Source organism: Emys orbicularis, chromosome 20 (assembly GCF_028017835.1).
Source record: "Emys orbicularis isolate rEmyOrb1 chromosome 20, rEmyOrb1.hap1, whole genome shotgun sequence".
Lineage (NCBI taxonomy): Eukaryota > Metazoa > Chordata > Testudines > Emydidae > Emys > Emys orbicularis.
The window spans coordinates 3813488-3953187 of record NC_088702.1 but is presented as its reverse complement, the minus strand read 5'-3'; the positions used below and the strand labels follow the sequence as shown (position 1 = coordinate 3953187).

Sequence of the window (139700 nt, the reverse complement as noted above, 5' to 3'; positions counted from 1 at the left end):
TGAGCTGCATGGTAAGGGGGCGGGGGGTGGGGAGCAGGGGGGTTGGATAAGGGACAGGGGATCCCGGGGAGGCAGTCAAGGGACAGGGAGCAGGGGGCGGTTGGATAGATGTGGGAGTCCCGGGGGGCCTGTCAGGGGGCAGGGGTGTGGATAGGGGTTGGGGCAGTCAGGGGATGGGGAACAGGGGGAGTTGGATAGGTGTGGGGTCCCGGGGGGCCTGTCAGGGGGTGGGGGTGTGGATAGGGGTCAGGGCAGTCGGGACAGGGAGCAGGAGGGTTGGATAGGGGGTGGGGTCCTGGGGGGGCCGGTTTGGGGATGGGGTCCCAGGAGGGGGCGGTAAGGGGACAAGGATCGGGGGGGTTGGATGGGTCGGTGGTTCTGAGGGGGGCAGTCAGGGGGCGGGGGCCAGGCTGTTTGGGGAGGCACAGCCTTCCCTACCCGGCCCTCCATACAGTTTCGCACCCCGATGTGGCCCTCGGGCCAAAAAGTTTGCCCACCCCTGACCTAAGGCCATTCCTACACTTCACCCATGTAAACACCATCCACGTCAATGGAGTCACTGCTAATTCACACAGGCGATGCAGCATGGCCTAGTGGGTAGCGCACTGGCTTGAGAAACAGCAGACTTGGGCTCTGTTCCTGGCTCCGTCACTGAGTGCGTCCCTGCGCCGCTCCATGCCTCAGTTTCCCCAGGTATAAAAGGGGGATAATGAAACTGACCTCCTTTGTGAAATGCTTTGAATCTACTGGATGATAAGAGCTAGGGCGTGTGGCTGTTACATCTGGGTCAAGCCAAGCCATCTGACCCTAAATCCTCCCAACCCTTCTAACAGCTGGGATTCTACATCGGCGTGAACCCAGCCCAGAGAGGTTAAGTGACTCTCAGAGGGGAAGAAGGGAAGTAATGATCTCTCCCTCTGGGAATGTTTTATTGTTTCTGAAAAGGCTCTTTTGAAACCTGAAGTTGTTCCAAGTTCTAGAGGCTGCCAATTTTTACTTTATTTTATTTTGGGGCTCATTGATTACTTGATGCAAACAGAGATTGCTGTGATTTCATTAAGGGCGTGGTAAGGTTACTCTTCGTGTAAAAATTGCTTCATGATGTTAGGTCATAAAAATAACAATTCTGGCATGTAACAGTTCATCTTTTATCCTGCATGATCTCAGGGTAATGGATATACTTGGATTGCTTCACTCGCCAGTGCGCTGGGGCCATGTCTGGGGTGGAACACGGCAGCTGTTTAACAGCATGCAGCAATGCTGCAAAGGGCTCACTCAACCCGCACGGAAATGCAGCCACTTCTGGGGTGGGCCATGTCAACACTTTGGCAGCTCACAGCAACGCTATGCTTCACAGCAATTCAGTGGAAGTGAAGGAAAATATTCCACCTCAACAAAACTCCAGGGGTAATTTTAGGGAAGCCGGTACAGCCACCATGACTGGAATTTGACAACAGGGCTTGTGAAAAGGGCTATTGGATACTGAGTAGCCAGAAGCAGTAAGGGTCTTGTTTTACATCTCATCTGCACCATGGAACCTGTAGTAGCACAGCGCCCCCTAGCATCAAGTGGGGAGTTGGGGTCAGCACTGAGACATAGGGAAGAGTGCCCCCTACTGAGTCACCCACCCGCCTCCCTGCTGCACAGCGCCCCCTAGCGGCTCTGTGCTCATGTACAATGAAGCCACGCCCAAGAACTAAGACTAACGTCCAGGACAAAAACCCGAGCACTTTTCCATCTTCAAAGCACTTTCCAGACCTGATTACATTAACCCTTTAAGCCCTGCGAGGTAGGGAAATAGCACCATCCCCATTTTACAGATGGGGGAAACTGAGGCAGAGAGCGGTCAAGGCCCAGATTTTCAGAAGCATCCTCTTACATTGAGTGCTGAGCCCGAGACACCCAGGGCCTGATTTTGTGAGGTACATCGAGCTGCAGGGGCTCAGCACCTTGGATAAAACAGGTCTCTAACCCTGGGCACTCTACAAAAATAAGGGCCTGATTCTTGGTTACACCAAGGCCTCTTAAACCAGCTAAAGGGGCCTTAAAATGGGTATGAGTGAAGTCGACAGAGTACAGCACAGGGGCCTCTAGTGCCTCCTCATTCCCAGTCAGAATGAGCCCCCCTCCCCAACCATCATCCATCATGAGACATCCCCCCCCCCCCCCCCCGGCAAGCAGGGAGTGAGGCGGAAGCTTTGATGTCCCAGGAACCAAAGGGCCAGTTTGTCTTCTCAGAAAGCTCTGTGACATCCCTGCTCCATGCACTCCCCTCCTTTGTCCTCCGCTCCAGTCCCAGGGGCCCCTCCGTCCTCCACACCACATTGCTGTGCCGTTCCCCTGGGCTCCTTCCCCAACGCAACAGCCTCTATGCATGTCCAGGGCTTGTCTGCACAGGGAAATGGACCGGAATAGACCTCCTAGTCCAGAATAAATGTGATTTTAGTCCAGGATAATTCTGCGCTTTGGAAGTGAATTAAACTAACCCAAATTAAGGCTGCTTTTATTCTGAATGAGAGTGTCTACAGCGGGGCTTAATCTGGTTTAAATGTACACCTTTGGTTAATCCACTTGAATTCCCCCCAGCAAATAGGGCTATGGGGCAGGCACTGGCTGAGATTCTGTGACCTGTGTTATGGCATTGCCAAGTCTCCGGATAGTTGTAGCTCTTCTTAAATCCCCAGCCCCTGGAGTCCTGTGATAACATGAGACTCAGGCCTGATCTACACTCAAAACTTAGGTCGACCTACGTAACCCCTAGTGTAGACACAGCGAGGTCAATAGAAGAATGCTTCTGTCAACCTAGCTACCATCGCTCGGGGAGGCAGGAAAACCCCTTCCATCACCGTAGTCTGCATCTACGTGTCCCTCCATTGTGACTCTCAACCCTCACCCTGCTCTTCCAGTCTTGGGCTCCCCCCCTACAACTCTGCCGATGCCCCTCAATTCTGGCCCGCATCCCTCCCTGCTCTTCCAGCCCTGGGGCCTCTCCTGAGCATAGAAACCATGCCAAAGGCTGAGAACTAGCCCCTGAACCCAGGGGGCTGCAAAGATACCGCCCCCCAGCTACGGATGTGACTCAAAACAGCCTCAGACCGTCTGACGTTGAGACGCTGAGCAGAGCCGCGCGCGGACTCTGAGACACCCTCCAGAGCAGACTGCCCGCGCCAGCTCTGAATAGTTCCCATACGCGCCCCGGTGTTCTGCTTAGCAGTGCTATTCTGCGCTCAGCGACCCCGGTGCCGGGCCGAGCGCTCGGGGAGCAGTTGTTGCAGAGGGTCGGTTTTGCCTCAGTTGGTGCAAAGCGTGAGCTGGCGGGGGGGAGGGGGAGAGCTGGATGGCTCAGGGGACGTTGGGCTCCCGGTTCCTAGCTACGCCGTCCCTGCACTTGGGGCAAGCTCTGCCTCAGAGCTGCTCCAACGCCAGGGAGTGAAGCAGAGCCACAGTGCCACAGCGCTGATCTGCCTCTATGCCAGGCGCTGGGTGCAGGGAGGGTGCAGGGCCTTTGCACAAGCACCACACAAGCGGGGCAGACCCCCAGTGCAGAGGGGAGTCTCAAGGCGTCACCTGCTTTGCAGCCCCCGTACGCCGCCAGAGGGGTGTGATTCTGATTGAGAACCAGGCTCGCTGCGTGTGGAGATCTAGGAGACAGACACTGTTGTAATCTCTGGGGAACAGCCCCCTCTAGCCTGACCAGGACTTCGGGTCACCAGGAGAGAGGCTGTCCCCTGGAGAATCGGTCCCGGATCTTGCCCTGAGCCCAGTGCATGCTGGGGCAGGGCATTGGGCCGCACCATGGGGATGCCCATGCAGCACAGACGGGATCAGAGACGCTCAGGTTCGCATCTCGGTGCTAGGAGTTAAGGCGCTCCCTAGAACATCACGGGCGTCCTCTCACCTCCTGCCTCCGGGGGCTGCATGAAGCGAGTTCGCTGGGTCTCAGCCCTGTGGGCCATGAGACATGAATGTGTGGGATTGCAGCCTGGGTCAGGGGATCTCAGCCCCTGGGGGGCAGAACACATGGTGTCAGGGGGTCACAACCCGCCTGCTCTTCCCCCATGGCTAAGGAGAAGGGGGATGCCAGCTAGATGGGGCGGGGGGGGTAGGTACAGAAGAGATGGAGAACTAGTGACCTACATGAAGCAAGTTTGCTGGGTCTCAGCTCGGTTCCTCAAGTGTCCCTGGGCCTGCTAAGAATGGTACCATCCCCTTGTTAGCTGCCTCGGCAGATGGATGGGGGCTTCGCAGAGCTGGGACCCAGGAGCTGGGGAAAAGCCATGCAGTTTCTGCCTTTGCCCCCCTTATTACAGTGAGTAACCGAGGACTCCAGAGCTGCCGACATGGGGGCTCCCACCAGCACAAAACCCACTTAACAGATGCACCAAAGAGGACCTCAGCTAGGTCCCTAGACTTCCCCCCGGTCCCCTGGACTCCTGACCCCAGATGGAGAATGGGATGGGGGCGGGCGGGCTTTGGAATGTAGAATCTCCCCCTGTACACACACAGCCTGCAGCCGATGACAGGACTAGATCCAGCTTCTCCGAGCGCAAAATGCGCACCACCCACACCAGCGCCCCTGCTCCGGGAGCTGGCCCCACTCCAGACGCCTCCGAGAGGCTGCGTTTCTCTTCGGGCTGGGGCGACCCGCTGGAGAATGCAGCACCAGCCTCGGGATACATTGCCCCTTGTCCCTGGCTGGCTGGCAGCTGGTCCTTTGTCACCAGGCGTGGGGGGAGAGAGGGTCTGATCCGACAGTCTGCTCCGGATGCTGAGTCACGAATAGTTTGGGGGAGGTAGGGGGGAGCATGAGACACAGGAACCATGTGACACTGCTGGAGAAGACAGATGATGCTGATGCTTGAGGGGTTAAAGAGGGCGATTGTCCCTCCCCCTGCTTCTTGGGCCAGGGGTGAGCGCGGGCAAGATAGAGCCAGATCCCCAGCCGGTGTAAATCAGAACAGCGCCACCGACCTCCGGGCTGCGGTAGACGGAAGGTCTTGTGAGCAGCCTAGAATATCCTCTGTGTTACTTTGACCCCTGCATTGCTAGCTGTGGCTAAGGGGGTGTGGGGAGCAGGGAACAGCTGGCGTCAAATAAGGAGCGAAACCATCAGCTGGGGCCAGAGTTCTGCGTGCTAATCCCATCTCTGCCGCTGACTCATTGCATGGCCTTGGGCAAGTCACTTTTCCCTCACTGTGCCTCGATTTCCCCTCTGCCAGCTCTATAGCAGCAGTAACGATGCTAGGACATCTCCCCAGGCAGCTGGGAAGTTTAATGCTAGGAAAACGCTGCAAGATCCATGGATAAAAGCTCGCTGTGGATGGAAAGAGAATTTCTCTTGGGTGACGAAGACATTAGACAGGCAAAGGAGTGTGTTGGATCATCTCCAGAACAGTCAGATCCACAGGAAAATTGGTAGGTCGGAACAGAACCCACTCTTCACCCTGCCTCTCAGAAAGGTTACGCTAAATCTATGTACTTAGTTCCCCTCTCTGCACAATGAGGCTACTCCCGTACACCCACTGCTGCAATGCCCAAGTCGGGGGTAGACACCAGGTTCGCGATACTGCCCCGGGAAGGAAGGAATGAGCATTAGCGGCTGCCGTGTGCCGTATAAGACCGCGGGGTACACACGGCAGCGACAGGCTGCTGCCAATCTGTTCATTATTCCCCGGTTGTGAGGCTTCTTAGGGCAGGATCGGAGCCCTGACTTTCCATGACGGAGCCTCGTGCTGCGGAGATAGAATAACCCCAGCTGCAAAGCAGCACCGGCAGTTTAAATTCCTCCCCGTTATTTGCTCTCAGGGTGCGTCCCGGAGACACGGATCCCAGCAATCCAGCCAGCAAGATGCTCCATGCTAGGGATGGGTAAACTCTTTATTACTGCTAGTACAGTCGTGCCTAAGAGGCCTCGGTCAAGTCCAAGCCCCATGGTGCCAGGCGCTGCACAGACACACTGCAAGAGACAGCCCCTGCACCAAAGACAAAATAACAACACGCACAACTCCCCCTAGCTCGTCGATAAAGCTTTCCATCCATAGATCTCAAAGCGCTTGACAAGGGAAGTCAGTGTCATTAGCTCCATTTTACAGCTGGGGAAACTGAGGCCCGCAGGGCCAAAGTGGCCCGCCCAGTGTCATCCAGCAGGCCGGTCACAGAGAAGGGAACAGAATCCCACTCTCCTGAGCCCCAGCCCTCTCCACTACACCACGCCGCTCTGAAGAGAAACCAGAGTAAGAGAAGGCTTATTCTCATTTTACAGATGAGGGAAACTGAGGCACATCAGAATACAGTGACTTGATGAGGGTTGCACAGGGAATCTAGGGCAGAGCTGAGAACAGAACCCAGCTCTCCTGAGCCCCAGGCCAGGGCCTTCCAGCACAAGACCAGCCTTTATCAGTGCAAAGACGTGAGCTGCTATATATTGACCGGTTAGCCTGAGCTGCCTGCTGACCATCCCCGAGAGATGGGCCTAATGTCCCTCTGATCTTGCAGGGGAAGAGCCGGTCAGTGATACGGGAAGCAGAGGGGGAGAATCATAGAATATCAGGGTTGGAAGAGACCTCAGGAGGTCATCTAGTCGAACCCCTGCTCAAAGCAGGACCAAAGCAGGGAGGTGATGGGTTTATCGTGGTGACATATCTACCTGTAACCAGGGCTCCATTATGCCATGGCTGCACCAACAGAGCAAGAGCCGATCCCTGCCCCCAGAGAGCTCACCCGCTGACAAGACAGCCCCGGGCGGGGGGGAGGTTGATTAGCTGCATGTTACAGCTCGGGGAAGTGAGGAATTCAGTGGCTTTCCCCCAGGCACCCAGCTGGTCAGCTCCAGCCTGCCTGAGATTCTGTGGCCCAGAGACATCGGGGGACTCCCCATGTAAAATCTAGCCCATGGAGCGTAGGTCATTCTTGCAAATGGAGGCTGCTGGAGGGTGGAGTGGGCAGCTTTGCCCCCAGCTGACCGATGCGCCGCCTGCTTGGGTCTTGGAGAAGGAAGCCAAAGTCACGACGCAGAGGCAACAGCGCAAGCTCCTAAAAATCTGCCCCCCGCCATTTTCTCGTTGGCGCTCGCTTGCCGCGGGACGTCATTCTCCCTGCTGCTGCCGGACTCCATCCACCCCGAGTGGTTATTGCTCCGTCTGCACTCAGCTACAGACCGAGCCAACGTCTTCGCAGCGCCTCGCTGAGCCGCCCGGGACGCAACGGAGCTGTAAATCCCAGCCCCGCTGCTGGCCCCGTTATTGTCTGGTTTACTCCAACCGGCAACAACACGGTCACGCTACCGCTGCCCGGAATCCCGCTCGGGGGCCTGCAAAGATCCGGGTTGCACGGAACAGGAGGCCTGGCTCATGGGAACAGCTGCATTGTTCCCCGGCTAGTCAGAGAGCGCTCGGCGCAGAAGCAGGGCTGACCTTTGGGTGCACAAGGCCACAGTTCAAATTCTTGGATGTTTCTTCTCCTAGTCTGACGCCCCAGGAGTCAAGGCGTGAGCGCTGCCGGCAGAATAGACCCCCCCCCCCCCCCCCGGCCATTTTTCGGCATTCCCATCTCCTCACAATACGGGCCTGTCTCTGAGCAATGCAATGCCCTGGAAGCTGCCCAAACCTCGTGCATAGGTCATTGTTCCCATTGCTGGGCACCGGGTTAGGGGCTCGGGTTAAGGGTGCCAGCCTCTCTCCCTGGAGCAAGGAAATTCAGGGCTGGCTTCTGAGCTGTAGCTCCCGAGATGTTTGGTTTGTGTCCGCGCCCCCACCATTTCCAGGGGGCAGAAACCAGACAATTCTTGTGCATCTCGGCAATGCCACATGACCCACGCTCGTGCCTGTGGAACTCATTGCCACAACGTACTGCCGAGGCCAATGGCTGAGCAGTATTCAGAAGAGGACTGGGCACGTATATGGATAATGACAACATCCAGAGTTATAATGGGAAGGATTTAAAAGAGGAAGCTTTGGATATACATCCTCAGGCATCAGGGAGGGAAGTTTCTCTGTGGGTAGGTTATCCCAGGAATGTCCAGCAGAGTTTTCTTTGCAGCTGCCGGTGCTGGCCACTGTAGGCAGGATTGTAGGCACTGGGCTAGATGGATGCACTGGTTTGGCCCAATCTGGTCATTCCTATGTGCCTCTCTGAGACAGTTCAGCTCAGCCAGAGACTGGTCTCACTCAATAATTAGAGGTTTTCTATTCTGCTCTGCAGCTGGATTGAACAAGTTACAAGTTGGTGGGGGTGAGCTGCCTACACTTCTGGGTGAATTCAAACCCAGATGTGAGATCCCAGTTAAATGATTTGCAGAAAGAACTGCTCACTCTGCATGTGTAGGGGTGGGGGAGGGAGATCAGGTCTCTTCAGCAGCATGACCAACCCTTGTGGTTTTTATCATGAGCAGCACAACCATAGGTGTTCTGCTTAAAGCCTCAGCTCCTGGAGTCATGGGAAGACCTCAGCTTTCATTTTTTAAAAAGGTTCTTGCCCTCATGCATGCAGAAAGAAGCTTGAAAAAGGAAAGTGAACATTACCCTAAAAGCTCAGACACCAGAAAGCAAAGATTATCGGTTTTAAAAATCTCATGAATGTTTCTGGCAATCTCACTAATTTTGGAGTCCTGACTCATGATTTTCAAACTCTTGGGGTTGGCCTGGGTGCTTTAGCGCCCCTCTTCCCCCACAACTGGGCACCGAGATCGAACAAACAAACAAACAAGCAATTGTGACTTTTCAAAATCTTGACCTCATGTATTACAAGTAATGATCCTAATAAATCCCAGAGTTAGCTACATTTACACATTCCCCCAGCTGCCTCAGAGACCCTCACACAACAGTGTTTTACTACTTTAGGAAGCGAAAGCGACTAGAAACAAAGGAAGGAGGAAACCAACTAACCAAGTTCAACTACCTAAACTTAGCCAAATGCAAAAGGTAAAACAGCATGAGCCTGGGGAAGCAAGTCCGATCTTTAAATTTCATGGCTCATTATCTTGAGTGTCCCTTCCCCTTTATAGCCGGCCAGTCCCCCCACAAAACAGTAGGGGCCAGGAGAGATCAACTTCGCTTAATGCTGCTAAGATGCCAGTGAAATCCCATGCCTGATAAAAGTCGGGACCCCTGTTGCTTTTGTGGGAAAGCCCAAGATTTACTCCATCAGCTGGCAGATTTATATTTCTGCTAAGGTTTCTCCAGCGCCTGTGAGTTCCAGCGTCGCTGATTCGGAGACAGGGAAGGGGGGTTGGGGGGGAGAAAACCAAGTGAAACATAAGTAAGTGATAATTATACTGAAGTATTTGTTACATATCCTCTAACCTGGAAAATATTCTGCTCCACTCACTTCTCGTTTCACTCAGAAAGGGTCAAGCGGAGGGGAGAGCAAGCGAGCGCTGGCAAATGGGGGGTGTTTCGCCCCACTGCCTGGTGAGGGTTTGGGAAGAATCTAGCCGGGCTGGTCACTGACTTCCCAGAACCCAGCAGCTCCCATTGTTCTCAATAGTGAGGGGGGAGGGCATTTTCCTTTGTCCTCGGTGGGGGGAGAGGGTCTCTCCATTGTTCTCCAGTAGTGGAGGGAGGGAGGAGGAGGGGATTTTTTCCTTGTTCTCCAGTGCGGGAAGGGGAGTATTCTCCATTGTTCCCCAGTAGAAGCTCCTGAACGCTTAGCGCTGGGAAATCTGACCCAAAGGCATTTTCTTACACCCCGGGGCCATTTCACCTTCGAGGGGCCTGATCCCGGTGGAAGGCGCTTGAGACCTCACTGGCCCTGGAGCAAGGGGTTTCCCCAACTTTAAATTCCCAGGTGACACCAGGAGCCCAGATGCCCCTGCCCTACAACATCCCCCCCACACCCCGGGCTTTCCTCGCTAATTGTTTCCTTCTGGAAGGACCCCCAAGCTGGGCTGGCTTCACGCACAGCTTGGCATCTCCTGCCCGGTTGCAGCAGCCTGGATCACAGCCACTCCCAGCACAGATTTTTTTGGAGGGAGGGGGGCCTGTCTCTTTAAGAATCCTCTTCCTGCCCCCCACCTACTCCCACCCCATACACACACTCCTTACACAAGCCACAAGCTTGCACGTGCCCCCCACAGGGTTCTGAGCCAGCTGCCCCTCCTTCAGTGCATCTCTTGAGGAGGGGACCGAGTCAGCTGACTCCGAGCTCACGGGGCTCGGGCTGTGGGGCTCAAAACTGCAGTGTAGACGCTCGGTTTCCCCTCCCAGGGTCTCAGAGCCCAGGCTCCTGCCAGACCCCGAATTATAGCCCTCAGCCCAAGTGCCATGAGCCCACAGCAGCTGACCCAGGTGAGCCACAGCCTTTGAGTGCAGTGGAGACAGACGTACCCGTCAGTACCCGGGGTGGGATGCGTTGTATCACCCATGCTAATGTGCCGTGCTCCTCGGTCACCAGTGGCTGGATCACCTGGACAGGTTTATTCCTAGCGCTCTGATGCAGGCTTTCAGCTAACAGACGTGTAGTGCCACCAGTAGAATCTTACACCTTTTAGTTCCAGAACTCCTGGGTCCAACAACCACAGCCGACCCCACCAGCAGCAGCAGCACCTTTAGCGTGGCCGACAAAGCGAAGACACCAGGGCCCCCTCTCACGTGACCAGCAGTTGCCTCGTAGAAGGGGCTTTTCAAAGAGCAAAGGTATACTGGGAACCTGTTAGCACAGCCACTTAAGAACGCCTTACCATCCACTCGCACTTTTCAGCCACAGCTCACCAACCACTTTGCAAAGGAGATAAGCATCATTAGCCCCATTTTATAGAGGGGGAAACTGAGGCATGGAGAGGAGACAAGATTTGCCCGAGGTCACCCACCAGGCCACTTACGGAGGCATGACTAGAAATCAGGTCTCCTAAACACCAGCCCAGTGTGCTATCCTCTAGGTCAATCGGCTTGGACCAGGGGTGGGCAAACTACGGCCCGGGGGCCACATCCGGCCCTTCAGACATTTTAATCTGGCCCTTGAGCATCTGCCGGGGAGCGGGGTCCAGGGCTTGCCCCGCTCCGGCGCTCCAGTCGGGGAGCAGGGTCCGGGGCTTGCCCAGCTCCGTGCATACTGTGAATCCGCGCAGCTCCTGGAAGCAGTGGCATGTCCCCCCTCTGGCTCCTACACGTAGGGGCAGCCAAGGGACTCTGCACGCTGCCCCGACCCCAAGTGCCGCACCCAGAGCTCCCATTGGCCGAGAACCACAGCCAATGAGATCTGCAGGGGCGGCGCCTGCGGACAGGGCAGCATGCAGAGTTGCCTGGCCATGCCTCTGTGTAGGAGCCAGAAAGGGAACATGCCGCTGCTTCTGCACCGCCCGGAGCCTGCAACCCAACCCCCTCCCATGCCCCAACCCCCTGCCCCAGCTCTGATCCCCCTCCTGCCCTCCGAACCCCTTGGTCCCAACCCAGAGCACCCTCCTGCAGCCCAACCCCTCATCCCCAGAGCCCGCCCCCCCAGCCGGAGCCCTCACCGTCCCCCCACACCCCAACCCCCAATTTTGTGAGCATTCATGGCCTGCCATACAATTTCCATACCCAGATGTGGCCCTCGGCCCAAAACGTTTGCCCACCCCTGGCCTAGACCCTTCACTGCCAAGCAAACAGAGGGTCTGTCTACACAGCAACGAGACACCCGCAGCTGGCCCGTGCCAGCTGACTCGGGCTGTGGGGCTGTTTCACATCTGGGCTGGGGTTGGTGCGTGGGGCCCAGGACCCTGAGAGCTGGGAAGGTCCAAGAACTCAAGCTCCAGCGTGAGCCCTGCAAAGCGGAGTCGGTTTGCTCAGGCCAGCCACAGGTTGTTCTTCTCTGTGTAGACGTACCCAAAGGGACCGCCCCCAGCAGCCACCCCGGAGCTCTCCGCACAGCTCATGGGGAGCTAACAAGGCATCCCCACCGGGGCCCTTCCACCAAGGCCCGGCCAGCCCTGTTGTGGTTTCCACGTCGTTTGCAAGAAAAAGCTGGGAAGGAGGAGGACGAGCCCTCTCTGTGCAGCGCCAGCACTCGGCCGCGGCAGGCGAGATCGCCACGGGGGAGGCTCGTGCTGGTTGTGAAAGGTTAGTCATAACACAATCCACAGCAACTCTGCCGGGACACATGCGGGTTCCCAAACTGCATCCAACAACGAAGGCCCGAGCCGGTGCCAAGAGCTACAGCCCGTATCTCAACACACCCCAGCGAGCAGCCTGGGCCGCCCGAACATTGCTCAGGTTTGGTGGTCAGAGAAAGACCAGAGCTTTCTGCAATCGACAGGGGGTGACCGTCACCAGCCACCCCAGAGCTAAAGAGCACACAGGGGCTTTGGGGAAAGGTCAGAGGCGCAGGGCAGGGCTTAATTGTAATAGAAGGGGGGCCGGGGTGCAAGGAATTTTTTTACATTCAGAACTGATGCAACAAGCCCAGCGGTGCCGGGCTCTGAACTGCCCAGCTCAGAGGTGCCGGGCTCTGAACTGCCAGGCCCAGCGGTGCCGGGGCTCTGAACTGCCCAGCCCAGAGGTGCCGGGGCTCTGAACTGCCCAGCCCAGAGGTGCCAGGGCTGTGAACTGCCAGGCCCAGAGGTGTCGGGGCTCTGAACTGCCAGGCCCAAAGGTGCCGGGGCTCTGAACTGCCAGGCCCAGAGGTGCCAGGGCTCAGCCCCTGCACAAATTAAGCATGGATGGAGGGAAAATAGCATGGAGCAGCAGTTCAAACAAGGGTCTGGGCATCAGGACTCCTAGGTTCTGCTCCTGGCTCTGTGAGGAAAGCATGGTGCAGTGAGCGGACGGCAGGAGGTCTGTGTTTTCTTCCCAACTTGGCTGCTGATGAGCTGTGTGACTCTTAGGCAAGCTCCCCATCCGTGCCTCAGTTTTCCCCATCTGTAAAATGGGGATAGCCATACTAAGGTGCCTTTGTAAAGGCGGGGAGATCTGTGATTAGAAGGGCTGAGCCTTGTTAGTAATTTAGGCTGGTCTGACCACATCTCTAATTTATCAGGAACCCTTTTTCAGCATGGGGGGCGGATTATAGATTATCGTTATCTAAAGGGGTTTTCACATTGGCTCCTGCTTGTTTGTTACAGGTGCTCTCCCTACCTGTCTCCCACGGCAGGGTGTCCCCGATCACACACACAGTCCCTACAATCCCCCTGTTACAGGAGAGGATGGGCGAGGTTCTGTGGCCTGTGATGGGCAGGAGGTCAGACTAGATGATCATGATGGTCCCTTCTGACCTTAAAATCTCTGAGTCTATAACAACCAACAAGCAGGCAGGGTATTGTCTATGGTGGCAGGGGGCATGCGATGGGAGCAGCCCACCCACCCCCCCCCCCCCGCCATCCCCTTGGAGCCCCTAGACTTTAGAGGGGAGGAGCAGTTGCGACCCCAACTGAAACTTCACAGATATAACACGGGGGCTAATGAGCCATGCCAGGACCCCAGATCCCAGCACCCCCCTGAATGCTGGATCCAGACCAGGCCACCCAGTCACCCCCTCCCTGCAGCATCCCAAGTTTTTTTTTTTTTAACCACACCCCTTTCTGCAGAATTGAAGCACCAATTCGTTTTGCCTCACAACCCCCTCTAGGGAGCAGTGTCGTTAGATGGGGAAACTGAGGCACAGAGCCAAACGCTCCCGAAGTCACAGGCTGAGTCCGTCACGAGCCCATCCGAGAGTGCATCACTCCCTCGCAGGCTCAGCGTTTACTCACTTCCTCTGCAGATATGTGGGGCAGGCTGGAAAGTCCCATCTTCCTCCCTCCCCCCCCCAGCGCTGGCGGGGTGCACAGGGGAGGGGGAGCCAGCTGGGGATCAGAGCTGAGGCTGGACAGACCCTCCCCGGGCGCTGGGCAGAGCACCCTGCACCCATGCGTGGCAGCAAACGGCCAGAAGGTATCACTGGGCTCTACCTCCCATGGGGGAGAATTGCGGTTTGATTCCCAGCTGCTTCAGCTGGCATCCCAACGGGATGATCTGCACCAGGGCCAGTCCTAACCTGACTGTCTCCTGCGGCTCCCTGGTAGATCAGACAGGAGAGGGTGCTTGGTGTGAGAAGGGCACTGGCAAGGGAGGCTAAAGAACAGAACCAGGAAAAAGGAGAGGAAGAGAAGGAAAAAAACTCCCTGCCCCCATCAGACAGTTTAGTCCCCGCTACATTGGCCACCGGGGCCAATTCTCCACTCACTCCCAAGGGCTACTCCTGACTTACACCAGTTTGCCAGGAGAATCAGGCCCATTGCACCTCCCAGTCACCCCTGAGGTTCGGTCTAATCCAGCGCCAGGCTCCCTTCGCTTCCACCGTGGGGCCGGATCCTGATCTCCGTTTCGCCGGTGTAAATCCAGAGCAGATGTACTCAGCGGAGTTACTCCGCTAGCTCTGGTGTAACTCCAGAGCAATACCATGACTCCTGGTGTCAACCCAGAGCAATTCCGTCCAGGAGATTTACCCCCGGTCTCGGGTACACCCAGAGCAGCTCCACTGAGGCCAACCGAAGCAGCCGGGAGTGGAGTGACTCCGGATTTAGGCACGCGTGAGTGAGATCAGAAGGCGGCCCCGGAGGGTCAGTTTCCTGCACCCCTCCGAGAGCCCGGGGATGGATGCTCTCCAAGGAGCCAGCGCTCCCTGCCCCACGGGGTGATGCCGGGTTCATGTCGAGCAGCTGGCTCGTCTCACCCTGAGTCATCTGCTATTCCTCCCCCCTGGCTCGGGCTGCCTCAGTGCTCAGGGATCCCGGGGGGGGCAGAGCTCCCACTGACTCACCCAAAGCTTTCAGCAGCTCCTCGAAGTTCTCCGAGTGCTTCATCTTCCAGTTCCCGGAGAAATTGGGCATCTCGAAGCGGGACGGGGCAAAGCAGCCGGGTGGGGAAGAGAGAAATGCACCGAGCAGCTCCTAGCTGGAGGGGGGGGGGGGAATGATGGGAGGGGGCAAAGCTTTTGCACTGGCTGGTCACCTACTAACCTACTGGCCCCTCTGCTCTCCCCTAGCCTTAGAAAGGAGCTCGCGCCCCTTCCCCCCACCCCTGGCTGATTGATCCCCCCCCCCCCTTCTTTCTCTGTCTCCTAATGAGGCTTCCCACAAGCCTGGGCTTCGCTGCCTGCTCCCCTGCCCCACACAGGAGTCTCCTTTCTCCCTCTGCTCTCCAGCGCTTTCTCCCCCATCCCTTTATGTGTCATGTTACTGCTCAGCCTCCCTGTCTAGTCCCTCCCCCCGGCCTCTGGGAGGAGAGAAACATGTCTCCAGGCTCACCTGTCTGGGGGGGAGCTACTGATCCCCCCCCCCCCCCCCACACACACACACACACCCCTTGCAAAAGGAAAATCAGGGTGGGTGTCGCTTTAAACAGCAGGGCAGCTGCCTTATTGGCAGAGCTCCCTGCCTGCCCAGTTAGGAAGCAATCCAGACTCACTCTGTCTACTCCATTTTCACAGCCCCACACTAATAATAAAGCCTGACTCTGGCCTGGGCCATGCGCCCCGTCCCACCCAGCCTGGGTCATCTCATCTCCTCTGGGCCCGCCGCTCCTTTCAGTAGTACGAGGCCATTTCCACCTAGATTCGGATCGTCTCCGCAGCACACGCCGCTGAGGGGGAAAGTCTGGATTGAAATCCCTGGAAAGATGGGGGCGACGCCGGCCCGGTGACTGGGCGCTCCTCTGGCAACGGTGGGACGGGAACGCATTTGCGTTCTCGCTGGTGTAAATCCACAGTAACTCCACTGTCGTCGAGAGCTAGTCCAGATTTACACCGCTCTAATTGACAGCAGAATCTGGCCCTTAGGGAGCATACCGATCAGGACAGACCAGGGGGGCAGGATTAGATGCGTTAATGCCAATACCTAGCTCTTATCTAGCACTTCTCATCCATAGAGCTCAAAAGAATCATTTTATCAATAAGGAAACTGAGGCACAGGGAGGGGACTGGGAAGTGACATGCCCAAGGTCACCCAGCAGATCAGTGGCAGAGCTGGGACTAGACCGCAGGGGTCGTGACTCCCAGCAACACACGTTTCCTTCTTAACTCTCTGACTGCTCAGCTATTGAATTGGATCAAATCCTCAGCTGAGCTTAGCGAGGATCTGACCCCAGAGAGGTTGTGACCGAGCCATATCGCAGCCCCCCTCCCGAAGAACTGGGGGAGTGTTTGGACCCAAACCAAATCTCCTCCCCACCCACGCAAAAATCAGTATGGAAGCTGGACTCCAGTCGCAACGTCCAGCTCCAGGTTCCAAAACTCCCCAGCGTCCCAGGGGGGTTGTGTCCCAGGAGTTTGGGCTCTGACAATTACAAAGATACAGGCTTGGATTGCAAATGCCATGACATGAGGATCTGGGGTTTGGTTCAGGCCCGTCACAACCAATACCCTAGTTCTGGCCCGGTCTAGCTGATACATACTGGCAGCTCTGGGGCAAAACCATCTCTCCCCAGTGAAACCACTGGATGGCTTTAATGAAACCAGCATTCAGCTTCCTCTGGCAGAGGGGGAGGGCGGCTTTGTGGGCAGGCCCTTACCTGGCACTCAGCAGACTAGGGGTTCAATTCTCTGCTACAGCCAGCTTGGGTGACCTTGGACAAGTCACTTAAACTCTCTCTCTGTTCCCCAGCTGTAAATGGGACAATAATCTTCTGCCTCTAGAGACTTTAGACTCTCCAGGGCAGGCACTGATCTCTGCTGTAGGTACGTACAGCGCCTTGCACTGTGGGGGTCAGCTGGGGCCTGTAGGCACTACCTTCAAATATAAAGCAACGCCCTCCCCGGTAAGGGGACAGGCTACAATGGAATAAGCCCTTCCCAGCTCCAGTTACCGTGTTTCCAAGCCCGTGCTTGAGCGTCCACACTGACTCGTAAACCCGGACTTGCAATTGCTGGAGCCAGGTCTCATGGCAGTGCTAAGGCGTCCAGACTGCCCTGCACACACCTGCGTCTGACTCGGGTCCGTGGCTTGAGCTGCGTCCACTCTGCACAATGACCGGGTTTAGACCAGACAGAAGCGGGGCTTCGGGGTCAGAGCCCTGGGCTGTGTAGACAGACCCTGAGAGGGGAGATAAGTTTTTCTTTAAGACCAGACTTGGGGTGGGAAAGGGGGGATGTTAGGACCTCTAGTGAAGCAATAGCTCCGCCTGGTGGCGGTGAACAGAATAGTCCTAGGGCAGAAGCATGTTGAGCAGGGCGGGGTGGAAACGGAGGAGCAAGGAGTGATGACTGGGGATGGCGAATTCTTAAAGGGACAGTGTCGAGATTACGGGGTCAGGGGGCTGCATATCTTGAAATAAACAAAAGATCCCTCTGCTGGATTGAGAGCAAGACAGGTGGTGATAACATCCCCCAGAACAGATCCGCGCACTCCACCTCTGAAGGAAAAGCCCCACTAGATTGAATGGCCAGGGCTTGCTTGTCTATAGGATTGAGTTATTGATTTTCCATAACAAGCTGGGCTCTGAAAGGAGAGGGGCAGGCATGTGGGTGACAGCGCTGACCCTGGGGCCGCGGGAGATCCGCCTTCCTGTTCCTAGCGCTGCTGCTAATTTCCTCTGTGCCCCTTGGGCAAGTCACGTCTCTCGGCCTCAGTATTCCCATCTGGAAAAGGGGACCGAGAGGCTGCGAACTCTATGTGTCCATGCCATGCCCGGCACAATGGGGCCCTGAGCTTAGCTGGCCGCCACTGCAAGATGAAATACGGCTTCCTCGCCTACCCCCAGCTGTATCTCATTAGTGGAGCATCTTTGAAACAGCAGGGCTTCTGAATCGAAACCAGCGTTTCTCAAATGCGGCCACTGTGGCCGCATGCGGCCACCAGGGGCTTTTCTTGCGGCCGCAGCCTCCTGGGTGGTGATGGGGGAGGGAAGCAGCTGCCCCTCCCGCTGGGCCACCAGCAGTGGCAAGTCCCTGCCCCCTTCTGGAGCCACAAACACCACAGAAGCAAGGAACCTGTGTAGGTTCCCCACCTTCCCAGGGGCGGTGGGGCTTAGGCTACGGGCTTCAGCCGTGGGTGGTGGGTGGCAGGGTCTGGCCATGTGGCAGCAGGCTCCATCCACAGGGCTTCAGGCTCCTGCCCCGGGCTCACCCCCCATTACCGCTGGCCCTCTCCGCCTCCCTACTCACCTCCCCCTCTAGGGCTTAATTTGTCCCCTAGCTTGCTGGGGCTGAGTAAATCTGCTGTGAAAAGTGATAATTAACAAATATACAAAGATCACTTTTCACAGTAGCAGATTTACTAGCTAGCAAGGCTTAAAAAAAAAATCAACCAAAAAAAAAAAAAGAGCAAAACCTGTAAAACACCTTATTTGTGTTTCTGTTTAAATCCAGTACAGAATAGAGCCAACTGTACATTCTTCTTATTGTTGAGTCTGCAAAAAAAAAATCTACTTAAATAAATGAGAATGATTTGGACATGTATATGCGCATATTTATTTGTTTTTCCTAAAGTTGATTAAGTATTTTAGGAAAAATTGTCAGAGGCTACCAAAAAATTTGTTGTGAGAACCTCTGCTCTAAACTAGGGCAGAGCTAACATGCCCGCCATTGGCTTTTTGTATGGCCCACGACCCCATGGCGCTAGGAGCTGTACAGACAGAACAAAAGACAGACTTTATACGTCCATCTTATACTCAGATTGGAAGCAGGGATCATTGTTTTGTTCTGTGTTTGTACAGCGCCTAGCACCCTGGAGTCCAGGCCTGTGACTGGGGCTCATCGGTGCTATAAATAATAAGAAAGCAGTGACAGTAGGAGCAGGGAATCCACACAGTTAAGTTGATCAGAGGCTGATTTCCGAGCAGTCTCATTTGGCACAAAGGAAAACCCACCCACGAGCGGCGTGAAGGGCCCGTGGTGTGTAAATGGGAATCAGGTCCCAAGAATTCAGATTGTTTCTGAAATACAATGGAAGTAAGCAAAGGCGATTTCCTCCCTCTGGCGAGAGTATCCAATGTCTCTCAGGTGGTGAGATCATCCCCTCGGGTTATTCTCGCTTTTTCTCCAGTTCTTGTTCTCTCAGCAACAGCTCTCTGCAGTTCTCCTCAAGCTTGTAAAAGCTTAATCTCCTGCCCCAGCCCCAGGCCACGGTTTAGGGGAAGCAGAGGGCATTTGCCGCTGGCTGGATCTCAGGTGCGTGAGGGGGATTCCGCATGTCAGCCTCCTTCTAAGCCGGCAGGGGTCTGGGTTTTGGGCCGTCTGCTTTTGGTGTCACCTGCAAAGACAGCGCTTTGATGGGCTCTCGCGCCTCTGGCTGGAGCAGCTCAAAGGGGAAAATAGCACCGCTTTCAACATATTCCACCGCCCTTCCGCCACCCATGACAGCCAGGAGCTGTGGGGCCCAGTGGCTCACGCACGGGGCTGGGCATCAGCAGAGGTGAGACCTAATCCCACTGCTGACCCTGCACTGCTGTGACCTTAGTTAGGTGCTGTCCCCTCCTACCCTTCTTAGGCAGGTCTCTTTGGGGAGCATCATCTATCGTCTCTGGCTTGTCGCTTTAGATTGTAAGCTCCTCCTGGCAGCGCCTGGCTCTGGTCCCAGCACAATGGGGCCCTGATCTCTGTGGGAACCACAAGGCGCTATGACATGCCAACTACAGGGGAAGTCATGGCCCCCGTGCCTCAGTTTCCCCCATCCACCCCCATACTATGGGGCTAAAGATACTACTGCACAGACACATAAGGGGACAGTCCCTGCTCCAAGGAGTTTATAATGTAAGTAGACAAGACAAAGAGTAGGAGAAAGGAAGAAGTGTTCTCCTCACTTTCCAGGGAGAAGTGAGGTACAGGAAGAGTAAGTGAGATGCCCAAGGCCACAGAAGGAGTCAGTGGCAGAGGACTTCACAGTTGTTGCCAGGCCACTCAGAACATCACGGCAGCAACGGGAAACAGAACTCAGATCCTTCCCCTACCCGCCCAGCCTCCTGCCACCTGAACAAGGGAGAATCCCCCTCAACCATTAGCAGTACTGGGCCCAGGACACACAGTTGGCCTGGTCTGGTTCCATCTAATAGGGGGCAGCAGCGATACACACCAGCTAACGGGTGACATTTTTGGAAGTAACCCCAATTGATTGTTCCAGGGTCAGAAGGTCAGCTTTTTTTTTTTTGGTGAAAGGCATGGCATTTTCATTAAAGAATTTCTGGAGCCTGTCAGCTCTGCCATTGTCCCTTTAAAAAACGAGACTTTACTGTGCTGTGTAAAGTTTGCTTTGGCTCCGGGCCTGGGGTAAAGAACGAAGATTAACTGCTAATGCTGGATTAGAAACATGGAGAAATTAGGCCCCGCTCTAGTGATTAATTATTTGCTGGGGTTTCTCCATATTTATTTAAACACCGAAGGTCTCTGCCGCCTTGGGGGGCCCTTCTGCTGCAGGATGTGGAGTCAAAGGCTAAAAGCAAAACCCTGTCCTAGTATTACTCATCTTCAGGCCCAAAGCCTCTGGCGCCAGGGCAAGCCTAGAACAGCGGCAATGGGAATATTTCAAGAGGAGAGATGCTTTTCTAAATACTTCTATCGTCCTCCTTGGCCTGGCCTCTGAGCACCTCACCATCACAGCCTCATAACCCAGGTGAGGGGAAGGTTTCATCTCCCCCATGTCACAGATGGGGAAACTGAGGCACAGAGGAACGAAAGCCCAAGATCACTGCGGGGAGACTGGAGCAGAGCAAGGTATTTAACCCAGGTCTTTTGAGTCTTTAACACCGAGCGCATCAAAGGTATTTAGGCACTAACTTCCTAGGTGAGTTAGGCTCCTAAATAATTTTGAGGATCTGGGCCTAACAGCCTTAACCGCAAGTCGGTGGAGCCAACCTGCGGCGGGAATGCCATTGGCTTTGATTTGTATCACAGTATTGCCTCGTTGTGCCAGGCACAGCTCAGAGCATAAGAAACCGTCCCTACCCCGGAGAGTTTCCCGTCTACAGAGACAAGGCAGACAAGGGGGGGCTTGCGAGCCAAGGAAGCCCAGAGCCATGAAGAAACGTGTCCCCAAAGTGTCCATGACAGAGACAAAAGCTCATCCCAGGGCCCCCCAAATCCCAGCCCCGAGCCCGTCCTTGCCCTGTGTAAACGCGACTGCTCTCCCTTTAACAAACCAGATCCCCTCGTGAAACGGGAGCCATGTCCCGACCGGAGCACAGAGCCCAATGTCCTTGCAGAATTTGGAACACGATGTCGTCAACGCAGTGTGGGATGTTTATGGATTTTGTTGCTGGTTTTACATCTCGTTACACATCTTGAGGCCAGGGTAGAAGGTGCATTCACAATGGATAGGGTGACCAGACAGCAAGTATGAAAAATCGGGATGGGGGTGGGGGGTAAGAGGAGCCTATACAAGAAAAAGGCCCAAATATCGGGACTATCCCTATAAAATCGGGACATCTGGTCACCCTAACAATGGATGACTGGATTAAAAGGCCGATAGCTAGATAATCTATGCAATTGTATCAGATTATCTAGTGAGATTAGATGCACTAATTAAAATTAATGAGATCACTGTTTGTCTATCAATTAGATTACCATCTATCAAATCAGATTAGCTAATCACCGTAGGTTATCTAACTATCTATCTAATCAGATTCTCGCTCTGCTCAGAGTACACCCATCTAGCTGATCTTCATTGTGCAATACACCTTTCCTTTACAGGAGTTTCCTGGCTGCAACGTCGGCCATTTTGTGTAGCAGAGCCAAGGCAGCACGTTAGAGGAGACACACACACTATGTTCTCTCCCCCGTGGAGAAGTTTCTTTGATTTATTCGTGGGTTGGCTGGCTGGCTCTGCACTGGCTAAAACGAAAATAATTTAGTCTGTGGCTACATTATGGGCCCGTCCAGAGGCCTTGAAGCCAATGAGAACAGGCTTTGTATCAGGTCCCACTATAAAACTTCAGATTTTGCAAAACTCATGGTTCAGGGTTTGGGCCTTTTCCACACTAAGGGCCCGACTCTCCATTGCTCTGCATGGCGTGCAGCCATTTCTGCCAGTGCAAAGGGAGGGTGAAACGCTCAGCTCAGGACAGCTGCTGTTTACACCCCTGCTGCTCTGGGGTAAGTGACTGCACCAGGCACAGAAGCCGCAGTCTTTGGAAAACCTGCTTCCATTGGGAGCCCAGAGCTGCTATAAATCTGGCCCGGAGGTCATCTGAGAAGTGCTCGCTGGGCCTCAGCTTCCCCCAGCTGCAAAATGGGGATAAGGATCCATCCTTTCGCCCTCCCTCTGTCGGCCTTGTCTGTTTAGATTGTAAGCTCTTCAGAGCAGGGACTGGCTCTCTCGGTGGGGCTTCATTAGCATTAACCTGGATGACTCACACCTGTGTCTGAGCACCTGAATTAGCCAGGCCGTCAGTCATCCGCACTGCAAAGCCCTGCCCGTCCCACTGTGTCCTCCTTGTTTCTGGACCCGTCCGTGTGCATCTGGGAGCAGACCCCATGGGTCTTTAGGCTGAGATGCTCTGGGATCCTTTCCCAGTCAATCATGGGGGAACCTGTCCATCCTTTGTGGGAATGGGGGGAAGGCACCAGAGGTCTTGATGCACTCAAGCGATTTAGCCGGCATCCTCACTGCGAACTGAGTGCATTCCAGCCCAAGTGAAACCAGGGCCCCAGCCTGCACAGCTGAGCAGGGCTTAAAGCACCTCCAAACCTGAGTTAGGGTTTGTGCTTGTGGACAGTATGGGAGGTTGGGGTTAAACTCCAGGTTAACTGTGCATTTAAGACAGACCCTGTGTGTTTACACGACGGGACCCCAATCCCAATCCAAATCTGGGCACACAGGTGGGCACAGTCTGCATGGTCCAAAACCAAGGGGAGAGCTTTTTTGTTGTTGTTTCCCTCCTCTTCCACGAGTGATCACAGACCTCTTGCCATGCAACTTTTGTAGCTTATTAATTATTATAATTGTTTTAAATTTTAAAAAATATTAACTAAGCCGAGCCAGACGACGTCTCAGCCCTGGAGACCTAGCGGCTGCACAACTGGGTTTAAAAAGTAATAAAATAGCAAAGTATTTGCTGCTTTCAAGGCAGCTTAGATATTCCAAATTCTCCTCCTCCTCTTTGAAAGCTCTTTGTACAGTTTCTGTCTCAGCGAAACAGCTGGATTGATTGTTCCCCCTCCCCTTCCCCACATCCCCCCACCCCAAGTTCCTAGGCTGGGAATTTTGGCCAGCAGTGCGTTTTATTTTTTTTTTACTGTCAAGCTCTAATCCCCCAAAGAAAGGGATTTATAACAGAATGGGCTGACATTACCTTACCTACAGCATCGCAAACGCAAAACCATAATAAATGAATGGAAGGAAAGGATGATGTTACCAGCAAGCTATGGTGTGAAGAGGACATTGAGGTTACAGGAGGAGCTAGTGCAAGCGGCGTTTGGGTGGGTGGTCAGATATATGCTCCTAGCTCGCAGCAAAATACATGAAACCGAACCGACAAATAACCAGATCCTCTAACAATACCATATGTCTATATAGCGCCTCTCATCCCGCAAACCGTTATATGCGGCTGCCTCTGGGGTGGAATGTGGTCGCTGTTAAACAGCACACAGAAACGCTGCGGGGGGGGGGATCGCTCCCCTAGCACTGAAATGCAGCCACCTCTGGGGTGGGGCACGGCAGCTGTTTAAAAGCGTCCCGGCAACGCTACAGATTCAGGCAGGGAGCAAACAAAGATGCATTCAGTTTAGGCCCGGAAGTGAAGAATACTGTCACCAGCTGAAAAAGACGTTTAGGACAGGAAGTGAAGCAGAATCCTAGCTCCAGTGGAAATACAGGTTTGAACAAGAAGTGAAGGACTCTCTAGCCCAATGGTTCCCAGATTTTTGAAAGCCGAGCCCCTCTTTAGAAAAACTAAGGCCATCACACCCTGCCCCCACCCCTTTCACCCCACCCTACATTTTTCTGAGTGCTCGCTCAGTGTAGACAGGTTGTGAGCCCCATACTCAGATCCTCCGTCCCGTTTCATGCACACTTTACCATGAGTCAGCCCCCGGCGAAGTGAATGGGGCAGCTCACCCCTTGGAGTTATTGTCCCAGGCTCCCTGCAGACCCAGGCAGAGGTTCACAGAGGAGTGGGCGGGCGAGGTTCTGTGGCCTGGGATGTGCAGGAGGTCAGACTAGATGATCACCATGGTCCCTTCTGGCCTTAAAGTTTATGAGCGTCTCACATTTGGGGAAAGGCTCCAGCAGGTTAGGGAACGAAGAGAAAAGGATCCTGCGTGCGGCTGAAACTCCAGGGGGAAGTGTAGGGCGCCCGAATCTAGTGAACCCAGTCGGAATTTGCTCAGGACCCTGCTGTTATGAACAATGCCGTGACATCTGGGGCTAACCCTAGTGTTTCTGGAGAATGGAAAAAATCTCTCTATCGTTCGCAAGCAACTCTGCACCCCTCCCTCCAGCCGCAGGATAAATAGAAAGCAGGTGGACCCGGTGCAGGCTCCAAAGAGGATGCAAACGGAAAGGCCGTTTTCCCACACAGTAACACCACCAGTCCTTTGCACCCGCTCAGAGAGCTCAGCAACGGGGGGGATAAAACCTCGCAGCACACCCGTGAGGAGGCTCCTTGTCCTCACTCCCATTAGACAAGTCGGGAAGCGACTTGTCTAGAGTCAGAAACCGAACCCAGGAGTCCTGACCCCCAGCCCGCCCCACTCTAAGCACTGGGCAGCCCTCCCCTCCCAGAGCTCGGAACAGAACGCGGAGCCCTGACCCCCAGCCTCCCCTGCTCTAGATCTCCCAACTCCCTGCCAGAACTGGTACCCCGAGTGCCAAGCCCCCGGCTCTAGCCGGCAGTCTGCGTCCTGCCCTTTTTCCTGTTACAAGCAGCTCACTGATTAGATCCACGGCCCGTTCCCGTCTGAGCCAGCTTTCACCTCTGCTCAGCAAATGGGACAGGGAAGGGAAAGCCACCTGGCACTGGAGCTGGTTATTCAGCAAGGCCAGAACAAAGAGAGCGAGCGCGAGCTGGCAGACTCGCGCATCTGGAAAGAATTCTGCTTTTAAGGTCAGATCAACCCCTTTTCCTATTCTTTCCCCCACCTCCCTTCTCTTCCTTTCGCTCTCCCCCTGGGAGCCCCCAGGGCAGGCGGGATTTTCAGAGACCAACATTCCACACTCGGATCCTCGCATAAAACAAAATCGCGCCGTAAATAGATGGGAAGGCCGGGCGGTGGGAGCAGTCAGGAGACACTCGACGCGCTACAGGCAAGGAGCATTGTCTTCTCCCACGCAGCACTGCTCCCCCCCCCCCCCCCGCAGGCAGGCACAGCTCTGGCAGGTGTTAGGGACCCTAATGTGTTACCCCCTGTATGCCTCCACCACCCTGTTCCAGGTCCGTAATTTGGGGCCCTCTGAGCCAACCCCAGGGACCCAACCCCACTACCAGCTGCTAAGACTCTGCAACCCATCCTGAACAGAGAGACTCAGTCTAGCGCCCCCTACCAGTGCCATGAGATACAGCACCCTGATCCAAACCTCTACCCGGTGCCTAGACCTTCCTCATCCTCCCCACCCTCTGCCCCTCCCCCAGCTCTTCCCAGCACCACAGCCGCTTAAACCCTCCCCCAATCCAACTCTTCTCCCAGCCCCAGCCCCGCCGTCCATCACCAACCCTCAGCCCCATTCCTTTCCCCAGCTTTTCCGATCCTCTGCCAAAAATAGATCACAGAATCATAGACCGTCAGGGTTGGAAGGGACCTCAGGAGGTCATCTAGTCCAACACCCTGCTCAAAGCAGGACCAACCCCAACTACATCATCCCAGCCAGGGCTTTGTCAAGCCGGGCCTTAAAAACCTCTAACGATGGAGATTCCACCACCTCCCTAGGTAACCCATTCCAGTGCTTCACCACCCTCCTAGTGAAATAGTGTTTCCTGATATCCAACCTAAACCTCCCCCACTGCAACTTGAGACCGTTACTCCTTGTTCTGTCATATGGTACCACTGAGAACAGTCTAGATCCATCCTCTTTGGAACCCCCCTTTCAGGTAGTTGAAAGCAGCTATGAAATCCCCCCTCATTCTTCTCTTCTGCAGACTAAATAATCCCAGTTCCCTCAGCCTCTCCTCATAAGTCATGTGCTCCAGCCCCCTAATCATTTTTGTTGTCCTCCGCTGGACTCTTTCCAATTTTTCCACATCCTTCTTGTAGTGTGGGGCCCAAAACTGGACACTACTAGTACTCCAGATGAGGCCTCACCAATGTCGAATAGAGGGGAATGATCACGTCCCTCGATCTGCTGGCAATGCCCCTACTTATCCAGCCCAAAATGCCATTAGCCTTCTTGCACATCCTAAGAATGACCCAGGCCTTCGGAGCCTGCAGCAGCGATGCTTTCAAAATGCACCACTGGAATCTGGAAATAAGCAACCGATTTCAATGTGAAAATAAGGAGCAAGTGACTCCAGCCTCTGGCCTTAATCTGAGCTGGAAGTTTAGACGCACATTGCTTTGTATTAGGGCATAAAGTAGCAGAGAAGCTGGAAAAATTCAGATTGGGAACAAAGAAGGAAAAAAAAGGCCCATCTCTTTCACAAGGAGGATAACCAGTGTTTTCAGCTCTTGCAATTTTATCATATATCTCACAATAAATTGGTGTGTTTCTTGAAGCCCCAGGTCCTGGAGTCATGGGAGAATCTCAGCTTGCATTAAATAAATCTTACATCTACATAGGAAGTTTCTAGCTCGTGTGGCTGCAGACAAGACCGAAAATGTGACCTGAGTGTGATCCAGCAGGCAAAGAAGAAGAACCTCATCGTTATAATTATTTTTTTTAAATGTCATGATTTTAGGGGCCAGATCTGACTCATGATTTTTGAGCACGGGAGGTTAGCCATACTGGGTAATCAACCATTGGAAGAGATTCCTTCCATGACTCAGAATCTGTTCATCAAACACTAGGCTGGTCTTTCTAACGTAGACACAGCTGATACTGCTTAAGTGCTTTTACCAGCATAATTTATACTCGTTGCCTGAGTAAAATAAACACCGATGGGCAGGAAATGGGTTTCCCGTCCCAGGAAAATGTTCAAGATTTCAAAAAGTCCGACGCTGAATTGGGACAAAAAATTCAAAATCTTGAAAATTTTCACACCCAAAAAATGAAAAGGAAAAAAAATCAGTTTGGGTCCGTGTTTCATTTTGATCATTTCAAGACATTGCTTTTCAACGTCAACCTTCTTTATTTTTTAAATAAGGGTTTAACTAGAAATTAACAAACATTTCTATACAAAAAGTCATTTCGAGCGGAAAAGAAAAGATTGGCTGTTTAGACAATAATAAATTAGTTATAAAATATACAGATATTCATATAAAATATGAATAAAATAACATTGAATACTTATTAAATATTAATACCACTTCTTCCGTAGGGCTTTGCAGCAGTCGATCTCCAAGCACTGTCCAAAGGAGGTCAGTATCCTTAGCTCCATTTTACAGATGGGGAAACTGAGGCACAGAGCAGGACCGTGACTTGCGCCAGGTCACCCAGCAAGCCAGTGAGAGAACTGGGAACAGAGGCCACTCAGTGTTCTATCCACTAGACTGCACAGAACTTTGTTGAACCCCATAACAAGACTATCCAGAGGTACCATAATTAATGATAATTATGGGAGGGGACTATTAAGCCTCATGCTTCAGGGTATAAACACAGCTCTAGTTTTTAGAGATCGGAATAAGCCCTAATGTTCTGGGTGCAGATTACCTCACATCTGCTACCGCAAAGTTCTTACGCCTTCCCCTGAAGCAGCTTCTGCTGGCCACCATCAGAGACAGGATGAGACAGACCTGAGGTCTCACGCAGCCTGGCAGTGCCTATGGGCCAGGATGCACCAAGCCCTTGGATCCCAGCTCTGCAAAAAGCCCTGGATAGGCAGAGCCCTGCTGACTTCAGGGGGGCTCAGGGATCGACACCATAGCAGGACGGCACCCTGAGATATTATACAATTCACTTTGGCCTGGGGGATGGACATTAATGTATAAGGAAGTAGTGTTGTTCAGGGATAAGGCACCAAAATGGGAGACCTTGGTTCTATTCCCAGCCCTGCCACTGACCTGCTGTGTGACCTTGGGCAAGTTACTCCCCCTCCCTGTGCCTCAGTTTCCCCTCCCTTCCTTTGTTTGCCTTGTCTATTTAGGTAATAAACTCTTTGGGGCAGGGACTGTCTCTCACTATGAGCAAAGGGGCCCAGATCCTGGCTGGACCCCTCTAGGTGGAATGTAAGAAGTCAGTGCCGTTGTGGATTTACACTGGCAGAGAGTCTGACCCCCGACCTCTATAACAGGCTGGATCTGACACCCACCCAACCTGGAGACAAACACCCCAGTTCTGGCTTCCCGCTAATCTCCCCTTCATCACATCGGAGCTCTGGCGAGAGACGGGAGGAGTGTATTTTTGTAATGACTGACCCCGGGAGGGACCTTCAGCCCTTCACATCTTAATGGGATTATTGGCTTTAAGATCTTCCTTGGGGGAGGCAACGTGAGGATTCAGAGCATGGTAAATCACAAAAGCCAAGGAAGCTGCATCAGATTATTTCAATTAGCGCCACTCAACTTTGCAAAAGAGGTGGTATTCAGGGGGAAGCAAAAAAAATATCTTGACCTGATTCTCCACTGCACTGCGCTTCAGGCATGTTTCACATTTACCTGGCAGTCCCTTACTCACGGCTGGGGGCTGGGGTTTTGTTCTGTCTGTACAGCCCCTGGCACGAAGGGGTTTATGGCACTACAGTAATGCAACTAATCATCGTAAAAGCTTGAAAACTTGACCCCTAAAAGCTAAAAAAAAGTGGAAGGCAAAGAAGAAGAACCCAACAGTGATTTATTCATATCTAATGGTTGGCTTTTTTTTAAAAAGCTCATGATATTTGGAGGTTTGGGGCCAGCGATCCTGAAATCCTCTATAAGCCACCTGGAGGTTCGTGAAAACCTGAGTCAGCCAGTATTTTCCACTGGGATTTGGGTGGAGCTGGTTAATTTCTCTTTCCCAGGTTCCACATCCTTCCTATGCCATCCCTTGTGGTCACACCTGGAGGTTTGTGAAAACCTGCATCCAGCCAGTATTTTCCACTGGAATTTGGGTGGAGCTGGTTAATTTCTCTTTCCCAGGTTCCACACCCTTCCCATGCCATCCCCTGTGGTCACCACGACTGGCTACACCTGAGAGATTGATTCCCTTGCTAGAGATGGAAAGTTATCCCCTCTCCCTGTATCCCAACGCAAACTCATCCCAGCTCGACTCAATGCCCTGGCCCAGCCAGCGGCTTCCCAATCCCAGCCTCTAGTCCCTTCCTACTGGCCCCAAGCCGAGTCCCGTGTGCCATAGAAGGACCCAGCTGGCTCCTGGGTTTGGACAAGCAGGACTGACTCCGCTCCACGCTCCCTGATCTGCAGGGGGAAATGAAATGCAGCTGGACACGCTTGCTGTGACGCATCCCGCAAAGACGGGAAGGAGGGTGGAATTGGGACCCTGCCAGCCTGGGCTGGTGGTAGAGCCCCGGGTGCCACGTAGCTGCGTGAAAAGCGAGCACATCTCACCACCTTTCAGGGCCTGACCCAGCTCCCATTAGAGTCAGTGGAGAAATTTCCCTCTTAACTAACAAAGAGAACCTGATTCTCAGTTACAGTCGGGCCCCTGCGTGCAGCTCTGGCAGCCTAAAGGAGCCTTAAAAGGGATGGAAATGACCCCCCAAGTCCCCACTCTATGCAGGGGGCTTACCCAGCCAGTGTGGATCTGATGTAAGTGACCTGCCCCAGCCCTGCTTCCAGACTCCAGCATGGGGGCATGGCCAGAGCACAGTGCATTATGTGTATTCTGTGGCTTCCCAGGGGCCATGAAAGGCAGAGTAAATTTAGAGCAGCCCTGAGACTGCTCTAAGTGACACTGGATGCTGAGCAGGGTCCTGCGCGCTCCCAGAATTTGGGACGCACACTAGTAGCTTAAAGCCACTTTAACTCCCCATTCCCTGCCCAAGCACTGGAACGGAATAACTGAGAATCAGGCCTGCTGTGGCTAGACAAAGGATTCAGTGGGTTGTTTCATACCCCAACTCCTCCACTAGCAACCAGCCCTTCCCCGCAAATCCCTTGCCCCCCGGGAATCAGTGTAACGGTTCAGAGCGTCCAGAGAGTGGCGGAACCGGCCTGTTCCGGCACAAGCGTAGGGACAGGGTTCGTGACACCTGCTCACGTCCCCTTTGGGAAGGGCAGGGAGAAAGCAGAGCTTCCATGCCAGGCCGAAGGCTGTCAGAGTCAATCAGCAGGATGCCAGGAAAGGTTGTGAGCGCCAAAGTCCCCAAGTTCAGGGGCGATTTGATACGGGCGTCTGGGCCCAGCCCAGCTGTGCTTAGCTGGTGGCTGCCGTAATTGCTGTCCTGCAAGAAGGCACCTTTCACAGTCAGGATAAAGGGCCCGACTCCTCATTGCCCAGCGCCTGACACTATCGTTTACACCGACACACAGTGAGTGCGAACCGCTCCCATTCTGACACACCAGCATTGCACGCCCGCTTTGCCCTGGCGTACACGACAACCCAACACACAGGGCAGTAAAAATGCCAAGGCCTCGGTCCTTTACGTCAAGGCGCTCCGGGGTCTGGGCCCCGCAAATCTAAAAGACCTCGATCCACAAGGCCACTCCTCTGGCCACATGGAACCTGTCCCCTCAGGGCAGGAGAGAGGCGTGTCTCTGGGGCCAGTCCACGCCAGGGGAATGAATTCCAGGAACTAGGGCCCCATCACAAACTTACCCCCCGCTTCCGATCCATTTCTTTGGCCTGGCCTCTCTGCCATAAACACACAGCAACATGCGTATTAAACACAAACACACACAAAAAACCCTCACCCCCACCACAAAGACCCTACCAAAACAAGACACTCCACTGCACATGCGGAAGAAGAACTCGCATAGAACAGAGATCAAGGCACTTTAAAGTGCGCGATCTCACAGGTCCCGGGGGTTCCTTTTTGCAAGGGCTCTGTCTCCAACGGAGAGCCATAAAACCTCCCAGATTCAGAGCCACTTTAGCTCAGGTTCCCCTCCCTGACCTGTCACGGCCTGCCAGTCTCCCGATCCCAACTTGGTCCACACGCTGCTTAGTTTCCATGCCAGCAAGATCTCTCGGGGCTGAACCTCGCCCAGCTGCAACCCCTCCCACCTGCCAGCCGCTCTCTGACCCCACTGTCTACGTTTCGTGCCAACAGCCCAACCAAGGGAGCCTTCCCCTCGTTCGAAGGGGCTCGTCCAACATCTGCCGACAAGATGGGGCCAGGCCCGCCTGGTTCTAATTTCTAAAAGACATAAAAAATTTTAACGACCGGCCATTTATAACCAGGATCGTAAACCCTCTGCTTCAATTGCCTCCCAATCTAGCCCAGACACAAAGGCTCCCGAGCGCTCTCCTCTCCTGATTCTCACCTTCCTTTGTGCCTTCAACTTTAACAGCTTTTCTTTTCCTCTCCTCCTTGGCAAATAAATAACCGGTTCGCTCCCCCGGGGCTTCCACTGCACACCCCGCTCTCCCCTGGGGTGAGCTCTGTCAGGACATGCTTCCTTTGTACTTTAATGAAGGTATATTTGTAAAGGGGGGAGAAGTTCGTTTCATAAAGGGCCCCCCCCCACAAAAACGCAGCTAACGGGGGATGGATTCTGGCCTCAGCAGCCTTTTCCATTTAACTCTGGCCGAGGTAGCGCTGGGGGAGCGACGAGGGAAGGGGGCGAGGGATCTGGGAATCAGAGGATGAACTAGAGCAATGGATGGAGGCTGCCCCAGCCAGGGGAGAACTGAAGACCCTCCCCACACACACATCCCACCGTTTGGCTGAGCTAAGCGGCACAATCTCGGCTTCCATGCTGGGCGGGGGTGGACGGCGTGGCTAGATGCAGGTGCTATCCAGGGCAAACGTGGCTTCCCCCGATTTCCCAGGGGAGTGTGTGTGTGTGGGGGGGGGGAGGAATAAAGCCCAGTGGAATCTAGGCTGCCGTAGCAGGAGGTGACCCCAGTACAGCAGCTAGTTGGGGAATAAACAGCCAGTAGGGCAGGGCCTGCAGAGGGGACGGTAAACCTGCCGTGGGGTGGGGGTGGGGGGGGGCAATTTGGTGGATACAAGCCCACCACTCTGCCCCCTTTCTCAACATTTGCTTAGGCCTGGAAAAATCAGATCTCCCCTGCCCGCCATCCCCCCACCTCCGGCCTCCTGCTCCCCTACCCCTGGCTGGCTAGCCCTCTGCAGCGGCCGTGGTCTTTTGCCCCAGGGGGGCGTTAATTGATGGGAAGGAATGAAGAAAGCCAGCCGGCCTGACAGGCACTTCCTTCTCCCCCCAGCCCGGATTAGCAGCCGGGCCTTTCATCTCTGGCGGGCTCAGGGAGAGCGGTGGGCTGTGCCCGGTGGTGGGGTGACTGCCCGCCTCCAGCTGCAGGGGTGATGAGATGGCGCAGCTGGACGAGAGGAAGGGTGGCAGCACAGTGACTTGGTCAAGGGCACCCAGCAGAGCTAGGAACAGAAGCCAGGCCTCAGGTGTCCCAGTGGAAACGCAGTTGGACCCCACCCTCCAGAGCTCCCCGCTCCCCACCAACCCACGGGGCGAGGCAGGAAGGTGGATAAAGTGACCCCCGATTCTGTGTGATTCAGGGACAGGCTGGGGGGTTGGCGTAACTCACACCTAACCCACCAACAGGCACCTGCCTCGGCGTTAACAGGCCTGGTCCTTTAGCTCCCAAGGGCCCAGGTTGGAGGCCCAGCTCCCGTGAGCCCCTCTGCAGGCCCGTACCTTGCCCAAGGTGCTAGGTTTCTCATGCATCGCTACCCTGAGGGGCAGGGGGTGAGCATGCCTGGGGAGGCAGGGGCCAGGTGGCCGGGCATGAAAGGCCCCTTCCTCTCCGGTTGAACGAAAGCAGAGCAGGTCCCCAGCCCCACGGCCATGGGCGGGGAAGGGAAGACGGTTGTTCCTCCAAAGGGGGTGGTCCGGTCTCTCTCCTTCCCCCAGGAGGCGAATGGGTTCCAGCACGTAACCGCGGCTCAGAGGGCGAGATTCGGAACCCACCGCCCCCGGCTGCGCCCCGCTGGCCTCGCTCCACGCTTCCTGCCCGGCGGTGCCACCGGCGGCCAGGAGTCTGAGTGCTAGCGAGGCGCAAGGGGGGAACCCGCGGTGACCGGCTCCCCAGGGACGCCCGTCTGGGTGATAAGCAGCCGGCTCTGAACCCTGGCTGACCTCGGCTGGGAAAGCAACACAGGCCCGAACAAAAGCTCCCTGCTTCCCTCTCCTGCTTTCCCCCTCCCACGTTCACCCCGTCTGATCACCCCGTCTTTCTTTAATAACTGTCAGCACCTCAGGCTCAGGCTCTGCTGGGGGTGGGCTGGGGGCAGAATTAGCTCATCCCAGCCAACAGAGACCCAGGGATGCTGGAACCATTTTTATAGTGGGGGTGTGGTGAGCCATTGAACCAAATTGTAAATCCTGTCGATAATGGAAACCACTTCAAGTTAGGGGGTGCTGCAGCACCCCCTGTACCCCTAGCTCCAGCATCTATGCAGAGACCCCACTTTGGGTCCCGGGCAGCCTGGGAGATGCCACCAGCCCTAGCCGTGAGCATCGGCTGTTAGGGGACGATCTCGTCTCCCAGCCTTTGCGAGCCGGAGAGCCAGGCCTCTGAGTCAGCACTACTCAAAGCAATTTTGCCTTGGACAGTGTCCAGCTACCACCCCCGGACCTCCCTTGGTGTGCAAAGGGCCACCCCAAGGAGCAGCGGTGCCCTCCACTGGCCAGAAAGGAGCCTCCGTGGGAACGGGACACGTGGCCCTGCTGTCTGAAAGCCGGGGCTAGCAACGCCACTGACGTCTCACCCCTCGGCAGACTGACTCCCCACGGCCCCACGGTCTCCACCGGTACCAAGTGGGGGTAAAATCGAGCATTGTGCTGAGACGTAGCGGAAAGCGCCAGGGGAAATGCCATGGCAGGCGCGTGCGTGCTGGGTAAACTCACTGCGTCCTCTTGATTTCTGCGACTTGGGAAAGAGCACATCACCGGCTTATTTACGGAGCCCTCCACCCCAGAACAAGGACAGGCCCACCCCTGGAGCGGTCTAACCTAACCGGAGGCGGATGGCCTCCGTTGAGCATCAGGTCGCAGATGCAGTGCTGGGAAAAGCCACGCCAGCGCCATCCTGGGCAGCGTGTCCAACACTGCGTCTCTGCCCCCGACCTGGAGGCATCACTCTCCAGGACTCATTCCACACTTGGCTACTGTGCCCAGACGGCCAACCATGCGGCTGGCTAGTGCCAGTGGCTTTAGTAAGTAACAATAATACCTAGCACTTTCCATCCACAGACCGCAAAGCGCTTTGCCGAGGAGGTCAGATTATTACCCCCATTTTACGGATGGGGAAACTGAGGCACAAAGCGAGGAAGCGACACTCAGCAGGCCAGGAACTGCACCGAACAGACCCTTTTGTTTTGCCTTGAGGAGGTTTACCCCTTAGAAACCCCCGCTTTCATTTCACACACAGCCACCGAACGTCCGCCAGCTGACAACAGTTTTGCCAACTTGGCTTGGGCTGATCCTGGTGCACCATCTTCAATCCCTTGAGCCAGGGGTTCTCAAGCCAGGGTCCGGGGGAAATCAAGGGCCCCATGAAGAACCAGCCTTGGTGGTTTTTAAAAAAAAAAAAATAGAAGGGCCAGACTGGTTTCAATAAACCTAGACCCTGCAGCCCCGGTTGCTATGATTAGTGTTACTCCAGGTGGAACTGGGAACAGAATCCGACCCTGACAACATGCCGCGGGGGAGCTGTCCTCAGCACAGGGCGATCCCCAGAATTACTCAGAGCCATCCAGCCCCCTGAGGGTGTTTGCAGACGCTCGGGGACTGCAAGACGGGGTTGCTTTTGGAGCATGTAGATGAGCTTCCTGCCATTCTGTGGCCATCTATCATTTTTATGCCCTGGAGCTCTCAGACGTTTCTATGACTTCCCGTTTCAGTGACAAGGAAGGAAGTCGTTGCCCCTGTTCTAACGAAAGTTCCTCTGAAAGCTTCCTTGCGCTGTTCATCTGCCTGAGCCTTGGGGCTCCTGGGAATGACCTCGGGGAAATGGGGGCCAGGCCTTGAGGATCAGGTACCTGCAAAGTGACCCGGGAACATCTCGGCATGAGAGTAGCAGACAGAACCTCATAGGGAAAGAAAAGGAAGGAACCTGACTCTGGGTTGTTTTAAGTGGGACCCTCACAAACAGAAAGGCCAGATTGGGTAACCTGCCTGGAGCAACCACGGGGGTGGAGTGGGGTGGGGAGAAGGCGCTGTAAAGGGGACGGAGAACTGTCTTCAGGGGATACTCTGAGCGGGTCCCTCCAGAGGAGAGGCTGGGCTTCTCTGCAGTGAACTAGGACACTTTGTCCCATTCCTGGTTCTGCCACAGTCTGCTGGGTGACCTTGGGCAAGTTCCCCGCTCTATGACTCAGTTTCCCTACCCACCCTTCCTCTATTTAGATAAGCTCTTGGGGGCAGGGATTATTTCTCATTAGGTATATGTACAGCCCCTAGCACAATCGGGCCCTAATCTGGGTAGGAGTTTCTAGGCACTGCTACAATACAATCCACCAGGATGGCTTATTCCACCCAAACCCCTTTGTCCATCCCTGGCGTCAGGGTCGGCTGTTCCAGGCTACTCCACTGCCACCCTCCAGTCCTTCCCTCCATCTAGCCTAAGGAAATAAAAACCCGGCCCTTAGCACAGGGTGACATCTGACTCAGCAGAGCACAGCCCTGCGAGCAAACAGCCTGGTGATCATATTAAGTCATTCGTGACCATGGAGTTTAGGAACTTGGCTTTCCCAAAAACAGCTTTTGGAAGGGATATCAAGTCCAACCTTCATGCTTCAGGGCATGAGCCAACAACTAATTACTGGGGGTCAGGAAGGAACATTTCTTGGGGAAAAATTTCATCTCTGCTGTTTGCTGGGTTCTCTAAAGCTGCTGGTACTGGTGAGTATCAGAATAAAGACAGCAGAACAGATGGACTCTGTGGTCTGATCCAGCCGGGTGATCCCTATGTTCCATATTCCTTTTCTTCTGTCTGGATTCAGATGTTCCTCTTATGAGGGACTTTGAGTCAACAGCTGGTCCCTGGGCCACATCCATTTCACCACAGGCTGGCGATGGGTGCAGGGGAGGAGCTGGATGAAGCTTTTCTAGGAATCAGGCAGATGGAGAGAGAAGAGGCCAGAAGAGGGTTGGATTCCAGAAGCACATGGACATTGTGCAGGCAGCGACAGGAGTTTTCCCCTTCACCTTGCCAGGGTCATAAAAAAACAAGTGATTTAACTTACTTATAAAAATAACAGGAGTACTTGTGGCACCTTAGAGACTAACAAATTTATTAGAGCATAAGCTTTCGTGGGCTACAACCCACTTCTTCGGATGCATATAGAGTGAACCATATATTGAGGAGATATATATACACACACATACAGAGAGCATGAACAGGTAGGAGTTGTCTTACCAACTCTGAGAGGCCAATTAAGTAAGAGAAAAAAAACTTTTGAAGTGATAATCAATCCGAAGAAGTGGGTTGTAGCCCACGAAAGCTTATGCTCTAATAAATTTGTTAGTCTCTAAGGTGCCACAAGTACTCCTGTTATTTTTGCGGATACAGACTAACACGGCTGCTACTCTGAAACCTAACTTACTTATGAGGCAGAGACACCGGGTGATGTCAGGCTTTGTTCCTTTAGCCTGAATGAGCCGAGCTCCATCATCCCAGACACACACAGGGCCAGACTGGCCCCTGCACCAGACCGTAGTAGATGTATCAGGGATTGAACCAGGGATCTCCAGAACCAGCCAGCTAGTTGGGGCAGTAACAGACTCATCTCCTCTGTGGATCAGCACCGAGGGGGGCCTGTTACACACTCACCAGCAGGCTATGTTTGCATGTCCCCTAGATTGCTGCTGGGAAGGCCATGTTATAAGCTTGGGCAGCCCGAGGTTAGGAATAGGAGTCTGGCCTATCGTGCACCCTCCCCCTGCAACTTGTAGCAACAGAGAATGGCTAAGGCAGAGGCCACACCTCCTCCAGACTCCTGCCCCAAAGAGCTTACAAACAAAAGGAGGGGAGGGGAAACTGAGGCACAGAGGGTAAGTGACTTGACCTAGCAGAGCCAGGAAAGAACCCAGGAGTCAGTCCCTGAGTCTCAGGCTGGTGCAGATAGCTACAGAACGAATCCCCAAGTTGCTACATTTCTGGAGCCACTAAGACGGAGTGGTGTCTAAGATCTCTGTTACAGGCGGCCATAAATCCTTCCAGATGAGACCGTAACCCTTGATCCATCCCGTGTGTAACTTTATCAAATGGCTTTCAGCAGCTTGTATAACAAAAATAAAGTTTACGCTCAAAGGCTGCGAGAACGAATGTGGTTTTAACAGTTGAATTAATATGTTTGGTTAGTTCGTGTTCGAGGAACATTTGATCGTAAAGTTGTAACCCAGGAGATTAGGGTCTGGTGTCCTCTATGGGCACGCAGCTGCCTTTGGGGCCGGATCCTCAACCAGCGTGGATTTATCCCAGGTGAGAATCCAGCCCTAGATGTCTGTGAAAGCACCTGTCACCCTCGATTCTTTGGGTCGGAGCTCCAACCACTTCAGAAGAAATTTCTTCCATGGGCAAGATTATTCTGTAGTTGCTTGCTAAGGAGTTTCTTGCACCTCCCTCTGAATCGGGGAATTTTTGAGTTTGATCCTCCTAAGTCCCAGAATTCCAGTTGCTTCCACTATGTACCCCACAGCGAGAAACATCCCAGAATGCATAGAGCTCAGCAGCACCCTCCAGAAAGCTTTACTCCAGACTTAAGTCCCCACTGTGTAGACACAACGAAGTAGGAAACAGCTGGCCATGCGGACGCAAGTATTGCAGGTTCTCTCCGCTGCAACAGTTAGTGTGCAAAAAACTCAGTGCGAGATACCTTCGCCCTGCCCTTCCCCCACCATTTAGACAAGGCCTTAGAGACCAGATACTGGGCTGAATGGACATGGGTCTGTTAATTCCTACATTCCACTCCAGGGCGTGGCTACTAAACCTTCCATTAGAGGTTGTCAGCTCCAGCCAATTCCTGGCAGGGCCGCTGGGAAAACCAGCCCCACCCATCCTTTTGGAAAGCCCAGGGAGATCTAGGGTTGCCAGTTTTGGCTGGATGTATTCCTGGAGGTTTCATCACATGACATAATCTTCAATTAAAGATGACTCTTTAATTCCTGGAGACTCCAGGACAATCCTGGAGGGCTGGCATCCCTACGGCTCCTCAGACAGGAGGTGCTGTAGCAGGACCAGTAGTGATCGCTATGGAACAAGACATGTGTGGCCAGATATTCTAGACCTCAGGACCCACCATGTGGGTCAGATTGCGAAAGAGGCTCAGCGCCCGAGGCCTTGAGCTCTTTGAAAAATCGGACCACTTATTTCTGTGGCTAAACAGGAGCTGAGTTCTGTATTAAGACCACCCCAGCTCAGCTTCTTAAAGCTATACTTAAAACACCACAGGGGTGTGGCTTCTACCTCCCCAGGAGGCAGCAGCTAGGTCAACAGGAGAATTCTCCCGTCAACCTAGTACTGTCTACACTGCTGGTTAGGTTGGGTTGAGTTACCGGCGTCTTTCAGGGGTGTGGATTTTTTTCACCCCATAGCGATGTAGTTATACCGACCTAATTTCCTAGCATAGATGAGGCCTTAGAGAGACGATGGGCATGCCCGAGGAACTAGCAAGGCCTTGGAGACAGCGTAAAGAGTAACCATGTAATACAGTTCATCTTTGAGAGCGGGCATTATGCAAAACAGCTCCTGATGCTAGTCAGTTTCACTTCTGGGTCGCTCTGGCGTGAGGGCTGCTCAGCCTGCTTCCTTGCACGACGACGGGCCGCTGTGCGGGGATCCAGCCGAGATCTGATCACATGAGCGCAACCAGAGAAAGGGGAAGGACAGCCCCGCGGTTAAGTCTCTGGACTGGGGTTTGGGAGACGTGGGATCTGTTCCTGGCTCCGCCCCAACTTGCTGCGCACAGTCACCTCACTCAGGAAGTGGCAGAAGGTCCTGCTTCCTGCTGCTTACCCAGGGAAGGGTTGTTACCTAGACATAACACCCCCCAAGTTACACATTTCCTGGAGCAGCCGGGCAAGTTACCACCTTCTCACCACCCCTCCTGAGCTAGACTGGCTCAGAGACTCGTTGTGAGGTAACTAACGCAGCCAACCCATGCCCTGACAGGGAGGGGAAGAGCAATGTCTCATACCCCTTCAGGGAAGAGGTGGGAAGGGAAATCTAAGGGATGAGGCTGGGATTCAGGAGAACTGGGTTGAATTCTCAGCTTAGCCAGAGTCCCTAGGAAAGTCACCTAATCTCTTTGGTCCTCAGTCCCCCATCTGTAAAATGGGGATAAGAGCATACCCCGCCCTCCAGGGGTGCTGGGAGGGTCAAATCCATTAGTGGTTGTGAGGCTCTCAGCGACGCTGGAGCTACAACTAGAGCCAGTGGTACTTTCTCTGCAAGATTTAAAGCCACAACCTGAGCCAAGCCTACCCCAGGCTCCTCCTACCTTCATGGGCTTCCTCACTTTTTCTCTCCTGCGCTGCGTGTTCCAAAGCACATAGTAACGCCAACGCAAGCCAGCGTGCTCCACCCCAGAGACAGCTGCACTGCTGGGGCGGCAATAGCTTGTAACGAAGGCATAACACAGCGGAGGGTTAGTTAGAGAATAAACTTTATTTCCTGGCCCTGGTGGTGATTTCTACATACAAACTCGCAGCGTGCTGTGGGAACCTTTGGCTGCTAATTAGGGCAGTCATTATCTTTCTAGGTGACAGCACGATAGAAGACCCCTGGGTCTGATTTCGCAGGGTATATCCTAGGCTTCTAGCATGGATCCGTGACAGGGCCCCAGCTTTGGAACAGTCTCTGGGACGAGCCCCTCAGTGCCAGATCCCCGAGGAGTCTCCCACTCCCTCCAGGGTAGGGCAGGTGGCTTCACCGCCTCCTTAGAACTGGCCCTCTGGGCCAGCAGCACCCCTGCTTCACGCCGCGAACTCCAGTCAGCGAGGGCCACTGAGACAGATGCCGACGGAGACGCGTACGCTCTTCGGGGATTCAAGCCCCTTGTTCAGCATCTGCGGCGACGCTCGCACAGCTGCTGTCAGAACTTTAGGGTTGATTAGTCATCTGGAACGCAGCCTGGGAAGTCCTGAGAGTACCACAGAGGAGAGAAGGTTAAAGCGTGATCCACTGTGGTTAGCCCTTGGTTCAAGCTCTGTCTGACCGTCCGCTTGGCCTCTTTCCTCCGACTCCAGCTGAGAGTCCTGACTCCTTCCAGCAGCCAGCTCGGATCCCCCACCTCACCTCCCAGTCCTTTGCCCTCCAGCTAGGGAAATGCTGCTCGGCCTCCCTGAGGAGAGGAAAAGTCCATATCCCCCTGGGTTGTGGCTTGCTAGTCATCCGGGCGATTGGATTTGCCATGGTCTTCTCAGCTGCTCCACTGATGTGGGGCATAAGCGCCGGACAGCTAAGCGCCATTCTCACCAGTGTCCTAGCCTGTCACGAGAGCAGATAGCCCTTGTCCACCCACTCGGTAACCATGCACATATAGGGGAAACTGAGGCACACACAGGCGCTGTAAAAATATTACAAATGATCCCCACTTCGTCACACCTAAGAAACTCCCTGCAGTTCTAGCTCAGCTGCCCAATTGGATGCTGTCAAGAGGGGCTATTTGTCATGTCTCCAGCAGCACCCCAAGCTCAGAGGGTCAAAGGGGACACACCAGACCCCATGGCTTTAGAGGAGAAGGTGTCCCGTGCAGCTGTAACCCACTGGTGAGCGGGTGCCTCATGGGTCCCCATCTGTTTCGGGGCAGAGATGCTGTGTTGGTCACGCTGCACAGGTCGGCAGCCCTGGCTCTTTAGATCAGCTCAGGTCCCGGGCGTCCCGGCCCAACCAGTGCCCACCCAGCACCTGGGGAATGGTCATCTGGTAACGGTGGCAGCCGGCCATGGGTCACCTCTGCCAGTGGCCAAGTTTGCCACCTTGTCCGGGACAGCATTGGGGGAGGTCTCTGCAGCGTTGAGAGGGTTCCCCCACTCACAGCACCTTTCTCTGTCAGGCTGCCATTTCTCTCACTGGGAAGTCAGGAAGTTTCATGATTGGGATGGGAAACTGAGGCACAGGGAGAGATGAAGTAATTTACCCAGGCAGGGAACCTGAGGCAGAGCCAGGAACCAAGCCCAGGTTGAGTCTAACACCGCCCTTCCTCCCTGTGCTTAAGCAACTGCCACGGCTTTCCCCCAGAGGGATAGCCCTTCCATCAGTGCAATGCATCCACCTCTGAGGTGGAACCTGGCAGCTGAACAGTTGTTCTGAAACAACTTTTAATCACCACTGCCCTGGGGCTAGCTTTGAACCCCTGAACAGGCTGGGAAAGACTCTGGAACACCTGAGCTAGCTAGCCCATTCCTCTGGTACATGCCCCCACATGAAGCACCTCCATCCATCACCAGAACATTTCCTTCTCCACATCTGGTCTCCCATACACTCCCCCTGACCCCTGGATATACGCACTAACTATTCCAACTATGTTGTGGCTAGTGGGTCCTTTCCAACGACTGAAATATTTCTGGGGATCAATTGTTTTAATGTCTATTTCACTTCTCCATTATTCCTCTAATAAGGTCGAACATCTGGAAGGTTGGATGCTTTAAGCGCCACTGCTTAGTTCAGTTTAACTATCACACCATGGTAACAGGAAAAAAATCTATGCTACAAACATCCCAGATCATAAAATGCCACAGAAATTAAATATAAATGCAAAGGCCATGTTTCCTTTGTGGGTGTGATATGCTTGCAGCAGCTAACAATCAAAGTAAAAATCTCCCAGGACCTGTTATGCAGGAGTATGACTCTGAAGGGGAATGTTTTAAATTCCTCTTGGGTTGTACAGCTAATGGGCCCCGAATTTATCTAGAGGCAAAGATTTTACAAACCTGTCCCTGGAATGCAGCCACCTCTGGGGTGGGGTGGGCATGATAACCATACAACAGCCACACAGAACATGGCACAGGGATCATTCACTCATCACTGAAACGCAGCAATCTCTGGGGTGGGGGACAACAGCTGTTTAACAGTGCCCGGCAACAGCTCAGGACAGGAAGTTGGGCATTTGGATACAACTGAAAGCAGAGAGGAGTTATGGAGGTGAAACGTAATGACACCTTTCAGAATTAGGCCAGCTCTCTGGCGTGAAAGCCCCCAACTCTTGCACACACCAGAAGGCACCAAGGATCTTCAATGGCCAGGAGAACCATTTTGCGCGTTTTACCAGCATGGAGGTTACTTCTAGCATTACAGCACTTCCTACAGATCACATCCGCTGCTGCTCCACCACAGCCAACACCTGTGAACCTTCAGGTCCCACTGCAAACCCCATCTGTTCGCCCCGGAAGGAGGGGTGAGCGGACAGAGGAGAAGCATGTTTTGCTTTGGACAGCGGCTCCTGTTGGTTTGCATTTTTTTCCTCCACCCATCGCTTGCCAGCTTCCACCATATTTGGTGATGCCCTTTAATCCCCAGCTCCTGGAGTCACGTGGTTAGGGCAGAGTCTCAGCTTCCATTTAAAGAAAAGAAGAGCCAAGCTGGAAAGCATGCCCCCCTGCCCCCCTCAAGGCTCGGACACCGGACGGCAAATAAAAAGAACCCAACGTTTGTTAATCTCAACTTTAGGGGCCCAACTCATGAATCCGAAACACTTGGGGCTGCCGATACTGAGCAAGCTCTCTGTGCTGGCAGGGAGGAAAGGAGACTCCCAGATACCCTTGCTGGCCAGAGAATACAGTAAACCGTACAAGAACATCCCATGGCAGGCTGCCTGCTTTTCTAGAGCTTCAGTTCCAGGGCTAGAAAACCCACTGAGCTAAATGCAGCCAACACATCAAATGTTACCAAAGCCTACAGCTGCCTGTAGCAGCCCTGGTGATAGGAGAGAGGCAGGGCTGGGCTGTGATGAATATGAAGAAGGCTGCTAGGGACAGACAGACCTTGCCATTCTCTCTGGCTTCAAGGCTGGGCTATATAGGTCACCGGACAGGGTTTCCCCAAAGACTAGCTGACAGAAGGATCACATGCAGGCTCTGGAGTTCTGCTCCCATCACCAGGGCCTCTGGCCAACACCCTCCATTAAGTTGGACATGTTTGCTGGCTAAGCGATGATAACCCCATGCTATAACGCATCCCACCAGCCCCTCCACACCCCTTACCTTTGCATTGTCGCCATGAGTCTAGGCATGGGCTGTTGTTTTTGGCACCAGGGCAGAGTGCAATTGCTGACAGATTTCCCCCTCTCTAGCTTCACTGCTTGGGCTGTAAGGAAAAAACTTGGCCAGAGGGAAGGGGAAAGAACTGTGTTTGTAAAGGCCCCTGGGCCGCACCTGATTGATTGATTGTTTGGAAGCACACAATGCAGACACGCCTAAAGGCAGCAGGAGCATGCAGTCTGGTGGTGATTTGGGATTCCATGCCTAGCCGGTAAGCCAGAGGTGACGCTTGCTCAGAGTCAGCGGTTTATCCTGATGCTCAAAATCTGAGACCATGTTAGCAGAGACCCTGGATAAAGGACAGCATCTCCTTCCTTTGAAACATGGAGCAGGGACTGCCCCATAGGAGCAAGCCCCACCCAGTCAGCATCCTGCAATTGCCAGAGGCTCTGGGTCAATGAGTGTGTTATTGTTTATGGTACAGTCTTGTCCAGAGAAGCCACACCTGTGATCAGAGCCCCTTTGTGCCAGGCTCTGCACAGACATGTAGCGAGACAGTTCCTGCCCCAGTGAGCTCACCATCTGAACAGACCAAAGAGGGAGAAGGGAAACTGAGGCACAGAGCAGGGCCGTGACAAAGGTCATACGGCAGGGGAGGGGTGGAGCTGGGACTGGAATTCAGGACTCCTCACTCGCAGGCTAGACTTACCCATTGGGCCATGCTGCCGTTTGCTCGCCACAGCTGAAGAACAGCCTGGAAAAGGGACCCTGAAAAAGATCTGGGGGTCGCGGTGGATAATCAGGAGCTCCCAGCATGCCCCTGGGCCAAGAGCGCTAATGTGAGCCTGGGATGCAGAAACCGGGAAATCTCGAGTAGGAGCAGAGAGGTTATTTTGCCTCTGTATTCGGCACTGGTGTGACCGCTGCTAGGAGCCCGTGTCCAGGCCTGGTGCCCACAATTCAAGAGGGGTAAATCGGGGAGGGTTCAGAGAAAAGCCACGGGAGAGATTCGAAAACCTGCCTTCCAGTAGTAAACTCAAGGAGCTCCATCTCTTTAGGGTAACAAAGAGAAGGTGAAGGGGTGAATTGATTACGGTCCCTACACGGGGTATGAACGGGCTCTTCTATCTAGCAGAGAAAGGGCTCCCATGAGCCAGCAGCTGGGAGTTGCAGCTAGACAAATCCAGACTGGACATGTTTAATGGTGAATTCTTAACAATTGGCCAAGGGGTGGCTCCATTCTCAAAGATCTGCCCTGGGCATTATTGTGGGGACGGTCTCTGGCTTGTGCTCCGCAGGAGGGTCAGACCAGAGGATCATGTTGGTCCCTTCTGGCCTCGGATTCTATTTCCAGCCCGGCAGGGGCACTAGATGCAGGGGCTGGACTCAGGGCCGGCTCCAGGCACCAGGCAACCAAGCTGGTGCTTGGGGCGGCACCTGGAGGGGGGCGGCGCAGCGCTCTGGCCGCCGGGGGGAGAGCCGAGCCCCAGCCGGGGCTCGCCGCCCTCTCGCCGCCCTGCCCCTGGCGCTCTGGTATCTGCTCCACCGAAGCCCAGCCTCACAGACAGCAGCCCTGTTTTTCTATGCAGCCCATTCTCTCCCCATGACGCTCCCGTGCCCAGCCACTCCACAAGGGTCCCTCTATCACAGCCAGAGTGGGTGCAACAGGCTGCGGAGCCAATTGCATCTATCTAAGGCTGCCGCTATTACCAAAGCGCCCCCTACGGTGCTAGGGGCTGTACAAGTATCTGAGCACCTCACCTTCTTTGATGTATTTATTCTCACAGCACCCCGTGGGGCAGGGCAGTGCTGTTATCCTCATTGTGCAGATGGGGAAACTGAGGCACAGAGCGGGTCTAAAGTCTGAGGTAGAGCAAGGACTGGAACCTTTGTCACTTGCTTTGCAGGCTAGCGTCCTAACCACTGGACCAGCCTTCCTCCCACCCCCATGACATCTGGACCCACAAGCATCATGGAGTCCCCTGTCCAGTGAAGGGGCCGTCTGAGACAACCCCTCCCACCCCCCGACTCATTTCACACAAGTCACCGAACAAATCTGCGACAGTTTTTGCTCACACCCAGCCCGGCTCAGATTCAAACTGGTGACCTTAAGGTGACAGACTCTGTATCCTGTTTCCAATGCCCCCCACCGCCCTGTAGCCGCGCAGCCCTCCCCCCCCGAAACACAACTCCCCAAGTGGCGTGAGAAACCCTGCAGCTGTGAAAGGAGCTAGCCAAAGGCCCTAATTGGTTTGGCATGTCCCGAGGTTTTGCAATCATAACGCCGGGCGGGTGTTTTCACTTTTCATTGTTCGCGGGGCCCCCAGGGTGAGGATGGAGGGTAAACAGGGCCTGTTTCTAACCTTCACGCCATCCCAGCCATTCCCACCGCACAGGGGAGATTGAAAACACTTAAGCAAACGAAAGCTGAGCCCGGGGTCTTTCCTGGCAGCATCCCGAGCAGATCTCAGATAGGATTCTTTGTTATGACTCCGGAGAGATGAAGGACACCCACAAACCTATACAGATCAAAGGATCCGGGAGGAGGGGGGGGTCAGCACAGAGGTGGTCTGGTTGAGTTTGGAGTAAGGGGCAGCAGGGACCTGACCCCAAGTTATTTGCCTTATGGCTTGTTTCATTTATTCCTGGGGTCAGGGCACGCAGGATGAGCAGGCAAAGGGGTGGGGGGACTGGTGCTGTTTGCAAAGCACTTGCTGGGTTTCCTCCAGCGCTGTGCAAGGGTAAAGACAGGCTGGAGACACTCTGAGGACAAAAGAATAGCTTTGTGTTTTAGGCAGCGGATGGGCACTGGCTTCAAATCCCAGCTCTGCCACAGCTTCCCCTCATCCCTCTGGTCCTCCGCTTTCCCTCTGTCGAAGAGAGATCGTAAGCCTCCCTTTGTCTGCTTAGACTGCAAGCGGATTGGGGCAGGGGCTGTCTGTGCAGAGCCCAGCACAATGGGGACCCGATCTTGGGACAGATCTCTTTGTGCTACTGAAATATAAACAGGCTTGGAAGGGTTCGAGTGTTATTGACAAACGTCAGTTTCACCCTACACACCCAAGCCCAGGAAAGAAGATAATTGAAATTTACAGTCTGGCAAAGTAAGAAAAATGCTGCCTCAGAACTTCTTAGGGTCCTGCCTTCATGTGTCATCAGGCTGGTGTCAATGGGGCTGGAGCAGCGGCGCCAGTTAGGTCGCTTTAACTTTTTCAGTCTCAACATCTCTGGTCAATACATAATGATGGCATCATCATGCCCCACACCGCCCATCATTTTGCACCCTGGTGAAAATGGTAATGGAATAAAAATCTCAAAACGTGCTTAAAAATAAACGTCGGGATTCTAGCAACAGAATTCTGTTGAGCCTAAATATCAATAAAAATAACCTCCTGGAAATTCAGCTACCCCAGCCGTGTCGGCTCTGGGTGTTGGTCTTTCCAGAGCAAAAGGGATCAGAGCTGGTTTCTCATCTCCTCTGAAAGGGGTCAGTACTGATCCAGAGGAGAGCGCCCCCTACTGAACTCACTGCAGCACAGCACCCCCTCTCCATCCGCTGGAGTTTCCGTAGATTGGCCTGGCCTGACAGCAGGAAAGGTTATAGCTGCACGGTGTGTTTCCCTTCCCCCCCCAGTGCCCCGCAAAGCCATCTTTCATCAACACTTAGCCAGGCTGTCAGCCCCTCTGGCACAACCTGTTTGTGGGTCGGGCGGGGGAAGTTCATTTGTAACAGGCGCGAAACACAGAAGGAAAGAGTTCCTGGGGAAGCAGATGCTGGCGGGTGACTGGTGATGCCTGTAGAGCTGCCTGACAGAATCCATCCTGCCCCCCGCTAGGCCCTGGAAATCATCACCAAATCGGCTAAGAAAAGTTGGACGCAAACATTAGACAGCTGTATTTTATGGGAGACATTTTTAAAGAGGGGTCACCGGGCAGTTCCCTTCAGCACACTGATTTCCTGGCCAAATTCTAATTAGATTAATTCCATGGCCTGCCTCCCCAAATTTCCCTTTGTTGTGCAGTGTTAAACCACTGCCACACCCCACCCCAGAGGCAGTTGCATTTCAGTGTTGGATGAGTGAACCCTGCGCAGCGTTGCTGAGGGCTGTTACACCAGTACTGTGTCCTACCCCAGAGGTGGCTGCATTTTAGTGCTGGGTGACTGAACCCTGGGGAGCAGTGCTAATAAACAGCTGTCCCACCTCACCACAGGAGGACAGAGCTGTAGTGAAAGGAATGACAGATCCCAGGCCTGGCCCAGTATTCCACTACTGTACATGGCCTTCACAGCCAACTCTCCCCTTCCTAAACTAGCCTGAACTTACCCCAGTAAGGGAGGGAAATATGATCTCTAATTTATAGATAGGGAAACTGAGGCACAGAGCGGCAACTTGATCAGCTGCCACAGAAAGTCAATAGGAAACGAGGGAGTGGAACCCAGAATCCTGAGTGCTAGTCCCCTGCTCTAACCACTAGACCCCACTTCCCCCCCAGAGCTGCAGAGACACCCGGGAGTCCTGACTCCCAGTTATGCTCTAACCGCTAGATCACACTCACCCCTGCAGAGCTGGGAATGGAAGCCAGTGGTCCTGACTCCCAGCCCACACCCACAACCACTGCTTGAGGCAAAACACACTAATCTCCAAAATCATCTTGATCCACAGCAAAACTTTAAGAAGTTCCAAGGTGAAGTTGGCTCCGGGATGTGACAGGCAACAGGGAGATCAAAAGGCAAGTCAGAGGGAGGTTAGGTGCTATGGGGAGGGAGCACCTCCCTAATTAATCACACCACCACTCTCTTCAGCTTCCCCCACCCAGCACTTCAGACAGGCCAGAGCTTGTAGCTGATTTATCCAGGGGAGGGTATTAGCTCAGCTCTTCCGCCTAGGGGTACTGTCCCGTGTCCTAGGGTTCAGGGCCGGCCGGGGCAGGGCTGGGACTCTGGAAATCTGGGTTCACCTCCACCCCTGCTGAGAACGTAGGCCCCGATCCGGGAGAGTATCTAGGCTACTAACGCCTAGGAACCCAAATCCCTTTGAGGAGCTGGCTCTGAGTCCCAGCCTTGCACCTTCCCCATGGCTACCTATCTATCCAGGGCACCCATCACCCGTAGCATCTGGGCTCCTCCCAACCTTTTCTGTATTTATCCCCACAGCCCCGTCCCCAGGCGAAGGGCACCTGATCATCAGGATCAGGGTCCCACCGTGCCGGGTGCTGTACAGACAGTCCCCGCCCGGCAGAGCTTGCAATCAAAGCAGACAAAGGAGAACCGGCTGAGGTCCAGAGAGACTCGGGATGGGCTTCACGCAGGCGGCTACATCCCGTTCTGAGATCCCTCTGCGATCCACGGTCCTGCCGAACCCGCAGGCTCCTAAATCCGCTCCGCGCCTACGACTTTGCAGCAAAAGGACCCCAGGTGTCTCCGAGTCCGGGCACCCAGACCCTCAGCTCCCACCTGAGCGATCCAGCAACCAGGCCGGGCGTTCGGCTGCCCACCTCACCCGTGGAGCCTGATCTAGTCGGTCTCAGCAGCCGCCTACCGGCTCGGGGCCCTCAGAGCAGTCACCCCAAGCACACAGCTGGGGGTGGAGGGGAACGCCCACCTCCCTTATAGCCTATAGTCCAGTAGTGCGGGTACTCACCTGGGACGCCCCTGGATCTGCCACCTCTCCGGTGCGTGCCCTCACCACTGGCTAGGGAGCCGTCCTAGCTCTACTTCCTAGTTAATTCTTCCGCTATTTAATTACGGTGGGACCGTCGGATTGGGAGAGACTGTGGACGGATAGCCCCTCGCCCAGGGGTTAGGGCTCGCCCCGGACAGGTCCCGTCACATCGGGCAGAGTGGGGGACTCGTACCGGGGTCCCCCCATGCCACCTGGCTAAAGGGAGGTCCCGTCCCCACTCCCCCCACCAGCTGGTTTGTGTGACGGGGCCCAATCCGGCAGGCCCCCTCCGAGCACATCTACTGGATCGGGACCCACCCGCAATGTAGGTGCCCCGACGCCTGCCTTCCCCGGTTACTGGAGAAGCAGAGCTAGGCACCAAACACCGCACCGTGCATGGGGGGTGGGGGGGATTTTGTTGCTTTGTTCCAGCAGCCCCGCCCGGCGTACAAAGCTGCTGTTGCAACCACACTCCCCCCCTCCAGCCCCTGCTGGCCCTTCGCTGACCCCCCTCCCGGACTGGTTTAGATTTGGAAAAGCAACATCAAGGGGATCCAAGTGCTCGGCCCCAATGCAACAAAGATGTGGGAAATGCTCCCCCCCCCCAGCAACTCCAGGGTCTGCTCAGCCTCAGCTGTCAGGGGGAGTCAGAGCTCAGCCCAGCTCCGGGGGGCAGAGACGGGAGAGATCCGGGGCGGGGGGGGGAAATGGTGCGGGGGGGGGGAGGGGCAGGCCCTTGGGTTTCATCATCTGGCTTCTACTAGTGTGAATACCCCCCCCCTTATACACCCACCTCCCCACACATACACCCCGTCCCCCTCTTTCTACACCCTGCCCCCTACACCCCCAGCATTCCTCTATCCCACCCCCTCCCTTCCCCCCATGCATTCCCCTCCCCCTTCCGTCCATGCCCAAATACACACTCTCCCCTGAACCACAGACCCTCCTCCCCCTTTCTCAGACACCCCCAACTTCCTCCCCTTTCCCCATCATACCCCCACCCCCACGCGCACTCTGGAGAGTAGCAAGAAGAAATTCAGCCAAAATCCCGGCAACCGTGGGCCTGATTGGAATCAAAACCCTCCCCTAGGTTGCAGCTGCTCGGCTACATTAGCCTGGCCTCACCTGGACCCGAGAAGCGCCACTAATTCGCTGGGAGTCTGAACAAGAGCCCCAGATTTTTAAAGAACCCCACGTGTCATTTCCTCTGGGAACCTGGGTGCAGGGGGAGCGGTGCAGGCACCAATTTCCTCTCTGTTCCCCAGGTTTGACTGGGGAGCTGGTCCCAGGGGAGCCCGTCATACAGTTCAATTTGGCTTAGCAAAGGGGCTGGGGAGAGTGACAGTAGCACCCAGAGGCCTGACCAAGATCCCACCCCCTGGAGGCTGTACAGATCCCAACCAAACCCAGGCGCTGCCCAGACCCCGACCGAGATCAGGGCCCTGTTGTGCCGGGCGCTGCCCAGACCCCAGAACAGGCAACTCTATCAAAAGTAGTTTCATAAGGGTGCCCATCACCATGGTAGCTGGGCATCAGGAACATGAACCTGTGACTCAACTCCAGGTCAACTGAACCCAGCTCTCTGGAGTCCCAGACTGGCGCTTTAACCAGAAGCCTACGCTTCCTCTGCCCCTGCTGTGCTGTGGCTTTCACTGCCCCCCGGGGTAGGTTCTGTCCATGGAGTGGACTACAATCACTGTTGGGTTGATGGTTCTCTTCCGGAGACCCTTTGAAATCAATCGGTGGATCCCTCCAGAGCTGGAAAAGGCATCCTGGGATAAGATGCAGCCTGCGTCCCCATGTCTTCGGACTGTTTGCCTCTTCCAGAGCTCACCGCTGGGCCCCGGTCCCCTGCTTCTCCCCCCACAAAGCGGGAGTGAGGCGTGGCTGGGGGCACAGGGAACCCCCAGAGCAGGGAACGGTGCCCCCCTGAAGGATCCATTGGGATCCAGGGTTTGCCACTGTGGCACAGCTCTTCCCAGCTCCTTGGGTTAGTGACCTCAGACGACAGGGAGAATTACCGCCCATAACAGCGCTTGGGGACGCCGGGCCTGGTCTGGCTATTTTGGATGAGTCAGGTGATGCTGGGGAGGAAGCGAAGATGTTTTTAAAACTGACCACTGAATTGTGGGGCCCTCTCCCACTGATTTCCCGTCCATCCCCCCACTTGTGGGGCCCAAGTGGAGACCCTCCGCAAGGGGCCTGCGTGAAAACCAGCCCCTTTCTAAGGTGTCTCAAGTTGCATCCCACAAAACAGCGGCCCCCTAAAATCACAGGCTGCTTTTGAAAATCTCAGGCCAGCGTGAACACCCCGATAGCCAGCACTCCTGCACTACAGCTCCACCGAGCCGCCTACAAGTCTCCACCCAGGCAGAAAGCGTTGCTGTCTTTGGGTGCCTAGAAATCGGTGCCACCTACACGCTGCCCCCGGATCTTGTCCTGAAAACCCAGCACTGTCAAGCCCTGCCCCGGTGTCTGATGGGAATTGTAGTAGTGTGCCCCTGGCGAGAACCAGACCTACAGCTCCCCAGCGGATATTCTGAGCCCCCCCGCGAGCACACCCCCATTGCAGAAGCAGAAATGAATCGATCTTTTAGCTTTTATTTTTTTACGAGTGATTTCGAAAGTGACACATTTCATTTTCAAACAACCCAACTCACTCCCACAAAGGACCGAACAGTTCATTGCTGCAGGGATTCAAGGACCCGGAAACATTCCAATTCTGAAAGATGCTCGCGCACGGAGCTGTACACGTATGTGAAAAGCACCGGGCTCCGCTCCCCGGACAAACAGTTTGGTCCGAGCACTACGGCAAAGACGAATTCGAGTAACCGTTACTTGGGCAAGCCCTCTCACCGAACGGCTCAACCACGGAGCCCCAGAGCTGCCCCACTGCTAGAGCTGGGATCCAGTTCTCCAGCACTCTGCTGCTCCTGTCTTCACTAACACCAGTACAAAGCAAGGGGGAACCGGAACAGAACAGGCAGCATTTCCCCCCCACTTTGCACTGGTGGAAATGACCATGCCAGAGGATCCGGCCCTTTAAAGAAGTCAGTGCCAATCTACTTGAAAGAGATCTGAAATTGCAGTGCAAGCTGCCAAACGAGAGTCGTCCCAGTGAAGGATCGCAAAGGACTTTCCTTCACAACTCCAGCGGGGCGAATAATTAACTTTTGGGGTTCGGTGGCAAAAAGGCCATTTCAGGTCTGTTTCAGAGGTGGGAATCTGAGCCTGTCTCCCCCACCTCTCGGGTGAGTGCCCTTCGTACGGGGCAACACCACTCCCACTGCCACCTCGGGCCATCTGGTGACGGGCCGAAATTGTGTGTCAAATTCATGAAGAGCGGTGGGTTTGGAAATCGTTTGCCAGCTCTACTCACAGCACCGCACCGAGGTCAGGATCGTCCTCCCCATTTCACAGGTGGGGAAACTGAGGCACAGAGCAGCAGCGCGACTTGCACGAGGTCACCCGTTGGGCCCGAGTTGCTTGTCAGTCACGTCAATGTAAATCAGGAGTAGCTCCACTGAAGTCAAAGGGACTTACGCCCATGTAAAGGAGAGCCGAATCGGACCCAGAATGACCCCAGCGATTAGAACCCCACCCTCCCAACCCCCTGGGCGGCTGCTGTAACCGCTAGACCATGTCTCTGAAAAAGCTCCTCCCTTCATCCCTTATAGCGAAAGTTCCCTGTTTGGCACAGCCCGCCAATGGAGACTGGGGGGTTGTTTGGGGGAGCGGGTACCTCCGTTGATTTCCTTAAGCTCATCCAGACTGTGCGTCTGCTACCCACGTCCTGCCTGCTGGAACAGACCCAGAAGTCCGTCTCTGTCTGGTGGCCTGCCCCTGGGCACTGCGGATTGGACGCTGCTCCACCTCAAAGATCCCACCCGTTGCTGTCTCGAACTCAGGGCCACCCCCTGGGTCTTGTCCCAAAACCACAGCACCGCAGTTACATTCCTGCCCATGTTCCATGCTCAGCCAAGCCAAGCCCTGCCCCAGAGGCTGATGGGAACCGTAGTAGAGCGCCTCCTGGCTAGAGTCAGAAGATCAGGGCCTTTGCTGGACTCAAGACAGGGAGGGCAGCGGCTCCGGGTTGCCACCCACACACCTGGTGCTGGGAGATGAATCGTCAACCCAGAGGGGCTCCCCCAGGCTGAGGCACGGCCCTCGCAGAAGCGGGGGGGGGGGGGGGGGGAGGGGGGGAGGGAGAGGCCAGAGATGAGTCAGCTGCGGCCGTGACCTCTAATGGAGATTTTCAGTGGCCCAAGCAACCCCATGCTGCCCTAGAGAGGCCACCATCGTGGGATGGTGCCGGCTGGCTCAGGGGACCGAAGACGGGGTACAGAGCCTCACTGCTGGATGCTGCCCTGACTCTAGCCCAGGCTGGGCGTCTCGGCAGAGTCCTTCTCCCTGTGTGAGATGAGTTTGGTGGGTCTCGGCCAGCTGCCCGCATTAACAAGCCACCGCCGTCTCCAGCGTAACTGCCAGCCTCAGCAGGGGGGCCAAGGAGGGAACGGGCCGGGGAGGATTGAATCTCATAATCCCCCGGCAATGGCAGGTGGCACGGGCCCTGATGCCCAGGGTCTAGGAATTTGGGACCTGATTCTCTGGGATATATCAGTGCAGTGCCAGTGGCGCGCCGCTGACCGACCAGCTGGGGCTCTGCAGGGCCATTCATCAGGCCCCTTAGAGGCACTGAGGCTTGCAAACAGCTGTGCCAACCCATCTCCCCTACACCCCAGGGTGGGGGAACTCTGAGAGTCCCTTGCTTCTGATCCAAAATAAAGCTGAGGGGGTGGAGAAGCCACCAAACACCACTGGGTTGCCACAGAAACCTTCCCAGGGAAAGGCCCTTTGGAGACATTTATTTACCAGCGTCGCTTTCAGCCCCCAAGATCTTCTCCCCTAAAGGTCTGATTCGAACTCACCGACTGGCCCATGCCCCCTACGGAAATCAGATCAGAATGAGAACGTGACACAGGGTCTGTCCGCATGGGAAGAGGGCACGAATCCCGCCCGGAAGTCTGGACCAAGCGGGTTCTAGGACACGAGGGGCGGCCAGCAGAACCCACGGCGTGATCCGGGCAGGGAACGCCAGGGAGGGGGTGGGCAAAGTGTGGGCCCCCCAGCTGGGAGGTAGCACGGTTCCCCTGTGGGGTTAAGACAAGACGGAAGAGACAGCACTTGGTGAGGCATGTGCACTAACAGAGACCTGGAGGCGACGCGTGATGGCTGCTACTTCCTCGCGCCTCTGACTGGCGCCTGCGTCAGAAACGCTGCACGAGGCTCCCAGCTGCCCGCCCGCCCGCCTCCTCCTCGCCTGCTTTCACTGGCCCCAGGCAGCTGGTCCGTATTCCTACTCCCCGGCCTGGCCTAGGATCCTCCCACCCTGCGTTTTGCTGATCCCCTCTTTTCGTTTGCTCTGGGGTTCGGGGCCTGCTCCTTCTTCGGCAGCACGGGGGCGGGCCCCAAGGCCACTCACTCCTGCTCAGGGTTCAGCGCCAGCTGCCTCTCCCACTCGGCTTCGATCACCCGGTACAGCTCCATGGTGGCTTTGGCGTCTTCCACTGAGGAGTGGCCGTTTTTGCCGACCTGCGGGGAACAAGGGAAGAGAGAGACGATCGATCAGGGACGTTAGCCAGTGTGACCGGCCGACAGCTCTGATCCTCACTCGCTGCTTCCCCAGGTGATCAGCACGCTCGGAACAGCAGGCGGCTTGTGGCGCTGGGCATTATTAATGCTGACCTCATTAGCCCAATTGCACAGATGGGGAAACTGAGTCCCAGACAGGGGACATGACTTGCCCAAGGTCACCCAGTGACAGAGCTGGGGATAGAACTCCTGGGCACCAGTCCTGTGCTCTATCCACTAGGCCACACGGCAAGCAACTCCTGGGAGAGAAAATGCCTCACCTCACTCTCTAGTGACACCCCCTGGCCAGCCAGGGGACAGCACTTTATTTTTCCATTCAGGGACCGCGTCTCCCTTGGCTTCTGGAGGGCGCTGCTCCTTGAAGCAGCAGCTCAGCTCTAGAGCGACCCCCTGTGGCTGATGCTGAGAACCAGGGGGGACTTTCAGGATGGGGAAGTAGCCAGACACAGCACAGGCAGCAAGGAACTGAGAAGACGTGGGCCGGGGCCCAGATTTCTAGGGCTGCCTGCCTGGCCCGGGGCATTGCTAAGCACAGGCGTGGCTAGTGCCTGGGGGCCTGTCCCAGAGGCAGAGGGTACCTGGATGTCTTTGTGCAGTAGCTGCTTGGTGAGGCGTTTCAGCGAGGCCGACTCGTGCTCCGGGAAGCCGGCCTTGCGGTTCAGCAGGGGGATTTTTGACGTGTCCCTGGTCACCGATTTCGGGTGGAAATACTTCAGCGCCTTGAAGTCGTTGTGGATGGCGTGGCCGACCACGATCTTCCCCGCTAGGAGCTTCAGGATCTGAGAGAGAACCAGGGCAGCTCAGGTGCTGGGGACGCCGGGGACCGGCGCTCAGGCAACAAGGCACGTGCCACAGCCGTCTGATGGGGCTCAACGCTGGCTCTGGGGGGAAGGCGCCCCCTACTCAGTCACCCATGCTGTTCCCTGCTGTTGCTTTGGGATCAACACTGTCTGCCAGGGGACAGTGCCTCCTACTGAGAAACCCCACCACTACCTAGCACTGGCTCAGAGGGGAGAGCGCCCCCTGCTGAGTCACCCACACTGCTCCCGAACCACCCCACGATCTCCTCTGGTCTCTGGTTCCAGCAGTGACCCAGCCTGAACCAGCTTTGTCTGGAAGCTCTGCCTGGCTGCTTATTTCACCCCCGCGTGGCCAGAATCCTGTCTCCTTCGTTTTAGAGCTTCGCTAGGAACGGGCCTTCTAAGTGGCTGCTCCCTGGACGGTTACACAAGGTGCCGAAAAACCACCGAGAGCCAGCTGCACCGAGCTGACGCTGGGAAAACCCCATCACCCACCACCAAATTAGACATGTATCAGAGGCAACAACAACAAAAAGGCATCAGCATATTGGATTAAAGAGAGGGTTGGAGCGCCCCCTAGTGAGCTTTTGACAAAACAGGTTATAGGCAGACTCAATGTTGCTCAGTGGTCCGGGAGGGTGTTGAAGCAGAGGACGCTGGCCCCCTCGGGCAGGGCTCGTTTGGAAGTGCTGACTGCCTGGGGATAGCCAGTGTGAGTTCAGCATGGGTTCGAACCTCATGTGTAGCCGCAAAGGGCCTGTTCCTCAGAGACGCTGAGCACCCCGACCGCCCCGGCCCTTTCGCTCTCTTATTACTATGCCTAGAGGCCCCAGCAGAGATCTGGGCTGACGGACCTGAGGAAAGGATGGGGTAGGCCTCATGCCAGCCATGGAGAAGCAAAGGGCCCCCAAGGACCAGCATGGCAGGGACTTAAGGCCTCTGAAGGGGAGCTCCCAGAGGCACCGGAAACCTTTACCCCAAACTGACTCCAAAGAGAGAGCGCCCCCTCCTGAGTCAAGCACATCGCGGTGCTCCTGGCCACGGCATTGGGCTGAGAGAGGAGAGCGCCCCTTACTGAATCCCCACAAGCCCAGCCGATGCCCTGGGCGCTTACCTCTTTCTGGGCCGTTTTGAACGGGGTGGCGTTCTTCATGTGATGTTTTTTGATGCCGCTCCACCGGGTGCGGTAATCGGTGATGGGGTCGACAGGCCGGATGTACTTGTCATACACCACGTCGCCATGGTAACTCACAATGCTGCACCTGGCCAGGTCGCTGATCCGGCCGCCAGGGCCCGTGCCCACCATCTCGCAGTCGATGGCCACCACTTTGCTGGGCTTGCCCGGTCGGGGCACTGGGGGCAGGCCGCTGGCATACTCGCTCAGCAGGCTGGGTTTCTGCACCCCAGCGAGGGGCTGGGCGCTGTGGTTCCCAGGGGTCCCACTGGCCTTTGCTGATCTGCACGTCACCTTCCTCGCTCCTGATGGAAAACAAGGCAGAGGGGAGCCAGAGTCCGTGGTGGCGCTGGGCTGGTCAAAGCAACAATGGTTATTTGCCTTGGGGAAGGTTTTTGGCTGATGGGAAAGCCCATCTGTCTGGAAAGAGTTCTGATCCTCGGCGAGCCACTTCTTCTTGGTCCTCTCCCAGGAGCGGGAGTCCTGATGGGAGACCTGGCCTTTGGGGGGATGATGCTGGGGCGGCGGCAGCTGCTTCTGCTTCAGAAAACCCCTCCTCTCCAGGAAACGGCGCCGTTTCACAAAGCGCTGGTGTTTCTGGTTGCTGTCCGTTCCCCTCTTGGGAGCCTGCTGGAGGCCCAAGTCCAGGTTGATGATCAAATCCGACATGGTGGGTTCTTGCAGAAGGCAGCAAACATGAGGAGGAGGGAAGATGGAGAAGGGCCCCGGGTCTCTTTCACCCCTCAAGCAGCCAGCCCCATACACACGGCTCGACAGAGGCTCACGCCCTCACCTGAAACAGAAAATCAAGACCGTTGCCGCCACTCATCAGAAGAATTCACATTTACAGAGGGCTCTCAAAGTGCTTGAGAAACTCTCTCCGCACTAGAATCACTCCACGCCCCAGTGAATTGCCCCCACCTTGGTGTGTGCAACACCACAGATTAGGCCAGGAAGTAAAGAAAAATCCGGCAACCAGCTGTAAGTACAGGGAGGACTGAGATTCGGGGCTTTGGCCAGGCCATCAAGACTAACACACTTACGTTTGTAGGGATGATCAAGGTCTCCATTTTATGTCTCAACTGAAAATTGACACCGGCAGTAGAAAAGCACATGGGCCCCGGAACTTTTCCCCAGAGGGTAGGTGCAACATTTAGTAAATATCTGACCACATTGCAGGGAACCCCCTGGGTTTGTCTTGTAGGTTTTACATTATTGTGAAACTGACCCAACCCTGCTCAGCCTGTGATCTGATGAGATCAGTTTGTGGCACTACAGCTGCAGATACAACCACCATGAGAAATCTGGATGAGTGGCATCCAACAGCTCGTTAAACGGTTTATCAACCAACCAATAATGAAAGACTCAGCTTTGGGGTTTGGTTTGGTTCGGTTCCTTATCCCTGCGTGTGGAAAATACCCAACCAAAATATAGGTTTAGGGAACATACACGGGGCGTGTAAAAGACCAAAGCTCCAACGTGTGTAGAACGACATACAGCATTGCTTTCACTCCTTCAACATAACCCATTTTAATCTGGATTGAAACCTTCCAGTGAAGTGCTGGAGATGCAACCAAACCAGCTTTGTGCTGGTACCTGAGAAACGGAAAGTGAATCTAGGGGCACTGCAAATACACCCATCTCTACAGAAGCTGAGAGGAGTTTACTGACAAACTCCCCCAGTCCCAGCCCACTCTGACTCCATGATTCCCTCTCCCAACCCTCCCACCCACTGACCCCCCAAGTGCTTCATTAGTGTGTCCTGCTCCATTCAAACTCCCTGCTACAGCCTATCTAATCTCTGTCCGGGTCGTATACTCAGCACTACGTCTGGGTGCCTTCCAGTTATGCATTAAGCGACGGCACCCACATCTGCCACGTGTTTGTTCTCTCATCCTCTCCCCAGGGGAGATGGAGGTGCAGCGAAGTGTCTTGTTCTTTGTGGGTTTTTAAAAAACAATACACCGTGCTGATCCCCGCCTCTTGCTCATCCCCTCCCGCATGAACCCATAACCTCTTCAGTGACGCTTCTCCCCCAAGAGATAACCATCCCCCTCATTCACCCGCACCCAATGACCTCCTTTTTCACCAACATCCCTTCCCTCCCGACATCCCCTCCCGCACTGATCCCATCCCTCCCTGCACCGATCCCCATCCCCCACTGATCCCCCATCCATCCCCCCACTGATCCCCATCCCAACAGCCCCTCCCCCACTGATCCCCCATCCATCCCCCCCACTGATCCCCATCCCAACAGCCCCCTCCCCCACTGATCCCCATCCCCCTCCCTCACTGATCCCCATCCCAACAGCCCCCTCCCCCACTGATCCGCCCTCCATTACCCCACTGATCCCCCAGTCCTCACCTCCACTGATCTCCCAGCCCCCTCCCCCTCTGATCCCCCATTAACCCACTGATCCCCATCCCCCACTGATCCCCCCATTACCCCACTGATCCCAACCCCCTTCCCCCACTGATCCCCATCCCTCTACCCCACTGATCCCCCATTACCCCACTGATCCTCATCCCTCTACCCCACTGATCCCCCTCCCCCTCCCCCACTGATCCCCCATTACCCCACTGATCCCCCAGTCCCCACCTCCACTGATCTCCCAGCTCCCTCCCCCTCTGATCCCCCATTACCCCACTGATCCTCATCCCTCTACCCCACTGATCCCCCTCCCCCTCCTCCACTGATCCCCCATTACCCCACTGATCCCCCAGTCCCCACCTCCACTGATCTCCCAGCTCCCTCCCCCTCTGATCCCCACCCCCCACTGATCCCCCCATTACCCCACTGATCCCAACCCCCTTCCCCCACTGATCCCCATCCCTCTACCCCACTGATCCCCCATTACCCCACTGATCCTCATCCCTCTACCCCACTGATCCCCCTCCCCCTCCTCCACTGATCCCCCATTACCCCACTGATCCCCCAGTCCCCACCTCCACTGATCTCCCAGCTCCCTCCCCCTCTGATCCCCCATTAACCCACTGATCCCCACCCCCCACTGATCCCCCCATTACCCCACTGATCCCAACCCCCTTCCCCCACTGATCCCCATCCCTCTACCCCACTGATCCCCCATTACCCCACTGATCCTCATCCCTCTACCCCACTGATCCCCCTCCCCCTCCCCCACTGATCCCCCATTACCCCACTGATCCCCCAGTCCCCACCTCCACTGACCTCCCAGCTCCCTCCCCCTCTGATCCCCCATTACCCCACTGATCCTCATCCCTCTACCCCACTGATCCCCCTCCCCCTCCTCCACTGATCCCCCATTACCCCACTGATCCCCCAGTCCCCACCTCCACTGATCTCCCAGCTCCCTCCCCCTCTGATCCCCCATTAACCCACTGATCCCCACCCCCCACTGATCCCCCCATTACCCCACTGATCCCAACCCCCTTCCCCCACTGATCCCCATCCCTCTACCCCACTGATCCCCCATTACCCCACTGATCCTCATCCCTCTACCCCACTGATCCCCCTCCCCCTCCTCCACTGATCCCCCATTACCCCACTGATCCCCCAGTCCCCACCTCCACTGATCTCCCAGCTCCCTCCCCCTCTGATCCCCCATTACCCCACTGATCCTCATCCCTCTACCCCACTGATCCCCCTCCCCCTCCTCCACTGATCCCCCATTACCCCACTGATCCCCCAGTCCCCACCTCCACTGATCTCCCAGCTCCCTCCCCCTCTGATCCCCCATTACCCCACTGATCCTCATCCCTCTACCCCACTGATCCCCCTCCCCCTCCTCCACTGATCCCCCATTACCCCACTGATCCCCCAGTCCCCACCTCCACTGATCTCCCAGCTCCCTCCCCCTCTGATCCCCCATTAACCCACTGATCCCCACCCCCCACTGATCCCCCCATTACCCCACTGATCCCCATCCCTCTACCCCACTGATCCCCATCCCCTCCCCCACTGATCCCACTCCCCCACTGATCCTCATCCCTCTACCCCACTGATCCCCCATTACCCCACTGACCCCCCCCATCACCCCACTGATCCCCACACCCCTCACCCTCTCTCCTTGGGCCAGTCAGACCAAGCCAGGCAGCTGCAGCCGGAAGCGGAAGTGCAAACTGCCCCGCCGTCGGGGGACACGGGGAGGGACGCACAACAAAAGTCAGGAAGGAGCATGGGCCGCGAAGAGTCGTGCGCATGCGCCAGGAGTGAGCGGCGGCGGAGGTGGGAGGGCGGGGTCAGCCGTAAGACAGTTTACGCATGCGCCTAGGCTGTTGAGGCACAGAGGCGAGATTGTGCGCATGCGTGTGCCCCTCTGGAGGCGCGCGGGGCTGGGAGGGCGCTTGCGCGTGCGCGGTCCTGCGGCGAGGGAGACCATAGAGAGCTGGCGGTGAGTGGGTGCGATGTGCCGTTGGGCCCTCTAGCCCTGCGGAGGGTGAGCTCTATGGGGCCAAACTTGCTGCGGGAGGGGGCGGGGCCAGGAGCCTCGGGCTGCGCCTCCCTCGGGCGGGGACAGGGGCTGGTGACGTCTGCCGGCGACACAGACAGAACTGCATTATGGGTGATGTCAGAGCGACGTGCCGTGCGGTGACATCACAGTGGCATGACGTAGCGGCATGACGTCACAGGGATGCATCGCTTCATGACGTCACAGTTACACTGTGTAATGTCATGACAACGCCTCCTGGTGATGTCACAGCCCAGTGTCATGGCAACGCCTCACTGAGTGATATCGCACTGATGCCCCAGGCCCTGACACATCACAACAGTGCGATGTCGCACTGTAATGTCATGGCAACGTCTCAGGGTGATGTCACAGTGATGTGGTGTCACAGCACAATGTCACGGCAACACCTCACTGACTGATGCCACGCTAATGCCCCGTGTCATGACATCACAACAATGTCTTGTGAGTGTAACGTCCTGGCAACCCCTGGTGATGCACGGTCATACGACACAATGCGCCGTGTGACAGTGTAGCCACAGCGCCCCACCCAGCCAATGCCAGGATGGCACGGCACGGCACAGGCTGCTGCCACACGGCACAGCGCAACAGTGGCACGAGGCAATGGGATATGGGGCCTTCCCCTCGCAGGCGCCAGCTTGGATCCAGACCTTTGGAGGGCTGTTCAGCATCATACGGGAAATGAGTTTGCTGGACCTCAGCCCATTTGCTAGTGTAAAGGAACCCACATCACCAACCCACTCCCAAGCCTGGCAGAGATGCCAGGGGGTGAATGCCTCATTGAATTGGCCTTCCCTCTCCCCCAGGAAGTGCCCCTCATCCCCAAACCCTTTACATAAGCAGCCCCTGGCTGCAAAGAGTAATTAAAGGAGCCAAGCGCGTTCATTCAGACCTTCCTGCTCGGTGAGTCTCTCCCTTTTTCCTTTTAGGAGGTTTTAACTCTTTCTTCATGCACCATTTCCCATCTCTCAGGTTCACCCCACAGCCACTGCCATGACGGGGCTCTCCGGCCAGACCCTCTCTTTGGAGGAGCAGAAGCAGTTAGCAGTGAACATCACCCATGTCCTCTCTCTCTATGGCTCCATTGTGGACTCATACATCATTGTGAGTCCTATTCAAACCGCGATTGGGCTTTGCTGAGAGGCGGCGGGGTCCAGCATGTAGGGCGCTGGCCTGGGACTTAGGAGACTGGGGATTCATTCCTGCCTCTGCCATCAACCTGCTGTGTGACCTTGGTCAAGTCACTGCCCTACTCTGTGCCTCAGTTTCCACTCCCACTGTTTGTCGGTTTTGTCTATTTAGATTGTAAACAGTTTGGGGCAGGGACTGTCACTCACTATGTATATGAACAGCGCCTAGCACAATAGGGCCATTATCTCGGTTGGGGTTTGAGTGCTGGGGGTGGGCTGGGATGATGAGTGCTGTTGCCTAAACTTTCCCCTTCCCCATCACCCTTTCTTCTCTGCAGGAGTTTTTCACCGATAATCTTTGGGGGAAGCTTCCTTATTCCTGGCAGGCAGTGCTCACCGATCTCCCCTCCCCGCAACTCGCTGCCGTCTTGCTCGAGAAAGGAAAACCGGAGGAAGTTTGGTAAGAACATGCTCCTGTCAAAGGGGCTTTACTAGTGTCCTCTGTGGGCTTGTTTTAGCTGCAGGGGTTTGCAAGGGGCATAGGGCTGCAGGCAGGGCTTGTGTCTGCAGGCTGCATTGTCAGTTATAGCAGAGGATGTTTTTCCCTCTGAGTCAGTCCTGGACCAAAGCCCTCGCATGGTGCTAGGGAGTGCTGTGGTGATAGGGGAAATTCCTATCAGAGAGGATATGAAACCCCGACCACTCAGTGGCTAGATATGTTGACAGGTGCTTTGGAAAGGCTTAGAGATACAGATAGGCAGAGACTTGTGGCCTTTAAAGACACCACAGCATTTTTTTTATTCGCAAGAGTCAGGGTTGCATTCCCAGTGGCCTAAATCCAGCATTCTGCCTCCTTAAATTCCCCATGCAGTTCAACTTGGATATGATTTGCTTCGTTACCACCCATCCTGAACTTTCACATACTGTTCCTCTGTGCTGTTAAACAGCTGCCGCATTCTACTCCAGAGGTGGCCGCATTTCCCCGGTGTGTGAAGTGATTTGTACAGCTGTAGTCTGTTCAGTCCCTTTGGTGCGACAGCAATGGGAACTCCTTGTCCATACACTAACTGCGGTCCTTGTTCTGCCAGTTACAGCGTGGTGTGGCCGCTCTCCTTGCTGGCCTTTAAAGCTACAGCGCACACATTGGCTTTCTCCAGAATGCCTTGTGGCAGAGGCGGCACATCAGCAAACGGGAGGCCAGAGGAGTTCTGGGAGAACCGGTGTCAGAGCTCGAAGCTTAACCCCCTTTTCCGGAAGCACGTCAAGCCGAAAAAGCAGCATGAAATCCGGCAGCTCGGGAAGGTCTGTGGCTAGCATTTCTTGTCCCCAGTAGGAATGATGACATCACTATAGCTGTGACTCCAATCCAGCAGCCTTTGGGTCTACCCCCATCTCTGGGGTCTCATTTTCTCCTATCCTAGCCTCCTTTCCCACTTCACATCCCCAGGAGCATCAAGATGCGCTGATGGGCACTCTGCGTTCGCTCAAGTCAACGGGAGTCTTTCCATCAAATCCAAAGGGCTTTGGCTCAGGCTCTATCTCCCTGTAGGCAGAAGAGAAGACAGCATGGTACCGTGTCCAGTACGGCGAATGTTGAGGTCTCGGTATTGCCTGCGGCACTGAGCTCACCAGAACTTGGTGGCTTTGCTTATTAAAGCCCCATAAGCTATGTTGGAAGACAGCCCGCATGAAAAGACTGTTCATGAGGGGCCTAACCCAAAGCCCTCTGAAGATGATGGAAAGATGCCTATTGATTGGAACAGGCGCGGAGTGCTCAGGAACAGAGCCACAGAGAGAAGATTCCTAGCAGCACGAGGTCCTGGTCCATGACTGAGGCTCCTAGCACTAGGAGAACACAAGTCATTAAGAGCAATGCTGTAGGGTAGGCAAAGACAGCCTAACGTGCCACCAAGTCACTCCATTATCACGCTTCTTCCATCCACCACGATGGCTGGCTGTATGTCCACTGTGTCTCCAGCCCATGTGGCTAGAATGCCATCAAAGCAGAATGAGCAACAGCCTCCGTAGTATAATTCCTAGTAGCAGGGTGATGAAGCGATCAGATTAGTTAGAAGGTGACTCTCCTCAGCTCTGAGGAATGGCATTTCTTGGAGGAGGAAGACCAGCGCTTGAGTCCAGGCCTTCCTCTGGCAAAGGCCAAGATCATGGGTTTCCAGCTGAGGAGTTGCAGTTCCAGAGGGAAAGGGGGTCACACGCGGGTCCAAGGGCGGTCACCGCTGTCCTCCCTTGATCAGGGGGTCCCCACCGTTTTTTCAGTTGCAACATAGGGTCGCGATAAGGAAAAGTGCGAAGGCCATTGGCCAACGTTCTCCTAGCTGGGGGTTCTCCTAGCTGCATCCTTGACTGAGCAGCCCAATAAAAGAGGCCTGATTTGTCAAGATGTTGTACCCTGAAGTCGGCGGAAGCTGCGTCGAGAAGCAGGCCAGCTCCCTAGGTGTTGCAACGTGGATTTCGGTGGCTAACTCTCCGCACCCAAGCTGGACAGCCTGGGCCTTTCTGCTGACAAGTTCCTTGATGAGTCTGCACCTTTATCTTTTCCTCAGGTGGTGAAGAAACTGAGCGAGATCACCAGGTGTGACCAGGTGGTAGATATTGGCTCTGGCCAGGTACGTCGCTGGGAGCCTGTAGTTCCGTGGTTTGCATTATACTTTGTGTCCCAGATCCTTCCCTGGAGGGGTGAGGTGCATTGTCTCCTGCTGCATAGGAGGGGTGACGGGCTGGCTCACGGGGTTCCTTTCACCTTTATGTCACCCATTTGGAGTCCCGCCCTGGACTGCGGGTGAGCCTAAGACCTTGCCAGCTGATGGCGCCTGTGACATAGTGGGGAGTAACTCACTTCCCAGGAGACCGTATCCCAAAACTCACCAGCACGATCAGTGCCAGCTGCTTCCCTCGCTGGCAGCCTTAGTGGAGAGGCCAAGGACTGAATGGATTATGGAGACCGAACTCACCTAGGAGCTGTCTCTCTACGGTCCCCGATGCAGCTTCTAATCAGTTGCACGTCCTGCTGTGCCCGCACAGTGCTTTTGGGATAGGGCCCTGCAGTTCTGGTTTGTAACCACCACTGTGTCTTTTATTTGTGTGATCTCAGCCACCACCCCGTACAGTCCCATGCAGCCAGCGGCGGCTCCAGGCACCAGCGCTCCAAGCACGTGCCTGGGGCGGCAAGCCGCGGGGGGCGCCCTGCCGGTCCCTGCGAGGGCGGCAGTCAGGCAGCCTTCAGCGGCATGCCTGCGGGAGGTCCACCGGTCCCGCGGCTTCGGCGGCAATTCGGTGGCGGGTACGCCGAATCCACGGGACCGGGGACCTCCCACAGGCAAGCCGCCGAAGGCAGCCTGCCTGCCGTGCTTGGGGCGGCACAAAAGCTAGAGCCGCCCCTGCATGCAGCAATTCTGTTTACAGTGACATACCGTCATCATCCCTTGGCCAGAGAGAAGAGAGTGCTCCAGAGATCCCCCTTGACCCTGGCTTTGCTGGCCTGCCTTGCTTTTTCTCTCTCCTTTGCACTTCCGTCTTGGGCTCCTTTTTTACTCTTGCAGTTAATGGGCTAATTATCTCCTTAGCTCTCCCCAGCTCAGGCTGATCTGGACATTAGCCATTCCCTCCCTCCCTCAATCAGGCCCTTTGGTGGGGCGGGAGGGGAAGAAATTGGATTTACAGCGACCAGAGTGCTGAGTCAGCTGCTGGTTCTCAGCACTCCGCCGCAGGCCCCCAACCCAAGCTCTCAAAAATCACGACTCGCCCCAGTGTGGGGAAATGCATCCCCCCCCTCCCTAATCTTCCCATGCTGGGGGAGGGGAGGGAGCTTTCAGAAACCCCCAGAGCGGCAGCCGTGTTGACGGTCGGCGTGTGTTCCCCTTCAAGGGCCATCTCTCTCGCTTTCTGGCCTTCGGTCTGGGTTTGACCGTCACGGCGATCGAGGGAGACGGACGCCTGGTTGACATGGCTACTAAGTTTGACCGAGAACTGGTGTGGGCGCTGGAGAAGGAGCAAGCGCGACAAGCCAAGGTAGACGGTGCAGTGGGGGGCAGAGGAGGGGCCCCAAGGCTAATGCCCTGTGCGGATCAGTGGGCTCTTCACACCAGGCAATGACTAAATTCCTATGGGGTTGGAAGGACGGCCTAGTGGGTAGGGCACTGGCTTAGGACTCAAGAGACTTGGGTTGTGTTTCTGGCTCTTTGAGCGACCCTTAATCGACCCTGTGCCTCAGTTCCCCATCTGTGAAATGGGACTGGGCCGCCTACCTCTCAGGGGTCCATCTCTGATAGTGAGGTGCTCAGAGAACCCGGTGCTGGAGAGAGATATCCTCCTGACGCTTCCCGCCCCGAGGAAATCCAGGCTGCAGCCCATTCAAGGAGAGGATGTTAATATTTTTACCCTGAAGACTGTCTAAGGAAGAAGCGAGGCTCCAGCTGAGGGAGCATGGTCTAGTACAGAGATGGGCAAACTACGGGGCCCGCGGGACCGTCCTGCCTGGCCCCTGAGCTCCCAGTGGGGGAGGCTAGCCCCCGGTCCCTCCCCTGCTGTCCCCCCTCCCCCGCAGCCACGCCGCCACGTGGTCAGCGCTCTGGGCGGCGGGGTCGCGTGCTCCCGCAGAGCAGCACAGCAGCGTGTCTGGCTCCGGCTGGGCGGCGCGGCTGCCAGACATGCTGCTCTGAGCGGCATGGTAAGGGGGCCGGTGCCGGGGGGTTGGATAAGGGGCGGAGGTCAGTGGGCGGGGGCGTGAATAGGGGTTAGGGGATGGGGAACAGGGGGGTTGGATAGGCATGGGGTCCCGGGGGGCCTGTCAAGGGGTGGGGGTGTGGATGGAGTCAGGGGGGCAGTCAGGGGACTGGGAGCAGGGGAGTTGGATAGGGGGCAGGGTCCTGGGGGGCGGTTAGGGGCTGGGGGTCCTGGGAGGGGGCGGTTAGGGGACAAGGAGCAGGTGGGGTTGGATGGGTCGGGGGTTCTGAGGGGAGCAGTCAGGGGGCAGGAAGTGGGAGGGGGCGGATGGGGGCGGGGACCAGGCTGTTTGGGGAGGCACAGCCTTCCCTACCCGGCCCTCCATACAGTTTTGCAACCCCAATGTGGCCCTTGGGCCAAAAAGTTTGCCCACCCCTGGTCTAGTAGCTGTGGCGTAGGACTGGGTGTCGGAGATCGGGGTTTTCATCCTGGCTCTGCTGGGTGGCTTTTCGTTAACAACTTATTGGGTCTGAGCTGCCCCCTGATCAGGACGGCCAGGGTATCCTGAGCTCAGACTTTAACCATCTGTTAGGAGTTAACCCTTTACTGCCAGAGGCGACGGAACTTCCCTTTATTCCGTGGTGGCCCACTGGGATGGCGCAGTTTGCACCTGCCTCTTAGGCAGCCGGCATTGGCCTCTCTTGAAGGCAGAACCCCAGCCTAGCTGGAGCCTTAGTCTGATCAGCTGTGGTAGTGTTGAGCTCAGACAACCACCGCTGAGTGGCTGTCTGTGATTCGTTGTTTCTCCCTTCCTGCAGGATCCGGGGGAGATCTCCCTCCGTGGGCCGAGCCACATGGCGGGGTGGGTCGACCCCCAAGCACCATGGCGGGAATTCCTCCTCCCGCCGCAGCCAGGAATAGACACAGCTCATTCTCCCATGGCAGAAAGCGGCCTGTCCCCAGAGGCCGGTGCCACCTACGACTTGCCAGGGCCACGGAAGATCATTCCCCCCACAGCCCCTTGTGGGGGTGGCAGAGATGGGGCAGAGACGGGCAAGGCTGGAGAGAAGGGGCCAGGAGGATGGAGCCGCATGGCTGCTGCAAGGGAGGAGCAGGGGGGAACCCCAGATCCCTTCGGAAGCAGAGGCCGTGGCTACGTTCCCAACGGGCTTCACCCTCTGTATCGACCGAGCCGCCCAACGGCAGTAAATCCCCTGGGGCCGCTGGCAGACGGCAGGCTGCTCCTGACCGGCCTCCATGCGTGCGGAGACCTCAGCGTAGCCCTGCTCAGACACTTCACCCGCTGCCCCCATGTGGTGGCCATGACCTCGGTGGCCTGCTGCTACATGAAACTCACCACTCAGGAGGAGCCGACCCCTCCTGGCCTCGCTGCACCGCCTCCTCCTTCCACCGACTGGCCTGAGTACGGCTACCCCCTGAGCGCCTGGGTGGCCGGCCTGCCGGGCCACGCCCTCTCCTACAAGGCGCGGGAAGTGGCCTGCCACGCCGTGGAGGACTACGCGCTGCGGCTGAGGAGCGAGAGCCCCATCCTGCGGACTCACTGCTACCGCGCAACGCTGGAGACGCTGATCCGGGCGGCTGACCCGGTGAAGAGACGCCTCGGGGTGCAGACGGTCAACAAGGCCCACCAGCTAGCCTTCGAGGAGTGAGTCAGCCGGCGTGGCGTGTCTTAGCAAAGTCTGGCCTAGCTAACCAGCCAATGGCCACGCAGCAGAGACGGGCCTCATCCCATCTCGACAGCCCTAGAAGCCGGGGAGACCAGAGACGGGGCTCCGGTTCTGGCTCCTTACTGGAGATGGGAGGGCTGATCCTGCTCAGAAATTCCCCAGAACTCGGGGGCTGTTTGGATACAGAACCTCATTGAAAGGGACGGAGGCAACTGTCTCCTGGTTCCTAGCACCTGTCTCTCCACTCCCATCGATTGCTATTTAAACAACGTAGGGGCACGACTCTCCACTTCTCACAGATGGGGAAACTGAGGCACAGGGACGTGACGTCACTGATCCACCCCATCTGACTGGCTCACCTGAGGGTAACTCAGGGGTTAATGGGCACATGCCCAGTCTGCTCCCCATGCTATGTCTGACAACTGATGCCCAAAGCTGTATATACATGAGCGGTATACAACTCCTGGGTTCCCTTCCCTGCTTGGGGATGGGAATGTGGCTTGGGGGCTAGAGCTAGTGGCAGGGTGGCAAGTGGCCGGGGCCCTGCCAGGGTCCTGTCAGCTCCGGCTGAGCTGCCCTGGGGCGGGCACCAGAGCTGACGGGGCCATGCTGTTTCACCTTGGCAGGTACGCCCGGCTGGGCTTGCAGCGGGTGGGGCTGGACCCCGCCGCCCCTCTGGATCGGGCCTGCGTGGACGACATGCTGGCCCAGCAACAGAACGTGGTGGCCTTCTTCAGCCTGGCCCTGCTGCTGGCGCCGCTGGTGGAGACCCTCATCCTGCTGGATAGGATGATCTACTTGCAGGAGCAAGGTGAGTGCCTCGGACCGACCCACCCCCGGCCCAGGCCTGGGATCCAGGGCAGAGACACCCGGCTCCTTCACATTGCGGGGCGGGGGGGGGGGGGGGGGGGAGTAGCTGCCCTTTGTAGCCCATAGAGAGCCCTGGCCTCAGCAACAGTAACTCCCCAGGCTAGCGAGCCCGTGTCCCCCTCTGTACGGCTCCCACTTGCCGGGCTAGCGAGCAGGTCCGGCCTCCCATTCACCCAGCGAGCGAGCACGCGTGTTCCTGTCTCTATCGCCACCTACTCGCCAGGCTAGCGTGTGCATCTGGGGACTGTGGGGGGGAAATGATCCTTTCGAACAAGCCGCCCGAGCTGTAAGAACTCACTACAAACCCCACATGTGAACTACTCGGTGTCCCTCCCACTCTTTCCCTGCAGGCTTCCAGTGCCAGTTGATTCCCCTGTTTAACCCCAGCTGCTCGCCCCGGAACCTAGTGCTGGTGGCGGCCAAGGCTGGGCTGGACTCTGTGTTATCCACGCTGGCAGGGGAAGACTGACTCACACCGGCTTCCATTGATGCATGGGAATCGCCTGCTGCGGCCCTGCAGCAGCCTCTGGGGAGGAACGTGGCAGCTGTTGAACAGCGTACGGGAAAGAAGGAGACACTCGTAAGAAAAGGCAGGCACTGGGGGAGTTCGGGGCTGCCTGTGGCAGGCTAGAGCAGCCTCAGAAAGTTCTGCCGCAGTTGCGTATGGGGAGCGAGATGATGTGGCCCATCCAGGACCAATCCTTCCCCCTTCAGCCCCACTCAAGGGCAGGGAGGTTTCTTCTCCCCACCCACCGTTTCCTTGGGCTGGAAGAGTCCAAGGAGGAGCCAGCCCCAGGCACCACAGAAAGCCCAGCAGGGCCCAGTTAGGGACAACAGGCAGCAGCAGCAGCAGCTCCAGGTGCTGACTGGCTGGTTGCCCAATCTCTGCACCTCCACCTGCCCGACCTTCCTGGCCTTGCATCTCTCCCCACCCACCCCTTCAGCTGATCCTCTCACCCAAAATAAACACCCCCCAAAAGAGCAGTGGGACGTACCACCAGGTTTGCATTGTCTGTCACTGCTCCTTGTCTACATGGGGACAGGCACCGACTCTCCCACGGGTCTGTGCAGAACACGATGGGCGAGGGTGGGCGCTGCTGTAACAAGCAGTGTTAATCCTAATGGGGGTGGGGTATGGATGCCCTTACATCCCAGCTTGTGAGGTGCTCACCAGAATGGAACAGGGGTTAAGTGACTGTCCTAAGGTCACCCGTGCAGCCTGTAGCAGAGCTGGGATCTAATCCCAAACTGGCCCCCCAGACACCAGGCCTCCTTCCTCTGTACCCAGAGGCCGAGCCAAACAGTTACAGCCTAAGGTGGGGGCCAACTGGGGCTACCCTGCCCTCCCCACTGTTTAACCTGGGGGGGGGAAATTGATATTCAACTGTCTCGGCCTGTGCGGCTTGGCTGTTTGCTCCAGCCCTCCACCACCATCTCTCCGACTCAGCTCCATGCCACACCTGCCCCCTTCCCCTCCCACCCTGCTTCTCTCAGATGCCCCCCCCTTCTTTGCGTTCAGCCCATCCCCTGCCAACTAAACCCACCCAAAACCCCCCAGAAAACTACCATGCCACTGGCTGCCACCTCGGGGGTGCCGTACCCCTTTCCCCGAGCCCGCAGCTGGTCAGACTGTGCGCTCTGCGGCGCAGGGACTGGGTTTGTACAGCACCGAGCACAGCGGGCCCCCACTCGGGCTCTGCCGTAACCAACAGGATTCATAAGCCAGACCCAGTTCCGCTCGGGTCTCTGCCCAGGCGGTGGCAGCGAGGGGCCGCGTTCGCTGCCACAGGAGGGATGCGTGCCCTGCGGCTCAGAAAAAAAGATGGCCGAGGCTGGCATACAAAAGGGGTCAGGATGTCTTTATTGCCGGCCGGCGGGAGAGGCAGGCCCTGATTGCAAGGGGCCTGCAGCCTTGGGCTGGGCAGCAAGACCTTTGCCGTCCAGACGTACAAAGACAACTGGGGACTCCAGGAGAGCGGGCCGCCCACGAGCCACATGGCGCTAGCGCCGGGGTCACAGGCAGAGACAGCTGCAGAGGTGCTAATACCAATAGGACTTCTTGGCTCGGCGCGTCTCCACGATGCCCTGAAGCGCCAGGATTTCTTCTTCGAATATTTTCAGGGATGGCTGGTAGGTCCTGTCCAGCGCATCATCCACTGAGGTGTCCTTTGGCCCATCTGCCCGGGGAGGGGGAGAATGTTACAACCTCGATCTCGGCACTGTCTCCAGGACGCTGCGGAGAACAGCGCCCCTTCCGTCGCAGATCTGCACAGCAGAGACGGCTGTGGGGAAGAAGGGGGTTTGCTCCCACGGGGCCAGCCCAGCCCAGCTGTGTGGGAGGGAGCTCGAATGTAGCCCTGCAGGGCCAGCCCAGCTCCAGGGGTAGCCGAATTCTAGTCCGGCTCACGTCTCAGGGGAATTGGACCGGGCCACATCATGCCCAGGGCGAGCTCTGCTTGACGTGCAGATCCGGGGGGACGGGGGGGTTGCCGCCATTCTGATCGGGTCCATGCTGGTATCAGCGATGACACGACATGCTGGGCAGGGGAGAATCAGGCCCATCTCTTGGGACTTGGGATCGCCAAGGCACAAACTCAAAAGCCCCGTGGGTTTATACAGTCGCTTCCCAGATGGGAAACAAACGTCAGTGGAAACAGGGCTAACGAGAGAAGTGTGACAAAACCCACTCCTGGTTTCCCCAAGTTTGGGTGAGGCCAAGGCTCTTCCAAGCCAGCAGCTGTAAATGCAGTCAGTGCTCCAAGCTGTGGGGCGACTGACAGTACAAATAACTCAAGGAAACACTATCCCCTCCCTGGCCCAGCTGTGAAGCAGGCTCCACAGAATGCTTTAAACCTCTCGGCCCGATTCTCAGCCCCGCGCCTGCAGGAAAACGTCACCAGTGCCCACTTGAAAGTCGCTTGGCCCTGGGAAGCGGATTGCAAATTAGAGCAGCTCCGTGGCTGCTCTCACTTACACCAAGGTCTGCGCGGCTCTAGAACACAGAGCACAAAGGCGACTTAGAGTCAGCCACAGGGCTGGAGCGACTGAGAATCAGGCCCCAAGTGTGCCACATGCCGCAGACACCATCCCATTTCAGCCCTGTTGCTCGGGCACCTTTCAGCAGTTCCCAACAGAAAGCAACGTCGGCTCGCCCGGGGCCAGGTGGGAGAAGCCCCCGGCAAACCCGCTCACCTTTCCACTGCTCTGGGATGATGCCGTCCCGGCGCTGGTGGACGGGTGCAGGGATGATCCTGCCGGTTCGCAGAGACACCCTCACTCGCTCACCCTCGTCGGTGTAGCGCCACTCCACCTCGGTGGGCTTCCTAGGGGGAAGGGCAGGGGGTGGGGGGATCAGACGAGACCCCCGAGAGGGTTGCTCAGACCGGCCAAAAGCCTTTGGGGATGTTTTTAATTGGTGTCTTTGGAAGTCTCTCTCTTGTTGCAGCACAGGGGCCCCTAGCACCTTGCAAGGGCATTGCAGTTAGCGCTCCCCCAGAGGAAGGAGCGCCCCCTACTGTTCCCTCCAGCGCAGTGTCCCCTAGTACCATGCTGGGGCATTGGGGTCAGCACGGACTCCCTGGGGCACAGCGCCCCCTACTGAGCCCCCGCCCCCCACTCCCTGAGGCACAGCGCCCCCTACTGAGCCCCCACTCCCTGGGGCACAGCGCCCCCTACTGAGCCCCCGCCCCCCACTCCCTGGGGCACAGCGCCCCCCTCGCACCACACCGGGGTCAATTCTGCGTTACCTATTGATTCCTTGCCACGTCCGGCCCAACGCTTGGTTTCCCTTATTACCCTTTGCCTCACAGGAGCACCTAGCAGCCTGAGTCATTGACCCCCGCCCCCCGGTGCCAGGTGCTGTACAGACACAGAACAAAGACAGGCCCTACCCCAAAGAGTTTGGACTCTAACTTTGAGCGTCTCCCATCCAAGTACTGGCCAGGCCTTGCGCTGCTTAGCTAGACAGATCCGGTAGGTTCACGGCTGCGGGCAGTGCCTTAGGTGAGGGTTTAACACAGCACCAGCCTCCCACAGGCAGCTGGAAGGACACCGGTGCCCCCAGCCGAGCCACGGGCCGGAGCCTGGGGCGGGATTACCTGTCCGTAGGGTCGACCAGGGCAATCTGTCGGAGCAGCAAGGGTGCCTCGCTGGCGATGTACATCCCCGGGAAATCGGCGGTTTTCCCCATGTAGTGGTAATGCTGGAAACAGAGAGCTGGGTTTCAAACCGCCGCCCCTTCCTCACCCACTGGCCTCGCCCCAGGGTCCCTCAGGCCAGGAGACCATCCCGGCCAGGGCAGTGGCTGAACTGGGTTGTGGCCTTTTACACTCTCACACGTCACTAGCACCAGTGACTGTTGGGTGGGAGGGGAGGGTTATTGCCACCATTCTGCAGCACATTACAAGCTGATTAAACCTCACAGCCCACCCACGTAGTGTAGGTTAGCCCTATCTTACAGATGGGGAAACTGAGGCACAGAGAGGGGAGTGACTTGCCCCAGGGCTTGGAACAGGCTCACTGCACAGTCATTCTCGGGGTTCCTTGGGCACCGCGCACCAGAGACTCAGAACTACCCGAGCAGCAACGGGGATAGAACTCAGATCCTCCTGCGCTGAGAGCCCAGCTGCCTGAGCCAAAGGAGAATCCCCATTGGCGGTATGGGATGTATGACACACAGCAGAGCAGTTCTGATTCCAGCTGGCCAACACACAGGAGATTGAGGCTTCCCCCCACCCCGTCCTTCCCTTACCGTATTCAAACCTTGCACAAAGACCCAGTTGCGAGCTCGGATGACCTGGTTCACCATTCCTTGCTTCCCAGCATCCTTCCCGATTAATATCTCCACCTGAAACACAACAAGTCCCCGTTAGAACTCCATATGGGACCCCCCGGCTCGGGGCACAGAAACTCAGCGACGCCCCACGCTAGACAATCCCAAAGGGGGACTACTTATGGCTGGGGCTCACCGTGTCCCCACGGAACACTTTCCAGTCCTCCTTGCTGATGGGCTCCACAAACACCTTCTTGCGTCTCCGCCCGGGGGGGTTGTTGGCCTTGGCCATGGCCGTCCAGGGCCGGTAGATGCCGTGGCGATAGTCCGGGGGCAGCTTCATCCTAGCCGCCATGGCAAGCAAGGCGGTCAGACGCATGGTCCCGCTCGGCGAGGGTGGTCACGGGTCAGCAGATCCAGCCAAGGCCAGGCCTAAGGTCACAAAGCAAATCAGCGGCCGAGCTAGGAAACAGAACCCAGGTGTCCTACCTCCCGGTCTCGTCCCCTTCCCCACAATCCCCAAACCCACAAAGCCCCTCCCCTCCCAGAGTAGGGTGACCAGACAGCAAATGTGACAAATCGGGATAGGGTGTGGGGGGTAATAGGATCCTATATAAGAAAGAGACCCCAAAATCAGGACTGTCCCTATAAAATCGGGACATCTGGTCACCCTATCCCAGAGCCAGGGAAGGAACCCAGGAGTCCTGGCTGGTCTATGCACAGCAATAGCGCATGGGGAGAAGATTTTAAGCGGGGCACCAGCAGGGAGCTAGCTTTACCCAGGAGGTTTAAAGCCTGCTCAGGTCCCCCCCCATTCACAGTAGCCCTGCTTAGTGTAGCACCTACCCCCCCCCCGCCCCCAGCATCCCACTGCATCCCCCCCTACTCCCCTGCCCCACGGACCCTGCATGCAAGCCAAGCAACCCAGCCCTTGGGGGGGGACCAGGAGGCAGCCCCCCTTCTCACCTTGGTATTCTGCTGCTCCCAGGCCCCTCCAGCAGCAGTTTGCAGTTGCAATACACCATGCACATGAGTCTTCAGAGGACAAGGAGCACTGCACGCTGGGACTGGTAGTCCTGCGTGGGAGAGCCCAATCGCAATGCATCCTGGGATTGGCTGCCATAGTGGTTCTGTAGCATTGCACTCTGGGATTTGTAGTCCCATCCCGGGGGCTTGCTGCATTTCTGGGTGTTGCAGTCCCAACTTCCGGCTTCTGTCCGGTTGCATTGCATTCTGGGCTTTGGGGCGCCTTCTCCTCCCCCCCATCAGTCCTGTTGCATTGCATTCTGGGCTTTGCAGCTCCTCCCCTCCTTGTCCTATTGCATGGCATTCTGGGTATTGCAGCATCCTCTCCCTCTTCCCCCCCCCCCCCCCCAAAAAAAATCTGTCCTGCTGTATTGCATTCTGGGTATTACAGCTCCTCCTCCCACCTTGTCCTGTTGCATTGCATTCTGGGTATTGCAACTCCCCCCCCCCCCCCGTCTTTGTCCTGTCGCCTTGCATTCTGGGTGTGGTAGTACCATCCTCTCTGCTGCATTGCAGTGTTTTGTGGGATTGGTAGTCCTAGTTTCGTGCCCTGCTTTCTGGCCCTCTGGGAGCTGGGGCTGTTCTCGCTCATCCAGTGCGGAAAGGACATGTTGCATGTCAGAAGCATGTTACACATGTGTGCGCTGGTGTAGATGGATGCGGGGGGGAGGGTCACTTTCCATAGGGGCTCAGACAGTCACTAGATAGGGAGCTAGGGAAACGGACACACGGACAGAGAGCTGGGGGGACAGACAGGCAGCCTCTAGCAACCCGTACCCCACTAAGGAATGGGCAACAACAGATGTCCTCAGGGGATGCCCGCACACATGTATCACAGTGTAGATGTGTAAAAAATGGGGCGACAAAAACAATTGCCACTTTTCCAACAGAATTTTTGAATTTTCAGCAAAAAACAAATTATTATTTTTTGAATACTGAAAAATGTTGGCTGGAAAGCAAAATATTTAAGTTTTCCAGTATTCACCTTTTTGACATAAAATCAAAAATTTCCATGGGAAGCAGATACTTTTTGAAAAAAAACAAACCTTCCCACTCCCACCCACCCCCAATTTTCCATCAGTTTTGTGATGGAGACTTTTTGACCAGCCCCACCAGAAAGCCTTTCACTAGACACAACCTGATCTATTTTGTCCCCTTTGCGCAGATCATCACTTCGTAGTAACGTCAGGCTGGAAGGGACCTCAAGAAGTCATCAAGTCCATCCCCTGCACTGAGGCCGGCCCGGACCAAATAAACCTAGATCATCCCTCATGGGTTTGTCCAGCCTGTTCTGAAAACCCTCCAGTGAAGGGATCCCCCAACCTCCCTTGGATGTCTGTTCCAGAGCTCAACTCCCCTTACAGTTAGAAAGTTCTTCCTAACATCTAACCGAAATCTCCCTAGCTGGGCAGGTTTGGTTCACTGTATACATCAGCAGCTTTTGCCAGACCCATACACCTTTCAAAACGTAGTTTCTATATAAGCCATGCATGGCCAATCTATCAAACCCATTCCACATCATCCAGAGCTATCCAGCGCTCTAGAGCAGGGACTGTCTTTTAGTATGTGCCTGTCCAGTGTCTAGCACAACTGGGCCCTGCTTCTGCCTGGGGTCTCTGGCGGACGGGCTCGAATCATACGACATTCCCATGTGTTTTTGTTCCATGCGGACCTGCAGCCGTCCCCCGGAGCACGTGGTTGCCTGGCCCTGTAGTAGCCACACTCCTGCCGCTTTCCATTCTGGTCATTACATTCCTACGGGGATGTGACTGCGCCGCGTGCTGGAAGCCTTAGGAATCAAGCCTGTACGGCTCAGCACATCAGGAGCTGGTGCATTGCCGCTCTGACCTCCGGGCGCATAGCTGCCGTGCCAGCCAGACCTCAGCACTTTTCAACAGAGACTTCATCAGGGAGGGGTCCAGGTTCAGAACATAAGAACGGCCACACTGGCTCAGAGCAAGGGTCCATCTAGCCCAGTATCCTGTCTTCCGACAGTGGCCAATGCCAGGTGCCCCAGAGGGAATGAACAGAAAAGGCAATCATCAAATGATCCATCCCCTATCGCCCATTCCCAGCTTCTGGCAAACAGAGGTTAGGGACACCATCCCTGCCCATCCTGGCTAATAGCCATTGATGGACCTATCCTCCATGAACTTATCTAGTTCTTTTTTGAACCCTGTTATAGTCTTGGCCTTCACAACATCCTCTGGCAAAGAGTTCCACAGGTTGACTGTGCAAATATTTCCTTTTGTTTGTTTTAAACCTGCTGCCTATTAATTTCATTAGGTGACCCCTAGTTCTTGTGTTAGGAAGAAGGAGTAAATAACACTTCCTGATTTACTTTCTCCACACCAGTCATGATTTTATAGATCTCTATCATATCCCCCCTTAGCCGTCTCTTTTCTAAGCTGAAAAGCCCCAGTCTTATAAATCTCTCCTCATACCGAAGCTGTTCCACACCCCTAATCATTTTTGTTGCCCTTTTCTGAACCTTTTCCAATTCCAATACATCTTTTTCGAGATGGGGCGACCACATCTGCATGCAGTATTCAAGATGTGGATGTATCATGGATTAATATAAAGGCAATATGATATTTTCTGTCTTATTATCTATCCCTTTCTTAATGATTCCCAGCATTCTGTTTGCTTTTTTGACTGCTGCTGCCCCTTGAGTGGATGTTTTCAGAGAACTATCCACAATGACTCCAAGATCTCTTCCTTGAGTGGTAAGAGCTAATTTAGACCCCATCATTTTATATGTATAGTTGGGATGATGTTTTCCAATGTGCATTACTTTGCATTTCTCAAGATTGAATTTCATCTGCCATTTTGTTGCCCAGTCACCTGGTTCTGAGAGATCCTTTTGTAGCTCTTCGCAGTCTGCCTGGGACGTAACTATCTTGAGTAGTTTTGTATCATCTGCAATTTTTGCCACCTCACCGTTTACCCCTTTTTCCAGATCATTTATGAATATGTGGAATGGGACTGGTCCCAGAACAGACCCCTGGGGGACACCACTATTTACCCCTCTCCATTCTGAAAACTGACCATTTATTCCTACCCTTTGTTTCCTATCTTTTAACCAGTTACCGATCCATGAGAGAACCTTCCCTCTTATCCCACGACAGCTTCCTTTGCGTAAGAGCCTTTGGCGAGGGACCATGTCAAAGGCTTTCTGAAAAGGCTTTGCTCAGTCCTCATCTCCCTGCATCAGATGCAAGCAAGCACCAGGGATGATTGCACATGCTCAGAAGAGGCTCCAGGGGCACGCTGGGAAGTGTAGTTTTCTGGAAGCACTTGGCAATACTCCAGCTCGTCTCCATTTTCTATTCAAGCTCTCTCTCCTTTGGCGCTGCAGGCCTGGGCAGCTCTGCTGCCCCTGGGCTTTGCACGGCCCCGGTGGGCTGAGACCTCTCCTCTGCACGTGAATGTGCTTGTAGCTCAGGGCATGTTCTCTTAGGGTGACCAAACAGCAAGTGTGAAAAATCAGGACGGGGGTGGGGGGTAATAGGAGCCTAGATAAGAAAAAGACCCAAAAATCGGGACGGTCCCTATAAAACCGGGACATCTGATCCCCCTACGTTCTCTTCAGCAGAGAGGTGGCACATTTAAAGCCACTTCCAAGACCTCCAGCTCCCCCAGCCTGCTGTAGCTAAAACTCTGGGCCACCGAAGGGGGCGTGCAGGCGTGAGTCTGGATATTTCTTAGCAGCATCGCTGTGCTTGGGGCTTTTTACAAACAGAGGTGGCGGACCAGGCCCGCGTTCCCATGCAGTGTAGAATCTAAGCAAGTGAGGTTTGCATTCACCGGGCCCCAGGTAACCGGGGCAGGAAAGTGGGGGAGTTCTTCCCTTGTCTTATGATGTATTATTTGCCCTGCGGTAGCAGCCAGAGGCCCCGACTCAGATCGTGGCCCCATCGTGCCAGCTGCTGCGCCGACCCCACCGGCAGAGGCGGCGAGGTTTAGAGAGATTAAATGACTTGCCCACAGCCGCACCAGGCCTTGAACCCTGCTCTCCTGCGCGCCAGGCAAGTGCCTTAGCCGTAAAACCCCCCTGCAGCCAGCTTCTCGCCTCGCTCTCAAAGCAGCTCACGCAAGGGCTCCCCATTACAGCTGGGGAAACCGAGGCACAGAGTGGGAAAGCAATTTGCCCAAGAGGACAGAGTGAATCGAGGGGAGTAGGTAGGTTGCTGTCACAGGCAGGCATAGCCCACGGGGCAGGGTGCTAATCTGGGATTTAGAAGACCCAGATCAATCACACACACTGTGTGTGACCTTGAAGTCACTTAAGCCCAGATTTGCTAAAGGTAACTAAGACCCACCAACCTATTAGAATTCTTCGAGGGTGTTAATAAGCATGTGGACAAGGGGGATCCAGGGGATATAGTGTACTTGGACTTTCAGAAAGCCTTTGACAAGGTCCCTCACCAAAGGCTCTTCCGCAAAGGAAGCTGTCATGGGATAAGAGGGAAGGTCTTCTCCTGACTCAGTGACTGGTTAAAAGATAGGAAACAAAGGGCAGGAATAAATGGTCAGTTTTCACATTGGAGAGAGGTAAATAGAGGGGGAGCCCAGGGATCTGTACTGGGACCAGTGCTGTTCAACATACTTATAAATGAACTTGAAAAGGGGGTAAACAGAGAGGTGGCAAAGTTTGCAGATGATACAAAATTACTCAGGATAGTTAAGTCCAAAGCAGACTGCGAAGAGTTACAAAGCAATCTCACACAACTGGGTGACATAATGGCAGATGTAATTCTAGGCTGATAAGTGCAAAGTAATGCACATTGCAATATATCATTAACTGTCCGTACAAACTGATGGGGTCTAAATTAGCGGTTACCGCTCAAGACAGAGATCTTGGAGTCACCGTGGATAGTTCTCTGAAAACATCGACTGAAGGTGCAGCGGCCGTCAAAATAGCCAACAGAATGGTAGGAACTATTAGGAAAGGGATAGAAAATAAGACAAAAAATATGTTCTTAGGTAGTTGCCTACATTTCTTTAAAAATCTGGTTCTGAGCCACTTTGGACTTCAGATCCCCATCTGTACAAGGGGGATAACAGCACTGCCCTACCTCACAGGGGGTTGTGAGGATAAATACATTAAAGACTGGGAGGTGCTAATTAATGGGAGCCAGCTAAATCGCTTGGATCAGAAAGTAGGTAGACACCATAGGGAAGCCGCCACCATAGATAAATAGAAACCATAGGCAGAGAAGTAAGTACTATGGCCCACTGAAAGTCAAAGCCACGGAGCCTCAAAACAACCAACAATAAATAACAGCCACTCCTATAATAATCAACATTTTTTATTGTCCTAGAGAATTGAAATCTTCTACATTTTTCTGTTTTTTTTATATTCTCTGTACTATTCCAAAGCTAAATTCAACAATAGTGTTCATCACAGCCTCAGACAGAACCAAGGCAGGGTTGTTTGTCTTTTATTTTCCAAATCGGAATACGATTACATCACATAGCGAGAAAGACGGGAGAGCGAGACAGAGAAAAAGAGGAGACACCTGGGCTCAGGGACAGGGAGAAACACGAGTTTAAAAATAAGGCAGACTACCAAAAAAAAAAAAAAAAAATTGAAAAAAAATATTTCGCTAAACCAATGACTTTTCCAGCTACTCATCGTAGTTTCGTTTTTAAGAACTTTTTTTAATATGTGTATATATATATTTTTTGGTAAAAATGTCATCCTATTTTTTTTCCCTTTTTTAAAAATATTTTGATAAATATTCCCCAGAAGCCTTTTTGAATTTCCTTTCGGATCCGTGACCGCAGGCCAGGCTGGGGAAAAACAAACAAACCTTCCATGCATATTTCCACAACGGGCGCTGAATGAATGTGTCTTACATCCCCCTGGAGACCTGGACTCAGGTTGCCACTTGGACCACAAGTGAGGTCTAGTTCCCGTTATTTTATAGGCGCATTCCCTGGGGTCAAACTGGCGGCCCCTGAGGTTAGCGCTCTGACTCTCAGACATGCTCAGGTTGGCCGTTCGGGGCCTTAATATAGGTGGAACTGGCTCTCTGAGAATCCCACACCGGGGCAGGGAGTTGATGTAAAGGGGTAGATCAGGGGTGTGACCAAAGCATACTGTGCACTGGCTAGTCTCTGCTTCCCAGGGCCCCTTAAGGGACATGGGGAGCACAGCATAAGCTAGAGCAGCCCCAAGGCTGCTCGAATTTAAACTGCAGACTGGGCAGGGCTTCTGCACGCCCATGGATCACAGGAGACCTGATTTTCCATTGCCCTGTGCCTTCTGCAGTATGCTTTGGTATTGATTCACAGCCACTGGTGTAACTAAACACACAAGGTGCTGGGTGAAGGGTAATTGGGCCTAGAGAGCATAAAGGAGCTCTAAAGCAACTCCCCCCCAATCCCAAACACACCCCATGCTCTGAGCACAGGAAGAGCAACCAAGAATCAAGCCAGTGTCTTTCTCTGAGGCTTCAGCCCTAGACTTGGTCTCTGGCTACCCCATTTAGGAGTCCAGCAGAGCCCCTGAGGGCGCTAAGACTGTCTGGTGAGGGCTGGAAGCGCCATGGAGGCAGCACACCCCCAGCTCCTTGTGGTGTGGACACCCCCATTCCTGTCCCTCACTTCCTGGGATGGTGGGTTTGGGAGCCCTGGAGGGGCAGAGCACACAGCTTCTAGCAAAGGGAGCACCCCCAAAATGGCATCATTGATGGGTTCCCCATGGCCAATAGGAGCTGCTGGAATGTGGGGCTTTTGGAGAAAGGGGATCTCCTTTAGGGGAGACTCCTCCTCACACAGATGTCTCCTAGAAAGGCTCTGCCCAACAACGGCCCACCTCCTGCCGTTGCCCAGCAGAATGCTCAAATGCACCTCCCAAAAAAGTCCTGCAAAATCAGAGGCCCTGCGCTTGAAAATCTTCCAGCTGTCTCTGCGGAACAGCAGCTGCCCTGCTAGTTCCAGGCGCTGAACACCTGGTACCCAGCTCTCCACCGGCCTGCCCGTGGGACAATCCTTGACACCAGTGCCAAACAAGCGGGTGGCATCGGTAGCATTTTGCACCCATGTAAACGACTGCACAGGACGCGGGGCGCTGGAGAACCAGGCCCATTAGACAGGCAAAAAACTGGGCTAGAGGCAATGCAGAGTCCGCTCCTGTTCCCATTCATGTCAAACAGAAAAACCTGCAGCAGGAGCAAGGCCAAAATCCAGAACTCAAGTAACTCACGTCCACCCTGCTTTGGCCTGCTAGGAGACATCCTGATCTGTGACCACGCAGGATCGACACGGAACCCCAGGCCCCGTGGCTGCATAGCCACGCCAAGCCAAGCCACTAGATTCGGAATGAAAACTACTTTCAACCCAGATCTTTGTTCCGCCTCGGGGCAACAGTCAGCAGCAAAGTGCCAGCGAATCACTGCTCTATAGCCTCCAAGGTTTTTCTATCTTTGTCCTTCCAGGCGACGGTCACGAATACAGCTGGTTATGGGTGGGAGTGGGGGGTGGGAGGGCCAGTACGGAGGGGACATTTTTTCCTCTATTGCCTCAAAAAAATTAATGTTTTTGAATGTTTTCAACTATAGAAAATTTTCCCCATTTTTTAAAAAGAAATGTAATCAACATTTCAATGTTTGTCAAAATGGGCAGCCAAAGTTTCAAAATTCCAGCAAGAATTGTGTCAAAAAGTCACCATTCCCACAAGAATTGTGTCACAATTTTAAAACTCCAGCAGGAATTTTGACCAGCTCTGGTTGCGAAAGTTTCGGAAACATCACATGGGTGGGCAGCCAGCTCTATCAAAGCCCTCATGTCGTTGAGCAAATCTTTTGCTTCCCTTAAAAGATTGAACCAGACTGGTGAACCCAGGCGTCTGAGTTCTAGGAAGGTCACTAACTGCACCCTGATGTCTAATGGGTGGAGTGGGTTTTGGGGGGTAAAAATCTCCAATTCTTTTTCTCCACTGAAATTTTCAACTGAAAATTTCAAATCTGCCAATCAGCTCTATAGCTGCTTGAAATACAGGTAAAATTGCATGCAAGTGGTCAGCATTTTCCTCATTTCCCCCTCCCATAAATTCTGGAAATCTTGTGCCCGTCAGCAGCGTAAGAAAACACCCAGATAAAACACAGCAACATGCAGAAATCTGTCTGCCCATCTAGCCCAATTGGCCACAATATCACCGATCAGACCAAACTAGGACTAGCAGCGATCACAGGTCTCTGCTAATTCCAAACCACCACGTGGATGCTAGAAGCGTTAAAACACTTTAGCAATTCAGTTAAAAACAATAATAAAAAACCCCCTACTGAAATAAAGTAAGAGCGGTCTCTATATCAGAGTGCACACTTCATGGATTTCCGTGGGTTCACTCATTACCTCCCCCAATAGGAAGAGGGGGCAGAGTGTGCAGCCAATCGAGGGATTTCTGATCAGCTGAACACTTTGGAGGCAAGGGTTTGTGAGCTGTTGTCAAAAGAGTTCAGATCTGCTTGTAGTTTCCCCTGAAATCTACAGAATGACACCAGGGACAGACTGTCCGGATTCTTGGGATCACAGACAGGATGGAAACGGCGGATAAAACTCGTCCATCTCCTTATAGGCATATAGAGCAATCCTTACCACCGCCTTTGAAATTTTGAAAATGAATTTAGTGCTGGGTGAAAGGTACTGGAGGGACAGCCCTAGGCCTCTTAATTCATAAGCTTGGGCCACACATATCATTCTACCATGTTTCCCCAGAGGGAAGAGTGGCTCATTTGGGCATTGGCTTCTCTGGCAGTCTCAGCAATTTGGGGGTGAATGGTGACGGTTTTCAGACACGCCTGTCCCCTGGTCCAAGAGCCGTCAATCATCACACAAAGGCCACGAAACGGCGCAACCATCCTCCATTGCACTGGATCCAAAATGGGGCCCCAGAGACAAAGAACTTCACAACCTCCCACTAATCTCCTGTCTGGGGCTGGCTGAAAGTTTTTTCCATCAAAACTGGTTTTTGACGGAAAATTGGGTTTGTGGCTAAATGAAATATTTTGGAAAAAAATTCTGTTTTGCCGCAGAAATTTTGAATATATATATTTTTGGGTCTGAACAACCAAATGCCCCAAAACAGATAGATGTTGATTTGGAAATGCTGCCACAGTGCATTATGGGAATCTCCCAAGATGCACCATGGCCAGGGGCTCCCAGGATGAACTGCTTCTTCTCTCTAAGAAGCGAGACTCTGGTGCATCATGGGAGATGTACTCTGACCAGGGAGTCTGGCCTGAACTACAACTCCCATGAGCCTCTGCAACAGCATTTCCCAGTTGACTTTTTTCAGTTTTTGGCCAAATTTTTTTGGTATTGAAATTCCTGACAAAAAAAATCTAAATTTTCCACAGGGGTAAAAAAAAAATAAAAAATTCAGCCAACTCTATCCCTGAGCCATCCAATCCCATCCTGTCCCAGCTCAGCTAAACGACCCGCTGAAAGATGATCTGGTAAGACAGAGGTGCACATGGCTAGCACTTCCTGTAGTCAGCCTAGGACGGCAGCAAGGCTGGGGTTTTATGATGCCTTGAGAAAGTGGGCACCAACAGCAGAGCATCACTCGCCACCGAGTTTGAGGGGAGACCTTGCAAGGAACGAGACCTATCTAAGACTGTCTGACGGACAGGGGCTATGGACGACAGCAGCTGGGGCAAAGCGGGACATTACGCCCCTGGTCTTGTTTAAAGGGACTCGTGCCCATTAACAGAGCAAGAAGCAGAAGCCAATGGTGAATCCCATTTATGGAGCAGGGCATGCAGTTCGGTCAGGGATCTCTCTGGTGCATCCTCACAAAAGCAAGATTCCCAAACCTGATTGGTGCATCTCCCTCTGCCATTGCTCTTCTGGGATTCAGAACTGGAAACAGACCAATGGGCCAGGATTCACATTTACACAAAGGCCCCCTGATATTGCTTGGGCCACGGAAAGGGTCCTTCGGGCGCACTTTAAGGCCCTTTTAACACGGCTCATGCAGCATCCCGGGGCCTTAATGTAAATGAGAATAAGGCCCAGTTCATCTAAATTTTCCGGACATCAAGGAAACCCCTCAAAAACAAAACAAATCTATCCAGCAATTCTTGAAAGAGACAGACTCCAACTCTGCCTCTCCTCCCCAGCTTTCCGGAGATCACCTGACTTTAAACCCTCGCGAAAGCACCACCGAAGAGAAAGCAATTCGTAGGAAGTGATAGGAAACATTTTAAAAAGGCATGAATCGCTTTTATTTCAAATCAACTGATCAGCGCCCCCTAGAAATCACTATTACAAGCATGCGCCCTGCTACGGGTGGGCGGGGGGGGGGGAAGAGGAGGGGAGGAGAGACGGGATGGTTCGTGTTACTGGTTTCTTTTTATTTCTTTTTTCCCCGAATTGCAGATGCGACGAGCCGATGAGGAACGAAACTGTTTAGCACCCAGGGAGCCCAGCGGGAAAGGAACAGCCCAGACGATCAGCTCAGCTTGGGAAGGCCGGCCAGCTACAGACTGCGGGAGTGGAGAAGGAACAGGGAAGAACATTAAGGGCAATGAATGCTGCGGTGGCAGCAATCAGGATCAGGGCCGCATGGCGGAGGATAACGGGGGGGCTGTCTCCTGCAATCGGATCCTGCCTGGAGCTCTCCCATCCAAGGAGTAACCAAGCCTGGCCCTTTGACCCCAGCAGAAGGGCGGAGGTCTTGCTTCCCATCCGCCCCCATTTCTTACATCCCTCTCCCCCTGAAGCGGACGGGCAAAGTCCTGCTGATTTCCATGCGTCCTGCACCAGACCCTTAGGGCCTGATGCTGTGATGGGAACCAGCCTCCCTCCTCTGTAGGGGTGACGTGCCAGACCCCGCCCTCCTCCAGTCCCCTACCTCTCCTTGTGATCTCTGATTTCCTCCGCGGCGGCTTTCTCCTTCCCCTCTGGCTTGGCCTCTCTCGCGTCCGGGACTCCAGCGGGGTCGCTGTTCTTCTCTTTCTCCCCTTCGGCGGGGCTGGGCTTCTGTTTCTCTCCCTCCTTGGGGCCTTCTTCATTCTCTACTTTCTTCTCCCCTTCCTGGCCCTCCGCCTCTTTGGCGCGTTTAGGGGAGTCCTGCCAACGGGAAGGGGTCAACCGGGACCCACGGTGCCGCCGCCCCCTCCCTGCCCGGGCGCTGAGAGAGGTCCTGAGCTGGCTAATGCTAGGCCCTTGTCTGCAGGCACAGATCCGCTCCCAACAGCACCGTGTGGGGGTGTCTCTGATCTTTTCTCAAAGCGCAATCCCCCAACCCCCATCTCAGGGACCAGCCCTGTTCCCCGGTCTCAGGGACGGACCCCGATCTTTACTCCCTGAGCTCGGAGTTCCAGACAGCACTGTCCCCATGCCCTGCTCTGTCTCCGATCTACAGCCCGCTCCCTCCCTGGGCAGCTCACCAGGGGCCTCCCCCCGACCGCTACCTCCAAGGCATCTTCCGCTTTCCGCTTGATCCCAGCCTTCTCGTTCTTCTCCTTGGTTTGCTCGTCGATCACCAGCTTGCCCTCCTCGTCACTGCTGCCCTCCGCGTTGCCTTTCTTCTCACCGTCGCCCTCCGGCTCCTGCTCAGGTTCAGCATCCTCCGGGCAGCTCTTCTTCTGGGTCGGCTGCAGCGGGGGAGGGAGGACAGACAGACGGAAGAAGATGGAAGGGGGATACAGTTATTGCAAGGTGGTAGGAAAACCAATGCCCTTGTCTCTGCCCCTCACGCCAGACAGCTGCTTCCCGGTGCCAGCTGCTGTCCAGGGTCAGGGATGGTTCTACACAGCCTATTTCTTCCCCCACGACGATAGCACCTTGCAGCCGGTGGCCTCTCAAAGCACTGTGCAGCCGCGGCCAAAGGACACACAGAGAGAGCTGCAGCCACTTCTGGGGTGGAGCGTGACAACGGCTCGTGGGAGAGGAAGCAGAAAAGTTTCAACGGCAGGGGGAATTTAGGGAGGCGGGACTGAGTTTGCCGATTTTTGACCAGGACTCGGGCCAACACCCTCAACGCCTATGAAAAGATGGGTCTTGAATGACCCGAAGTCCTTGCTTTTAGCCATCTTCCAGAATATGGCACCGCCCAGAAGCAAAGCACCCTCTGGGGTACTGCCTCCCAGAGAAGAACGCCCCTCTGTGAATGCCCCAACCCCTCTTGCCAAGTACCTAGAATGTCTTGGAGGTCTCCGATCCACAGCCCAGCCCTCGCTTAGCTAATAAGAGCTGACAGCGTCGCAGCAGAAAGCAGGGCTGCTGCAGGCTACCCAGAGGAAAATTTTAGTCAACGCAATGAGATTGCACAGCAGAGCATTCTGCAGCCTGCAGAGAAAACCCACCCCCCGAAACGTCAGTGCCGTGGATTCACTCACTGATTCAAGTCATGGAAGACGCTGCTCCACCCGCCCCTTGCACCTGAAGAAGCTATTACTCTTGACAGGGTAAAGAGGACAGGCAGCGTGAGCTCAAGGTTCAAGCACTGGACAAGGGCTCAAGGGATCTTGGTTATATTCCCAGATCTACCACTGGGTGATCTCGAGCAATTCGCCCCCTCTCCCCCCGGCCTCAGTTTCCTCTCCCACGCTTTGCTCGTGTGGCGTATTCAGACTGTATTGGACATACAGCTCCTCCCACCTGATATCGGTTGAGGTCTCTAATACTGTCATAACGATCATCAGTAATGGGCAATTAAAACAGATTCATCCCTGAACCTGAAGCTGATCAAAATTTTCCTGTAGAGATTCCCCACCCCAAAGCGGCTTTTCAGCAAAACTGAAATTCTTGTGAAAAACTTCTATTTTTGTCAAAACAATAATGGTGATATGGCTTTTCACTGAAAAACTGAAAGCCAACATTTTTTGATTTTACACCAGAACATTTTCAGTTTGGGGGATTTTGACTTTTCAACAACGTTTTAGTCTAAAAATTTTCATGGGTGGGGATAGGGGAGAGATATAATTTTCCCCACTGTCTTCGCTCCCCCCTGTAAGGAATAAGGCTCTCGTTAACTTCAACCAACGTTGGATCAGGGCAGGAGAGATTGAGGTCAACTTTCCTGTCCTATCCCCATTTTACAGACAGAGAAACTGAGGCACAAAGAGGGGCAGTAACTGATTAAGATCACCTAGCAAACTGGGGCAGAGCTGGGAATAGATTCCAGGAGTCCCAGCGCCTCCTGCTCTAACCACTTGACCCACTCCCCTCCCAGAGCCAGAATCCAGGAGTCCTGACTTCCAGCCCCATACTTTACCCACATAACTAAATTCCTTCTCCCCCTTGAGGATTACCTGTCTTTAGGAGAGTGGTATCTTGAGCTCATGCCTGAAAAGATCACTGGGTTGGGGTCACTTAACCCCTTCAAACCGCCCCGCTCACCTTCCCCAAAGCCCCGACTTAGGATGTAGGATGTCTCTCTCCGGTGCCTGTCCCCAGCAACTACAACCACCTGCTACTGGCGCACCCAGGGAGAAATCACTACTTCGCTCCAGTGGAAGACGCTTGGGTTTTTGCTGGCAAAGGTCCTGGGTTCGATCCCCGCCGAAAGCCATAATGCCAGCATGGATTTGGCCATCGCTTTCTTGTATAACAAAGGAGCCCAGAGTGGAGTTGCTACAGGTAAAATTCACCTCTGGGCAAAGGATGTGCAGGCCTCTGCCCGAGGACAAGCTCTGCCCTACGGAAATCAGCCAGGGGCCAGCAGAGAGGTTTAACAGGTAGACACACCTGATACCCAGAGGCTTTGACGGTCGGGTTGTTCTCAATCTCCCACAAGCCTTCGCTGAACCCTTTCCGTTTGTTGGGCTTCCCGAACTTCTCCTTGCACTCTTCGTAGGGGAAGAGGTCTTTGGGACCCAGGAACGCCCTGCATGGTGGAAAAGAGAAGAAGCAGTAATGACAGGCCACGCGCGATACGCCTCCACAGCACCCCCTCGCTGAGGATTGCTAGGCAAACGTTCCAGCCGCAACCTGCCTGGGAGGCAGGATCCGCTGGTGAAACTGAGGCACCAGGCATGGAAGTAACTTGGGGATTTCAAAGGGGAGAGAAACACCCAACTCCTACAGAAAGTCAGCTGGTCCCTTAGGAACTTCGTAAATCCCCACTCTGATTTCCTGGACCTGCCTTATCCAAGTTTTTTGTCGGTGAATTCAATATTGGGGCTTATTAAAAACAACCCTCCGTTGCTTCAACAGAACTCTGCATGGGGGGGGGTTGTTACATCACTGGGAGGGGGGGTCTCTTGAAACTTCTCCACGATCCAGATCACGAATGTTTCTACAGCTTCCCCCACCCGCCCAGATACAGCAAACCTGGATACATTCCTAGCACCACAATGATCAAACCAACCTCCAGGGGCATTAAATACCTTGATGTGACCCCACCCAGGCACTGAGATGGGAAAAGCTGCTGCTGGGTTGGAGGCAGACAGGCCTACGCTGGTTGGGGGGATATTAACATTTCTATTATTATTATTATTTGCATTGCAGTAGCTCCTAGGAGCCCTAGCCACGGACCAAGAGCCCATGGTGCTAGGCGCTGTACAAACACATGGTCCCTGCCCCAAGGAGCTTACAATGGGAATATCTTGGTCTATTACATTCATCTTATTTTTAGTGTTGGTCTGTTGGAGGAGGGAAGCTCCCACCCACAGGGGACAGCTCTGGTTACACCACAGGAAAGGGGAAGGCACCAACGGAGACCATTTCCTCTCTGATGTCGTTTCATGCTAGGCCTCCCCCTTGTCTTGCTCCCATGCCCCTCCCTCATCACCATCTCCCCTCTGTCCCGAGCGCAGCTGACAAGGAGGAAGGCTGTCCCTGCGAAGACACACCTCATGTCACGAGAGCACGGTGCGGGGTCTTGCTGGAAAGAGACTGGGTGCCCTTCGATGGCTCTGCTAACATTTGAACACAAGACCCTACCCTTGGCCAACTGATGCATTTGCCTTAACCCTGCTCACGTGATTCTGACTGACACCCCCGTCTCACTCCCCCCCACACACGTGTGTTCCCCCGCCTCCCCGCCCCCATTTTAAAAATCTCACTCACGTTTCATGGGTCCCGAAGAAGAAGACTTGGTATTTATTGGAGGAGGATTTGACAGCGGCTTCTGGCATCTCGTCGATCTGTTCAGGGGACACAAATTGTGGGGTGAGACACAGAGAACGAACAGCCCCCTATGCCCCAACCCAAAGCCACGCTGAACGGACGCAGCTGGCCCCCCCCACCCCCCGACTGTTCTCACCCAAGAGTTACACACACACACACAAAACTCACGCCTGGTTTGTTGAGGTGCCAGCGCACCCCGATCTTTACACGGCACCTCAACAAACCAGGCGTGAGTTTTGTGTGTGTGTGTAACATTCGAGCCTCAGCCGGGCACAACAATGCTCAGAGATGAACTGAGAACAAAGGTCAGGTTGTTCACCAACCCTTGATCTCCAAAGTTCTCCAGGAAAGAAGATGGAAATATTTGGGACACGTGTTAGAGGCCAATCGAAAGCATCCCTCCACCCTTCAGCAAAGGGTCGATGTATGAGCTTTAACAATCCAAATCTCCTGTGTTTGTACAGCGCCTTGCTCTTCCAGAGCACCTTTCGTGGGCAGATCTCAAAGCGCTTCACAAAGGAAGGTCAGTGTCATTAGCCCCATTTTACAGATGGGGAAACCGAGGCTCAGAGCGGGGAAGTGACTTGCCCAAGGTCACCCAGCAGGCAGAGCCGGGATATAGAGATTGTGCAAAGAGCGGCCCGGGACAGACAGGTATGTGCAGCCTCGTGGATGCGCTAAGTGATATCTCATGGCGTAGGCCGATTTCCAGTTACTTGGAAATGAATCATTTACTGACAAACACACAAGAAAAAAGCAAATAATGTGTTTTAAGACGTAGTATCCAACTAGCTGCAGGGCTAGATGAGGAACGAAAACATTTATTTGCAAATTAAATTATTTGCCAATTGGCAGGGGAGGTGCTGGAGGGGATGAGAATCTTAACATAACACTCGCAGGGAATATTATGTGGCGTGCCCTGAGCCGAGGGCCAGGTTAGCAGAAAGGAGCTAGCAGCACCAGCCTAGCCTCGAGACGCACACGGATCAGGGCAGAGGCGGAGATCAGGGCCAGACATTGTTCTTGCCCCACAGAGCTCACAGTCTAGACAAAGGAAGGGTTTATTACCTCCATTTTACAGAAGGGAAACTGAGGCATGGGGCAGGACCAGGGATTAAAGCCAGCTCTCCAGCCCAGTGCCTTCCCCACACACCCACCCTTTCTCCCAGGGGGCTCTTAACCAGGCTTCCTCTGCCCAGTGTGAAGGGGGATTTTACATCCTGAGGCCTGGGCTATATACACCAGCCATCCCCGAATACACTGCCCCACCTGCTGCTGGTGCTTCTTTGCATGTGTGTGGCTCAGGTGGTCTGTCCTTGCTGTGGCATTATGGGATAGCTACCCAGAGCTCCCCCGCACCTCCCCCCCACACACACACATGGCAGGGACCGTCTCTTGTTTTGGGCATGCACCAATCCCGGCTGACGCCTCTGAGCACTGGCGAAACATGACTGGAATTATTAACCATTTTCCCAGAATGCACCAGCCAGGTGTCATGGTTGGTAGCAGTACAGCTGCACCAAGACAGGTGACTTGTGGCGGGGCTGGGCCCAAAGCTGCCGGTCAGCACAACTTCCCCATGTGAGTTGTCGTCAGCCAGAGCAGTGCGAGGATACATTGTTGCACCTGTAGTGTGGCCAGGACCTGCACGCTGGTTTTGTACCAACACGATTTATTAACTTGCTTTGCGATAGCGCCCGTGGCACCAGGCGCTGTACAAACACAGAATAAAAGGACAGCCCCTACCCCAAAGAGTTTCCAACCGTCCTATGTCCCTGGGCACCGCGGATGGGGTAAATCAAGCTTTGAAGCACAGCTCTGATCCCTGGGCGGTCAGCAGCCCCCAACTTCATAGAACATGCGCCCTGCAGACATTAATATATTGAACCTTGCAAACAGGGGCACGATCCTCTACCACCCTCACACAGCCATTCAAACCAGTGCAAAACCGGGGGCCGAAACACAACCAAACCCCCAAGGATCTGGCCCGGCGTGAACGAATGAAATACAGCCAGAGAACCCAGTGGGCATAGGTCGGGTGTGCAAATAACCTCCGCAGTGATCATGGACATTTTACTCCGACTTCTGCAGGACACCCGCAAGCTCTCAGGCAGCCAATTAACTCCTCGCCACTAAATTATGCCTGCCACAGAAATAGCCTCCCTCTTGCTAAAAACCTTACTTTTCCTGCTCTCCCCCGCCCGCCTCCAAACCCAGCCTTTGCAACTGGTGACAACACAGGGCACGGCCCCGAAGAGCGAGAGATGATTTAGGATTGACTCTTTTCCTAGCCAACTGTAAGCTCTTGTCTAGACTGGCTCAGACATATTTAGCTCAGCAAATTCGCCGGCCCGCGCTAGGGCCGTGTGCTAAAAGGAATGTCCGTTTCAGAGAATCTGGGGACAGTTGTAACAAAGCAGAAAAAAAACCCCACCCACAGATCAGATCCAATCAGGACAGCGCTGAGATGGGGAAGGGGAAATTTCCAACTATCAGAGTTGCTTTTTCCTCCCGTACAATTGAGTTGGGCCCGCTCGTGTTTTCACTCCTCTGTCTGTTTATTCTCACGGGGAGGCATGATCTGAAACCGTGGTTCTCAACCAAGGGGACACGTACCCCTGGGGGTATGCAGAGTTCTTCCAGGGGGTACATCAGCTCCTCTAGATATTTGCCTAGTTTTACAACAGGCTACATAAAAAGCCCTAGCGAAGTCAGTACAAGCTAAAATTTCATACAGACAATGACTTGTTTATACTGCTCTACCTACTATACCCTGAAATGTAAGCACAATATTTATATTCCAATTGATTTATTTTATAATTATGTGGGAAAAATGAGCAAGTCAGTTACTTTTCAATAACAATGAGCTGTGACACTGTTGTGTTTTTATGGCAGATTTTGTAAGCAAGTCCTTTTTAAGTGAGGTGAAACGTGGGGGTACGTAAGACAAATCAGACTCCTGAAAGGGGGACAGTCGTCTGGAAAGGTTGAGAGCCGCTGGTCTGAAACATACATAGATCTGAAGGTTGGGGTGGGTGGGGGGTGGAGGTAGACCAAGGATCCGTGGATCTAGACTGGCAGAGGGCCCACGGACTTGGTGTAACTCTAAAACAGTGGAGTTGGCTCGCTGGGGTGGAGTCCGTTAGCAATTGGGAGCCAGAGAGAGCATTGGTGGGGGGAGCCACTTCGATTTGTTGCCACTTAATCTGAACCCAACCCTGCGCAGTAAGGTTCTTTCCACAGCACTACCGTTACCCCCCAGGGTTGGCCGCTGGGCGATTAAACGGTGCAGCTGGAAAGGGGGCAAGGCTTTCAAACCGGTTTGGGCGCCGACTGATTCCTACGTCCAAACACAGCAATTTCAACCCGCCTAAGAGGGCAACAAAGCAAAACAAATCCAAACGCCATTTAGCAACCAGCTGCTCTCTCTCCTGGCCCAATGAAACGGCCACGAATTCAATCAGGAACGTTTCACTGCAAGATTTAACGCAAATGCACATAGACACGCAGCCTCCAACCGGCCCTAACTCCTACGCCCGACGGTCTGCACCAATCTACACATTGCAACAAGCTTTGGAATTCCCCACCCAGCCCCCTACCCAGGTCCAGCTGCTGCAGGCAGGGAGCGGCTTTTGGGGCTGTGTTTGCACAGTGCGTGGTACCAGGGAGCCCTGACCAGGGCCCTAGCTGGTACTGCAAACACGAATAATGACCAGAAACGTTAATTTTTCTGGTTATTCCTCCGTTTTCCAGGATTCTTCCGAACTGGGCCCCACGCGGTGACAGGGTCAAATTGTTTAAAAACGATTCTCTCATGTGACGTTTTAGATCTTTGCAAAAATCCTGCACTGATGCGGGGGGGCTTGGCGGGTGGGTAGGAAAATAAGCAAGGGGAGGGACCAGACTGAATAGTCTTGATTCCAAGACAACATGGCAGTATCTTCTTTACACCAACGCTCAAGCCAGGAGTCAAGGCCTCTTTTCCAAATCACTTTCTCATGGCAGCACCAGATCCGGGCATTTCGGAGGCCTAGAGGGATGGTCATTTCCACAGCAAACATTCAAAATGTTCCTAGAAGCAGTGCTGGTATCCAGGAAAAACGGGCTGGGCAGAATACAACATGCAAGACCCAAAGCATTCCCCCAACCCCCTTGTTTCATAAATCGCCCTTCCCAGCAGCAGCTGGTCTAGGGAACACGACACCATGACACAGAGAAATTCCTCTGCCGCCACACACCTCCGCTGCATGGGGTGTCTGACTTCAACCACAACATTAAAATTCTCCACAGCAGGCTGGGATAACAATGGAGCTTTTCCACTTGGCTGGTGATCAAAGGCTGCCCTGCGGGATGTCTGGGGTGGGGTGGGGTGGGGTGGGGGAGCTAGGGGGTGGGAGGTCATATCCCGGGGCCCTTTGCATGCAGGGAATAGAAAGCCCCGCGCCTAAAAAGAAATAATCACTCCTCCAATGTCTGCCCTCCACTCCCTCGGTTTAGAAAGTAGGCAGGAGTGGGGGAAGGGGGTCAATTGTAATTGGATTGGCTAAAAACCATCTAGAAAGGCGAGGGGCGCTGTTCAAGTGATGCAGCGTGGGTTAGTAGTTGGGGGGATGGGGGGGCTGGGAATCTGGACTCCTGGGTTCTAATCCCAGTTCTGGGAGGGAAGCGTTGTCCAGTGGGTTAGAGCAAAAGGCCCTGGGTGTCAGGCCTCCTGGAAGCTCTGCTGCTGCTGTGCAGTGTGGCTTTCATCAAGTCACTCGCTCCACTCCCTCTGCCTCAGTTTCCCCATCTACGAAATGGGGGACAAGCTGTTTATAAAGAGCTCTGAGATCTGTCTAAGTGCAACACCCCGAACATCCCCTGGTCTTGGGCCTGCACCCCCCCTAACTCCCACCACCACCCCCTACACACACACCCCCAACTCCATCCCCCCCACCACATAACCCGGCCCCCCAGTCCCGCCAGGTGACCACACACACCAGCTCCCTGCACTGTCACACCAGCTCTTTCACACACAGTCACAGTCGCTCGCTCACAATTGCACCCCCGCTTAACCCCCTCCCCCACAGACGCTCACAACATATCACACTACCCCTCCCCCCACATGCTCGCAGCAGCCCCTCCCCCTTGCACACACCCGTTCCCCTCCCCCTCCGAGAGCAGTTCCCCTCTTGTGTACACACACACACACACCAGGCCCCCCACCACTCTCACAATGCATCCCTCCCTTGCCCCCACTATCACACCAGAACCTGCATGCGCACACAGACACACACACACACCATTGTATGCCACCCTGGGCTCCTCCCCCGGCTCTCTGGCCTGTCCAATAACTGGCTCCCCATGCTGCCCCGGCCCCTGCCGACTCAGCGTGGAAAAAATGTAGCCCCGGCTACCCCGCCACCCACTGCCAGGCCTGATAGAGACACCACAAAGGAAACCACAACCTCCTGGTTGGGCCCGATCCCCTGCCCCCAGCCACACTCTCTGTCCTCCCCCCACCTCACCCCCGCCCCCTGCTCCCAGGGATCATCGCACGCCGGGGACAGACAGGAAAAGAAAGTTTCACGGACGGGGAAACCCACATGTGCCCAAATCAACAGTGCAACGGGCGAGTTGCCGACACATGGCCCCATGCAGCTTGGGTGGAGAGCCGAAGGAAAAGGGGTAGGGTGTCTGCCAGAACGGCCGCACGGACCCCAGCTGCAGAATTCAGGTGTTATTCTCCATCCCCGCCAAGGGGAGTTTGGATCTGGAGGTTTCAGGCTGGACCCATCTCTATTATTACGGAGCAGATCACAGGCCTCCCAGATCTAGGAAGAGAATCTAGGAGTCCGGCCCCCCACCCCATGCTCTGACCACTAGACGACACTCCCCTCCCAGATCTGGGAATAGAACCCAGGAGTCCTGGCTCCTCTTCCCCATGCTCTGATTTCCAGCCCACATTCCTGACAGAGGGCTGGGAAGTGAAGTCAGGCATCCAGGTGGAAACCAAACAGAAGCAACATTACACAGCTCAAAGCTACAAAAACAAAAAAGGCCTCAGGAAAAAGACAAGCGGGGGGGAGGGGGGGCGGGAGGGAGACAGTGCAGGCCCCCACATCCTTCCCCTGGATGAGGAGCTACTGCCTACACCTGCCTTGGGTTTTATTCTAGAATCCGAGCAACGTGGGGCTGGAAGGGGCCACGAGAGATCATCAGGGCCAGCCCCCTGCGCTGAGGCAGGGCCAAGTAAATCTTCTAGACCAGGGGTCCCCAACGCGGTGCCCGCGGGCGCGTCTAAGTGCACCCGCGTGCTGGCCGGCGGACAAGCATCCGCCGGAATGCCGCCGAGAAGCAGCGTCATCCAGAGGCGTCGCTGCCGAAATGCCGCCGATTTTTGCTGCTTCTCGGCAGCGACGCCTATTGACGTTGCCGCTTGTCGGCGGCATTTCGGCGGATGCTCGTCCGCCGCCACGGTCCTCCGTGGCTCGTCGTCTGGCACCCGCCAGACGAAAAAGATTGGGGATCACTGATCTAGACCATCCCTGACTGGGTTTGTCCAGCCTGTTCTGAAAACCCCCCAGTGAAGGGATCCCACCACCTCCCCAGGGTACCTGCTCCACAGCTCAATCCCCCGTAAGGGGAAAGTTTTTCCCAATATCGAACCCAAATCTCCCTTGCTGCAGATTCACCCTGTTACGCCTGGTCCCGCCTCCAGTGGCCATGGAGAACAATTGACCCCCCCCCCCCGTCCCCATCCTAACAGCCCTTAATATATTTGAAGACTGTTCTCAGGTCCCCTCCTCCGTCTGCGGCTTATGATCTCATTTCCACCGGCAGCTCTGCCCCACTGTTTGATGGGGGGGGGGGAATATCCCCCATTGGGAAACAAACCAGCAAAGCTCCAGCCCTTCTGCACCCCATGCCCTCCTCCCTTATCTCCCTCCGGTGCCAGGGCGGGTTATTCTGCAGGCAGGGGTCACGATAATGTCTCCCTTACAGAGCAAATCAACTCTGTGCCCCTCCCTTGCCCGCCCAACACAGAGGGCACCTCCAGCCCCTTGACAAGCAGGTAACGGGGCTGGAGGGCCAGGCTGGGTCAGCTCCTCGGGTTAACCCTGAACCCCACCCTAAGGGCCATGCTGGCAGGGTAGCACCTGTGGTGGGTCCAGGACGCTTCACCCAGCTTATTCCTCCCCTGTTGATGGCAGAGATGGCAACAGAACCCAGGCGTCCTGCCTCTCATCTCCCTGCCCTAATCTAGTCCCTATCCCTGGCTAGCACTGGGAACTGAACCCAGGAGTCCTTGCTCCCAACCCCCCTCCCACCGTGCTAAGAACTAGACACCCCTCACTCCCTTCCCGGAGCTGGGGCTAGAACCCAGGATTCCCGCTTCCCAGTCCTGTGCGCTAGCCGCAGAACCACCGCTCCCTTCCCCCACCCAAGGACTTGGCTACACATGAGAGTTCATCTGCAATAAAGCAGGGTGTGAACGTAAAGGGGATTAACTACTCCCAATGACTGCGTGCATGGGCAGCACACCAAGTGGAATTCGGAATCAGGTGCTTTGATTCTGGAATCAGAGCATCCGCACAGGTTGTTAATCAGGAACATTGAGGGGCCATTGCCGATGGCTCTGGCCAGGCCAGAATCTCCCTCCTATTCACCCCTCCTCTTTTTAATCTCTTTGTTTAAAAAGGAAAAGAAAAACGCATGCTCCCCGGCTTTCATCTTCACCGTGTCAGGGCTGGCTATGCACAGGTGTGAGGGCTCTCCCTGGGGAGCCGGGAACACAAGCTGTGCCTGCCTTTGGGGATAAAGGCGCTCTGGCAACACACCACCACAAACAGGGGGGGGGAGAGACCCAAGAATCGCCCCTCCCCCTACGCAGAAGCTAGCAAGTGGGCTAGGATGGAGAACAGAAACCTCTGTCTGTGCCCAAAGCAGGCCCGCCCCAGGCAAGGTCAGTTTCCTGGGCGCCCTACCCTCTGCCAGCGCATGCCTCAGCCCGGATCTAGTGGGCAAAATGGGCCTTCGGAGCTTTGGCCTCTTTGCTAAATGACTACAGCCAACTGGGGCGGAGGTTTTCCGTGATTTTTTCCAGCCTGTTGGCCCGCCCAGCCTCCTGCCCCACCGGCTGCAGCGGAAGGCATCTAACCGCAGGAACGCGCAGTGATGACACAGCCTGTCCGTCCCTGGGAGATCTGTCCTAACACCAGGCAGCCAGCGACTGGCTAGGAGGGTTCCTAACTCCAGCTGGGGGCAAAGGAAATTCAGGTTTTGACCAAAGAATTTTTTTTTGTTTTGCTTCCATTTTTGGCTGAAAACCCCCGAACAGCAAAATATTTCCATTTGGAAAACTGCCGCAGTGCCTTCTGGGAGTTGTAGTTCGGTTGGTTCCTGTCCCAATTTTCCATGGCGGGCCTGGCTCCCTGGCCAGACTACACCCCCCACGAGGCTGTGGGGCTTAAATTACAGGATGGTTGTTCTTGCTTGGGGCTCAGCTACAGGTAAAGGGCCAGATCTTCCAAGGGTATGAATCAGCACAGGGGAGTGGGGCAGTGTCTGTTTACACCAGCTCAGGTTATGGCTCCAAGTCTGGATCATCATCCCATGGAGGGTGTTTATACCGAGTTCAGGTCTCATTAACAAAGCCTGTTTCTTACGGAGCGATTTCATTGGTAGATCTCAAAGTGCTCGACAATCTTGAGTGTGTTTTATCCTCCCAACACCCCATGGGAGATAGGGAAACCCCCCTTGTACACATGGGAAACTGAGGCACGGACAGTCTAAATGACTTGCCCAAGGTCACATAACAATCCATGGCACTGCAGGGAATTGAACCCGGATCTTCCTCTCTAGTCTTCCCCTTCTCCCCAATCCTCCCCCAATGACAGCCAGTTAAAGCTTACAGCAGCTGCTGTTGTTTCAGCAAATAAAAATCACACACACACCACCCAGCCACCCATGTGTGAATAAAAGCAAAAAGTCACTCTCCGGAAGCTTTTTATAGCTTCTAAACATAGCTCCAAGTTTCAGCCAGAGCTAATTCAGCCAAAATGTCCAGAGAAAGCCACCAAAGAGGGCCGGAAGAAAGCCTGTGAGAGGGGTCAGTTTCCTACAACTCAGGTGGGACCTCAGAGGAATCAGAGCTTGTTCTTGGGTAGAGAGGTGTTGGAATCAAAAACACCGACCCCTGGGAGCCAGGACTCCTGGGCTCTGCCGCTGACTCACTGTGTGATCTCGGGCAAGTCACATGCCTTCTCCGTGCCTCAGTTTCCCCATCTGTAAAATGGGCATCAGACCTACCTAAGTCATAGAGCTGCTGCGGGGAGTTAGTTAAGGTTTGAAAAAGGGTTCAGTATCATTGGAGGGAAGGCTGCGTAGGTGCAGCACAATATTAGAGCACATTTTAATGTCATATACTCAGTAAATTATGTCTACGGTAACAGATTCTTGACTGGACAAGCGCAGAGCCCGAACGACAGTTCTAGAGAGCGCATTAAAGATTAGCCAAGGTGCTTTGCAGGGTGAAGCAGGGCTGCTATTTAGCGACCTGGGGAGGCGATCCTGGCTCCACTCTGGTGATAGAACCTGGGTCACTAACAGGTTATTATAGCACCAACGTTAACTCTCCACTCCCACCCCAGTATTTAAAAAGCCCCTGACCCCAAAGCCAAAGCTCCTCCAAAGCCAACGAGCGTTGGGGAGATCCGGACTCTTGGCAGCTGTTTGCTAACAAGAGTTACAAATCAATCAATATGGACTTCAGCCAGGGGGAACCACGGTACAGTGTGTTCTAAATGGGCAAAGTGCTCACATCTAGGAAAACCTAAGGGCCAAATCAGGACAATTCCCCACGTCCAGACTGATGATGGATTGGATTGGGAGTCTACCCTGCACAGTCTCCGGTCACTATCCAGGCAGGGGGGTCCAGTGGGCAGCACATTGGACTGGGACACATGGGTTCTATGCCTAACGTGGGGCTGGCTTTTCAAATGCTCCGTGCCCAAAACAGAGGGGTGAATTTTCCAAAGAGCTCAGCTCCTGTTGTCCAGAGCTCCTTGGAAATCAGGCCATGAGTGTGACGCTGCACTCCATAATGCTTTATAGAAATATGCTTATGACTGTAACTATGACATAACTGGAATATGTTTTATGCTAAATCTGCCATGTAACATCTCTTTGCAAAGGTTATGTTCTTCTGCATGTGTTCATCCTATCCGTATGCATGTATCATTTTTATATCTGAAGTTATGAGCGCTGGCTTTATGCTTGTATTTAAAGTGTTTGCTGTAGAAAGCACCTAAGGCAGATTTGGTCAAGATAGTGTGAAGGGGTTATTCAAGTAATTGGGAGTACTTGGCGAACAATGAACCTTGATAGACGCCAATCCACATCTGAGCTTTTCTGGGAATGTCCTGTAGAAAAATGAGTCATGCACGGACATGTGATTTGCCCAGGTGACTCCCAAACTCGATTTTGTAGCTGGATTCTACACAGGGGGAGAGAGGGGTTTCCACTCACAAGAGAAAGTCTATTTAAGCCCCTGGAAGCCCCTCCATTTTGTCTTCAGCTGACTCAAGAGATATCCTTTGGGGGTTGAGAGGCTACCTGAAAGAAACTGGAACAAAGGACAGTAACTACAGGGGTGTGGGACTGCTGGACTCAGACTAGAAGGAGGCCAGTCTGTAAAAGAAGCTTACTGGAACATCTCTGAGGGTGAGATTTCATCTGTGATCACTTTCTTACTGTATTAGGCTTAGACTTGCGTGTTTTGTTTTGTTTTGCTTGGTAATTCACTTTGTTCTGTTATTACTTGGAACCACTTAAATCCTACTTTTTGTATTTAATAAAATCACTTTTTACTTATTAATTAACCCAGAGTATGTATTAATATGAGGGGGGAGGGGAAACAGCTGTGCATATCTCTCTATCACTGTTATAGAGGGCGAACAATTTATGAGTTTACCCTGTATAAGCTTTATAGAGGGTGAAACAGATTTATTTGGGGTTTGGACCCCATTGGGTGTTGGGTATCTGAGTGCTGGAGACAGGAGCACTTCTTAAGCTGTTTTCAGTTAAGCCTGCAGCATGTGGGGGATGTGGTTCAGACATGGATCTGTGTTTGCAGCAGGCAAGCGTGTCTGGCTCAAACCAGGCAAGGCACTGAAGTCCCAAGCTGGCAGGGAAAACAGACTCAGAGGTAGTCTAGGCACATCAGGTGACAGTCCCAAAGTGGTTTCTGTGATCCAACCCGTCACAATGATATCGCTCCGTGCCTCAGTTTCCCCGTCTGCGAATCGATAACAATCCTTTCTTTCACCCATCCTTTGTTTAGGCCGTGAGCTCTTCAGGGCAGGGACTGTCTCTTCCAGGGTGTGGGGGAAGCACCTGGCGCAACGGGTCCTGATCTCAGCTGGTGCCTCTAGGTGGCTGCTTTAATACATACAAACCACAGAGAGGAGAGGGGTCGGCTCATGAAGGTGCTGCGTTCAGCCCTGAATTCCATGCACATATCAACAACTTGACTTTACCCTCCTGGGCTGGTGAAACAGGGAGGTCAATATCATCATCCTTGTTTAACAGATAGGGAAACTGAGGCACAGAGCAGGAGAAGGACCAGTTCAAGCTTTGCGAGAGCCAAGACTAGAACTCACTGATTTCCAGCTCCCTGTCTTCTGTTCTGGCCATTTTTATTATTACAGCACTGCCTAGCAGTGCCAGGCGCTGTACATACACCCAGTGAGAGACAGTCCCTGCCCTGAAGAGCTCTCAGTCGGTGTAGAAAAAAGATGGGAGGGGAAACTGAGGCAGAGAGAGGGGAAATGACTTGCCCGAGGTCGCCCACCAGGTCTGTGGCGGAGCCAAGAAGAGAATGCAGGACTCCTGAGCAGGGCCGGCTCTAGAGTTTTTGCCACCCCAAGCAGGGGGAAAAAAAAAAGCCGTGATCGCAAGCGGCGGGAGCTCTACCGCCGCTCCATTCTACAGCGGCAATTCGGTGGCAGGTCCTTCGCTCCGAGAGGGAGTGACGGCCCCGCCGCCGAACAGCCGGACGTGCCGCCCCCCCCTCTGCATTGGCCGCCCCAGGCACCTGCTTGCTGGGCTGGTGCCTGGAGCCGGCCCTGCTCCTGAGTCCCAATGCAGGGCCTCTTTAGACCCGTAAGTCTCATCGCTTGGTGTGTCAGGAACTAAGCTGCAACATGGCCCCCTGCCCTTGTGTGCAGGGCTGGACTCAGCTCCCCCGGTTTGCAGTGGGACCTCGGCTACCTGGCTCTCGTCCTGGGGAAGGGGGTGGGGGAAAGGAGGGTCAGGTCGCCTCTCATCTACTCCTCGCTCCCGCTGCTGGGAGAGGACGCGCCAAAGCTGCAGGATCACGAAATATACCTGCCCAGGGACTGTAACCGCAGCCGGGGAAGCTGTTAGCCCGCAACAAACAGGAAGCAACAGGGTTTTCGATTTCAGGCTGTTTGCTGCCTCCCTGACTCCACAGTCCCCTAGAAAATCATGGAGCCCCAAGTCATTTCACATGGATTCTGTGCCCCGGGGTGGTGAGGCTGGCTTCAGCGATACCCAGGACTGGGCCTTCTTGTTTTGATCTGTTCCCGGCTCTGCATTGAGATCTCACCCCCCAGGGCAGCACCAACCTACAACACTCCAGTCACACCGGGGCAGAGAGGGGTGGGCCGCACAGAGGCCTGGGAGCCAGGAGCACAGGCTGGGGCCAGGTGGAGGGAAACTTCCTGACCCCACATCAGTTTAATTGCATGAGACTGTTTAATGCCAGCGTGCACTGGTGGGAGTGGGCTGGATTCCAGTGGCGTCGCTGCACTCGTGCAAACCCCTCGTGTAACAGGTGCTGCACTGATGTAAAAAAAGTGACTGGCTCCCGTGCGACGTGCACTGGTGCAAGGAATTTACCCTAGGGATTTGCACTGATGCAGCGACGTAGGTGCAAAAAATCCACTGATCCCTTGAGCCTGCAGCGACCCAGCCCAAGAATCTTAGCGTGGTTGATAAACGAAGCCTCCTTGTCTGCGGGTACTGGATAACCAGGGCCGGAAGGAGGCCAGCTGCAAATAAGGAGTTACGTGATGGGGACTGGCTACTGTCTGGAAAGGTTAGGAGCAGGGGACGCGAGTGAGGACCCATGCGGTGAGGCTCCAGGTACGCTATTACAGTAGCTGCAGGGGGGTACAGTGTGGCCTAGTGGATAGAGTACTGGATGCAGAGACCTGGGTTCTAGTCCCAGCTCTGGCACTGACATGCTGGGTGACTGTGGGCAAGTCAACCTGCCGGGTGCCTCAGTTTCCCCCGCTGGAAAATGAGGCTAAACGACAGGACTTTGTAAAGTCCATTGAGATCCACTGATGACAAGTCCAGCGTAAGAGCTAAGTGCGACTGTATTAAAGTATCTTCACACTCCCTCACTGCCCTCCACCCCTCGTATTAATGGATTTCATTCCTCCCATCCTCCCCGGGAGGCTAGGAAGGATTATCCCCAATTTACCAATGGGGAAACTGAGGCACACAGCGACCAAGGCCCAGATTTTTAAGGGCTCAGCATTGCAAATGTAATGCCTCGAAGAGCCTAAGTCCCAAGTGCCTAAATCCCTTTTAAGGCATGGGCTCCTAAACCCGTTCAGTTTACAACACTGAGCGCAGCAATGCCTCAGTGCCTTTAAAAACCAGAGCCGAAATGGTTGGCCCAAGGTCCAACAGGGAGTCCGTAGCAATTCTGGGGTCTGCACCCAGGATATCCGACCTCCCAGTCTAGTACCCTACCCACTACCTCGGGGGGTAGGTCTGTGACTCCACATATCACAGCACCCAGCGCTCTGCATCTCCGCCACACGCCTTTGTCTTTCACTAGCAGTGGTGCCCGCAGCCGTGCACATGTGCAGGGGTGCCAATTGGGGGGAGGGGGCAAAGGGAGTGTGCCTCAGGCCCCCCATTTGAGAGCGCCCCCCCCCCAAAAAAGAAACCATCACAAGGAAGGGGTGGCCGGGCCAAACCAGACCCCACATGCCAAGTCACGATGCCTGGGGCGGGGAGCCAGGCCCAGCCCCGTGGGATACAAGCCGCCCCTGCGAGGCGAGTGCAGTTCAGTCGTGCAAACCACGTGAAAACACGTCTGAGGGGGGGCCCTGGACAGAAGCCAAGTGGGGCGACACTGAGCGACGCTTGTTGCTTTCCCCGGCCGTTCTCCTCCACGGCACCGGGGAGTCCCACCCGCTCACAGTAAGAGGCCTGCGCTGCGGGAGTGGGGATCGAACCCAGCTCTGCTGCCCGGCGATGCAGGGGCGCCGCCCACCCCAGCCAGGCTGAACACAGAAAGCTCTGTCGTACGGTCACGTACGGACCGGGGAGAAGTGACTCAAGGCTGGTGACTAATCGAACTTGCCTCTGCTACATGCGATAGCAGATGATAGGCAAGCTTCCCTGGCACTGCTCTGCGTGTGCCCTTCAATCCCGCCCCCAGCCCCCCTGCTACCCCAGCCCTTAGCCCCACTCACACAGGCAATGCCCCCCGCCCACCCACCTCTGTCAGTGCCCCCTTCAATCCTGATTTGCAGCCCCCCTGCTATTCCAAGCCCTGAGTTCCCCACCCCGGCAACTGTGCCCACAATTCCCCTGGGCCTCCCCTGATTCATAGGCTGTGCTGGGAGGCTGAGTGTCTGCAAAGTGCTTCGGGATCCTCCGATGATCAGCTAGTCTCTGTTTTGCAACATGAAAAGGCCCCACTGCTTCTGCTGCCCGAGCAGGAACATGCCAGGCAGCAGCTAGCAATGGGCCGGCCCCAGCCAACCAGCAGCCCCAGCACGGCTGATGCGGGTTGGAATTGGTTCCCTAGCCTGATTCCATAGGACAAAGGTCAGGCCCGCCCTTCCGCGCAGCTGTCACGCCCTAGGCTGTGCCAGCAAACTACAAGATCACAGGGTTTAATCTTTAAGAATGTGTGTTGCGTGGACCGCCTGCCTTCCTCCCCCCACCTCCGATCTGAAATCCGAATGGGGGAGTGGGAGCTTGGCAAAGGTGTTCCCACATCTCGGCCCCGCTTCGGAGTGGCTGTGACTAATCTTGAGCAGCGATGAGAAAGGAACAATGACTCAGAGTCACAGCAGACTAGCTCCCGATTCCATACACCCCCACCCACCGAGGACAATGCTGGCCCACAGCTCTCAGACCCCGGGCCCAATTCTAGTGTTTGCACCATTCCGGCAGCATAAAGGAGCCTTGGTGTACACACATGATGTACCGAAGAGTTTGACAGGCCCCCCGGAGTCTGACTCGCTTAATTCAAACCGCACGGTACCCCTGGGAAATAGGATTACACCCACTTTTACAAGTGGGTAAACTGAGGCAGCGAGGGGCCGAGCTACTCGCCCACAGTCACTTATTCTGTGTATTGCGGAGGCGCCATGCGAGATCAGGGCCCCGCTGTGCCAGGCGCGGCACAGGCACAGAGCAAGAGACAGTCCCTGCCCCGAAAAGCTGAGTCTGAACTGATGAGACAGACGGCGGGATGAGAGACGAAACGGTGACAGCGCGAGAGGGCAGCGGCAGAGCCAGGAGCAGAACCCAGGGCTCCTGGCGCAGGACCCTAACCACTAGTCCACCCAGCCTCTCCCAAAGTAAGAGTTGATAGCAGAAATGGGGGTGATTCTTGGGATTCCCTCTCCCTGCCTCCCCCAGGTCCCACCACTGGGCAGCCCAGCATCCTTGTTTACCTTGAATCCCTTCCAGCGCATGATTCAAGAGGAATCTGACTCCACTGGGCTTAGGATCAGGGCCTTCGCAGACCCCACTGCCTTCAGCTGGTGTCGCAGTCCTGACGGGGTGTTCCCCCCTCTCCCCAGAAGCATCAGTGGCCGTGCGCTCCAACTTCCCCCCCCCCCGACTGTTGTTATCCCGCTTTCTACAGCAGGGCCCTGCCCCCTTGCACAGCCATTTTCTCCAGCACCACATGCGTGTGAGTCACTGTCACCCCGACCCGGGAACCGCTGTGTGCACAAGGCGCGATCCCCGGGGGCACCAGGGGCTGAGAGACGACGGGTGACATTTTCAAGAGGGTCTAAATGACTCCTGGCCCTGGGATTCAAGCCGGGGAATTGCCCAGTGCCCTCAGCTCCCTGCTGGATCAGGCCCGTCGGGGAGCAGCGGGAGATGCACAGGGCCTGGCTCTCGCTGACAGCGCGCTCTGGGTGAGTGGGAATGTAACCGACACCCACCACAAGGCCCCAGAGCAGCATAAAGGAGCCTGGGTGCAAAGGAGAATCAGGCCCCCGGGGTTTCATGTTTACATTTTATCAGCAGGAAGGTCAGGCAGCAACCCAGCTGCCAGGCGCAGGCTCTGTGCAGGGAGAGGTTGCAATATCCCAGGCCTCCTTTATCTTTTCCAGGGGATTGCTCAGCCTGCTCGTGCTCAGTCGCTTTCCCTGGGCTGACTTTCTCCAGCTCACTTTCAGCTCCCAGTTGCAGCTCTTTGGGGGGAGGAGGGGTAAGAGGCAGATCATGTGATCTAAAGCACCCAGTCACCTCAAATAGGGGCCTGGGGTCAGAGCACAGAATCCTGAGCTGGACGGGAGTCGAGCCAGGAGCGCACTGGGGTCTCTCTTCCACCGCTTCTTATGGGAACTCGGGCATAGCGCTTCCCACGCCAGGCCCGTGCCTCAGTTTCCCCACCTGTAAAATGGCGGAGTGTGACCCTGATGGGCACACGATGAAAATTCAGACTGTTGCTGTAGCAGTGTGACAGGCTGACAATGTTACCTGTTTAGCTCGAGTGTCATGGGCAGGCCGTGCGGGCTAATGGCTAGGACTCGGGAAACCTGGCCTCCCTGCTGGGTGACCTTGGGCAAGTCGCTTCCCCTCCTGTCCCTGAGTTCCCCTTCCCATTCTTTGTCTGCCTTGGCTATTTAGATTGTAAGTTCTTTAGGGGCGGAGGGGGGGTGTCTCTTACTATATGTCCGTACAGCGCCGAGCACAATGGGATCTTGGCCCACGAGTGGGGCTCCTAGCCGCTACCACCACGCGAATGGTAAAGACGTGCCCCACTGCCCTCTGCTGGATGGAATCTGAGCAGTTCAGTGGTGTGTCACAGGCCCTAGACTGCCCTCCGCGAGCGGGTGATTCTCCCGTCGCTCGGAACAGGAGGCTGAGAGTTCTGTCTCCGCGCCGTGCCAAGAGGCTGTGGCAGGCAACGGGATCCCGGGCTTGGTACCGTAGCATTTTTAGCACACGCCGAATCCTTGAATGCCAGAGTCCCTGCTTTAGAGAGAGGCCGACTCCCCCAGCGAGGGATGAGCGTCAGAGCAAGGGATGCTACTCCGACAACAGCCCCCGGGCACTGCCCCCGACAACAGGGCTGGGCAGGAGGGAATGGGACAGGCCTGAAGAACAGGACAGAGAAAAGAAAATAATACTGCGCTCACTCTCTGCCACCGGAGAGCCTCAGACATCCCCTCAGCCAGCGTCTGCATTACTGCACGTCCCATACACTGGGCAGGGGAAGGGGGGCTGGGCTGGCTCTGCAGAGGGGCCCCTGGTGGACTGGAGCCCAGTGAGCAGTTCGGAGGCTCCCAGCAGTGCTAAGAGGAGACGGGCAAGTCGAGACCAGATTAACTCCCCCGGGCACTGGGGCAGTATCTGCTCCATGTGGACGGCATCCACACAGCTGGCCTCTGCACCTCCTCCTCCAAGCAGCACCCCGACCCTTTCCCTTGCCTGGATCACGCCGTGCAAGGCGAACAGACGTCCACCAGGAGAGGCAGAGCATGGGCTGAGGGCAAACACTCGTGTCATCTGCCTTCCGAAGCAGGACTCAAAAGCAACTCTCTCGGGTGGGTGGCAAAAGGCTACTCGGCGAGTCAGAGCTCCCTGCATATGCACAGAAAACCAGCCAGGTTCTAATCTCAGTGTAAAGCCAGAAAAACTCTGGAATTAAATTAGCATCTCCAAGACCAGCTGGAAAAATCTGTTGCTGTCTCATTTATCGAGGAGAACTTCACCCCAGGACTAGCGCCGAGTGAGAATTTTCCAGCAGGACTTTTTTCCATTGAAAAATGCCATTGCGCTGAAATCGAAACTTCCTGCGGGAACATGGTGACTTTGACAAAATTTAGGGTTTGTCTGGTTTTTGGGGGGGGGGTGAGGGAAATCAAAATGAAGCATTTTGATAAGGTCGTAATGCTCCATTTTTGCCATCTGCAGAAGAGAACATGTTGACTTTCCATTTTGAAATTGGACATCCTAAATTACAGTTGACGTGATAAGCGATAATACAACGAACATTTCCACAAAACCTGCGAAAATTCCTTTTTGCGGGAAATTCGGAAATTCCGACGCTGAACGAAAGCCAGCTTGGAAGTCACGGAAGAGACAGTAAGAGGAAGAGCCAGCCCGGGCCTGAAGGAGGCCCTGAGATTGGGCACCGTGCCCTGGAAGAACAGAGGCTGGGTGAGGCCTTCAGGGCGATGCCTTTGAAGTGCTGGGTGTGCACTGAGGAGAAGCTGCCCATGCTGCCCATTCCCCCAGGGCCGTCTCTGGAGCGCTGGGGTGGCGTCACTGGCATGGCCGACCCAATTGGCTTCCTTGGGGTGTTCCTAGGAGGTGGTGGGCTATGGGCAGAAAGCTAAGCAAGGTCCGCCTCGCTCCGCGACTGGATGGGAAACCCACCGTCCTGCTGGAAGGGGTGCTGGTGATTCAATAGGACCCTTGGAGTCGGGGCGAACCTCCCCCTCAGCCATAGTGCTGGAGGAAGCAGTGTGTATGACTCAGTAGGGGGCGCTCTCCCTTCATGGTCAGTGCTGGAGGTGGGTTAGGTGCCCGGTTAAACACAGCAGCTCCTGATCACAGCTGATCCGTTAGGCTGGGACCTTAACGCTGGAATCCCAGGCACGTTCAGATCCCATCTCCTTAACTTACCCCCCTCATTCGGTGCTGATAAGACCCTTCCTCTCATCAGTCAAAGAGAGGAAAACGCTTGGGAACTTATCTCACTGGCAAGCCCAATAAGACTTTATTACGGGGGGGAATTTCCAATAGCACGGCAAATTGGCCGGATCTACCCACAATCCTTATACCAGTAGAACTGCATCAACTAAGGCAGGGGTAGGCAACCAAAGGCAGCACGCGAGCTGATTTTCAATGGCACTCACACTGCCCAGTTCCTGGCCACCGGTCCGGGGGGGGGCTCTGCATTTTAACTTAATTTTAAATGAAGCTTCTTAAACATTTTAAAAACCTTATTTACTTTACATACGACAATAGTTTAGTTCTATATTATAGACTTAGAGAAAGAGACCTTCTAAAAACGTTCAAATGTATGACTAGCACGCGAAACCTTCAATCAGAGTGAATAAATGAAGACTCGGCACCTCACTTCTGAAAGGTTGCCGACCCCTGAGCTAGGGGCATGATTTTCTCACCCATCTAGTTATACCAGTGCAACTCGTAGCACAGATGCAGCTATGCCAGTCCAAAGGTGCCTTAGCCCAGTATAGCTTATTCCCCTGCCTGTACGGGACTAGCTACCCCCTGTTTAAGCACCTTTATACCAGTAAACCTGCACCCTCACTGTACCACTTTAACTAGACCAGTGTTATTACAAAGGTTCTGCTGCTTTCTGTAGACGAGGGCTAAGCGATTTGCCCAAGGCCACTTAGCAGGCCAGCAGCAGAGACAGGATTCAAACACAGATCTTCCTGGCCCTAATCCCAAGGCCAGCCTTCCTCACACCCCATTTATAAATAATAATAACCCTGATTTCTTCAGCAATAGATCTTGCAGCACTTTCCAAAAGGTCAGTGTCATTATCCCCAATTTACAGATAGGGAAACTGAGGCATGGAGTGGCAGGTGATCACCCAAGGTACCCGGCAGGCCAGTGGCAGAGCCAGGAATAGAACCCAGCTCTCCTGACTTCCAGTCTGGTGCTCTAGCCACTAGGCCACTCTGCAAGCAACCCTGGAAGCTGTGCAGAACTTTGGACATGCTGGGTCTCCCATCACCCTGTAGGCATGTAACAGGCTGTTAGGAGAGGATGCTGATGGATCCAACGTTGCGCTGAGCCTGGACACCGCAACAGACTGCTCCAGAAAATCCTTTAAAGAAAAAAACTCCCTCCAGAACCCACGATGCTGCCGGAGCCCCTGTGGCTCCGAGCGGGGGGCGGCTGAGCGTGACGGGGAATCAGGCCCGAAGCGAGAGTCACACCCGGGAACAGTGTTGAGCAAACGGCTTGCGGGGGGGAAAGCGAAGCCAGAACCACCGAGCAGAGGACGTGCGAAGCCTCGGTCCTGCCAGGATAGTACTTTGAGATTCTCAGCTAAACCCAACGGCAGCTCCCCTTCGAGCTGCTGAGCCGGGAAAGGCTCCTCCCAGGAGCCCCTTTCTCTCACCCGGCCAACAGGGTTGGCCTGGCCTCACACGCGCAGCCTGGTTCTCAGCGACGCCATTGCTGGGCTTGGGGCACCGAGCCCCCTTTGTGCTCCCCAGATTCCCACTGCCAATCGCAGCAGCCTCGGGGCTGCTCTAATTTAACACTCTGGTTCTGTGCCCCCAGGAAGCAGGGAATAGCCACAGTGCAGTTCGCAGCGGTTGGGAACAGGGTGGATGCAGGGTTACGACAGTCCCACACCAGCCAGGGGGTTCCCCTACTCAGGGGCAATTTTCAAGGGGACATTTCAACCCCTTCGGCTGGCAGAGTGGCCTCAGCGTCACTGAGGATCAGGCCCCCCTAGAGGCACAAGGTAACAGACCTATCCCAGGTGGATCCAAAGCTAATGGCTGGGATCCGAGAGTCCAGCCCCTGGCAAGGTCTCCCACTGAAGCCGCTGGGAGCCGAGAGCGCTCGGCACTACGCCGGGGCATCCTGCACCCTGCAGAATCGGGCCCACAGGCTGCTCAACCAGACCTTGCGGCAATCGGTGGCCCCTGGCTACAGCAGAGCCTCGACTTTGTCCAGGTGGGGCCAAGCAGCGCACCAGCCTGGCTAGAAAGCTGCCTCGCCCACCACGGAGAAGGGCGTGGCTCAGGCAGCGTTATCCAGGAGGGCCTGGCTGCTGCAAGGGGCAGAGCGCAGCGACCCAGGCGCCCGCCCTGCAGCCGCTCCCAATCCAGCACCGCACCCACCCTCTGTGCTTGTATCTGGAGCGAAACGTTGGGACTCGCCCCGCAGGCCAGGACCGAGAGGGCAAGGCTGGTCCTGCGCTTGAGGCACTCGCCTGGGAGAGCCAGGTTCAATTCCCAGCTCCGCCACAGACGCCACATGCCCTTGGGCAAGTCCCCTATCATTAACAGATGGGGAAACTGAGGTTGACAGGGGTGGCAAGAGGAGGATATTCAGGTGGCTGCGGGCGGTGCACAGGTAGCCCGAGCATTCGGCATCATAGGGTGAGACTGGAAGCCAGAGAGGACCACAGGGTCTGTCTGAGTCCAGCAGCCACAATAAAAAAGCCTCTTTATATTCAGCCGAGTCCTGTCCTTTCACTGCTTCTGGGGATGCGGCCGCCACCTCGCTCTGATGCGGGGGCTGAGACCAAACCCGGGATCCCCGTCAGAAATTGGCAGGCTGGGTTCCGCGTCGCTCTAGAAGGATCGAGAGAGGAGAGAGCCCGGTGGTGTCGCTGCAAGGAGACAGCAGGGGCCTGGGCGCTGATTCACATGGCGTTTCCCTTTAAGAGGCTCCCGACTAGTTTCTCGCCTTTCAGAACAAATGGCGCGGCCCGCGGAGACCTGCTCCTTAAAGCGGCAGCGGAGCCTGGGGCCTGCAGCAACAAGGCCAACTGGATCCGGTTTCTTGTTTAAAGAGGCAGGGACCACAAGGAAGGAAGCGCCAAGAACAGTTGAAGGGCCCAATCCTGCAGGGTGCCAAAGATCCACCTCCTCCCCCAACCTCAGCATCCAGCTGCATGAGCCTTTTACTTAAGCCTCTTGGGGCCACGATTCTGAAAGGTACTGAGCACCTTTCCCCCCCTCCCCTGGAAGGATCAGGAGCAAACCTGCAACACCTCCTCTGAATTCTCTGTAAATAAATCATGTGGCTGTAATTAAGAAGGGACTTGGATCCCATAGCTGCAGAGGGGACGTCCCTAAGGTCGGGAACGCAGCGCGACTGTAGCCGCTGTGCGCTGCACGTATCCCTGTATTGCTATCTGCACCGAAAGGCCCCAACAGAGATCAGGGCTCCATTGTGCCAGGGGCTGCACAGACAGAGGGAGATGCAATTCCTGCTCCGCAGAGCTGGAATTCTGAACAGACACAACCAAGGTCTTAAAATCAAGAGGAAGAGCGGCCTTGTGCTTGGGCTACGAAGACCTGAGTTTTATGCCCATCCCTGCCACTGGCATTCTGGGTGACCGTTCCTCTCAATGCCTCAGTTTCCCCTCCAACTGCTTGTCTATATTTAGATTGTGAACTCTTTAGGCAGGGACTGTCTCTTATCACACGTACGTACAGCGCCTGGCACCATCTCAGCCTTGGTCGGGGCCTCTAAGTGCTACCATAATCGGTGTAATTATTAGTACGGAGAACAGAGGCATAGAGAGCTGGAGCAACTGGACCCAGCTGACCGGGAAACTGAACCTTAATCTCCTGAGTCCCAGGCTAGTACCTCAACCACAAGGCCAACCGTCCCCTCCATCCCTTAGGTTACAAATATTATTTCATGGGTTAGGTTTGTTGGGATTTGTTTTTCTTCTAGGTGGTAGTGGTGATGTTCGTTTGGTGGGCCTTTCAAAGCTGCCCAAGTCCCATCATGGGAACTGGGAGTTTAAACCCACTGGGGATCCCGGTAAATCTCAACCTAAAACTAAGGAGACATGTTAACAGTGAAGGTTGGTTAGTCACGTTAGTTACAGTGGAGCCGAGGGACCAGCCAAGAACCCCATTGTGGTAGGTGCTGTACAGGATCCCGGACTGCTCCTGCCCTGAAAGAGCTGACGACTAAATGAGCTATGATCTAATAATCTGGCTTCCAAGCTGTCCCCTCTGGTCACACCTCGCTCCTGTTTATGTCTCTCTATTTTTAATTTATTGATGGTCTCTTTAGATTCCGCTCACACCTGATTTAGACCTGGGGTATTTTGCACAAATGCACCAGACCAAAAGACATTAAAAAAAAAAAAAAAATTCTTTAAGATGTAAACAAATTGGCTCATTTTTCGTGTGGGCAACCCTGCTCGGTCTACTCACATGAGTAATGGGATTCTCTGTGGGAGTAAGGCCAGGAGTCTCTACCCTTTCAAGGCTGCATCCTGCAGACATTTCCTGCCCTGACGAAGGATTGCTCACTGGCAGGGGAGTTGCAGGATATTCGCTACCGACAGCAGTGCTTACTACTACGAGCAAATCTACGGGGTCCTATTCCCCACTGCCCTGAAGCTTGTCATGGCCTTTATACCAAGGCAAACAGAGAGAAGAACGCTGCCGTTCTGATGTGGGAGCCTTTTACATCACTTTGCACTGGTGCGAATGGCTGCACAAGGTGCAGGGAACAGAGGATCCGGCCCCTCATCTTCACACGGCTGCAAAGGGACAAACTTGATTCTGGCATCAGAGACATAATAGCCCGTGAGCTCTTCGGGGCAGGGCACGTCTCTCGCGGTGTGTCTGTGCAGCACCCGGGGGCCTCGAGCTCTGACTGGCCTCCAAACAATTAATAATAATAATAGAGCAGTTCTTTGTGTGCACTGAGCTGATCACATGCCCAATATGAAACCTGCCTGTGTTCCCCTCCTCCCCCACCCCCACGCACTGGTTTTATAATTTGATCTACAGGGAGCTCAGGCAAGCTGGCTCCCCCCGCCGAATTCCCAGTGACACCGCGGAGAGGCCCGCTTCGCCCCGCCCTGAGGCGCGTCGAGGGGCCTGAAAGTGGGTGCTCCTGTACTTCACCCCCTCCACACGCGCCTAGGCCCCTCTGGGCAGCGTAAGCGAAGAGGAGAATCTGGCCCAGGTCGTTCGGCAGCCCCCAAGGCCACACGCCGCCAAAGGAAGAGATTTTCCTCTCCTGAAGCAAAACTCCAGCCGGGAATTAAAAGACACGTCCCTTTGGGAGGTCCCGGAGAAACGCAGCAAGCCTCTCTCGCTCCTTTTTGGCAACCCCCTTAATCGGGCTGGGAGAAATGTACCAAATTCGAATAGCAAAATCGATGCTCCCCTCAAGTCGGAGATCAAAAGCCCCCAGACAAGAACTCGGCCCAAGCTGCCCCCTTCCCATCCCCCCAAATAACCTCCCCACCCCCCCACGCTGGAAACTCTCAGAATGTGAGGATCACTTGTTGGCTCCTCCTAGAAAAGCTGCTTTCAAACACATTTCCAGGCCAGAGCCAAGTTATAATCCCCCTGCCCCTCCCCCCACACGGCATGAAACCAAGCACAAGTAATTCCACAAAAGCCAGGAGGTGAGGGAGGGGCGGGGGGCTGAGCTGCAAAACTCAGGAGGTTTTGAACCCTCTCGATGGCTTTCAAACACGCTGCTCTTTGGGTCGATTTTTCCATTTGAAATCGCTTTCGTTTTCAGCCTGTCCTGTCTGCACGGAGGAGGAAGAGGGCGGGGGCAAATCCTCCAAGGAAATTTTAAACTGCATCATCAACCGCTTAAAAATAACCAGCAACGTCTTCTGAAGCAAGAGTCTGTCTTCCCCACCCTCTCGCCCAGGAGCGACTGGATTCCTGGCGAAGTCCGTCTCTTAAAGATCTGGAGCTGGCTTGCCGTTGAAGTGCATGGCGAAGGCTCTCGCTGTCTTTCCGTAAGAGCAGGATCGGGCCCCAAGAAGCCCAGATAAAGCAGCTAGGAAAACCTCAGACCCCCGGGGCAGATACGCTGCAGCCCCTGCTCACCCCTATGTCTGGGGACATCAGCCGGGCTCAGGACAGCCAGGGTGCAGGCCCCAGTTCTGCAAAGCGTTGCGCATGCTTAAACCCCCGGCTATCAGTTAAGTATCAGGGGGTAGCCGTGTTAGTCTGTATCCACAAAAACAACGTGGAGTCCGGTGGCACCTTAAAGACGAACAGATTTATTTGGGCATAAGCTTTCGTGGGTAAAAAACCCACTTCTTCAGTTATGTACGTGCGCCAAGCGCTTTGCTGAATCAGGACTTCGGCCTGCACATCGGCCCGATCTTACTCCCGTTACTATTAAACGACGACACTATGACAGAGCTAAAAAGCCTGGATCAGGACTTCACCATTGGCTTGGATGGGCCCAGCCCGGGGAGCGGCAGAACGCTCCCCCATAACGCTCCGAATATTTATATTGATTTTTAAAACGTAGGTGTCCACACGCGCTCCAACCAGCCCCACCCTGGTTCCAGTTCAAACAAGGGCAGAACTCCTGCCAGCGGCAACAGAATCAGGCTCCCTGCACGGACCCCGAGCGGCGCCGATCCTGAGACGGGAGCTACGCGGGGTCCAGAGGCGCTGATCGGGCTGCCGAATCGGGGCAATCGTGTGTGAATCCCACTTTCCGATATCCAGCTGTTTGGACACGGCCAGTAACATCAAATCAGGCTCGTTATGAAATAACAAAGTACTTTTAACCTGAGCAGCACCACCTAGGAGCGAAATTAAATTATAACAACTTCTCTGGCAACGTAATCCTATGGCTGTGCTCTGCACCTCTCGGTCTCTCCTAGGATTTTTGCTCTACTGTAGCTACATCAATGTATTTAGGGACACTGCAACATACCTCTACCCCCAACATACATAAGCTCCACTGGTGCAATATGGGGCCTGTACTGATTTTTTACCTCCTTCACTGGTTAACCCCATTCTGTATCAGTGCAGCACAACTGCATTATAGGGTTTTGCTCTGGTGTATCATCCCACTGGGGTACAATTCCCTACCCCAGCCTCACGGTGTCTGGCACACCACGTGACTCTAAGGACCCCACACATGCTCAGAAATTACACGTGGGACCTATGTTACAATCCAGCAACACACACACACAGAAAACAGGGCCCTGATCTCAGTAAGGGAACCAAATGGTCAGAATTCTGAGCTTGTGGGCCTATGACCCAGGTCTATTAATAGAGTTTCACTCTAACAGAAGCACAAAACTAAACTAGGTCAACATAAGAAGGAAACGTCTGGTCTGAAGTTCTGGTTTGGTTTTGGTTTGTTTTTTTCTGCCGTTAGTTTGAACTAATGAAGAAAACACACATCCACGTTCGTGTTACCAGCTTATAAGATATGTCGTCTGCAGGCCTGGTCTGACAAACCTTCCCCGCCACAAGCAGGCAACGGACCAGCACACGTGCTTCCAGAATTACACCCGCATTTCCTAGGCTGAGCCAACAGCTTCGCAGAGAAACTTTCTTAGCACTAGCTGGGCATTTGCTGTTTAGTACCGTGCAAAATTAAAATTCCAACCAATCAAAGGACAAAGGAACCCCCAAAAGGGCCAGATCCTGAGCTGGTGTAACACATGGGAGCTACTTTACACCAGCTGGGGATTTGGTCCACAGGGCCCAGGGGGCCTAAATGGAACTAGTGTGCCTTTAAATGAAATTTACAAGATAAATAAACAACAACCCTTAAAGCTCTAACAAAGCCTGCAGAAGCAGTTACCAGAGACCCCCGGACTACAGCTTTAATTCTATTTGGACTCTAATATTACAAAAATAAAAAAAGAGCTCTGTTTGTTGCACTGAAGATGAAATATGACAATCCCATTGGTACCCCCTCCAATTCCCCTCCTCCCACTAAAACACAACAGGGAAAGTCTAGTTTCACTTACTGTCTCCAAGGAGATTAGCAAAAAAATGCAAGAGACCCTCCTGGCAGAAAACTCTGAACACAACCGGGTTTACTTTTTAAACAAACTGCACCATTTTCATGAGCAGGCAACAGACCAAGTGATATTTATTTTTAAGTTGCAGCGGCTTTTAGCATGATCATAGAAAATATTGAGAAAGGTGAAGTCCTATAAAACAGCCACAAAAACACATTGTATATATTTATTATAATCTACTTTGACTCCCATATACATGTGTATGATCTAATTTCTGTTCCCAGAGATGTGTATTGCACAGCATGAAAACAGACAGGCCCATGTAAACACTCATGGAACACTAATCAGATTCTCGTGCACATTTTTTTTAAATATTCACCTGTCTTCCATATATTTATGAGCTGCTCTTTTGTTTCAGAGCAATATATTTATTGCCCAGCATGAAAAAGCACAAGACAGACTATATAAACACACATTAAAACAAAGTAATCGATTAACCTAGTTATAAATCTACTTTGTTCCCTACTTATTTATTATACGGCCTAATTTTAGTTTTTGCGCTCGCACAGATAACAGCATCTACACTGAATTTCTTTTTTCTATATAATTTATCTGACCTAATTTCACACCAACTATATCAAATACACCTCTCACGTGGAAGCTGAAATTCGATCCTATGAAATATGGCTGAAAAGAGATATGAAGAAACTACGAAACCTGAACGCCGATATTACACTCTCTTGGGCATAGGTAAAATTGAGAGTTATATAGATAATCTTAGGGTTTCTAATCCTTGTAAGGCAGTGCTCCATTTCTAATCGGTAGGCTCCCAGGCCCTGTTCTATCCCAGTTTTTACGGTGCTATCAGCTAATCTCTGTTTTCCAGGGCTGGTCTATGAAAGACTCATAGGTTCCCTGGCTACGTTTAATTTCAGAGCCACAGAGAGGTTTATAATCCAAATCTCCCTCCCCAGGTGGTGCCCCACTTCCAGGTCTCCGGGCCCCCATACCTATAAACTCCCAGCCTAGGTTTATAATCCCATGCACGGGCTGAGTCCAGCTCTAGGCTCCAACCCAGATGCCCAGGCTCCCAATAATCTAAATCTATCAGGCTCCCATGCCATGCCATACAGACGGGGGGGCGAGCCTGGGCCAGCCGGGGGCGCTGAGACTGGTCGGCCTTGCACCCCCCCCCTCCCCGTGCAACGTGCAAAAAGCCCGCGTTATGCAACTGGGGGGGGGGGCAGTGTCGATCCCCCCCTTTGCACAAACCCCAGCCCCGACCCCCCCCCCCCCCTTTGCAGGCTCCTTACCCTAGCAGGCCAGTGGGGGTAGCCCTTCATCTTAGCAAACACCAGGTCCCCGCATTTGTACTCCTTCTGCCTGTTGGACCGGGACATCTTCGCCTTGAGCGCCAGGCTGCTGGAAAGTGGGGGGTGGGGGCTTAGGTGTGTGTGTGGGGGGGGAGGAGGGTGAAGTTTGGAGGCAAAACCCAGCGATCCGGCAGGCAGTTCTCCCCCACCCCTCCGGAGAGCAAGCGGCCTGGGGGCGGGGGTGGGGGGGGGACGGGAGCCAGCGGCGCCCAGGTGGTGCTAGCAGCAGGTTGGCTCCCGGGAGACGGGTCGGTGCCCCATGCAGTTGTTTGTGTTTGAAATTCAATTGCTCCCTCCCTTCCCCACCCCCCCTCCCGGTGGATGCGATCGGAGGCTCGTTTGCTGATGCCTTGTCCTAGACACACCACTTGGTGTAACGCTCCCCCCCCCCCCCCCAAGGAGGAGCAATAAACTGGGGGGTTACAGGCTGAATGCGCAGAGCTCAGAGCGAACAGATACAAAGGGGTAGGGGGGACTCGAGAGAGAGACTCCAGGGTGCAGACGCTCAGGTGCAAGCAACATAGTTGCAAAGAAAGAGCCTGTGGTGCTACATTTGTCTGGTAGCAAAAGAAAATATTCCTAATCATCAAGTATCCGGGGGGGGGGGGTGGCTTCCGGGGGGAGGGATCTGGCTACAGTTGTTGCAAATCAATAATTGATCATGTTAAAAAAAAATCAATGAAGTGTCCAGCTCCCAGGTTGGTAGGGTGACCAGATGTGCTGATGTTATAGGGACAGTCACGATTTTGGGGTCTTTTTCTTATATAGGCTCCTATTTCCCCACCCCACCCCACCCCCTGTCCCGATTTTTCACATTTGCTGTCTGGTCACCCTACAGGTCGGGGAGGCGGAATCCAGCTAAATATTGTCATGTTGCACCCTACAATTATTACTCCTACAAATACAGCATCCAGGTGACTTTTGGGGAGGCTAGGAGGGGGGACTAGCCATCTAGATTTGTCTTGTTGCAAACTAATGACAATACTAATTAAAGTATTTAGCCTCAATGTGTGGGGATGGAAGCCTCCAGGTAAATTTGGCTGGTTGCAACATAATAATTAACTAATGATAAAATATCCAGCTTCTAAGGAGTTATGAACAATCAGGCAAATAACGATACAGGATTTTGGTTCACGGTTTTCAAGGTAAAGCTACAAATATCCAACGACAGTTTCCTTTCTCCTCGCCCCAGAATTAAGTCAAAATCTGGCCCCCAGTCTTGTAAAGATTTATACACCTGCTTAACTTCACATATGTACCAACCCCACTGACATCAATTGAATTTATGCCCAGGCTGTCATCAGGGCCTGAGCTGATTTCAACTTGTCTGCTACCCTGGTCTTGCAAAGGGAGGCATAGCTCATTGGCCTGCTATACCCAGGGTTGTGAGTTCAATCCCTGAGGGGGCCATTTAGGGATCTGGGGCAAAAATCTGTCTGGGGATTAGTCCTGCTTTGAGTAGAGGATTGGACTAGATGACCTCCTGAGGTCCCTTCCAACCCTGATATTCTATGATTCTAAAGAACTCTGAAACAATTTGCAGGATCAGGCTTTTGTTTTAAACCAAGAAAAAATAAATGTAGTTAAGATCCCCATTTCCACAACCACTTAAGCACCCAGGTAACTTTCCATTTGTGAGTAGCCCCACTGAGTTCCTTGAGGCTTACAAAGAGTATTTAAAAAATAACAGGAGTACTTGTGGCACCTTAGAGACTAACAAATTTATTAGAGCATAAGCTTTCGTGGGCTACAACCCACTTCTTCGGATGCATATGCACCCGAAGAAGTGGGTTGTAGCCCACGAAAGCTTATGCTCTAATAAATTTGTTAGTCTCTAAGGTGCCACAAGTACTCCTGTTATTTTTGCGGATACAGACTAACACGGCTGCTACTCTGAAAAGAGTATTTAAGTTACTCACTCATGTCAGTGATTTGCAGGAGCTGGGCCTAAATGTGTCTTGTGGCAAACAAGGTAGGAAAAAAAGAAAATACAAGACAATCCAACTCAAGATACTTTATATGGACAGAACGTTCTGGTTCAGTGCTGCTATTGGTCCTGTACAAATAAATAAGTAAATAAAGTTTCCAGCTACAGTTATGAACAATGGCACAAATACTTAAGGCCCCAACAATGAAGCTACTTATGTGTATGTGTCAATGTGGCCAACTCTGGCTATATTTAGTGTGTTCCTTAAAGCTGGAGTCATAGGATTAGGTAAGAAACTTGGCTTTCATTTAAAGAAGAGATGTTTCTAGACCTTTTGGTTGCAAAGAGAAGCTTGGAAATGTGACCCTCCCCTCCCCTCCCTGCAAGGCTCCAAAATGAAAAGGGGGATAAAAAGAACCCAAAATGTGTCGTTGTTTACAATCGCATGATTTTTAAGCCAATGACCTGCTTGTGTGGATCCGAATCCACGGTCAGGGCCTTGAATAAAGGGACTACTCACAGTGTGTGAAGTCAAGTCTTTGCAGGATGGCAGCCAAAGTTGTGAACAGACCAGAGAGTTTTAAGTCCATCGGGGTGGGAGGTTATTGAGTTGTTAATGTCTGATTCATAAGCTCCCTCTACCACACTTTTCCCCATCACTAAAATTAAAAGCAGCCAACTTAAATCAGGACTGAAACTGGTGAAGGTCTGAATATCGGGGATTTCCGCTTCTGTACTCCCCCTTCCATTTAATCAACGGACAGTCGAAAGAGCAGGGCCAGGGGTTGAATGGGGAGAGCTCCTGGCAGCTGAGGGCTTGATCTTGCAAGAGGCTGAGGTCCAGATCCTCAAAGATAATTACACACCTAAACTCCCATTCATTTCAATAGGAGATAGGCACCTAACTACCTTTGAGGATCTCGGCCTGACTGCTTTGGCCTTGATCCAGCAAAACATTGAAGTACATGAGCAGTTCCATGAAGTTCAATAAGATGACCCATGTGCTTAGCTGTAAGCATGTGCTGAAGTGCTTTGCTGGGTCAGGATCAGAGTGCTCAGTACCTTGCCGGATCAGGGTCTTAGCTGGTAATTTCCCCCCCAATGGCTTTAATAATCACCTGGATCGATCGGTCTTCAGCTGTCGTTAAGACTATGCCGATCACTACGCATCCGCCATTCTTCTCGCATTCTTGCCTTTCTTCTCCATGTTCATCCGAAACGTTGAATGATGTCATCTTCCCATCTTCTTGGAGGCCGACCAGGTGGTCTTTTCTGTTCTCGCGGGTACCACTCAGTAATGATTGTGGTCCACCTATTGTCCGTGAACCGTGCTATGTGGCCCGCCCATCGTATCTTATTATATCTGCTTTCCATGACAATATCTTTCACACCGCTGCGTTCTCTAATCGTTTCATTTGGGATACGATCCAGAAGGGAAATTCCCAACATAGCTCGTTCCATTGCCCTTTCAGCTACCGACAGCCGCTGTTCTTCTCTCTTCGTCAGTGCCCAGGTTTCACTGCCATACAGCATGGCTGGCAGCACTGTTGAATTGAAGATATTTGTAACACAATGGGGACCTGCTCTCAGTTGAAGCCTTTAGCCACTACTTTAATACTAATTATTCATTATTTAATAATTGTACTTAATTATTATGGCTTTAATAATAATTAATAAATAATTAATAATTAGTATTAAAGTAGTGGCTAAAGGCTTCAACTGAGAGCAGGTCCCCATTGTGTTAGGGAGTATTCACACACACAGCAAGAGACAGTCCCTGCTCCGGGAAGCTTCCAGTCTAAACAGACAAGACGGACAAAAGACGAGGAGAAGGAAATTCTATTATCCCCATTTGCAGGTGGAAAATCCAGATTTAATTAAAAATTTAGGTCTCTATTAGTATTAATTATTATCATTATTATTGTATGTGTATTACCATTAGTCCTAGCCCTTGTGGTCGCAAAGATCACTTCTGATGCAGGAACCAGCTGTAAACCGAATCAGTGAGGTCTACCTGAGTTTGCCACCCACCTGAAACAATAACTTCAAGAGGTCTGAACTTTCCCATTCATCTCAATGGGTTGATCATTCTGAAGCCTCATGATGACAATTGTAATGCTAATGCTGCTAACTACAGTATCTCACTGCTGGAAGAGAGGGAGGAAGGCAACCTTTTATCTCCCTGGAGAAGACCCATTGCCAGCTTCTTAACAGTTTCCTTTATCGTCCATGTCTAGAACCATCTGCTTCCTGAGTCACTAGCTCAGCCCCAAAGTCTGGATGCTTCATCCCATCTGGTGATTGTGGTTGGCTCCCCAACAGTCCTCCTTCAAGTTCATGCTGCATTCTTTCACCTCCCGATTTGACAGACGACGGAAGGGACTGTCTCTTACCGTGGGCCAGATCATGCTACTATCACTCTCACTAGATTGTGCCTTATGCTTAGCATAATCTCATTGAAGTCAAGGGGGCTACTTGAGGAACAATGTACTACTCAGTGTGAGTAAGTGTGTGGTAATTACCCCTCTGTCTACGTACAGCATCTAAAACAACAGGGCCCTGATCCTGGCTGAGGCCAACCCTTAGAAGTCCCAATTAGGGTGACCAGATGTCCCGATTTTATAGGGACAGTCCCGATTTTGGGGTCTTTTTCTTATATAGGCTCCTATTACCCCCCCACACACACCCCCTGTCCCGATTTTTCACATCTGCTGTCTGGTCATCCTCGTCCCAACTGAGATCAGGGTCCCATCATACTAGGCACTGTGTGTGCACACAGAGAGAGACAGCCCTTGCTCTGGAGATCTTTGCCGTCTAAATAGTCAAGACAGACAAAGGGGGCGAGGGAAAACAGAGACAGAGTGGGGAACAGCTTTGGCCAAGGTCAAACAGCAGATTTGTAGCTGAACTGGGAACACAATCCAGGTCTCTGACTTTGTCTAGAGAGCCCTACCCACTAGACCAGGTTGCTGGCGATGATAACATAATATAATGAATTATAATTATCTAAGTAAATCAACCAAACGTATAGAGGGAGAAATCACTCCTCCCCACTATTCAGAGTTAACACAACCATAGAAAACCAGCCACATCACAGACACAGTAACCCAAGCCCCTTCCGCCAGGTTAGAGCTCAATAAATCTGAGCCATAGCTGCTCCGTGTTGCCATCTAGTGATGTGGACTTGTGAACATCCCAAAGAAGCTCCCACAGTAACTCTCAGGACGACCTCTCTCCTCTTTTGTTTTCATTGCCTTGCATGGATTTTGATGGCTTCTGGCATTGAAAGAGCCCTTGCTGGGAAATGATTTGGGTTCGGTGGTGTAATGACAGTGCAAATGTGCTGCACAAGAGACATTTTTACGAGCAGGCGTGTTTAAGGAACTACCACAGGCAAATATACCATGGAGGCGAAGGAAAACTACAGAACATGGGATCAAATGGGTATGTTAAGGGAGCTCTAGAGATCTCTTGTGAAGGGGCACTGCTGGTTGTAGTCTTTGGAAGCTCAGGATAGATTTTTGAGATGAGTGTCAAAGGAGGTGGGAGTGAAGTCCTGACTCTAACTTCATTCATGATACTAAACTTCCATTGACTTCAGTGGGAGTTTTGCCTGAGAAGTGACTGCTGAAGTGGACCTGATAAGAGCTTCCATGATTTTTTGGTTGTTGTAAGTTTCAGTGGAAATGGTTTTCATTAGCTTGTGAAGAGAGAGAGAGAGAGAGCGAGCGAGAGCAGGAAGAAGATTTAAACATTTCCCAGCTGTGATGGAAACCCAATCTCTTTTATGATATGTACAGTATCATAAAAAGCCCCAAGATCAGGGCCCCGTTGTGCCAGGCACAGTGCAAACATGTAGTGAGAGAGAGAGAGACAGCCCTGCTCTGAAGACTTTACAATTGAAATAGACTGGGCAGAGGATGGGTTAATATTTCTGTGTCACAAACAGGGAACTGAGGCACTGACAGGGGAAACAACTCTGTGAGGTCACACCATAAGACTGCAACAGTGGCAAGAATTGAATCCCACTCTCCTAAGTACCAAACCACTACCTTAACCGCTAGACCAGTCCTCCTCTAGCATGCTCTAACATGGCCAAGAAAGTAAAACTGACTAAAAACAAGAGTGAAACCAACCAGTTTCATTTCGCTGTGCCAGTTCATAAGAAATGGAGAGAAATTCACAATAAAGATCATAATCAGTGAGAAGTAAATTTGGAGGTTAACCTTCTTTCAGCTTCTGAAACCTGAGGTCTTCATAACCCAGGGGAGAACATCCATTTTTAACACAGCAGGGACTTGCCAGTTCTTCAGGCTAATGTCTAGGGGCTGGTGACCAACTGCAGATTAGCCAATACCCAACCCTTCCAAAGTGTAAAATTAAGGCACCGGCATCACAAAATGTATTTTGCTTATTTCTCTTCATTTCACTTTAATTATTTATGTTAATAGTTCACAGCATACTAGCAAATGGGCTTCAGTAGGCTTTGGATCAGGCCCCACGTTTTCAAAGAATAATAATATCTCAAGTCTTCATTCTGCTCTTGTATGTCAGGAGGACCTCCATTGAAATCAGTTGAGTGATACCAGTGTAAAAACAGCATGCATGAGATTATTATGATTATTGGTTTGTATTGCAGTAATGCAAGAAGCAACTTGCCTAAGCAGCAAATCAGTGGAAGAAATGGAAATAGAACCATGGTCTTTTCGATCAGAATTCATCCCTGGACCACACAGCCCTTCGCTAAGCAAGATGGGAAGTGGGACTTTTGGTGATAATGATTCATTTTGTAGCTAACCCAGATTCAACCCTTTCTGGTCCAAATCCTAGGCAGTGAGGCATTTGCCTGGGTGATTTGCACTCGGTAGTATTCCTGTAAACACGGTGCAATGATATGGCAAAGCAGCATGTGCAGTAAGACGGAAAGGCTGGGAGCGCGGAATCCAGTACGTGTGCGTAAGGGAAGTAGGTATTTTGATTGGGAGGCCTGTGCAAAGATGGGCCCAGTTACTGCATAACTATTTTATGTGCTGCCAGGGGCCTGCTGCTGCACCCCGTTTGACATGTGTAACCTAAATAGTAAAATGGCTAAGTGCTAATGCCCCCAGCTGTATCACCGGAAACAGCGCACAAGGTGAAAATCGGTGGCTTTTTACGTTGAGGGAACAACAGAACGGTTTAGGGGAGCAATGGGGCTGTGATTAAGAGCATGACACTGGGAGGCAGGGCTCCTACCCATGGTCCCCGCAGCCTTGAGCCCCTAACTGAATCCCTGACACCACTCACCACGCTCGGCTTTGGGGTTAGTAGTGACTCTAGGGTGACCAGACAGCAAGTGTGAAAAACCGGGACAGTGGATGTGTGGTAATCGGTGCCTATATAAGACAAAGTCCCCAAAATCAGGACTGTCCCTATAAATTCGGGACATCTGGTCACCCTAAGTGACTCTGAGAGGAAAGCGCCTGCCTACTGAGCCACTCACCCTGCTCCCTACACCCCTAGCACTGCACTGGGGCACTGGAGTTAGCACTGACTCAAAGGGGAGATCACCATTTGGTGGCCACGAGGCAATTACTACGAGTCCCAGGATGCACTACAGCGCCCCCTGCTGTTAGGGACCGAGAAGAGTCTCCCTTGGCATTGTGGGAGTTGTAGTCCATCTGCCATAGGGCGCTCTGGGTCCTGATTTGGCGATTAACTAACAGTCCTGGCACGTATTGCGTCGGGTCCCTCTCTCGGCCAATGAAGAGTTCGCCGTGGTGCATTGTGGGCGTTGCAGTCCACCCACTGCAGTGCCCCATGGGAGTTGTAGTCCTGTCCCTATGAACACAAATCTCTAGCCGACCTTTTTTGCAGATAATAAATGGTGGGGTAGGAGAGGGCATTAATTACAATGCATTATGGGAGTTACAGGTATTTGAGTCTGGGAAAGCTATTAAATCCCTACGGGCCCAATGCACTCTGGGAGTGGCCGTATGAGACAGCGGTGAGCGTGACCAAATGACTACAAATCCCAGGATGCCCAGCTTCCTGTCTCTGTGGGCATCAAGGGCGTTTTGACGCGGTGCACACTGGGATTGGTAGTCTTCCTCGACTGAAGGGGGTCCGTTAATTGGCCGTCTGCCGCGGTGCGTTCTGGGAGTTTTAGTGTTCCTGGGAGGTCGGGGGCGGGGGCAGTGCTGTCGTAACTACCGGCAGCCGCGGTGCACGCTGGGAGTTGTCGTCCCGCCTTTGGGTGAGCATGGACTCCCCTTCCCGAGGTGCAGCGCGGCGGCCCCCCCTGCGGAGAGCCAATGGGGTTCGGCCGCGGTGCCCTCTGGGAGTTGTAGTTTTGTTGTGCTGAGGAGGGGGGCTCTCTCGGCGGCCATTAGCTGTGTGCGCGCTGGGCTGGCGGAGAGCGGCTGGGTCGGAGCCTTCGCCTCCCCTTTCCACTCGGGGGTGGAGCTGCCATGGCGGCCCGCGCGGCTTAGCCCCGCTCCCCTCCTCCCCAGCTACGGTAACCGAGGAAGCGGGCGCGGCCTAGTCGAGCGGGCGGATCCCCGGGCTCGCGTAGCGGCCGCTGCCGCCCAGGGCTGCCCCTCGGCCGGCCGCGGGGCGGGGGCCATGTCCCTGGTGGCCTATGGCAGCAGTGATGAGGAGAGCGATGCGGAGGAGGCCTCAGGCGAGGAAGAGGAGGCCCCACCCGTCCAGCCCCCCCCGGGCAGGGGGCTCTTCTCTGCCCTGCCCCCTCCCAAGCTCCCCCTGCTGCCCCCCCACCAGCTTCTGGGCTCCGGCTTCCCCCTGCTGCCCCCGCCCCACGGGGGGCCGCCCCCTCCCTTCATGCTGGGGCCCCCTCCCGGAGTCAGGGGCTTCAGCACCCCGCCTCCAGGCATGAGCCCTGCCCAGGCCTCTGCTCTGGGGCTGGGCCTGCCTGAGCCAGCAGCCTTGGGGAGCCTGGGGGGGGAGCAGCCCAGACTTGGGGGGCTCCCGCTGCCCCCGCCCAGGGACCCCGCTGGACTGAATCTCCCCCCTCCTGCCATGGCCTCGGCTGCTCCCCCCGGGGCTGGGGCCGGTTCAGGCCTCCCCAAGCCGAAGAAGAGGATTGCGGCGCCCGAGCTGCACAAGGGGGATGTGAGTATGAAATAAAGTCTTGTGTTCTGGGGATCCAGTGACGCCTCCACCCTGAGTGGGGGGTGCCCCCGCAGAGAGGCATCTCCCGTCATGGAATGGGGGCACTCCTGGTGGGGGAAAACCCCTTGGGAGAGCGTTCCTGCAACTGTCCCTCTCTTATTGGGGTGATCCCATGGCGGTGTCAGGTGCCCGTGAAATGTTGTCATGACCCCAAGCATCCGAGCACGAGAAGGTGCCGAAAAAAGTTGACACTGACGTTGCAGCCTCTCAGGGGAGACATGTCCTAGCTGGCAACTCTAATCCTAAAGTGCTTTGCAGAATTAAGTTGGCATAGAAACCTTATTTACAATCATCATACAGCAAAAGTAGATTATCCATAGTCTTGTTCGTTAGAAAAGTTAACTAGTTAATGAGTTGAAGCCTGACTCTACCAGTTTTGGGATATCCAAAATCATTTTTATTTTGCTAGCCCAAATTTCACGTCAAAACTAAAATTTGTTTATTTAAAACTAATTATCTGAAGGTTTTAGATTCCCTCTGGGGCATTTAGGTAATAGGTTATCTGTAACTTGCCTTTGTGTTTTCATAGTGTTTCTGATCCACTGGGTCCCTAAGCACCATGAAATTGCAACTAATTATGTGCTGTACAATAGGGAGGGGAGGAGAATATTCTTGGTCAAGAACAGAGGGTAACCACTCCCGCAGAAAATGTCATTCTCAGGGTATGCAGAACTGATGGGACCTCAGTTTCTCTTTTGAAAGAGCCTCCACAAAACTCAGTTCTTTTACTGCTAAAGGATTAGGGAGATAGTCCGTGTTGCTGGGATTCAAACCTTTGATTCTAGGACATACATATGTCAAACCTAATAGTGAAACTAGTTGGGTTAGGACTACTCCCATCAGCAATGCCTTCTATTGGAAAGAGTCTGTAATATTTTAGCGTAAGGGCTTAAATTTAAACCATGTGTGGGAATGGAATTGATCTGTATACCAGTAAAATGCAACCTCCTCTTGAGTGGAAAGTGACAGCTTTTTTTAACAGTGCCCAGCAATCCTATTTTATAAGACTATGAAAGGAAGTGGAAGAATATTCTAATCCAATTGCTGTTGTGGCAAAAGCTTAGGGAGGCAGATTGTAGTTAAACCCCACAAAGGGTCAGGACTTTGTTTTAGGTCTCTACTGAAAGATGGCATTTTCACTGGCACACTGTCTCCCTGTTCCCTGTCAAGGTGTTACCTATTTTATATTGCCTCTCAGGATGCAAAGAATAATCAGCAATGTCCTGGAGAGACCACAGACTGTCTATTTTGAGACAGGCAGCTGCAGGAGGTGGACTCTGAGTATGAACTTATAAATAGTTGCAGGGATATAATTGGTCAGCCAGCATCTTAGCCTTGGGAGAACTGGAACTGTGTCAATGTCAATTCCCCTCTCACCTTGCTAGGAGTCTGCAGGGATGTCAGAGGGGACATTGAAGAGTGTACACTGTTCTCCATAGTCCCCACAACTCAGGGCGCTGGTTTGCCTGTTAAGTGGTGTAGCCTAACAAATTCCAGAGCCATAGATCCCTCTGCCAAGATGACCAAAACATAAGATATGTGGCAGAGAATATCTTGTTGCTATACCTTGGGACTGTTTATAGTGAACTTGAATTTAGTCAAAGCATTGACGTTCATTCCACTTCACACTGCTTTGCAATGTGCATGCCTCCATCCAAGTTAGGGTAATAGGGGGAGGAAATGGCTTTGCTTTAGGTGTGCTTCACTCTATCCATCTCTAAAATCCTGTGTCATAATCCTCTTATTTCTATCCCTTCTGCTGGCTCCAGTGATGATGTACATCTGTTGGGCAATGCAATGTATTGATCAGTCTTGTTAGCAAACTCAGTAGTAGTGTTCTGCTCTCTCACATCTCCTGTTTGCTCATTCCCTTCTTCACAGCATCTGGCTGAGAAACAGACATTTCATAATAAAACGGATGCCAACCTATTGCAGTAAAGTTAATGAGGAGGCTTATTGACAACTCTTGTGGGATAGTCTTACATGAAAGGGATCTGTTTCTCTTCATGTATTGATCTCCCCCTCCCCCCAATGTAGCAACATATTAACTTTGAACACTTATGTGGCACAGGTTATCACTGGCTATCATGTTGATGAGCAAGGGTCAGTAAAAAGAAATGTATAAAAATGGGGTCATTCTTAATTCTTCACTACTCCGTACCTCTTTTCCATTGTGACAGTCATCCTAATCTTTCAAACCCCTCCTCAAAATTCCCTTCTTTCACCTTGCATCCCACTGGGGAATTCTACCTCAATTTCTGCTTCAACATAAAAACAGAACTCATCATGTAAGTTCTTGTAACACTTGACTCTCCTTATCTGTTTACTTTATCTAGCTTCATGTTCTACGTTTGTATAATTTAGGTAGTAAACTGGGACGAAGGCCATGTCTCCCTTAATCTCTGTAAATCACCATGGAAAGCTATAGGACTGTATACATCTTTAGGGCTTGATTCTCTTGTACACTAAGGCCCCGTTATGATGGCAGAGGGTGGAATGGAGCCTCAAGTGTAAGAGAATCAGTCTCCAAACACTAATTTCTAATGGGACTTGGGTGTCCAAAACTTCTAAGCACCTTTGAAAAATCTCCACGCTAAATTACCAGATCCGCAATAGAGGGCCCTGTGGCACCTTTAAGACTAACAGAAGTATTGGGAGCATAAGCTTTCGTGGGTAAGAACCTCACTTCTTCAGATGCATGTCATCTTGCATCTGAAGAAGTGAGGTTCTTACCCACGAAAGCTTATGCTCCCAATACTTCTGTTAGTCTTAAAGGTGCCACAGGACCCTCTGTTGCTTTTTACAGATTCAGACTAACATGGCTACCCCTCTGATACAGATCCACAATGTTATGAGTTTGTCTTTCCACTTTGGTTTACATTGTCTAAACACAAAAGCAGAGGGCTGTCAGTTTTGGGGTGGGTATTTTTTGTGATTTCAAAACAGAGCCTGACTTATAAAAGCCTCAAACTGAGTTTTGCCTCAATGTTTTGTTTCTTATATTAAAAAAAAAAAAAAAAAAACAGCAAAAAACTAATCACTGGTGAGCAGCTAAATAAGCTGTGCCTCTCATTTTCTCCCACTCACTCCTGCTTTGTAACAGTATTAAAATGACAGTCTTAATATTTTAAATCCTGACTTAAAATTAAGTAAATGGTTTTTTTTGGGTCCACATACCTTACAGATGAGCTTAATCTTAAATTGGACAAAACATTTTCAGTTGCGTTGAAATTGCTCTTATGAGATTTAAAGATCTAACACCAGTGTACGTGTTTATATAGCTATAGTTTTTACAGTAGCTTAGGGTTTTATACATGGCCCTGTCCAAACTGCACTAGTTACAACTGTTGCTAAACATAGCAGCAAGTAGCACAGTCTTGCTTCCATTGTGGGCAGTTTGCTTATCTCTCATGATAGTAACCAGGGCTGGCTTTCAACAAGGCAGCACTTCTTGACCTGATCTCCCCATATCAGCAGGACTGGAGGTGAAAGAACTTCGATCTCCTACTGCCTTTTCAGCAGCTAGGGTCCTTGCAAATCAAAAAGCTGGCCCTGCTGCTAACATGATCTCTTTGATAATGAGTACATTTCTTCTATTTTTTTTTTTAACTGTCACAAGTGCTACTTAAATTGGTTTTTTTTCTTTCTCAGTCAGATTCAGAGGAAGATGAACCGGCAAAGAAGAAAAATTCTCTTCAGGTAATGACTTAAAATGTAATTCTCAAACTTATACTTCCTGTGGAAGCAACTTGATTGTCACAATCTTGGGTTTACAGCTGGGGCCCTCAGGCAGGCTCCTATCAGGACTAAGGGGGCACTAATGTACAGTAGCAAACCGCCAGAGTTCCTAGAGGAGACTGTTTTTGTGGCATACAAGTATGTTATATTCGGGCTCTACAACAACTGGTTAGGCTGATACTAAAACTTTATCAGTCAGTTGAATCAAGTTGCCACAGGTCAGATGACATATGAAACTTAATCTCTAGTACCAAACATAATTGGCAGACAGTCAAGTCACTTGGAACTCTGAACCTGCTTCCAAGCCCATAAAAATGCGGGAAAGTAATCAGACACTTGATTATCAAAATGCAGCAGACTTCAAAGTACTGTACTTCAGAAAAACGACTGTAAGCCCAACCCTGCTGCTTTTGAAATCGAGGCATTGCATTGACTTCAAAATGGATGGCCTTTTGGTCAAGGCACCGGAATGGGGCTTGGGAATTGTATGTTCAGTTCCCGTCTCTGTCACAGACTCTCTGTGTGACCCTGGGGACTTAGTTCCTGATCCTGCAACTTGTTGCACTTTGGCAGCAAGATTTCAGTTCAAGGACCCTAAGGGTCCATTTCTTTATTACTTAGCCTCTAGACCTCCACAGACAAGCTGGTTACTTCAGTGTTTTCAAACTACCAGCCAAGCAAGCCCTATCTCCAGAGATTGGTGGTACACCTCGACCCCGATATAACGCGACCCGATATAACACAAATTTGGATATAACGCGGTAAAGCAGTGCTCTGGGGGGGCGGGGCTGCGCGATTTTTTTTGGCTCCCGAGGACAGCGTTATATTGAGGTAGAGTTGTAGTTCCTAATAGAAGCAATGTTTAAAAAAGAGTAATATACTTGCAGATGCATTGTAGGTTGGATAAACAGGAGAACTGAAGGTAACAGTTTATTGCTTCCTGTCCTATATGGGTCTAAACATTGTTCAGGAGTGGCTGATCTATGTAAAAAACACCTATCATGAGAGGCAGTATGGCCTACTGCATAGAATATGGGACTAGGACTCAGGAGACCTGGGTTCTTTTTCTGGCTCTGCTACTGGTCTGCTGGATGACCTTGGTCAAGAGGCTTCATCGCTCCGTGCCTCCGTTTCCCTTCTGTAAAATGGGGATAATGATAGGGACCTCCTTTGTAAAATACTTTGAGATCTAATCACTGCATGCTCAAAAGCATGGGGCTGTAGGGGCAATCTTTAGTTTCTTGCTCCCCCCAGTATTCTGCCTCCCATTGCTTCCAGATGTGAACTTGATGATGGAATTTATTATGACTTCTATTATGATAGCTCTGACGGGCCCAGTCGTGGATCAGGGCCTCATTGTGCTAGGCTTACAAACACGTCAGAGATTCTCCCAACCCTGAGCACTTACGCACTATTCATGCTTAGATTGTAATGAGTGGCCTGGAGGGTAAAGACTAAGCTGTGTGGTGTGAAAAGCTGGCACAAACGCACAACTCCTCAATCTCTCCCTTACTTGCAATCAGCCTGTATATATGAAAGCTGGATTAAACCCCATACTGGAGGGTCTAAGGCAGTGGTGGGCTGCAGGTTGCCCACCACTGGTCTAATCTTAAAAGGTTTCTTTAGGATAATGCTCTGAACATGGCTTTAATTTGGAGAACATAGACCGATGCCTTTGAGAGCTATACATTCACTTAAAAGCCCCCTCTTAATTTTGGATAAGGAAGCCTCTGGCATTTTCCCCCTCTCCATTGTGGAAGTGAAATAAAGCCTCAGTTCACAGCGCTAGCATTCTGCAAAACCTGGTCCTCTGGTCTGTCAGATTTTTCTGTCACCCACTTCAGAGCAGAGTATAGCCTCCTTTGTATCTCAGGCCAATGTAATTTTCAGTCCCTGCAGTGTATGCTGAGTAGTGGAGGTGCCCATTGGCAAGGTTAGATAGAAGTGAAATGGGGGGAGATATTGGGCACTGGGTTAGGAAAATAAACTCGCTCATCTATTTTCTTGTCTCCTATTTTTATGAATCATCTTTTCTGAATGAAACGACCAGGGACTCAGCGAGGGCACTGGCTTGTCTGCTTTGCTTCCTCAACCCAAAAACTTGACGGTGAAAGAGACAAACCGGTTGCTTTTGCCCTATGCTTTCTCGAGGAAAGTGGCAGAAAATGCCCCTGAGTCGAAGCCAGCTAAGGCTCCAACCTCCTCCTCCAAGCCAAAACCTCTGTCCAAGCCAGCGGTGGCCACGACTCCTTCGCCATCTGCCATCAAGGCAGCTGCCAAGAGTGCTGCCCTACAGGTGACCAAGCAGATCACCCAGGAGGAGGATGACAGTGACGAAGAGCTAGAGCCAGAGAACTTCTTTTCTTTGTCTGACAAAAGTGAGCCCAGCGTGGTCAGCGCGGACACATACGTGTATTCCAGCACTGTGGTGACAGAGGATCTGCCCCCTGGGACGGAGCCGGAGCCTGAATTCCAGGATGCTGCCGCTAATGCCCCTTTGGAGTTCAAGACGGCTGCGGGTTCAAGCACCACTCAGCACAGCTGGGCCCCCAAGCCCGGAGAAGACTATGGCAACCAGCCATATAACCAGTTCCCTGGCTACAGCGATGCCAATGCTCCCGGGGCATACTATCAGGTAAGAACCAGGATTACCCATGGGCAAAATACAATGGGCTTGGTTTCAAAAGCTGCCTTTGAATGCGTGCTGTGAATTACCCACCAGAGCAGGTTACAGCACTTGGAACTTGAGCCTGTGCGAGCGTTTTCGGGCTAGCACCCCCGCACACTGAGGCCGCTGCTGTGAGGAGGTCTCGAGGCGTGACTGCAGTATTACCTAACTTTTGAAATGCATCCACAGAATTGCACCTGCCACTGTCTGGGTGCAAAATCGGGGGCCTGTTCAAGGCCATTACAAAACCTGGGGGCAGTGTCTGAGAGAGGATTGGTTCTTACTGATCCAGCAGGAGGGTTATGCTAGGGAAGTAGCAGTTGAGTACATGTAGCCAATAATAGATCTTAAAGGGGAAAAAACAGGGTGTGTGTCCTATTTGCTGCTTCATAATGTCTGAAGGTGGGCTAGAAACCTCTTTAAGGGTCTCTAGGGTTTTTTTTTATTTTTACCGTTGGGAAAGGAAACGAGAAAGCATACACCACACCCAGTTCAAACTGCAGGGGTAGCGTAGGCAGGTTGAATGTAGTTTCCACGAATGGGATCCTAGGAGTTAACATCTCTGCTCTTGCAGAAGGTTCCCTGCATTCTTGGACTTGGTTTTACTACAACTCCGAATGCCTGTCATTAGCACAGCACCTCCTCACGCTGTGCTGGGGTATTGGTTTGATGTGCTCTTCCCACTGAGTCAGTATGTACTGATGTGCCAACCCTGCTTCTAGAGCCTTCTTAGTCTGCCTCTGTGGTCTCACCTGCCAGCATTAACCACTCATTAATCTACTTTCCACATGAAGCCAAAGGGTGGGGAGAAAGCCTTAACAGATAGTCCGTGTAGTGGAGTTCAGGAGCTCCCCAAATATTCACATAGTCCTTTTGAGGGCAGAAGGAAATCCACACATGTCGGCTTATCCTGAAAGTAGGCAAAGGTGCAGTGAACAGTACATCAGAGTGTTGGGGTGGGGACACTTTAGGTGTGGTTGTGAAGACACAAAGCTATGGCTCCAGCCAGAGCTGAATTGACTGCAGTCTAAGGTAGTAGTCGCCACGTAAACATGTGTAAAATGCCACTCAGTCCAACGGCGCTGCCAAAGTACTGATGAACTGGGGAAAAGGGCTTACAGCAGGATGAATCCCCCCTGAGCGGGGAAATAAATTCTCTTGTTGGGCCCAGGGCAGGGCATGTGCATGCCTCATCATGGGCATCAACAGCCTAACACACCTCTAAGTCAGGTGATATCCCTGAAGGCAGCCTTTTAAAGGTACCTCACCCTGAGGGCATCTGGTTCCAGATCCAAAGCTGCATCTTGGTATCTGTGTCCAGTTTTGTTCCAGTAGCTGTCTGATCACACCTTGATGACAAACCTATTTTCCTCTCGATTACAGGATTACTACACCAGTGGCTATTACCCAGAGATGGATCCAGCCCTTGGACCACCACAGGAGATGGGCACCGACTCGTCCTTCATGGATGATGAAGCGGTGGGCATTTATTATATATTCTACCACAGAGTTCACGTTTAGATGTTATAGGGTTATAGGAACATAGGATCTGCTTGGCAGCTCAAAACACTGGCCTCTCAAGCCTGGTGCCTCGCGACTTGCCATGCCAGATCTGGCTGTTTTTCTTTCAGGTCTAGCCATTCTGTTGTGGGCCGTGGTCGATACCTGCTGCTGCCCACTTCCACTCTCTTGAAGTACACATAGTCAGTTTGGTAATACCATATCTCATGGGGAAAGGGAAGAATTCCTTAAATGAACCAATAATACATTTGCTTTTAATGGTGTTGAGTGCCTAACAAAAACATTAACCCCCCCCCCTCAATCATCCCCCCCCCCCCCCCCCCCAGCTGGATAAGCAACATAGCCAAATAAGAAGAGATCAGAGGCAGTATTAACATTGACTGATCTCACCCCAGTCCCCAGAAATAAATAAATCTCCCATGCTCAAGAAGAAAACTAACTCTGGGTTGTAAGTCAGTGGAGCTCTGCTGACGTTGATGGAGCTACAGTGGTTTACGGTGAAGTCAGTGGAGCTACACCAGCTTGCATCAGCTGAGAATCTGGCCTTGTTGCCTGTATATAAGAATGATCATACTGGGTCATACCAGTGGTCCATCTATCCCAGTATCCTGTCCACCGGCAGTGGCCAATGCCAGATGCTTCAAAGGGAATTAACAGAACAGGGCAATCATCAAGTGATGCATCCTCTGTCCTTCAGTCCCAGCATCTGGCATTCAGAGGCTTAGGGACAACCAGAGCATGGAGTTGCATCCCCGGCCATCCTGGCTAGTAGCCATTGATGGGCCTATCCTACATGAACTTCTCTAATTCTTGTGTTTATGTTCTTGGAAGAATGTTTGGCATAGCCAGTGGCCCTGACCACTAGATATGTCATTAGGCTTTCCTGCCTTTTTCCCTCTTATACTAGTCCTCGTTATGAGATCGCTGATTGCAAGATAGGCAGCTCAGAAGCACTTTTTCTCACGCCCCAGCCCCTTCCAGTGATCTCCAGATCTTCTGCTCCAGGTGATCTGGTTTGCTTTATAAGCTGATATCAGATATTTCCAGCAGGAGACAATCCAGCAAGTCCAGCGTAATCTTCACTCAGGATATAGCAAGGAGTGGATGTCACACACAACATGGTGTGGTAGGCACAGGTGCGAGCTGACTTACAGCTGCAAAGCAATACAAAAACTACAGCTAAAAGACCTTGGATCTACCTCACTTAATGCAGCAATGTGCTCCATTCATGTCCCAAGGGCTCAGCCGCTTCAGCTCAAAATCCGTTTGAAATGCACGACACATTGCTGCCGCTGTCCAGAAACTGCCAGCAAAGCTGGCATCTGGAATCCAATGATGCTGCAGAAAGCACCGGCTGTTGTGTGCAATCTCTTCCATTTCATATGCCACCACCCTGCTGCGTTGCTTTGGAGACCTGTTCAGTTGTGTAAGGTGGATTTGCCAGTGACCACATTTTCAGTGCTTCCTTGACTCTTCGAATGGGGGGCGTGGAAGCCAGGACTGCTCAGTTCTATTCCTGGCTTTGCCAGTGACTATGGGCAAATGTTTTCACTTGCTTCTGTCTCTCCATCTTTAAAATATATTTCCCTACCTCATGGGTTAGGTGTGGGGGAGAGAGTTTGTGGGGCTCAGTGTTTGTAAAGAGCTTTGAGATGTGTTGATCTGTACAAGAGCAGAGTTCTACTATAAACGAAGGACTCTCTGGCTGGGAAGATGCGCATGGTCGTGGCCCAGCACCGCAGATGAGAAGCTGGATCGTTCCAAGCCCCAGTCACCTTTGCTTGGTACAGTGTATCAGAGCTGTGTAAGATGAGTGTAATTCTCTTCTGACCTTTGTTTTAATTCCTCTCTCAGTTCAAGCGTCTCCAAGGTAAGCGGAATCGTGGGAGGGAAGAGATCAACTTTGTGGAGATCAAAGGGGATGATCAGCTGAGTGGAGCCCAGCAATGGATGACCAAATCCTTAACAGAGGAGAAGACCATGAAATCATTCAGCAAGGTATGGGTAGGAAGTATTCGCCTAGTGGGTAGAGCACTAGACCAGGATGCTAAAGGCCTGCCTTCAGTTCCCAGCTCAGCCCCAGATCCGGGGCAAGTCATTTAATCGATCTTATGTCCCAGTTCCCCACCTGTACAAAGGTAATGTTGAGGATAAATCCATTAATGATTGTGAGCCACTCAGGTGCGGGTCAGATAAGTAGATGGGTAGCAGAGGGATGGCAAGCCACGGGCTGCTATTCGGCTGTCCCTTCAGAGCCTCAGGGAACTTGTTTTTACATCTCTGAATTGCATTGGTGAGACTGCATCCATGTCTTGTGCTCGTGTTTTACAAGGAATGTTGAAAAATTGGAGAGGGTGCAGAGAAGATCTACAAAAATGATTTGAGGCCTGGAGAAAATTTCTTACAAGTGAGAGACTTTAGTTTATCAAAAAGATCAAGAGATGATTATGGTGTAGAGCACTTTGATGGGGAGAAAACACTGGGTACTAAAGGGCTCTTTAGTCAAGCAGAAAGAGGCAGAACAAGAACCAATGGCTGGAAGTTAAAGCCAGACCTATACAAATTAGAAATAACACGCACCATCAGGAGCAAATGGCCAAGAGCAGTGGTGGATTCTCCATTTCTTGAACTCTTCACATCCGGACTGAATGCTTTTCTGGAATATGCTTTAGCTAGACACAAGTTTTTTGGTTCAACACTGGGGTAGCAGAGTGAGAGTCTCTGGCCTTTGAAATACGTGAGATCAGACTAGGTGATGTAGTGGTCCCTTGTGGCCTTACAAGCTGTGACTGATGTAATGGTGAATAGAAATGAAAGGATACGCCTTTCCAGTTATCCAGCTGCAAAGGGAAGGGCATCTGGGAAGCAATCAGGAACGCGGTGCAGCCTACATGGTGGTGCCGTTCCCAAGCCGATCACTGGAAACCAGCGGTCATGGGACAGCAATGAAGTTTGCAGGGAGGTTGTTGGGAGTGAACAACTGAAGCAGGAAGGCTCTGGTGATGGCCCCAAAGTGCTGCTAGACCTTGAGAACTTAACCCACAGCTAGCTCACTGCTCAGGGTAGGGACCATGCCTTGATTTGTAAGGCACTCGAATCTACAGTTATGTAGGGAGTATACAACCCTGTATAGCATAGAATGGATTTGTACAGCACTATGCACAACATGACCCTGATCCTAATCCGCGCCTCTGAGCACTCCCCTAATAGAAATAGTAACAAACGATTATTTACTGCAATTGACTGACCACAGAAACAGAATTGCAAAATAAAATCTTCCCATGTAGCAGGCACAAGGAGGCAGCGTGGCTTGGGGATTAGAGCAGAGGACTCGGGATTGGGAGATCTGGGTTCTATTCCCAACTTGGCTTTGACTCTTTGTGATCTTCTAACCCATTTCACCTGTCTCTGCTTCCATGCCCTTCTCTGTAAAATGGGTATATAACACCTAGCTTCTGTATGTGCTGTGCGGCTTAATCGGTGTTCATAACATTCAGAGCGCGTGGAGGAAAGTGCTGTGTAAGTACAAAGTAATTAGGCACCGCATGGCTGCAGAGCATCTTGAAAGAGGTGCTTAGCCCCAGTGTGTGAGCAGTGAAGACTGACTAGGAGCTGCTTCGACATGGGATCTGTTGTATAGATTCATACAGTCCAAGGCCAGAAGGAATCATCACGACCATCTAGTCTGTCCGCCTGTAGCACAGGCCAGAGACCTGCCCCACAATAATCCCTTTTAAACTAGAGCTTCTCTTTTAAAAGGAAAAAAAAAATCACCAGTGATGGAGAACCTACCACAGCCCTTGTCAAGGGCTTTAAAACAAGCCAAACACTTCTGGTTTCTGGAGCATTGGCTTCCTGTCCATGTGACACCATCCCTCGCTGATTTCACTAGGCAGGGCAGTGTCTTTCCAGCACTGATAGTCATTTTGAATTTGTTTTTTCTTTAGAAAAAAGGAGAGCAGCCCACAGGACAGCAGAGAAGAAAACACCAGATCACGTACCTGATCCACCAGGTCAGCTGCCTACCGTGGGTGTGAAAACATCCCTTGACAATGTTACAAATGTGCTATCACTTAAGAGCAGAGAGTATCAGTGGAAATGAGCTGATGGAGTCAATAACTTCTGCAGTTACAAGAGAGAGGCCCCCCCAGTTTGTCCCACATCAGGCAGACCTCAGTCGATGCACGAAGAATTCCCATTGCAACCTGCAGTGGTTTTGTGGGGGGAATTGAGGGCTGCAGCAAGCTGTGTGGGGCAGAAGCCAGGGCTTCCTTTGCTCCTTGCACAGAGCTGAGCCCACTGTTGGTGTATCAATAATTTCTGGGGTTGAATCCATGTGTGGTGTCTTCTGAGCAGCCCTCATCTCCCTCTCAACTCTCGTGTACCATGCATCTATCAGAAAGG

The 139700-nt window shown here is 53.6% G+C and overlaps 6 protein-coding genes across 7 annotated transcripts in view; 2 read left to right on the top strand and 4 right to left on the bottom strand.

Annotated features, from left to right (window-relative positions):
* Window positions 1–14779, bottom strand: part of CRABP2 (cellular retinoic acid binding protein 2) — an 18710-nt gene extending 3931 nt beyond the window's left edge. Inside the window, exon 1 of the mRNA XM_065420448.1 lies at window positions 14710–14779. Within this exon, the coding sequence (XP_065276520.1) occupies window positions 14710–14779 (70 nt within the window). The remainder of the gene's footprint in view (window positions 1–14709) is intronic.
* A 39550-nt stretch (window positions 14780–54329) lies between these two features.
* On the bottom strand, window positions 54330–57173 carry ISG20L2 (interferon stimulated exonuclease gene 20 like 2). Its single transcript, XM_065420336.1, has 3 exons — window positions 56418–57173; window positions 55082–55282; window positions 54330–54443 (listed from the first exon to the last, which is right to left on the bottom strand). Exons 1-3 carry the CDS (start codon window positions 57144–57146, stop codon window positions 54330–54332), a joined length of 1044 nt encoding a protein of 347 aa, XP_065276408.1. The 5' UTR covers window positions 57147–57173.
* Window positions 57174–61918: 4745 nt separating this feature from the next.
* On the top strand, window positions 61919–70219 carry METTL25B (methyltransferase like 25B). The gene is made up of 8 exons (XM_065420460.1): window positions 61919–62029; window positions 62394–62515; window positions 63144–63357; window positions 64620–64682; window positions 65941–66084; window positions 67557–68404; window positions 69053–69237; window positions 69647–70219. Exons 1-8 carry the CDS (start codon window positions 61919–61921, stop codon window positions 69763–69765), a joined length of 1806 nt encoding a protein of 601 aa, XP_065276532.1. The 3' UTR covers window positions 69766–70219.
* A 917-nt stretch (window positions 70220–71136) lies between these two features.
* Window positions 71137–75143, bottom strand: MRPL24 (mitochondrial ribosomal protein L24). Of its 2 annotated transcripts, none has more exons than XM_065420154.1 (6): window positions 75034–75143; window positions 74264–74499; window positions 74047–74142; window positions 73394–73497; window positions 72489–72619; window positions 71137–71473 (listed from the first exon to the last, which is right to left on the bottom strand). In XM_065420154.1, the coding sequence occupies exons 2-6, from the start codon at window positions 74444–74446 to the stop codon at window positions 71337–71339; spliced, it is 651 nt and encodes a 216-aa protein (XP_065276226.1). In that variant the 5' UTR covers window positions 74447–74499; window positions 75034–75143; the 3' UTR covers window positions 71137–71336. The 2 variants fall into 2 exon arrangements, with proteins under 2 accessions (XP_065276226.1, XP_065276227.1); XM_065420155.1 differs by lacking the exon at window positions 71137–71473 and adding an exon at window positions 71485–71860 and having other exon boundaries at window positions 72481–72619.
* Window positions 75144–85473: 10330 nt separating this feature from the next.
* On the bottom strand, window positions 85474–118466 carry HDGF (heparin binding growth factor). The gene is made up of 6 exons (XM_065419992.1): window positions 118213–118466; window positions 90121–90197; window positions 88798–88936; window positions 86520–86702; window positions 85958–86175; window positions 85474–85589 (listed from the first exon to the last, which is right to left on the bottom strand). Exons 1-6 carry the CDS (start codon window positions 118297–118299, stop codon window positions 85583–85585), a joined length of 711 nt encoding a protein of 236 aa, XP_065276064.1. The 5' UTR covers window positions 118300–118466; the 3' UTR covers window positions 85474–85582.
* Window positions 118467–126802: 8336 nt separating this feature from the next.
* The window catches only part of PRCC (proline rich mitotic checkpoint control factor), a 15098-nt gene continuing 2200 nt past the window's right edge, over window positions 126803–139700 (top strand). Inside the window, exons 1-6 of the mRNA XM_065420135.1 lie at window positions 126803–127309; window positions 131021–131068; window positions 133158–133742; window positions 135159–135254; window positions 137151–137294; window positions 139244–139309. Of these exons, the coding sequence (XP_065276207.1) occupies window positions 126803–127309; window positions 131021–131068; window positions 133158–133742; window positions 135159–135254; window positions 137151–137294; window positions 139244–139309 (1446 nt within the window). The remainder of the gene's footprint in view (window positions 127310–131020; window positions 131069–133157; window positions 133743–135158; window positions 135255–137150; window positions 137295–139243; window positions 139310–139700) is intronic.

What these genes read in the sequence shown, in the direction of transcription:
- ISG20L2 (XM_065420336.1), bottom strand. Translation starts at nt 57,146, where the DNA reads ATGTCGGATTTGATCATCAACCTGGACTTGGGCCTCCAGCAGGCTCCC. An exon ending in TCAAAACGGCCCAGAAAGAG is followed by an intron (nt 55,283 to 56,417) that starts GTAAGCGCCCAG and finishes GTTCTCTCTCAG; the next exon opens with ATCCTGAAGCTCCTAGCGGG. An exon ending in TACTGCACAAAGACATCCAG is followed by an intron (nt 54,444 to 55,081) that starts GTACCCTCTGCC and finishes TGTTCCCCGCAG; the next exon opens with GTCGGCAAAAACGGCCACTC.
- METTL25B (XM_065420460.1), top strand. Translation starts at nt 61,919, where the DNA reads ATGACGGGGCTCTCCGGCCAGACCCTCTCTTTGGAGGAGCAGAAGCAG. An exon ending in AAATCCGGCAGCTCGGGAAG is followed by an intron (nt 63,358 to 64,619) that starts GTCTGTGGCTAG and finishes TCTTTTCCTCAG; the next exon opens with GTGGTGAAGAAACTGAGCGA. An exon ending in GATCTACTTGCAGGAGCAAG is followed by an intron (nt 69,238 to 69,646) that starts GTGAGTGCCTCG and finishes CTTTCCCTGCAG; the next exon opens with GCTTCCAGTGCCAGTTGATT.
- MRPL24 (XM_065420154.1), bottom strand. Translation starts at nt 74,446, where the DNA reads ATGCGTCTGACCGCCTTGCTTGCCATGGCGGCTAGGATGAAGCTGCCC. An exon ending in CTGGTCGACCCTACGGACAG is followed by an intron (nt 72,620 to 73,393) that starts GTAATCCCGCCC and finishes CCTTCCCCCTAG; the next exon opens with GAAGCCCACCGAGGTGGAGT. An exon ending in CATCCCAGAGCAGTGGAAAG is followed by an intron (nt 71,474 to 72,488) that starts GTGAGCGGGTTT and finishes CTCCCCGGGCAG; the next exon opens with ATGGGCCAAAGGACACCTCA.
- HDGF (XM_065419992.1), bottom strand. Translation starts at nt 118,299, where the DNA reads ATGTCCCGGTCCAACAGGCAGAAGGAGTACAAATGCGGGGACCTGGTG. An exon ending in ACCCCCACTGGCCTGCTAGG is followed by an intron (nt 90,198 to 118,212) that starts GTAAGGAGCCTG and finishes TCCCCTGAACAG; the next exon opens with ATCGACGAGATGCCAGAAGC. An exon ending in AAGCGGAAGATGCCTTGGAG is followed by an intron (nt 86,176 to 86,519) that starts GTAGCGGTCGGG and finishes TCCCGTTGGCAG; the next exon opens with GACTCCCCTAAACGCGCCAA.